Source organism: Erythrolamprus reginae, chromosome 2, assembly GCF_031021105.1.
Source record: "Erythrolamprus reginae isolate rEryReg1 chromosome 2, rEryReg1.hap1, whole genome shotgun sequence".
Classification (NCBI taxonomy): domain Eukaryota; kingdom Metazoa; phylum Chordata; class Lepidosauria; order Squamata; family Dipsadidae; genus Erythrolamprus; species Erythrolamprus reginae.
In genome coordinates, this window is record NC_091951.1 from 152,700,040 (window position 1) to 152,844,218 (window position 144,179).

The 144,179-nt window shown below is 40.7% G+C and overlaps 1 protein-coding gene across 1 annotated transcript; it reads left to right on the plus strand.

Annotated features, from left to right (window-relative positions):
* Positions 1-1,740: 1,740 nt before the first annotated feature.
* On the plus strand, positions 1,741-92,998 carry GRIN2C (glutamate ionotropic receptor NMDA type subunit 2C). The gene is made up of 14 exons (XM_070736766.1): positions 1,741-1,792; positions 8,223-8,343; positions 27,074-27,497; positions 35,751-36,346; positions 41,437-41,551; positions 48,088-48,299; positions 53,003-53,171; positions 54,785-54,938; positions 73,816-73,941; positions 80,363-80,592; positions 81,321-81,481; positions 82,936-83,123; positions 87,061-87,293; positions 91,477-92,998. The coding sequence occupies exons 1-14, from the start codon at positions 1,741-1,743 to the stop codon at positions 92,995-92,997; spliced, it is 4,302 nt and encodes a 1,433-aa protein (XP_070592867.1). The 3' UTR covers position 92,998.
* Positions 92,999-144,179: the final 51,181 nt, after the last annotated feature.

Below are 144,179 nucleotides of genomic sequence, written 5' to 3' on the forward strand. Positions count from 1 at the left end.
CAGCCTCAAAGAATAGGATAGAGGCGTGCAGTGTTTTTCCATTTTGGGTATTCCTGATCAATCTGACAACTCTTGAATTTTGCTATCTCATGGCTTCTTTGGTCAGCTTAGCACCTGGCTCCGTGCCAGGCAGGGAAAAACAAAACGCCTGCATCCTTTGGATTCCAAGAAACAAGGGCATTGAAAAGGAAACAAGGAACCTTGGTGGCTTGTTTAGGCACGTGCTCTGGAATCTTCCCACCCCCACCATCCTTTTCATGAAACCATGGTTAATCTCTCCAAAAGTATTGCACTGGCATCCAAGGGACCAGGGGGAAAGGGTCATTGTAGATTGCCATGGATGACTCCATACAGAAGAGCTAATGTGACTTTCAGCTAGTTGGGGCTGCCACACTGCCTGAAGCACGAGGTACGAATTTTGGTGTGCAAGTAAAATATCAAACTCTATTACATGAAGAAAATAGTAGCAGTTGGGACAGTTAAATGGCCTTGAAGAGAAATTAAGACAGGCATATCATAGATGTAAGACTCTCTTGGTGTTTTTTCTCTTTCTCTCTCTACAGCTCTTGGGTAGTTGATGCCCTATTCTTCATAAAATATTGATGGCAGAACTAAAAATACTTGAAATTTACTGCAAACGTGAAAGAGATTCTTTCTCCAATTTGGCTAGATAGAGATTGTGATTAGTGTGTGTTTATGTGGTTATGTGTTTGTGCATATTTGTAGATTCTAGGACCATGAACTCCCATCGATGGACCACCACTATGCTTTATTTTTGGGGCCTCTAATTTCTATTCCATTGGGGTTAGAGAAATCTGGAAGGAGATAGAGCCTGATTGGCATCTTTAGTTCAAGAGCAGTTGAAAGGGGCAGAAAGCAGGTGCAAGGAGTTCACACTTTTTTCTTCTTTCCTCATCTCTGTAATCTAGTACTGTACACTGACCTCATCTCAACTTTATGACGAACGGAAACAATCCCTCCTTACCTTCAGTCATAAGAGGAATGAATTGTTGGGGTCCAATACATGCAGATACATGTGCAGAACATGTGTGGGGCAAATTTTGCAAATCTTTCTTTCTTTCTTTCTTTCTTTCTTTCTTTCTTTCTTTCTTTCTTTCTTTCTCTCCCTCCCTTCATCCCCTCCCTCTCTCCATCCCATCCCTCCCTTCCCCCTCTCTCTCCCTGCTTTCTCCCCCCCTTCCTCCCTCTCCCTCCTCCCCCACTCTTGTTTTAATGTTTTATTTTGTTACTTATATTGATTCTAAGCCATCTTGAGCTACCTCTACATGAGAATCGTTGGGGTTATATTGATTCTAAGCCATCATTACTTATATTGATTCTAAGCCATCTTGAGCTACCTCTACATGAGATGGGTGGCATATAAGTTTACTAAATAAATAAATAGGATGGGTGAAACTATCAGCTTCCAACTTCAATCAAAATCAATGTATATGGGATTATCAGGATAGTTGAAGGGGGAAAGGAGTAAAAAGAACCCAGTATATGTAATTATGGTTCCCTCTTTCATATCTACTATCTTTAAAGCCCCCCCCCAACACATGAAAGGGACCTTTGCTGTAATCAATAGGTTCAGGGTTTAAGCCCTACATTTTGATGAAATGCCATCTTTAAATCTCAACTGAGATAAACATTTCAGCAGTCAAGATCTTGCAAAGAAAGAGCCTTTCATACAGGGAGAAATGTCAAACGAACAAGCCACTTTCAAATCAGATGGCTAACATGAATGGAGAAGATCTGATAATTCTGAGGAATCTTTACAATAAGCAAGAAGGTAATGTATGAACTTGCATTTGGAGAAACTGATTCAGAATAGGGAAGGGCGTGATACAAAGGAACTTACATTTTTTTCTATGGCTATTCAATGTGTAGATTGACTATATTATAAAATTGGCAGGATTGCAAGATATGTGATAGCTGGAGTCAGTATTGGAAGCTGAATCACTGAAATTCACAGGTGACACTACTTTGTAAAGTGAAAGTAAGGAAAATAAAAACCGAATAATGAATAATCTGGGTCAAAGTCAGTTATTAAGACAAAGTAACTTAATCAATATGCTTCAAGAACTTACATTTGGCAGTGGAGCTATAGATAGATATAAATGATAGATAGTTTGGGTGTAAAGGATTCAAAACTAAAGACGGACCTTGGATTAAACTTAGGGACAAAAGCAATGATCAACTTATGGTAGATAAAGCCAGAAAAGGAAATGAATTATTTCAAAGATCAGAATAATTACTGCAGTGGTCTTTCCAATGGTAATGTATAGCTGTGAAAACAGAAGAAAGACTAGAAGTAGCACGAGAAAATATTATTTTACTGAAAGAGTAGTAGATGCTTGGAATAAACTTCCAGCAGACATGGTTGGTAAACCACAGTAACTGAATTTAAACATACCTGGGATAAACATAGATCCATCCTAAGATAAAATATAGGAAATAGTATAAGGTTAGGCTAGATTTTTCTGCCGTCAATCTTCTATGTTTCTATGTTTCTAAGAGGAAGGGAAGGGAAGGGAAGAGAGGTGAAGGCAAAAGAAAGAAAGAAAGAAAGAAAGAAGGAAAGAAAAGAAAGAAAGGGTGGAAGAAAGAAGGAGAGAAGGAAGGAAAGAAGGAAGGGAGGGAGGGAAAAAAGAAAAAAGAGAAAGGACGGAGTGAAGGAAGGAAGAAAAGAAGGAAAAAGGAAGGAAAGAAGGAAGGGAGGGAGGGAAAAAGGAAAGAGAAAGAAAGAAAGAAAAGAAAAAAGAAAGAAAGGTGAAAGAAGCATTTGAATTATTGATTAGGAAATAATTAATAAGAATATCATTAATTCCAAGAAAAATTGGTTAGTACTGAATCAAATTAAAGGCATATACGGCTCCCTTGAGGCAATTATTAGGAAGCAGAAACTCATATACTTTGAGCATGTGACATGGAGAGATAATAACCTTGGCAAGATTCAACAAAGTAGAAAGGCGTACAAGCCTTAAGTTGGATAGATGGGATCAAAGAAGTCATAAGATTGTCCTTGGAGGAGCTACAAGATATCACTGGAACCAGACTGTGGTGGCAAGTATTTGTCCCTGCTATTACTAGAAGTCAAGCTTGACTCAATAGAAACTAATTACGACTATTTTATCTCAAGGGTTATTTTTTTACCAATGCCTTCCCTGATATCAGAATGTTATGGAGGGTGAAAATAACAACAGTAACAATAAATGATCAAATTCTACTGTATTCATTTTTCACCCCTCCATGGTTCAATTTTTGTTAAGCATCTTTCGCTGACTGCATATGACTATTACATTTCTTCAGAAGGTATTGTTGCTATAAAGTACAGTGATCCCTGTTTTTCCCCCCACTGAACTGTAGCATTGCCTTTTCATGGGAACAGATAGCAAGTGACAGTTGTTAACTCCTGTCCTTTGGACTGGATGCAAAAAATCCATAATGATATCAGGTAAATTGACTCTCATTAGCCAAAGATGGTTAAGGTGATGAGAGCTGGCTGCCTTGCTTGGGCAGTAAAGGTGGCAAAGGGAAAGGTGAATGAATCTGATTCACCACCTGAAGGTTCTCTTGTGCCTCTTTTAAGCCTCTGTTTATGGAGCATCCAACAGAATGCTTTATTAATATTGAATTGGCCCATGTGCTAATTAGGTGCATCACCAAGAATTTGATAATTCACCTTTTTCAACTCATAACTCAAAACAGAAGCTCACTATAAACTTCATAACTTGAACAGCATATATGTAGGACAAGGGATGGCGGAACCTGGGGATGGAGTGAAAAGGGAGGAATAGCCTAGAATCCTTACCTAGTCACAAGAGAACTGAGTCCAACCCAGGCTCCCTTGTGTTCTGTTGACTCGCATCTTTAAGCAAGGGTCCATCATGAGTTGAGAAGATACCTGTACGTAGGCTTTTAGCAATAAAATCCATTTAATTGGACCTTCACATGTGAACGTGGTCTTTTTGCAGCTGACAATATGGGAGACAAAGGAAGTTTAGTTTTTGTCCACTGTAGACATAAACACTTCCTCTGTAGCCTGTATTTGTTCCTGAACATTACCATCTCTGGGCAAAGAACTCTGATTGCTTACCCATGCCCTTTTCATAGAAACATAGAAGATTGACAGCAGAAAAAGACCTCATGGTCCATCTAGTCTGCCCTTATACTCTTTCCTGTATTTTATCTCAGGATGGATATATGTTTATCCCAGACATGTTTAAATTCAGTTACTGTGGATTTACCAACCACGTCTGCTGGAAGTTTGTTCCAAGGATCTACTACTCTTTCAGTAAAATATTTTTTCATGTTGCTTCTGATCTTTCCCCCAACAAACCTCAGATTGTGTCCCCTTGTTCTTGTGTTCACTTTCCTATTAGAAACACTTCCCTCCTGAACGTTATTTAACCCTTTAACATATTTAGATGTTTCGATCATGTCCCCTCTTTCCCTTCTGTCCTCCAGGCTGTACAGATTGAGTTCATGAAGTCTTTCCTGATAAGTTTTATGCTTAAAACCTTCCACCATTTTTGTAGCCTGTCTTTGGACCCATTCAATTTTATCATTGAAGATGAGATCAAAAATATCTTTTTGTAGGTGTTATTTTCACCATCCATAACATTCTGATATCAGGGAAGGCATTGGTAAAACATAGCATGGACAGTTTTGTAAAAGATTAAGTAAAATTTTGGATGATATGACTACTTAATTGTGGTGGCTAATGGGACTCTACCATGGCAGGATATTAATATGGGTGCTCATGCTCAACTAAGTTAATGAGATGTCTGCGGAGAAATGCACAAGCTGAGGAATAACTATTACATAAATGGGGTGCTGGGCTAGAGAATCCTCTGAGCTAAGCAGGACTCTTAATAAAGTTTAAATGATCTGAAGCATTGAAGAGAGTGGACATGGTCTGACCGTCCTCTTTCATGGGGTGGGCATAGAAGAGGTAATTAATGCTTTGCAGTGAGGGGACCTAAATAATTCCCTTCTTTCTGTAGTCTGACTTCTAAAAAAGAAACGATGGATGGATGGTACTCCCATCCAAAATGAGCCTGATTGACTTTGATGGACTAAAGTCAACTGAATTAATATACTGAACTGAATATTATACTGAATATATTGAATTCTATATCGGTGCCATTGATCTTGAATTAAATATTCATTTAATTCATTCAAGCATAATTTAGGGTATATTACAGGGATGTTTATTTTATTTTTTTAAATATATAGACCCAACCTAAAGTATAAATTCATTCTTAATTGGAATGGAAAAATGTTGGTTGGAAGAAAGAAAATAACAGCAGCATTGAAGCTGAGAGCTCTTAAGCCAGAGGTCTTCAAACTTGGCCACTTTAAGACTTGTGGACTTCAACTCCCAGAATTCTCCAACCAGCATAGAGAATTCTCCTGCTATACTGGCTGGAGAATTCTGGGAGTTGAAGTCCACAAGTCTTAAACTTGCCATGTTTGGGGACCCCTACCTTAAGCAGTCTCTGGCCTATGCTTTGCTTCCTGACTCTAAGAAAATTCTGTCTAGGCTAAGACACTTCATAATAGCTACCACATTCTCCCAGGAGACAATTGTCCTGGCGCTGTGTCATCCTACCACCAATATTTTTCCTTTCTGTGGGCAGGCTTTATTGGATGTGTGTGTAGGGGGGACATGTACATGCATGCATTCATACATGTACATAGATAAATAGGTAGATACATATGCACAAAATGTATGTATTGAAAGTACTATAAATTGAAGTTATGCTACATTGAAACATCAAGAAGCACATGCAACAATTAAATTAACATTTTGAAAAATCCTTTCCTACCACCCCACTGGTCTATAATCTAGATTTACTCTTATCAGTTAAATTACAACAATGTAGTGTTTATAACAATTGCCTTTCAAAGGAAAAGTTGTTGGTTTGAATCCTAACTTAATATTTATTACCCTTTCTTTAAATTCCTGAGGTACCTCTTGGACTTTATTCCTTTTTAAAAAATGTCTTATAGTGAACCTTTTCATTATTCTCCAGCCAGTTGAGGTGAAACTGAGAGGGGATGAAATCCTTTCCCCTCCAGAGACTGGTGAAATGGTGAAATGATCCACAACTGGTTTTAATAAAATCAAAACCCAGAGGAAAGGGGGTCACTCAGGGTGAGAAAGATACTGTTTTGAAAAAATCTACCAGGTTTCCAAACAGCATTCTTCTATTTACAAAACAATACGCACAAGCCTTGTGTTATTATAGCATTACTGATAAAGGTAACTCTAGAAGCTCTGAACAGTTCTGAAAGTTTTGAAATACCTGAAATATTAGAGAAGAGGGAAACTATAGTATTGATTCTATTGAAGGGGCATTGCTGCCTCTGTTAAGTTGCCAATAAACTGCAGGGCTAGACTGCAGTGAAGTAAAGCATACAATATAGAATAGAATAGAATAGAATAGAATTCTTTATTGGCCAAGTGTGATTGGACACACAAGGATTTTGTCTTTGATGCCTATGCTCTCAGCGTACATAAAAGAAAAAGATACATTTGTCAAGAATCATATGGTACAACACTTAAGGATTGTCATAGGGGTCAAATAAGCAATGAAGAAACAATGTTAATAAAAATCTTAAAGAGACAAGCAACAAGTTACAGTCATACAGTCCTAAGTGGGAGGAAAAGGATGATAGGAATGGTAGGAATGATGAGAAAATGGATGATAGGAATGATGAGAAAAAACTAGTAGTAATAGTAGTGCAGACGTACTAAATAGTCTGACAGTGTTGAGGGAATTATTTGTTTAGTAGAGTGATGGCATTTGGGAAAAAACTGTTCTTGTGTCTAGTTGTCTTGGTGTGCAGTTCTCTGTAGCTACGTTTTGAGGATAGGAGTTGAAACAGTTTGTACCCAGGATGCGAAGGGTCAGTAAATATTTTCACCAACCTCTTTTTGACCTATGCAGTATACAGGTCCTCAATGGAAGGCAGGTTGGCAGCAATTGTTTTTTCTGCAGTTCTGATTATCCTCTGAAGTCTGTGTCGGTCCTGTTGGGTTGCAGAACCAAACCAGACAGTTATAGAAGTGCAGATGACAGACTCAATGATTCCTCTGTAGAACTGTATCAGCAGCTCCTTGGGCAGTTTGAGCTTCCTGAGCTGGCGCAGAAAGAACATTCTTTGTTGTGCTTTTTTGAAGACATTTTTGATGTTAGATGACCATTTTAGGTCTTGCGATATGATAGAACTTAGAAATTTGAAGGTCTCTACTGTATATCTATACTACTCTCCTCTATTTCCCAATTAGACACAAATTTCAAGGCAACATAAGGGATAAAATTGTACTTTAATGATGCTAAAACACACCTGAGAGGCGCATCTGAAACTATGTAAAACAATATAATGTTTCGGCCTTCCAAAAATGTTTCTAACCCATTGTGTTAAAAGAGCAATCAGGCAATGAGGATAAGCTGTTAAGAGAAGAAGGATTTGCTTGGCTTACTAGTCATTTGTCTTTTTCAGCAGCTGTTTATATTTTAAGGTTTCATTAATATAAATAAAATTTTATTATAAAGAGAGTTTGTCCATATATTTAATTGGCATAAGCCATTTCTCATAAGGCGTACAATCAAATGGGAACTAATAAATTTAACATGAGTAATGGGTTATGTTACTTTTTTGTAATAGAGGACATGCTTCGCATGCAGAGTGTCCCAAATTTATTTTGTGGCCTCTTTAGTTACACGGATCACAATAAGCTGTGATCACCTTGAAGTTCTGCTGCAAGTCTAACAGGACAATTTTGGTTGGTTCGGTTCATAGGAAGAATCGTAAGTTCTGTATTCTAAATTAACCAGTGAGAGGATTTATTCATTATGCCAACCACCGTGTATTTTAGTCATGGGTTTAGTTGTAATCAAAAACCTAAACAATGATGTTTACACCACAACTAATTCCATGCCAAGCAAACTACATTGTGCAGTAATTCATTATTTGAACTATTTACTTGTTTGTTTTGTTTGTTTGTTTGTTTGCTTGCTTGTTTGTTTAGTTAGTTAGTTAGTTAGTTAGTGTGTTTGTTTGTTTGTTAGACTTCTATGCTGCCCTTCTTGAAGCAACTCAAACTATACCTAATCTGGTATGACATTTAATAAGTTTACAATTCTGTTCTTAAGCCAAGGACCTCCATATATTTCTGAGGTGCAGATGTTGTCATTCCTCATCTTTAGCCATACTGATTGGACTTGGTGGGACTTGTGGTGTTATAGCATCTGCAGAGGCTACTACAGATTCCCATGCTGAGGAAGATCGAAGGCAGGAAGGATATTCCATGCTGGAGCATCAGCAGTGGTGTCTCTGGAGAATCTCAGACATTCAGATGTGGTCCATCTGCAATTGAAAGACAAAGGCCACTCTGTTGAAGACAGCACAATCCACATTTGGTATAGAGAGGACCATTGGTTTGAAAGAGGGATAAAAGAACCCATCTGTGTTAGAACTGAACACTCCTCCCTCAATGGGGATGGGAGGGGGGGATAAGACACTACCTTTCTCCAGTTTACAACACATTCCAAGAACATTTCACAAGCAATTGCACGTTGATACAGATGATTCCGAGAGTACAGATAAACCCTCAAGTGGCCTCAATTGCTCTCAGAGAGTACTAAGAACCAGATGGTACAAACCTTCCACCCCCCCAATCCCATCAGAACCTATCCTTCCACCACCACCATCAGAGCTGATGAAGCTTTTTGGATGAGAAGCGAAACATTTTCTTTTTCTTTCTTAACAACAAAGCAAAACAGTCCAGTTGCCTTTTGAAGAAAAAGCACCTTTGACATGAGCGGTGGTGGTGGTTGTAGGAAGACAATGCTTGGAAAATAACACTAGCGCTTAGCAATAGCACTTATATACCGCTTCACAGGGCGTTACAGCCCCCTCTAAGTGGTTTATCAGAGGCAGCATGTTGCCCCTAACTATCTAGGTCCTAATTTTTCTGACCTTGGAAGGATGGAAGGCTGAATCACCTTGAGCCAGTGAGCTTCGAACTGCCAAACTGCAGGCAGCTAGCAGGCAGCAGAACTACAGCCTGTAGTACTGCATTCTAACCACTGCGCCACCACAGATCCCAGGGAACTGATGGGAGTCTTCGGAGAGGGGCGGCATACAAATCTAATTAATAATTATTAATATTATTATTATTATTATTATTATTATTATTATTATTATTATTATTAATCTGATCTGCTGGGACACTGTGGCAGTGGCCACAAGAAGGAAGGGATTTTAAAAAACCCACTGGGCTGGAGGGGGTGCTACCCTAGGAAATTGGTGGGAGTGGTGGTAGGAAATCAGGGTGGAAAGGTTCTGGGAAGATCAAGAACAAGTGGCCCAAATGATAGGTTGTAGTGGGACGTTAGCAGTGTAGGCAGCCTCCTACAGAAAGGAGGGAGGGGAAGGGCTGGAAACATTGGCAACAGACCAATGATATATACAGGCGGTGATGGCGAACCCTTTTTTCCCTCAGGTGCCGAAAATGTGTGTGCCCACCCATGCTCACACTCATAATTCAATGCCCTCTGTAACACACCCAACCCCTGCACATGCATGTGTGACCTATCCATGGTGCCCCACCAATGTGGATGCGTGCACAATCTCCTGCGACCCGTTTTAGGCATAAGCGCGCCTCCCTGAAACCTACAGAGGCCAGAAGCAGCCCAACTTCTGACTTTCCTCGAGCCTGGCAGGCGCCCCCCCCCCCCCCCATGGAGGCCCTCCAGAAGCTGGAAACAGCCCATTTCTTTATTTTCAGTGGGCTGGATAGGTCTGTTTTTTGCCCTTCACAGGCTCTAGAGGCTCTCTTGGAGCTTGGGGAAGGCTAAAACAGTTGCCCCCCCCCCTTGGAGGCTCTCTGGAAGCTGGAAATGCCCTCCCAGACCTTTCATGCAACTTCTGTACTTACCTGGCGTCTAAAACGGGCCATATGGAAACTCCTGGGAAGGGAGGGGCATATACATGTAAGCTGTAGCTGAGCTAGGGCAACGGTTCACATGCCCACAGATATTGCTCCATGTGCTACCCTTGGTATGCATGCCATAGGTTCACCATCACGGATATATACTACGATGAGAAGTTCATACTAGTGATGCAAGGAAGGAGAAAAGTTGAGAAGTTGGCTATCTGATTTTTGGTCTTCTAGAGCAGTGTTTCTCAACCTTGGCAACTTGAAGGTATCTGGACTTCAACTCCCAGAATTCCCAAGCCAGCATTCGCTGGCTGGGGAATTCTGGGAGTTGAAGTCCAGATATCTTCAAGTTACCAAGGTTGGAAAACACTGTTCTAGAGGGTGAGGAGAGGCCATTTTTGCCCTTCCCAGGCTTCAGGAAAGCTTCTGGAGCCTATAGATGGCAAAAAATGGACCCAGGCTCCTGAAGCCTGGGGAAAAAGTGGCCCAACTGGCCTACTGGAAGTCCAGAGGCTTCAGTGAGGGGGGGGGGAGCAGGTTTTGGCACCAGACCAAAAAAACGTTCGCCATCACTGATCTAGGCTTTCTTATCAGGCCCATATTATTTCCTAAATTAAGGTGACCAGATTATAACTAAAAGTAAAGCAGGACATCATTGAGGGGGGGGGAGGATGAAGGACAACCTACAAAATTACCTCCACATGTGTTTTTGTGTATTGCTTCCCAGTCCAGCACTTCTATCAATTTATTATCTTTCCTGTTTTTGAAAAGCATAAAAACCGTAAGACAAGGGAAGAGAGCAAATTAGCTTGCCTGTTCTGGACAGAAGGAAAAGGGGGGACATGATCGAAACATTTAAATATGTTAAAGGGTTAAAGAAGGTTCAGGAGGGAAGTGTTTTTAATAGGAAAGTGAACACAAGAACAAGGGGACACAATCTGAAGTTAGTTGGGGGAAAGATCAAAAGCAACATGAGAAAATATTATTTTACTGAAAGAGTAGTAGATGCTTGGAACAAACCTCCAGCAGACGTGGTAGATAAATCCACAGTAACTGAATTTAAACATGCCTGGAATAAACATATATCCATCCTAAGATAAAATACAGGAAATAGTATAAGGGCAGACTAGATGGACCAGGAGGTCTTTTTCTGCCGTCAGTCTTCTATGTTTCTATGTTCTGCTTTCAGGCTGCTTCTTATACTGGAAGCAGCACTTTCCCCCCTCTGCCCAACGCTGGAGAGGTGGGTGCTCGGTCTCTTCTCCAGCCCTCCGATCCCCCCTCTCTCTGTTGGGCATGCGCAAAGCAACCGGTAGCCTGGACTTTATTCACTCTGGACTGGCCACAGAGAATAAAGCATTTCCTTTCTCTGAGCGCTGGGAGCAGGAAGCTTTTCCCAGCGCCCAGAGAAAGGAAATGCTTTCTTCGCTCTGGGCAGTCCAGAGAAAGGAAAATTGGGACTTTTTAAAAACTCCATGGGACGCGGGACAAATTATTAAAAATCAGGACTGTCCCGCCAAAAGCTTATCCTAAATACAATTGAGTCTTAATTTCTTTTTCACACAAGCTGTAGTCTTAAAAATAATACAGTCCTAACTTTGATGTTTCTCTCTGCATTCTTTCTCCTGCTTAATTAGCTACATGCTAAAGCAGTTAGAAGGCTATGTGAACCGAGGCATTGATTTTGTATTGTGTGAAAATCAGGCCACTTTAATTCAGTAAATCTACATTTTTCAACCTTTGAAGGCCCACGGATCTCCTCTTAATTTTCTAGCACGCACTTTTACGAAGCTACTGTTGTTGCTGCAACCCACCTTAGATTAAGGGGTGACCCAAAATTGCTATTTGATATAAAGAAGATAACAATCCACATTGATTAAGAAAAGCTTGATAAAGTGTAGCTTTCAGCAGGAGAGTGATATTGCTAACAGTGGGCATGGAGTCTATGAAGAGGGAAACAAGGATCGATCGGTTTTGATACAGATTCATAACTTTTATGTTCCTCAGGACCAATTGGGAGAGGAGGAAAAAAAATACATTCCTTAATTCAGTGATGGTGAACCTTTTTTACCTCAGGTGCCGAAAGAGCATGCGTGTACGCTATCACACATGTGTGAGTGCCCACACCCATAATTCAATACCTGGGGAGGGCAAAAACAGCTTCCCCTGCCCTTGGAGACCCTCTGGAGGCCAGAAACGGCCTCTTTCCCATCTTCTGGTGGGCCCAGTTGGCTCATGTTTTGCCCTCCCCAAGCTCAAAAGGCTTCCCTGGAATTGGGGGACAGTAAAATCGCCCTCCTCCACCCACCCTGGAGCCTCTGTGTGAGCCAAAAACGCCCTCCCAGAGCCTCTGTGTGAGCCAAAAATCAGCTGGCCGTCACACACATGCACGTTAGAGCTGAGCTCGGGCAATGGCTCGTGTGGCAGCAGATATGGCTCCACGTGCCACCTGTGGCATCTGAGCCATTGGTTCGCCATCACTGCCCTAGTTGATCATTTACAGGGGGAGCGGGGTTTAGTCATGATTTGATAAATAAAAGCGCTCAAACTTGTGGCTTAACCAATGAAGCCTGAAAGGACCAGCCAGCTAACATGGGAAGACCACGGCTCCATGCTACACCACAGCCAGCTTCTACTATCTTGACCTGAGTGTGGGCATCAGAGCAAATAAGGCACCTGTGGGTGAGATCGTGAGGAAGACAGTTTGAGCCATAGCAGCACAGGCAATGACTATGGTCATCTTGCCTGCAATACCACACACTGAGGATCTGTGTGGAAAGTGAATCAATTTGGCCTGCAGCCTGCCATCTGTTGTGATTCAGCCTGAGGCTGCTCAGGGACCAGCTGTGTCTCTGCTGGCTCCATGCCCGGAGGAGGATGACAGCGCAGAGGAGGGGGCTGAACAGTCGGACGGGGGAGAGGAGAGTCAGGAATGGGTTGAAGGAGAACAGCATGAGAGCCCCGGGGGGGGGGGGGGCTCTCCCCAGCCAGTAGCTTGGAGTCATTAGGTGATGACGCACAAGCTGTCATTGACATGAGACAGCGACGTTCAGAGCAACAAAAGGAGCAGTTAAAGAGATATTATCACCATTGTATTAGAAACAGCTGGGTTTGGGTGTGGTCCTCATCAGCAGGGCTTAAAAGGCAGGCAAGCCCTTGAAGCCATGTGGAGTGTTATCAGCTTGGCGTGGCGTTATCCTGTCTTGTTTCTCGGCGTCTCTGTTCTTGGCTTGTGGCCCAGCAGCTTTGGAAGATCCGTGGGAGGTGTAGGTCTGCTATCTACAGCCTTGGCTTGGCAGCAAGAATTCTGTATTGCTGCATGGACTTTTGGCCTTCGCGAATATATCTGAAGATACAGCGTTTCCCTGTTTGTAAGGACATTTTCTGTTACCTGTGTTTTTCTTGAATTTTATAAAACTGCCTTTGCCTTTTACCCGTGTGTCTGGCTTCTCTTTTTGGGTTGGTATTGGCTTCTGGAGTGACCCAGACAGAACACCATCCTTACAAATCCATCACTTGAAGTAAAGGGTTTACTTTGCTTCAGGAGTTGGCCAGCCCTTAGGTCATTCAATGCACACTTAGGACAGACCTGATTGCTGTGGGAAACAATAAACTTCTCTTCTTCTATTCTTTCATTGATACGTTCTATTACTATATCTTCTTTTCTATTCTTTGATAGATATATTTTACTATGAGTATCTCCTCTATAACCTTCATCATGTATTTTACCATGTGTGTGTGTGTGTGTGTGTGTGTGTGTGTGTGTGTATATATATATATATATATATATATATATATATATATATATACACACACACACATACACATATACCCACTAAAACTCTCATTGTGTATTGGACTAAATAAATAAACAAACAAACAAATAAATAAATAAATAAATTCAATGCTGTATTTTTTCTGCTGCAAGTGTGTAAGACAAAGGTGGGGGGGGGAGTTTGATGCTGTTAGTTAGACTGGGAAGTCAAAAAGCATCCTGGACAATAGCAAAATGAAATCACTCCTGTATTTCTGCCAATAAAATTGCATGCATGCATTTCTAGAGGTCAAATGGACTTAAGTATGACTTTTTTACATGTTCATGCCTGTAAGATTTCCAGATTCATGTGCATGTAGATGTGCACAGACATACACATGCAAACATGCTGGTGCATTGTGTGTAGGAAACACCACTGTAATACTATGTTTCCTCCTAACAATCACAACTCTCAGTTGCAGTGCCTTCATGTGAGTTGCTTAGGATCAGGGCCCCAGGCTAGCTGAAGAATCCTTTTTCCAAAGTTGTTTATATTTTGCATACCCATGATTGACAGCTTTAAGTGCTGCATTCTCCAAAGTCATTAAAACTAATTTCTTTCCCTTAAAATGTCTTAAATTTTTTATTATTGCTGCTGCTTAATCTTTCAGTTGATGGGGCTGAAGGTACCTATCAGGCTGTGAAATACATATACCCAGACATACACAGCTGAATGGAAGACAGCAGACACCGTGGGAGACAGAGGAGGAAAGGAATGGGAAGAGCTAAGGCGGTAGTCCTCCATAAGTTCACTTCACAAAGGATGTAAAATTGCACAAGGGCATTGAACTCTTTGGAAGCAAAGGACAAGCAGGGAAAGAAAGAGTAGATATGAGAAGGAAATATAAATGCATACATGTATATCTATCGATTCTCTCTCTCTCTCGTTTATGATATAAAAAGGAAGAGATTTTAATTTAGCAGTCAAAAATTGAAAATCGTGTGTGTATGTAGGTGAGGAGGAATGAAGGAGGGAGGGAAGGAAGAAATTATAGGTGAATGTGCTATCTGAAACAGAATATTTCATTCAAGTGACAAATATGTCACACTGTTTCAAGACACATTTATCCTTATGATTTATAATTGATCGTTTCCTAGTACGATTTGATTCCTTATTTGTACCTCATCACTATCATTGTGTTGTACCTTATGATTCTTGATGAATATATCTTGTCTTTATATGCAGCAAAGACAAATTCCTTATGTGTTCAATCACACTTAGCAATAAGGAATTCTAATTTCCTATTTTTCTGCCTGTGTTTTATTGGGTTGTGGAGCCTCTTATTTTAAAGTAAAGCTCAGTGTCCTTATTCCCTGTAGAAGAAAAGTTTGAGATATATCTGCTCTTTTTTCAAATGATGGCTTTAGAGAAGATGCCAAACCTGATTCTATTACCACCACTACCACCCTTGACTAAAATCAATTTGCCTAAATTTTAATTTAATTTTAAAAAATCTAATTTTAAATTAAATTTTAATTTATTCTAGATCAGGGGTCCCCAAACTTTGTACACAGGGGGCCAGTTCACTGTCCCTCGGACTGTTGGAGGGCCGGACTATAAAAAACCCCTGAACAAATCCCTATGCACACTGCACATACCTTATTTTAAAGTAAAAAATAAAATGGGAACGTACTATTTAGAGGGGGGGAAGAAGTCTGAAATTCATATATGTTTATGTTTTGTTTTTAATTTTTTTTGTTAACATCTGATTGTAGGTTTTCTTGGCTTATAGAAAAATGAATAAAGAAAGAAGGAAGCACTTTGGCATAATGGTTAATAAGTTAGAAATATAATTGGTGTACTTTTTGAAGGAACATTAAGGAGGGAATTTAATTAAAAGAAAATGAATGTAACTGGATGACAAAATTAGAAAAAAAAACTTTTGCAACTTTTTTGATGATTGATATTAGTTACTAACAAAATACCGCATTTCATAGAAAATTAGATGGAACACAGTGTTGTGTCAGTCACCCGCGGGCCAGATAAATGGCCTCAGCGGGCCGCATGCGGCCCACGGGCCGTAGTTTGGGGACCGCTGTTCCAGATGGTGGATATGATTGCCTTAATGGGATTTGAATTGTCCATATATATAATTCAATATTGCTTTTTTCTCTTCCCTTGAACTCTAGCAAGATACCCTTTTCCAATGAATTTCCTCCTCTGATTGTACTATTCTTTGCTCCCATGTTTGAATTCTGCAGTTAGCCTAGATTTCTTCAAGCTTTGCAGATAAGTGCAAATGGAAACAATGTCTCATTTCTCAACTTTCTTCCTGAATCCTTCTTGATTACTCCCAACATTCATTTAGTACTTTTCATTTCAGCAATTGCCCTGCATTTTCTCATTTTCCTCCAGCAAATACTGTTGCAGTCCATCCAATTTCACCAGATTATACTTCTCTAGGTTCAGAAAAAGGTGAAAACGGTTTCATAGACTGTGAAATAGGAAGACTCGGGGAATTTTCAATTCTTTCTCAGGGTTAAAAACCAAAAAGACCAGACAGAAAAAAGACCCCACGAAGACTGTTGCAACCCAGATGACCATTGTAGCTTGGGACAGAAGGTCCAGAATGGGATAACTTGGTGCAGCCAACTCCCCATGGCTAACTCCCCCACGGGACACCTTGCTGTGAGACAACTCAACAATTCAAGTATTTTAAACAATTATTTTGTTATTATTAAATATTTTCATTTCTATCATTCGCATTTCATTTTGCCCCTTCTTTTGCATCTTTTGTTTTAAATGATTCTATTCCACCATTCCTTCATTATTAGTGTAACTCTTGTCCTACAGCGAGTTTTCCATGACAGGTTTGATGCACACGTTGACTGGGTTGAGATGGTCGCACTGAATTGGCTGCACTGAGTTGTCCTAGACCCCAGAGGATCAGTCTGATGAATGGTATTGTGACAAAGGTCATGTGCCAGACACCGATTTCAATTGGCCAGGAAGTTGGTCACTCTCAGTAGCCTAACCTAAATCACATAACTTCTGCAAGACTAACATCTCTCTGTTTTTCTGGGAAGAAGAAAACAATGCAAATCATCTTGGAAAAGATGATACAATATTAATGCATTGACATCTTATCTAATACTGTTCAAATTAATTAGTTGATAAGGAGACACAACTAGTAATCAGGAACAGATGAGAAAAAAAGCATGCAAAGAGATATTTAGTGGATTATTTAAAAGAGATATTTAGTGGATTATTTAAAAGAGATATTTAGTGGATTATTTGAAATAAATCAAAGCAGCAAGTTTATCACATTACACACACACATATTAGATTTTCCTGCTTATTTGTGGAAAACATTTTCCTTTTCCTAACAAGAATATCTTATTTCTTCCATTCAAGCCAATTGTAGGAAATCCCATAAAGCATTTGTGCTTAGCTCCATGTGAAAGTTTTAATATTGTAAATGCTAAGAAGTTTAACAACTTTTGTGGCAATTTCTATTATGTTTCATTGGTATTCTAAAACAATTTCAGAAATGCTATAATGGATGGACAATCACTTTTATGTACCCATCTCTATTAAAGCACCTGCAAGCTATTCGTTCTTCATTATTTTGCTTTAGGAGGAAAATGTGTTTGCATGGACTTTACGGCGGCTTAGAATATTTAAATTGGGCGATTCAGTCATTTCATTCCTATTTGCAGAAAATACATAGCTGTAAGACAGTATGTACCTTGCCTGCAAATATGGGTACTTTGCAAAATATAGACTGTACAATATAATACAAATATTGCTGTAAATATTTGTATTAGGGGCTGCTGAAATGTTTCCAGGTAGCCTAATGTGGATGGCAGATGGAAATAACAGGAGGGCCAAATCCAATCAAGACTCATGTCTAATGAAAGGAGAATAAGGTACATTGAAAGCAAGTTCAGCCCGACTCCTCCCCCTGTATCTCTTCGCCCATTCCAGGCCTCTGCCTACTGATACACATTAAGAGGTTATTCGGTCATCAGGCAGATGTTAAGTCCAATCCAGCAGATCCCAGATTTTTGTCTGATCATACGGACAACAACGTATAGAGTTTTAAAAATATTAAATCTGGGATAATCCAGAAGGCATCAGCCCTGGTGGATTTAATGTAGGGCCAACTTTATCATGAAGCAAACTGAAGCAGTTAAATGGTATGTGTGTTTATGATCAACTGGTTTAGTATTATATTTTTGGTTTTAAAGTTTGTGATATTAGTTGCTTTAGGCCTTTAGGCAACATGCTAAAAGGAATACAATTATTTTAAACCAATAACGGTATTCTGTATTTCCAACAAAAAATTAAGCTACAAGAATATATGGCACAAGGTGGCAATATAGTAATGATGATTATAATTTATCACTGTACTTACGATCTTCTCTGTCTGAAATAGCAGATATTTTTACATAATTTCTTTTCAATATTTCATTGGGCTAGAAAGAATAATGAAAAAGGAGTTTGGGTTTTAACAATAGAAATATAAATAACTTTCAGGAGAGAAAAATAATATGAAATATAATAATTTTACTATTCTCCTACACCCTTTTGATTCTGTACCCCCCTCCTTTTTTCCTGTTCATATTCCCCTCTTTTTTATTAACCTAATAAATAAATTTTATATTTTTTAAAAAAGAAATATAATAATTGAATAGTGAGGAACATTCCTATTTGTAAAATTGAAACCAATAATTATTTCAGTATTTCAGGAGTAAGAAATGGTTGCACAATAGGATAACAAGGGAATACAAGGATTATAAATGAAAAATAGAATGGGCCCAAAACAGGAGTGAAATCCAGCAGGTTCAGACAGGTTCTGGAGAACTGATATTGGAAATTTTGAGTAGTTCGGGGAACTGGAAAATACCACCTTTGGCTGGCATCAGAGTGGGAAGGGAATGGAGATTTTGCAGTATCCTTCCCCTGAAATGCCCACCAAGCCACGTCCACAGAACCGGTTGTAAAACTTTTGGATTTCATCACTGACCCAAAGTCATCTATTTCTTCCTCTTGGCACATACAATGTCTTTGTGGTTTTTTACACTACTTTTAGGTCATGTAAAGATATTTTGATTCCTTTCATATAATTTAGATGTCCTTGGTAAGTAACTACATAAATACCATTAGTTTTTAACATGTACTTTGTTCCATGAGTGTCACATTCCCTGAACAGTATTGCTGATAAACCTGATAAGTTGCCCTCAAATTTTACATATGTAACCAACAACTTATGCGCTCCAATTTTGTTCTCCTTGCTTTTATCTCAAAACATCCTAGTTCTCTTACAGGGCTTTCTGCTCTGCAGCAGTTTTCTAACATTTTCCTTCTTCATAAATTTCCATAAAGGGGTGGTGGGAGTTATTGCTTTTTATTTTTATTTTTTTAAAAACCCCGGGTTTTTATTCTTGTAAGCCACCTGGAGTCACTGAGAGTGTGTTGGGTGGTCATTTTAATTTAAATAAATAAGTAAGTAAGCAAGCAAGCAAGCAAACAAACAAACAAATATTCTCGGTTATGATACCCATAACATGCCCCTCTATTAATTCTCAGGGGTGGGAGGAGAGGAAGGGAGAGATTGGTTGTAAAAAATATTAAATATTTCTGGTTTGCTCTTAGGTTCTATTTATTTTATTTTATTTTTAAACAAGGGTAAAGGGAAGGAATAAATGCAAAATTAAAAAATCATTCTCAAGAGACGAAGTGGCGTAGTGGGTGGAGTACAGTACTGCAGGCCACTAAAGCTGACTGCTATATCTGCAGATCAGCGGTTCAAATCTTATCACCGGCTCAAGGTTGACTCAGCTTTCCATCCTTCCGCAGTGGGTAAAATGAGGATATGGATTGTGGGGGGCAATAGGCCGGCTCTGTTAAAAAGTGCTATTGCTAACATGTTGTAAGCCGCCCTGAGTCTAAGGAGAAGGGCGGCATAAAAAAAACCGAATAAATAAAAACAATACTTTGCATTGGATGAGATGAGCAAGAGAGAGAAAGGCTTCATAGCTGTAGAAGCAACACAGTAGCCAGGATAAGAATAAGGAATAAAAATGAACAGCATAATCGGGCAGAATACAAAGAAATAAAACACGAATTAAGGCTGGATCCGAGGGATCGTGAACCTATAGGAAATTATATAATGAGGAAGCGTTGAGATTGGCCACTGAGTGGCAATAGAGGGAACTTGAGAAGGGAAAGGATTCAAATTTAAGGGGGGAAAGTGTATGTGTGTGTGTGGGGGGGAGCTAAGCTTTTTTGTGTTCAGCTGCACAAACTTTTGTGAAAGTAATTGAATAAAACAAATTTTGGAAAATAAATGTTCATTACTGCAGCGGGTTTTGAATTTTTTTCCTTTGGGGTTTTGATTCCCCCCCTGGTGTCCTAGATGTACCCAGAGTTCTGTGACTCCTTTCTTTCCCCATTGTTGAGTTGTTGGCATTGTGCTGCTGTATATTTTTGTTGTTGTATGTGTGTTTGTGAGAATAGGCTAGCGAAGCAGCCTAAATGGAGGAAAGGGAGCAGATTAGTCAGCCTAATTTTTTGCTCTTTTTAATGCAGGGAGATAATGAAGTGAGTAAAAGATTACCATGGGAGAAGTCTTCTATTATAAGCCACTCTCTGTTTAACCATAGAAATATGCACAGCTTAGTTTTTGAAAAGGAAAGCTGTTCATGTGTCGCTCAATGGGGATCCTTTCCCAGGCCGTCTGAATAACAATGTGAGGTTTTATTCTGAAATAAACTAACTCTATTCCACCATTTATGGGGAGCAGGGAGAGAGACTCAAAGTACCTCTTGCATAAATGGACCTCAGACAATATAGAAACAGCCACCATCCACCAGCAGCCCCTCTTGGCACTCCCAATCTTATCAATTTAGAAAGATAGTATCAGGTCTAATCCAGCTGGGGATGGAGGGAGGCAGACAGAAACATAGAAACATAGAAGACTGATGGCAGAAAAAGACCTCATGGTCCATCTAGTCTGCCCTTATACTATTTCCTGTATTTTATCTTACAATGGATTTATGTTTATCCCAGGCATGTTTAAATTCAGCTATTGTGGATTTACCAACCACGTCTGCTGGAAGTTTGTTCCAAGGATCTACTACTCTTTCAGTAAAATAATATTTTCTCATGTTGCTTTTGATCTTTCCCCCAACTAACTTCAGATTGTGTCCCCTTGTTCTTGTGTTCACTTTCCTATTAAAAATACTTCCCTCCTGGACCTTATTTAACCCTTTAACATATTTAAATGTTTCAATCATGCCCCCCCTTTTCCTCCTGTCCTCCAGACTATACAGATTGAGTTCATTAAGTCTTTCCTGATACGTTTTATGCTTAAGACCTTCCACCATTCTTGTAGCCCGTCTTTGGACCCGTTCAATTGGACAGAAGGAAAGAAATGCAGGAGGGATGGGGAGAGATAGATTGATGCAACAGCTTGACCCATGACAGGCACCAGACTCACCTCTGACCTTTCCCAAGAAAACCTACGGTCAATAGAATGTTGTGCAGGGCATTTTTTCTGCATCCCCCCCCTTTCTCATTGGACTTGATGGGTTATCCCCCCGCCCCCAAAGAAAAGATGTATATGAAGTGGAATAATAGTATTTTCTGACATTCTTCTGGGATGATGTGGGCACTTAATAACCCATTAAAGTATTTGTATTTTAATGATTCTGTGTCTGACAGACTACATAGTTTGCCTTCTTTGCACTTCACCCAGGGATGGGCTCCTTTGGGAACGGTCAGGAACACAGTTCTGATAGCAAAATTTGGAGCTCCACCCCAAAGCACCCAATTTGCACTGAAAGACATTGAAACAAAATGCATAAGCCATGCCCACGGTGTGGTAGTGAAAATGTTGGTAGCCCATCACTGACTTCACCACACAACAAACTTCCTCACATGGGCCTTTTCTGTGTTGCAAAGTATGGGAAATTGTGAGGCTGTTCAAGAGAAAATGCCAGGAACAATCGTTACATCCTTAGGGGAAAATATATATATTAGCTCAGGATTGAACTGAGGGTCCTTGGTGCTCTTTGAGCTTGGTGGTTTTCTTATAGATGTTTGATTAACAAATTAGGTAACATCATCAGTGATAACACTGATGATGTTATCTAGTTTGGTAATGAAATGTCTGCAAGAAAACCACCAAGCTCATAGGGCAGCAAGAACTCCAAAATTACATCTCTTGTCATCTTCCAACAATAAAATAAGCTCAAAAAAAATAAATAACAAACTAGAACTGTATCTGAAGTTCAAAGTAGAGTGAGAAAGTGATAGCTTCTTCAATAGACAAAAATAATTCTCAGAATACAAAAAGCAAATATTTGATGCAGTAAAATATGAAGATGGGGAGAGAATTGGTGGGGCAATAGATGTAATACGTTGTATAAAAAGTGGCTGTAAAACAGAATGATGGAATGCAAAATATCAAGAGCCCTCCACACTTATTTTATTTATTAATAAACTTTACATAGCTACCCATCTCACCAAAGATGATTCTGGGTAGTGTAAAAAAAAAAAGCCAATAAAGCCATATATAAAACCAACAGATAGAAAAAATAAAAACATAATTTTTTAAAAATAGTATAAAAAACAGGGACACAAATCCTTGGGAAGTGAGGATAAGAATAGCCAACTCAGCAATGGAGCCATAACATAACCAGGTGTTGAGGGCCTTAGAGCGTCAAAAGGGATGGACCTAGTCTAATTTTGGGGAGAAAATGATCTATAAGGGGATGCTATGGTAAAGAAGACATGTCTCCTGGGACCCACCAAATGAAGGTTCCTAGCTGATGGTACCTACAGCATGTCTTTTCTGTCAAATCTCTTGGGCCAGGCTTATGTTACCAAGGAGAGGCAGTCTCTCTGATATTCTGGTCCCATGCCATGAAGGGCCTTAGAGGTCAAAATCAGCATTTAAATTAGACATGAAAGCAAACTTAGCCACCAATGAAGTTTGTGGAGTGGAGGTATAACATGTGCTGTTCTAAGAGTGCACAGAGGGCAGGGAAAATATTTACTGATCCCTCACATCCTGGACACAAACTGTTTCAACTCCTACCCTCAAAACGTTGCTATAGAGCAGTGTTTTTCAACCAGTGTGCCGTGGCACACTAGTGTGCCGCGAGACATGGTCAGGTGTGCCGCGAAGCTCAGAGAGAGAAAGAAAACAAGAGAAAGAGAGAGAAAGAGAGAAAGAAAGAGCAAGAGAGAGAGAAAGAAAGAAAAAGAGAGAGAAAGAACAAGAGAGAAAGAAAGAAAGAGAAAGAAAGAAAGAAAGAGAGAGAAAGAGAGGGAGGGAAGGTGGGAGAGAGAAAGACATAGAGGGAAGTAGGGAGGGAGAGAGAAAGAGCAAAAAAGAGGAAAGAAGGAAGAGAGAAAGAAAGGGATGGAGAGAGAGAAAAAAAAGAGGGAGAGAAAGAGGGAAAGAGAAATAGAGCGAAAGGGAGGAAGAGAGAGAATTTTTTTGTCCAAACTTTTTTTAGCCACCCACCACCACCACCACTCAATGTGCCCCATGGTTTTGTAAATGTAAAAAATGTACCGCGGCTCAAAAAAGGTTGAAAATCACTGCTATAGAGCACTGCACACCAAGACAACTAGACACAAGAACAGCTTTTTTCCGAACGCCATCACTCTACTAAATAAATAATTCCCTCAACACTGTCAGACTTTCTAGTAAATCTGCACTTCTATTCTACTAGTTTTTCTCATCATTCCTTTCACCCATTTCCTCCCATGTTGACTGTATGACTGTATCTTGTTGCTTATATCCTAAGATTTTTATTAATATTGCTTCTTCATTGCTTATTTGACCCCTATGACAGTCATTAAGTGTTGTACCACATGATTCTTGACAAATGTATATTTTATTTTATGTACACTGAGAGCATATGCACCAAGACAAATTCCTTGTGTGTCCAATCACACTTGGCCAATAAAATTCTATTCTATTCTAATTGGCTGTGCTGTGGAATTCTGTACCAGCTGAAGCTTCTGGGGACACTTCACATGTATTTCCATGTAGAACGCATTACAGTGGTTCAGCTTGTAAAACAAAGGAAAAGCCATAATAAGGATAAATAAAAGACAAATTAGGAAAATAGAAATGGGGGAGGAAAATTTAATGAATAGATGATATGCTTAATTATAAAACAGGGATGGATGTGGTATAGAGGTTTTGGATTATGAGAGAATGGGAATCGGTAGGATTGAAATGCTAGATCAGGGGTCCCCAAACTTGGCAACTTTAAGACTTGTGGACTTCAATTCTCAGAATTCTCTGCTGGGAGTTGAAGTCCACAAGTCTTAAATAGCAATAGCACTTAGACTTATATACCACTTCACAGTGCTTTACAGCCCTCTCTAAGCGGATTACAGAGTCACCATATTTAGCTCCCAACAATCTGGGTTCTCATTTTACCCACCTTGGAAGGATGGAATGCATTAAAATTAAAGTTGCCAAGTTTGAAGGTCTCTGTGCTAGATAGTTCAAGATTGGGCTAGGCTTGGGAGAACGTGAGTTCTAGTCCCATCACATCCAGAGTTTGAGCTAGATACTTTTGTGGTTATGCAGTGATTCCAGGCTAACTCTGTGCTTGAGCCCTACTCCTTATATGCCAAATATGCCCATGTTACACCAACACTCCGCAGTCTGCATTGGTTGCTGATCAGTTTCCGGTCACAATTCAAAGTGTTGGTTATGACCCATAAAGCCCTTCATGGCATCGGACCAGATTATCTCAGGGACCGCCTTCTGCTGCACGAATCCCAGCGACCAGTTAGGTCCCACAGAGTGGGTCTTCTCCGGGTCCCGTCAACTAAACAATGTCACTTGGCGGGACCCAGGGGAAGAGCCTTCTCTGTGGCAGCCCCGGCCCTCTGGAACCAACTCCCTCCAGAGATTAGAATTGCTCCCACCCTCCTTGCCTTTCGTAAGCTTCTTAAAACCCACCTCTACCGCCAGGCATGGGGCAACTAAGATACTCTTTCCCCCTAGGCCTTTACAATTTTATGTATGGTATGTCTGTATGTATGTTTGGTTTTACAATAAGGGTTTTTAACTGTTTTAACCCTGCTGTTCTGTTCGAAAAAAGTTCCTAATGTTATGTTCCCGGGTCACCCTGACCCGGACCGAAAACTCTTCATTTGCAGTGCTTATGTTTGGTCTTTTTGAAAGCTTTTTTCACCTGGAAACATGTTTGAACATTTCTGCACACAATGGAATGAAAATTGAACTGAAAAAATTAATCCTTATTGGTTTATTTTGCACATAAATGTGCCTCCCCCCCCGTTTTTGTGAAAGTTTTTTCAATTTATGGATAGTTTTGCTTGCAAAATCCATTCTATTTTACTAAAGTTGGTGTGGGATTGGTAGCTTGAACATTTCTGCACACAATGATATGAAAATTGAACTGAGAAAATTAATCCTTATTGGTTTATTTTGCTCATAAATGGGCCCCCATGCTTATACTCAAATAGGCTTATACTCGAGTAGGCTTATACTCGAGTATAAAATGATATGGTCTTATATTCAAAAATAAACCAATAAGAATCATTTTTTTTCAGTTCATTTCTATTTTTCTTATGTTTAGGATTGTTCAATTTAGTATATCAAAACTTTTGAGTTTATTGATAATTTTGCCTGCAAAATGCATTCTATTTTACTATTCTATTTTGGTGTGGGATTGGTAGCTTGAACCTTTCTGAACATAATGATATGAAAATTAAACTGAAAAAATGATCCTTATTGGTTTATTTTGCTCATAAATGGGCCCCCATGCTTATACTCAAATAGGCTTATACTCGAGTAGGCTTATACTCGAGTATAAAACAATAAACCAATAAGAGTCATTTTTTTCAGTTCATTTATATTTTTCTTATGTTCAGGATTGTTCAATTTAGTATATCAAACCTTTTGGGGGAAAATTCCTTAGGGATTTGTAGCCTTAAAAAATATAAATTGACACGAAATTCAAAAAGGATGGGGGGAGGGGCTTTTTGATCAAAATAAAAATATAAGTCTCAATTTTTCCAGTTCAATTTTCATATCATTATGTTCATAAATGTTCAAACTAGTTTTCCAGTGGAAAAAGTTTTCAAAAAGACCAAATTCAAGTACCTAAAAAAAATCATTTTGATCCGGGTCTATATGACCCGAACAGAGTAAATGTGACTTTTTTTTTGCCAAGAAAAAAATTTTTCCCCCACCCCCACAAATATTTTTTTGATGATCAGCATTGTTAAATTGAGTAAATGAATGCGTAAGATTTTAAAGAATATTTCGGATTTGGAGCATAAAAAAATAAAAAGTGAAAATTGTTGCAAGCAGCCAGGGGGGGGGGGGCTTATTTCTGATGTTAAAAAAACAGTAAGAATCATTTTTTTCAGTTCCTTTATATTTTTCTTATATTCAGAAATGTTCAAGGTACCATTCCCACACCAACTCCAGTAAAATAGACTGCATTTTGCAAGCAAAACTATCCATAAATTGAAAAAACTTTCACAAAAACGGGGGGGGAGGCACATTTATGGGCAAAATAAACCAATAAGGATTAATTTTTTCAGTTCAATTTTCATTCCATTGTGTGAAGAAATGTTCAGACTACTTTCCAAGTGAAAAAAGCTTTCAAAAAGACCAAACATAAGCACTGCAAATGAAGAGTTTTCGGTCCGGGTCAGGGTGACCCGGGAACATAACATTAGGGAGGTTTTTTTTTTCAGCAAGAAAGAAACCTCCCACCCCCCCAAAAAAATTCTCATAGAGAGAACCCCTGAAATGATGAAAAGTCATGAAATTTCAAGTTTCAGATATGCAGGGAAAATTTTTTACAGGGTCTCAAACCTTGATTTCGGGTCTCACAGACCCGAACAGAACAGCAGGGTTAATATTGGATTGTCATACGCTCTTTACTACTGTTGTTAGCCGCCCCGAGTCTACGGAGAGGGGCGGCATACAAATCCAATCCAATCCAATCCAATCAACAAGACCTGCCTTAGGTATGAAAGCCGACTAGATGACTCGGGACCAGTCACACTCTCTCAGCTCAATCCAACTCACAGGGTTGTGGAGAAAATAGGAGGAGGAAGGAATATTGCTATGTAATCATAAAAGCAGAATATAAATAAAATGTGCTTAGCCTAGAGCTGTGGTTGACTCTCTGGGTCCTGTATGCTAAGAGGCGTAGTCAGGTTTCTTGAAATAGAATGTGTAAAATAGCTCCCCAAGATCCAACTGGTAAAACACATTTTCTGTACCTGCCACTCATTCCTCCCTGGGATGCTTTCCATAATTTATCTTTGTTCTGACTTTCAGGGGCTCCTTAATGGCCATGGACAGAGCGTTGGCGAACACCCTGATGCTGTCTATGATGCTGGGCTGTTCAGCTGCCCTAATGGATACGTCGGTGCCAAACCCCAGGGAACCAGTGGTAAACGTGGCTGTGGTTTTCAGCAGTTCTTCATATTCTCTCCATACCCGGAGCCGGCTAACATATCAGACCTTCCTGGACATGCCTCTAGAGGTCCATCCAGTCACCGTGGTGGTCAACGACACTAATCCCAGCACACTCTTGACTCAAATCTGCGACATGCTCTCCAGCACAAAAATCCATGGAATTGTCTTTGAGGACAACATTGGCACAGAAGCTGTGGCACAGATCCTTGATTTCATCTCATCCCAGACCTATGTACCTATCGTTAGTATCAGTGGAGGATCTGCCGTAGTCCTTACACCTAAGGTGAAATTTCATTCTTATTCTGGGAAATTGGGCTGGAATAGGCCTGTAGATTATTCTCAGATACCTCCTATGTATTCATTTATTTATCTATTGTCACAGTTTTCTACAAGACCATTCAGGTTATAAATTCTCTTAACTTTTAAACAGTGGTATAAATCTATTACAGTCAACCACCCACAGCAATTGTTATTCACTAAGAGTCTGGCTTTTTAAAACAGTAGTGAATTTTGTTTAATCTAGACTTGGGTCCAGGACTGCTGCCCCGATGGGGTGGAACCCAGTGGGGTAGCGAAAATGAAGCTCCACCCCAGAGCACCCAATTTGCACTGAAAGATGTTGAAAGAAAATGCAGGGTGTCTTGCATAAGCCACGCCCACAGTAGTAGTAGTAAAATTTTTGGTAGCCCTTCACTGCTTGGGTCCCACTGGACAATTAACACCTGCAAGTGCCAGTGCAAATTGGGAGATCCACTAGTTAGTTAGCTGGACAGGAAGGCGGAAGTTTGATAAAGGAAGCTGACAACAGAAGATTAAGCAAGCTCCAGGGACATATCCTGTAAGACTTAAGTAGATTTGGTTAGGAAGCCACTTCTGCAAGCCAGTGCAAGAAGACAAAAAAGGATGTTATTTTGGGAATGCTCTCTTGAATATTGGCTGCCTTGGTAGTGCTTCATACAGTATATTATACATTTACTCAATGATGACAACTCCACGGTCATGTTACTGTGCTCTCTGCTCAATTATTTAGAACTCATTTCTACCTAGAGCTACTCCTTGCAAGTCAAGCAATTCCTTTTCTCATTCAAATGGTCTCTTCTTTTAAGAATGGTTTTGTTATAGATTGTTTTATTCTGTTGTGAGCCGCCCCGAGTCTGGAGAGAGGGGCGGCATACAAATCTAAATAATAAATAAATAAATAAATAAATAAATAAATAAATAAATAAATAAATAAATAAATGAATGAATGAATGAATGAATGAATGAATGAATGAATAAACAAACAAACAAACAAACAAACAAACAAACAAACAAACTTGTGCCTATAACCACTGTTGTGATTCAGCCTGAGGCTGCTCAGGGACCAGCTGTGTCTCTGCTGGCTCCATGCCCGGAGGAGGATGACAGTGCAGAGGAGAGGGCTGAACAGTCGGACGGGGGAGAGGAGAGTCAGGAATGGGATGAAGGAGAACAGCATGAGAGCCCCCGGGGGGGGGGCTCTCCCCAGCCAGTAGCTTGGAGTCATTAGGTGATGACGCACAAGCTGTCATTGACATGAGACAGAGACGTTCAGAGCAACGAAAGGAACAGTTAAAGAGATATTATCACCATTGAATTAGAAACAGCTGGGTTTGGGTGTGGTCCTCATCAGCAGGGTTTAAAAGGCAGGCAAGGCCTTGAAGCCATGTGGAGTGTTATCAATTGGAGTTGCGGTGACCTGTTTTGATTCTCAGCGTCTCTGATCTTGGCTTGTGGCCTCGCAGTCTGGAAGACTCGTGGGAGGCGTCTGTTTGCTATCTACAGCTTCGTCTTGGCAGCAAGAATCTGGTATTGCTTCATGGACTATTCCCTTCGTGTATATATTTGAAGTTCCAGCGTTTTTCCTGTTTGTAAGGACATTTTCTGTTACCTGTGTTTTCCTTGAATTATATAAACTGCCTTTGCCTTTTACCAGTGTGTCTGGCTTCTCTTTTTGGGTTGGTATTGGCTTCTGGAGTGACCCAGGCAGAACAACCACAGTGACATGAATAAGAATTTTAAATGGAAAGGAATTGAGGATTCTTTTGGGGGGGGGGAATCTCCCATCTCCTCTACCAGGATGAAAAGAGCAAGACCTTGGAATTTTACCTGAAGGACAAGTTTGCAAAGATCAATAATGAGAAATGTGAAGGCCCTCATGTGCATTAAAGAGGTATATTTCTGAGTGGGTAAACAACAGTCTCTCCCAACTGAATGCCTCCAGATTTGTGGGGTTAGAAATCCCCTTCATCTTGCTGGCTGTGAGTTAATGTCCAGTAAGTCCAGATGAACACTATGTTGACTGAAAGGCTGAAATGGAAAGTCACCACTGCAAAGGATTTATACTTCCCATTGAGAATTTTTTAAAATAGTTGTGGGAACGCCTTGCCCTCTGATTTTGGCATGTCTATAAGAATAAGAATGTTCCTTTTCATCTTTTTTAAAATATTATCTAGATGTGTTGGGAATAATATTCATGGCAAGAGTAGCTCCACATACTTAGATTTTTTTAAAAGTAAGGTTCTTGAAGAAAAATTTATAGAAAATAACAAACTAATTAAACTGCATTATGACAGAAGTCCTTCAACCATCAAGTTGGTCAATGACTCATTAAGCAACCCAGAGAGAACAGTTCAATTGCAATTGCTGTTGTCTATCATATCAGACAGGATTGCTACGGTCCGACATGACTGCTTGGGATCTATTAAGTATGTATAGTAACATTAATTCAGCAGGTAGCTTAATGATTCCTAACCTAAAGTCACTTCTGAAACACCCCACCCCACAGCTGCCCTCCTGCTTCCCAGACCTTACATCCAGCAATCTATCTAAATAATTTGGGTTTCTTTTGGGGGGATGGCAGTTCAGATAGTGAAATCTAATAAATCATTATTATTAAATTAAAATGGTTATGATTATTTCTGGATGATTATTATTTTTGATATTTTTTCTTTTTCTTTTTTTTCTTCTGATTGATTGAATTATAAACTGACTACCTGACTTATAGTGATAAATAAAATAGGAGGAGGGAGGAAAAGAAAAGGGAAGAAGGATATAAATATTAAGAGGAGGGTTAATATGAGATAATAATTAGTATTGATTATGTTAGGCATCATAGTGAAAGACAGATGAAGCAAGGAAAAGTTAAATTGAATAGATTAGGGAAGATTATCACACTGAGTTCGATAGTGGAAGATATTTAGAATTAAGGAAAATATATAGATTAGGGAAGATTATTGCACTGCAATTAGCAGTGGAAGTAATTAGAATAGGGAAGATTATTGCACTGATATGACAGTGACACATAGATTAGGGAAGATAATTACACTGGGATTGGCAGTGGAATTTATAGATTAGGGAAGATTATCACATTAAGAACGACAGTGGAAAACATGTAGATTAGGAAATAATATTAATACATTGGGTTTTTCTAATGGAAGATGCTTTTTATGAAAAATAATGGAACAATATGATTTATATTGATTTTGATTTGTGAAAATAGAAATGATATACCGGTATAATAAAAGAAGTGAAAGAAATGAAGTGAATAGGAAATACATTTTAAATTTCTAACAACAACCCTTCCTCCTATGTATATTGACATTATTATAATTAGATTAAGATACAATATGAATGGTGTTTCTTTTTTTCTTTCCTTCCTGGGTTTTAAAGAGAACTAAATTTGGATATTTCTTTTGTTAAGGGCAACTATGATAAAATGAGGGTTTTTAAAATAAAAGCAGGAATGAGTAAGAATACAAGAAATGGACTGAAGGATGATGGCATAGTTATGAAAAATAGCAAATAGCCAAGAGAAATCTAGATAGCTATAACACTTTAAATGCAAATGAAGGCGAAGAACACTATCTAAAATCCGGATGATAGTATTTGGAAAGGAGGTAGCCCAGGATGAATGATATGTACCAGAATAAATTGGATAAATAATTAGAAAAAATTGATTTATTTGATTAAGAATTTGGCATTTGGTACTACATTGTATTGTATTTTAATTTGAGGTATGTGAATTGGAATCTCTGTAAGGTGTGAAAAACAATTAAAAAAATTATACACCCCCCCCAAAAAAAAGAATAAAAAGGTGAAATCTATCCTTTAAATACCACTTCACTTCATATGTAAGCTAAGCCAAGCCAAGCCATAGCCTTTATGTGCAATTTCCTTCCTTCCTTCCTTCCCTCCCTCCCTCCCTTTTATTGTAAGGCTATTTTTATGGAGAAAGCTATATTCTTTATCAAGGTTTTAAGGCAACTGTTTTGATGGATAAGTTTGTACGTCTATATTGCTTTATGGAGACAAACTATAATGTAGAATTATGGAAGCTAAGAAAGAACACCCAGTATTTTGACCACCACTTCACCAGATGATTTAGAATTCTTACAACATATACTTATAAACTAATATTTTTATCCGGATGGTCAACTGCTAAAACTACCATAGCAAGAAAATAGAAACTAATAAATCTTACAAAATTATGGTAAGCCTTTTGATAACTATTTATATTGCTGAAACAGGCATCAAACTGGAATGTGTTAATTTTCAGGAATGGAGGAAAATATAATCAAAGTCTTGTCAATGTGTAACATCTGTTTATTGATTTCTGGATCAATAAACTTGTATAATTGGGATGCAACTCATGTTGGCAAGCACAAAATCCTGTCCCATGTTTCGTTCTAGAAAAGCAGCACTTGTGTCTTAAATCACTAATTTAGGGCACATGCAACTACATTGCAGAGACTACTGTAGGACACACTGGTTTTTTTTACAGATGGGCTATGCACTTGGGTAATTATTTTTAGCTTGCTCACCTGTCACAAGTGTCAATGGTGGTTACTGTCAACTTCTCACGGGAAAATAGGGTATGTGTCTGTGCCTTGTTAGCAGCTAACACAATGTGGTTTTATTTGTCTAAGACTAATCCTGGATCATATAGGCAGAAGAGCCCATTCAGACATGATTAGAAATAATGAGGATATTCTTCAGCCTGTTCCTCTGGCTTGGCCAGATCTCTGTTAATAATCATTCCTGTATCAGAATGTGGCCCATGAAGTAATATATAGGGCTGTGCAAAGGTAACTAATGACAAGCTCTTGACAACCTAAGCTTTAGGTTATTGAAAGGAAATTTCTACCTGGAAGTAATTTATCCATAGCTGGAGATGATGTGTTTGTGGCAGTCAGTGGCAGAAATATTAGATATACAGTGGTACCTCTACTTATGAACTTAATTAGTTCTGTGACCAGATCCTTAAATAGAAATGTGTGTAAGAAGAAGCAATTTTCCCCATAGGAATCATGCAAATGATGCATGTGATTGGGGAAACCACAGGGAGGGTGGAGGCACTGTTTCCTCCCAGGAAATTAATAATAATAATAATAATAATAATAATAATAATAATAATAATAATAATAATTTATTAGATTTGTATGCCGCCCCTCTCCGAAGACTCGGGGCGGCTCACAACAAGCGATAAAACAATATTGTACAGGCACAAATCTAATATTAAAAAAAAACTAAAAACCCTATCAATTTAAAAAACCAAACAACACATACATACCAAACATAAATTATACCAAACATAAATTCCTAGAGCGGCCCCACGGAGGCTTCTCCCCACCTTTTTCAGTCCTGTTTCTTCCCAGGAGATTCCTAGAGAGGCCCCACAGAGGCTTCTCCCCACTTTTCCTGGCCCTGTTTCCTCCCAGGAGATTCCTAAAGAGGCCCCACGGAGGCTTCTCCCTGCCTTTTCTGGTTACAGTTTCGGAGGCTTGGGTTTGTAAGTGGAAAATGGTTCTTGAGAAGAGGCTTTTTTTTTTGCTTCTTCTCAAGAAATATTTTCCACTTACAAACCCGAGCCTCCGAAACTGTAACTGGAAAAGGCAGGGTAAAGCCTCCGTGGGGCCTCTTTAGGAATCTCCTGGGAGGAAACAGGGCCTCCACCCTCCCTGTGGTTTCCCCAATTGAATGCATTATTTGTTTTTACGTTGATTCCTATGGGGAAAATTTCTTCTTCTTACAAACTTTTCTACTTAAGAACCTGGTCACGGAACGAATTAAGTTTGTAAGTAGAGGTACCACTGTATTCCATTTAGGTAGATGCATAAATAGATCTCATTTAGGCACTATATCTATCTATCGCTATCTACCTATGCATGGAACCTGTATTATATGCATTATACTGAGAGCTGAAGATTATATGGAGGTTCTTCAGGTCAAGTCTAATTAAGACTCTATGAAGCTCAATAATATCTGCACCGCTTGACAGCAGACAGGTGGGATTTTGATGAGTGCATCTCTAGAAATGGTAAGGAGTGCATCTGGTCCTTTTGTCATGCAAAGCATATGCAATACTGCTGACCTATATGTCTTCCCTAAGGAAGATGGCTGCTATTCTAAACCAGCGATTTAATTTTATTGGCGTGCTTATTTTAAAGGAATAATCTTCTTCAAGGTCTTAGCTGGCTTGCATTTGATTGCAACATGTTTTGTTCATATTCATTACCTTCATTGCTAAATTAATTTGGGAATTACAGAACAACGACACTTTTCTATTCTGAAGAAATGTCCTTTTCTTCTGCAAGAACAATTTATTCCTTCGGCTGTTTCAGGTTCCTTTTTTAAATAAAATATTAAAAGTTTTAATTGAAATAGTAAATGATAATACAAATGAAAAACTAAAAAATAGAAAAAAGATGCAAGAAAGAAAAGAAGAAAGAAAACCCCTAAGAAAGCAACTTCACACCCTCATCTTGACAGGTCTAAATAATTTCTTAATCTCTTCACCACCTCTTAATTAACAGACACAAAGTTCCTCTCCCCATAACTCATCTCTTAACTATAGGCAAATCTCTCCAATCCAGGTGTCAGCAAAAAGTAGAGAGTCTAAAAACATTAATTAACATACAGTATATAAAATGCAGCACTGCACATCTCAATTCTTAACAGTAAGCAAATCCACATTTAGGAGGCATAAAGTGGTCCCACTATGGTAGTATGAAGAAAAGACTGAACTTTAACATGACAAAGAGGAATAATTTCTTCTTTAAAAGAGAATAAGCTCACAAAAATTCCTTTTTAAGTGAAAGGACAGTTAGAGACAAAGCCAATTTAAATGCTGTCATATTAGGATACATAAAAGTACAGTAACTATACTTAAAAAGGTTTAGATATCATTTTAACTTTAAGCTTGCTGTTTTAGTTTCTGAGACAGCTTGTCTCCCACCTTCTCTGCCAATTTATTTCATATTAAATCTTTGCTTTCTAATCATTGATTTGCTGGGATTGTTTTAGATCTCTCTTGCTCTCTCTCTTTTTAAAGAAAAACAACACAATTTGTTTCAGAGTAAATTGCTCTGAAAAGTTAGAGGCAGGCAACAAAAGCATATCTCCATTTTCTGAATGATTAAAAAACCAATGCACATATATTAAGAAAGAAATTAATTAGTACTGTATTTGTGTATTTTAAGACTGCAAGTTTTACTATATATCAAGGATAAAGATTAATACGTTATTTTGACCAATTTGTTTAAGAAAACCATTAAAATGTTAAAAATGATCTTTCTGCAAAATGTTACATTGAACATTCTTAAGTTTGGGAAGAAAAAGTAAAGGTTCGTGTTTTGCTTTAAAATCTATGGTATATTCCATTGCTGTGTGGTGGCTTTTTCAGAAGTTCAGAGTTCAGGAAAACTATTGTTTTCTCTACATGGGTCTCCTATGTAGGTGTATTGTGTCTACCCATAAAGAATGGGAATTAGGGATTTTAAAAGGCACAATGAGTCAGAATACCCAATACAGGGGTGCTGAAGCAGACCTAGTAGGTGTTGTTTAAGAAATGATTACTGTAATTTAAGTTTATAATAGATTTAGAGATTGTAATGGTTTCTGTTTTTACGTGGCAATGACTCACATGAAAGCAGATATTCTGATATGCCCCATTTTTATGAAGCAAAAAGGTGGCAAGGTTGAAAACCAAGATGAATTTTTCTGACTTCATAGCTGCAACAAGCTATACCAGTACTGAATTAGAAAATGTTAAGAATAGTAACAAAAATGTTCATCAAGGCCACTATTCTGAGATAATAACTATGGATGACTTTCCCCAATTTTTCAGGTAGGCCACATTCACTTGCATAGAGGCCTGATTGGAAAAAATTATGGAAACTGAAGTACAGAGCCAAATTGGGGTAGGCTTATAAATATACACTGCTCAAAGAAATAAAGGGAACACTCAAATAACACCTCCTAGATCTGAATGAATGAAATATTCTCATTGAATACTTTGTTCTATACAAAGTTGAATGGGCGCAACAGCATGTGAAATTGATTGTCCATCAGTGCTGCTTCCTAACTGGACAGTTTGATTTCACAGAAGTTTGAATTACTTGGAGTTATATTGTGTTGTTTAAGTGTTCCCTTTATTTTTTTGAGCAGTGTACATTGCTGAAATCTTGCTTATCCTCTTCATTCATTCTCTCTCTCTCTCTCTTTCTCTCTTTCCTAGGAGCCTGGCTCTGCCTTTCTACAGTTGGGTGTCTCAATTGAACAGCAGATACAGGTGATCTTCAAAGTCTTGGAGGAATATGACTGGAGCTCCTTCGCTGTTATCACCAGCCTCTACCCAGGATATAGCATCTTCCTGGATGTAATTCAGTCCTTTACAGACACCAGCTATTTTGGCTGGGAGATCCAGGATGTCTTGACCTTTGAGATGTCCCAGGATACGAGCATCTCCAAACTTCAGAAGTTGCTGCGCCAGATAGACGCCCAAGTCATGATCGTCTATTGTTCACGGGATGAGGCAGAGTTCCTCTTCCAGGTGGTCGAGCAGGCTGGTTTGATCGGCCCTGGCTACGTCTGGATTGTGCCTAGTCTAACAGTGGGGAACATGGATGTGCCACCTACCTCGTTCCCTATAGGCCTTGTCAGCGTGGCCACTGAAAGCTGGAAAATGAACCTGAGACAAAAGGTCCGGGATGGAGTGGCGATCATTGCTATCGGAGCTGAGAGCTATTTCAAGGCCCATGGCTATCTCCCCATCGTGGGCAGAGACTGCAATAGCAAAACCCCTTCCAGCGCACCAACGAACACTTTCTATAGGTCAGTAGAGGTAACGTTGATTTAACCAACACTTGTGGATGTTTATTAGAAATCAGAATTTGACTGACAGCCATGTTTTCATCATGAAATAATGGGCATTTTTCAGCTATGCAAGAGGCAGTTTAGTAGTAATCCTAATAATGCTTCTTGGATTTCTATAATTTAATAATTTGGATTTCTATAATTTAATAATTTGACAAATTAACATGCACCTCTCCTCAGAATTTGTGATAACCAGATATTTGCATGTTCTCATGATAAGAATTCTTCAGACTGAATATATATACAGTGAGAATTTCTGAAATGGCGGAAAGGCAAGATTACTCAATGGGAGAGTGAAGAGAGTGGATTAAGAGTGCAGCTATAGCAAGAGAAGCTTAACTGTTTTAGGAGCAATCAGAGAAGTTATATGCATTGTGCACACTTATCCTGATCCTCAGCACCTTAGGAACAAATTCTTCTTTCTGAATTCTGATGTAACCCTTAACCACAGATGTACTATTTCGGGTACACTATTACAGACATGAGATCATAATGACCGCTCTAGCTTCTGGCCATAGCCCAGGTAATTGCATTACAATATTATAATTAGTGATTCTGGATCTATTGCTTTCAAAAGGTGCAGAAGATCATTTGAATTTGTTCTTACCATATACATTTTTGCACAACGTAGATTGTACCTGGTCATCAATTTCATTGGAGGCTTCATCATCACTGATGACAGAACGGCAGCGGCGGGTTTTTCATCGTCCATTACAAAATTTTGGTTATAATCCAATTCCACTCTCTGCTTCTTCATACCAAGTTAGAACAGTTTCTTCTAAGTTTGGATCACCAAATTGCAGTTTTTGGTGGAAAACATAGCCCTGACATTATTTTAAAAAATTGTTAATAAAGATCTGTGGTCAAAATTACTGTAAGTCAAATTCAAATGCCGCTACAGAAAAGACCAAATAACTCATTCAAGTATGATAGTGCATACACTCTTTTTGGTGGGAAAACAAAAGCTATTCTCAATCGGAACAGTCCATTTCTAAAAAATAAGGGTGTTCTGAACATTTTAGAAAACTGTTGTGGTCACTTTGATTGCAGGTCTGGGGTTGTGTGTTAAAACAGGCTCTGAATGACTTCAAACTTTGTAACTATTAATTTTTAAGTTTTCAAGAATGCCTCAAATTCTGTCATTTCTGGACTTTGGGAATGAATGACATTCTCAATCATGATGAAGTGGGTTGATAACCTTTTAGTTATCAGGGCACTTGGTTTGTAGGAACTAAGACACATTTGACATCATACTACAGAACTATACATTCGGAGGCTATAATTAGTCCAGAAGGCAGCCGTACGAGCTATTGTGGGTGTGCCTAGGTACATCCATATGACTCCAACACTCCATGAGCTGCACTGGAGAACAATCGGTCTCCAGATACAATTTAAGGTATTGGTTATCACCTATAAAGCCCTACATAGCTTAGGATCAGATTATTTACTGGACTGTCTTCTGCCTCCCACTTCCCAGAGGACAGTCAAAGCCAGAATTGTCCTTCTCTGGGTCCCATCGGCCAAGCAATGCCGGCTGGCGGGACCACAGGGAAGAGCCTTTTCTGTTGTGGCCCCGGTCCTCTGGAATCAACTCCCCGCAGAGATTCATACCGCCCCAACCCTCCTCACCTTCCAAAAGGCGCTAAAACACAGTTAATGCTGGCAGGCCTGGGGCCATTGAGTGATAGTTCCCCAGTTCGTCCAATAGTATGAATGAGTTATGACTGTATGACGTTTTTACTGGGTTTTAAATTTTTACTGTTTAATTCTATGTACTGGAGTATTTTAACTTTGTAATTGTTTTTATTGCTGTAAGCCACCCTGAGTACACTAGGAGAAGGGCGGCCTATAAATTAGAAAAAATAAAATAAATAAGAAAGTTTGTAAAATGGAGCAAAACTCACTTTAAAACATTCTTCTTAGCAACAGAAATTTTGGGTTCAAATGTGGTCTTAAGTTGAGGACTACTCATACTACCAAGGGAGTGAAGGAAGAGAGGAATACTAGAATGACTTATGTGAAGAGGTCAAACCAAGCTGTTATCACTGCTGTCCCACACAACCCTCCCCTCTGTATGAGATCAGTCACGCCAGGAAACTTCACCTCCAAGAAATGGTGACAGTATGATTGAGCAGTCAGAAAAGTCCTGAAGCAAAGCAGCTTTCCATTTTCTGCTGTGCTGCACTAATACTCCTCCATTTAAAAAATTGAACTCAGAATATCATCGCAGCACTCTTAAGTCTATTTTACTCTAATTTTATCTTCATTTTTAAATTGGTTCATTTAGAATTAAGGGCTGCATTGAATGCATTAAAAAGCAGGTCTTAACGTAAAATGCAGACCATGAAGATACAGTGTCATCCGTAGCAATTACAAAGTCTGGGAGAAGCAGATAAATATTTGCTGCTGGTATTGCTCAGGGCCACCAATCACAGTCCACATGGGGATTGTGCCCCTTTTTATATGGGGAAACAAATGGATGGCAGTACCACTGACAACTGGTGCCAGTGCAGTGGATGCTACCGGTTTGGCATTCTCACTTGCTGGTGGTAATTGCTGAGTGGCTTTTCCAGCCTAATCTACCGTATTTTTCAGTATAAGACACACCTTTTTACTTCAAAAAAATGCGCCAAAAACTGGGTGCGTCTTATACACCAAATGCTGTTGGATAGTGGTCAGCAGCAGTGATGGCAGCCTTCCCGTAGTCCCACGGTGGCAGCTCTTCATGCAGTTTGGCGGCTGGTGCCGGCTGCTGCTACCAAACTGCATGAGAAACCGCTATCGCCAGAAAACGGGAAGGCTGCTGCTGCTGCTGCTGACAGCAAGAGGGGCAAACCCGAGCTTCTGTCCTCCGTCGCATGGGTGCCTTTCTCCCTTCGTAGGTGTTTTGTTTTGTTTTGTTTTGTTTTGTTTTGTTTTGTTTTGTTTTGTTTTGTTTTGTTTTGTTTTGTTTTGTTTTGTTTTGTTTTGTTTTGTTTTGTTTTGTTTTGTTGGGGTTGGGGGTTCGGGGGGGTGCTAGCGAGCCCCCCATGTCGGCGGGGACGTTTTAAAACACCCGCGCGCCTTCCCAACTGAGCCCTCAAGCCAAGCGCAGAAGTTCGCCTTTGGCGCTTGGCTTGAGGGCTCAGTTGGGAAGGCGCGCGGGTGTTTTAAAACGTCCCCGCCGACATGGGGGGCTCGCTAGCACCCCCCCGAACCCCCAACCCGGGTTTGGGGGGGTGCTAGCGAGCCCCCCATGTCAGCGGGGACGTTTTAAAACACCCGCGCCGCTTTCCAATGAGTCCCGAAGACACACGCGGAAGTTTGACGTTTGTCTTCGGGACTCATTGGAAAGCGGCGCGCGTGTTTTAAAACGTCACAGCCGGCCTGGGGGGGCTTTCCAGCAACCCCCAAGCCCGGGTTGGGGGCTCGGGGGTTGCTGGAAAGCCCCCCCAGGCCGGCTCCGATCGTTTTAAAACAGGCGCGCCGTTCTCCGCTGACTCCTGGCGAACTTCCCCGCTTTAGGAGTCAGCGGAGAACGGCGTGCCTGTTTTAAAACGATCGGAGCCGGCCAGCTCCGATCGTTTTAAAACAGGCGCGCCGTTCTCCGCTGACTCCTGGTGAACTTTCTGGGCGAAGGGCGAAGGGCGGGCGAGCGGGTGCTGGGGGGGGCTTCGCCCTCCTGCCAGCAAGAGGGGGAAGACCCAGGGAAGCCGCCCAGCAGCTGATCTGCCGGGCGCCATCTACGCATGCGTGCCCATAGAAAAAAGGGCACGCATGCGTAGATGGTGTTTTGACTTCCGGGTTCAAAAATTGCAAATTACCCTGTTCGCAATGGTCGGGGACGCAATAACCGGGGGATCACTGTAGTATGAATAGTGTTGGTCCTAAAACACTGCCTTGAGGGACACCACTGTTGACAGGAGCAGGAAGAGAAGTGGCACTTCCTATTTTGACCACTTGTCTGTTAGATAGGAATGCTGTTAACCAATTATGTAGTAGTCCAGAGATGCCATAGGATTTAAGTTTCAGAAGAAGTTTGCCATGGATAACTGAGTCAAAGGTTTTGCAAAAGTCGATATAGATTGCATCAATTGAATTACCTTGGTCAAGTTGAGTGGTCCAAATGTTTTTTACAGTGTAAGAGTTGTAGATTACAGGATAATTTTTTTCTGAAACCAAATTGTTTATTGGAAAGTAGGTTATTAGCTTCAAGGTGGAGTGTGATGGATTGGTTTAGGATTGATTCTATGACTTTGCAGTTGACACAACACAAAGAGATAGGTCTGTATACATGATTGTAAAAAGTATTCTGCTACACTGGTATTTTATAATATAATATAATATAATATAATATAATATAATATAATATAATATAATATAATATAATATAATATAATATAATATAATATAATATAATATAATATAATATAATATAATATAATATAATATAATATAATATAATATAATATAATATAATATAATATAATATAATATAATATAATATAATATAATATAATATAATATAATATAATATAATATATAATATATAAAATAATATAAAATAATATAATATAATATAATATAATATAATATAATATAATATAATATAATATAATATAATATAATATAATATAATATAATATAATATAATATAATATAATATAAAACTACACCATTTGATTCAGAATACTTTTTCCTTGTTTTCCTCCTCTAAAATCTAGGTGCGTCTTATACACCGAAAAATACAGTAATCTGTGAGGCTAAAAGTAGAGAAGCATCCTTCCTGTGTGCTGCCTTGGAAATCAGAAGATCAGCATACAACTTTAAATAATGAACATCTTCTCAATAGCCAGATTTGCAAAATAATTTAATTTTCAAAATTAAAATACTTTCTCCCACATTATGTTTGGCCTCTGAGACCTCAGAGATCTTAGCTGTCAGGAAGGATGGGCCTTGGTATAAAGGGTCCATTTGCCATCTTGTACAAGATAAAGCCAGGCCAATTTGGGAGCATGGGTGTTATACCAAAACATAAGATTGATGATGGCTTTCCTCATTCTCCATAGGCATTTACTCAATGTGACATGGGAAAACAGGGATCTCTCCTTCAACAAAGGTGGTTACTTGGTGAGGCCCACCATGGTGGTGATTTCGTTGAACCGGCATCGACTCTGGGAGAAGGTAAGGCCCTTCCTCTGTCCCTCCCTCCCATCCTCCCTGTCCATCATCTTGTCTTCAGGGCATAGTCTCTTAGAACTATAGTTTCCTTGTTCTACGAAAGGGTTTGTCTATCATTCGCCCCCAGTTTTAAGCTTACATTGCAACATCCACTAATCTCTATTAGGGCTATGCCAGCTTTGACAACGATTGAAAGAACTGCTTTGGATCTAACGCAAAGCTATATTGTGATATATGAGCAGATAAAGCCAATCTGGCTTCATATCATTTGTCTACTTTTATTTCCCATTTAATGTATTTGCGACTGGAAATAGCAGAGGAAATCAATGTACCGGGGAGTTCTTTAGATTAAGATACCGCCACCTCTGCCTCAGATACAGAGAGACCGTGTCTATCTGAATTCCCAGCCAGCAAGACCACAAAACCAACATTTTGGAATATGCCCAATTGGAAAGACTGACTGACTCAAAAACCCTTAGATCAGGGGTCGGGAACCTATGGCTCGCGAGCCAGATATGGCTCTTTTGATGGCCGTATCTGGCTCGCAGACAGGGCTCCTAGCACTGAGCTCCCGCTCGCAGCTGTCCCCTGGCTCCTGCTCGATGCCACGGTTTTTGGCGCTGTCCTGCTGGGCCCCAAAGACGGAAGGCAGGAAGAAGGAGAGCTCCATTCTTCTCGCCTTTTTCCCGCCTTCCGTCTTTGGGGCACAGCAGGACAGCGCCGAAAACCGCGGCATCGAGCAGAAGCCGGGGGACAGCTGCGAGCGGGAGCCCCAGGAGGGAAGTACCGGCAGCGCCCCGCCCAGCTGAAGCTGCACTGGCGTCGGCGGCAAATGTCCTTTGTGGCCTGGTGGGAGGGGGGGGGGATGCAGCGGCCGCAGGCAGTCGCAGGGAGATGGCGGCGGCGAGAGGGAGCTCCAGCTGGGCTGGGGGTTCGGGGGGGCCATGAACGCCGCCCGGAGCCAATGGCTTCTTTTGGGCTTACTTGAATTCCTGCTGCTGGTAAGCGCGCGCGGGTGGCCGGGTGGGAAGGGCGAGGCGCGAGGGGGAGGCAAGTGGAGAAGCGGAGAGAGAGAGAAGTGGACCAAAAGAAAGAAAAGGGAAAGAGAGGGAGGGAAAGAGAAATGGAGAGGAAGGAAGGAGGGAGGGAGGGGAGGGAGGGAGAGAAGGAAGGAAGGAAGAGAAAGGAGGGTAGAAAGAGAGGGAGAGAGAGAGGAGAGATAGAAAGGAAGAGAGAGAAAGAAAGAGGGATAGAAAGAGAGAGAGAGTGAGAGATGCTCAGTGAGCCTTTCTTTGAAGTTGCCTTTCTTTCTTTCTTTCTTTCTCTCTTTCTCTCTTGCTCTTTCATTCTTTTTTCTTTCTCTTGCTTTCTTTCTTTCTCTTTCTTTCTCTCCTTCCTTCCCTCCTTCCATTTCTTTCATTCCCCCTCTCTATTTTTATTTCTCTTTCATTCTTTCTTTCTCTTGCTTTCTTTCTTTCTTGCTCTTTTTCTTTCTCTCTTTTACCTTCCCTTCCTCTATTTCTTCTTTTCTTTCTCCTTCCTACCTTCTTCCCTCCCTCCCTTCCTTCAGTCCTTCCTCTCTTACTCTCCCCTTTCATAAGTTTCCTTGCTTCCTTCCTCTGTTCCTGTCCCTTCCCCCTTTCTTTCTTTCTTTCTTTCCTTTCTTCCTTCCCTCCCTCCATTTCTTGCTTTCCTTCTCCTTCCTCCCTTGTTTCCTCCCTCATTCCCTTCTTTCACTCCTTCTTCTCTTACTCTCCCCTTTCACACCTTTCCTTGCTTTCTTTGCACCCTTCCTCTGTTCCTGTCCCTTCCCTCTTTCCTTCCTTCCTTCCCACCCTCCGTCCATTCATTCACCCATTCCTCTCTTGATCGCCCCTTTTACCATTCCTTCCTTCCTTCCGATGTGGGCCTGGGCCAGCAGAGTAGTTTGCTTTTGCACCCCGTCTCGAGCTCCCTTGGTGCCAACCCGGCCCTCCCCACTTCAGAGAGAAGGGGGAGAAAGAGAGAGAGAGAAAGAGAAAGAGAGAGATAAAAAGAGAAAGATAGAGGGAGGGAGAGAAAGAGATAGAAAGAGACAAAGAGAGGGGGAGAGAAAGAGAGAGAGAAAGAAAGAGAGAAAGGGAGATACGTACGGCTCTCGCGGAATTATATTTCAAAATATGTGGCGTTTACGGCTCTCTTAGCCAAAAAGGTTCCTGACCCCTGCCTTAGATTGTATTTAAAATCTTATCTCTGTTATGAATATCAGGGCTGTGCACAACGGACATGATTCATAAGAATTGTTTTAACACCTAAGTCAGGCATAGGCACCTTTCTGGAGTTCATTAAAACAGCCCAATTTCTTCCTGACTTTTGCAACAGAAGGCTGGCAGGTCTTAGAATTCTGAGCAAGGATTGGCAATTGACTGCCCCCCCCTCCAAAGTCACCTCTTATTGTCCTTCTTACTAGCACAGTGCAGTCTCCCCCCTCCATCATTAAAATAAATAATTTCATTTGATAAACAAATTGAAGCACCATGAAATGAATTTTTAGATTCATTTATTTCGTATGTTCACGACTAATTTATTTAATTTGCAAGGGAGGCTCAATGCATCACATGCCATAAGGCACATAACTCAGTTGCTTGTTGTGCAAGATGACTTTGTTGTTTCTTTCCAGTCATTAAAAATTGAATTAAAAAATAAAACTCAATAAAATTCCTACAGCCTATATCTTTATTCCTATTTTTTATTCCTATATCTCTTCTATCCTTTCTCTGATATATTTTACTAAGAGTATATCCTCTATAACCTTCATTGCGTATTGGACAAAATAAATAAAAATAAATAAATAAATGTGAAAGCAGACTGGCTTAAACTGCTTATGTGCCAGAGATTAGGTTTTAAAGAACATATAGGCATATTAGAAAGCTTGCCAATAAATTACTGTCTTCTACCCCCTCCCCCCAAAAAAGAATAAATTTTCATTAAGAGTGAACACAACTTCATCAATATCACTGTCAATCCAAGTGCTTCCCAACCTGTCCTTTTTCTGGAGAGTATGATCAATGCTCTTCAAAAGAAAAAGAGTTCAATGAGAGAAATGTATTTAGATACAGTACAGGGCTTCAAAGCACAGCATGCTATTTTACATTGTTATATCGCATATCATGTCCATGTTTGATGTAGCCTATGCTTCACAGGGTGGACATACCATTAAGCTAAGTGAGGAAGCCACCATAGGTCATTGATATTCATTTATCCTGAAGGGACAACAGTAATTGAATTAAGTTCTATCTCAGGTGGCAAATAATTTTTACTTGGGTTTACTCCTTTCATGTGAGAAAGACCATGTGCTATATAACTGCCCATTTATTTTCATACAACTGTTTTCTTTCTCACAAATCATCCCAAATGATCACATTTTAAAACAAGGCCAACTTAAGCAACAAAAAGGACTATTTTTATATAAAATAGTGTGATGTTTCACTTGCTGCTCCATCTCAAATAGTATGGCCTGAGCCCACATTTGTTGCAATTTCTGCCATTCCAAGGTCATTCATTTATTCTGCCCAGGTTTTTAATTTTGAGGAATGTTCCATATCTGTCAGCTCTGAAGCTCTCATCCCATTTCCTTGAATATTCCAGAAAACTGGAGGAATATTAGAATGATTTTAGTTAGCTGGGCTTTTAGATTGCACCATCAATTTTGCTAGAATCTATTCCTGCAATTATGTATTTCTCTTAATGAGAGAATATTGATGCAGTTACTCTCCTGCTGTCCATATACATAAATGGACATCTAAGCATCTGCAATGTAATTTTCTATATTGCAACTGGCAAAAAAATCTCAAAGGGAAACAAGTTGCTTATTTCTCCAATTTTCCCTCTTTGCGGATTATCTAAGTATATCTGATTGAGCTTTATGTTATCTTTGGATAATTACAAAAATAATCTGAAAGAGATGAACACTATTAGTAGAAAGATATTGGTGTTAATTAAATAAGCTATTTGTATAATTGCTTTCCATTATCATTTTTCCTTTATGATATGACTTTCTCTGTTCAATTGTTTTCCATATGTCATAATAATTTTCTACTGGGTTTTCAATAATTCTGTAAGGAATATTCTGTAAGGAATAGAGAATATAATTCTACAAAGATTTAAAATTTACCTGCATTTGCAATTTCTCCATTTTATATTAACCCTATTGAGTTCCACTGAGAATAAGAGTAAAACCAAATTTGAAATGAATTGTTTAGAGGTCTCAAATCTGAAATTTGTAAATTTCAGGACCATTATTAAATTAGTAGAATTTGGCTTGAAACATAATGGAAAAATGTAAGTTTTGACTTTTTAAAAAAAATAAAACATCCTAGCTTCATTTCTGATATTTTCATGGTGGCGCAATGGTTAGAATGCAGTACTGCAGGCTACTTCTGCTGCTGCCAGCTGACTGCAAATTGTCAGTTCAAATCTCACCAGATTCAAGGTTGGCTCAGCCTTCCATCCTTCTAAGGTGGGTAAAATAAGGATTGTTGGGGACAATATGCTGATTCTGAAAAGTCAGAAAAGTCACTCTGACTCTACACTTAGAGAGGGCTGTTAAGCATTGTGAAGAGGTACTGTATATACGTCTAAATGCTATTGCTATTTCACAAAATCCAACAAGGCCATATTATAGTGTCCCTTACATTTTTATGACTTTGATCTAGTCATACAAAGCCTTGTTCCTTCCTTCCTTCCTTCCATCCTTCCTTCCTTCCTTCCTCCCTCCCTCCCTCCCTCTCCTATTCTCACAAAAAGATTATTCATTAGGGGGATGACTATCCTAGCATTTTGATAAATAGATTCCCTCCCTTGCTTTCCACCCATACGTAGAGTGATTATTGCAATAACAATAATACTTAGTCTGATATGCCACGTTTACAGCCCTCTCTAAGCAGTTTATAGACAGGTAGTGTTGGGAGAACCCAACAAAGTTCGGCACCCGAACCTGAACTTTTGCCGAACTTTTGAGTTCGGTGCTCGGGAGAGCACCTGGAAGTGCCGCCACCCAGCTGTCACCTTCCGGAACAGCCAGGGTGCTTCTCGGTGTTCTCCCAAACCCAAACCCAAACTTTTGCAAAAGTTTGGGTTCGGGTTCGGGTTTGGTATACCTAACCTCGCAAAGTTCAGTACGAGCCCGAACTTTGAGAGTTCAGTTCGCCCAACACTACAGACAGGATATTGCCCCTAACAATCAGATCCTCATTTTACCGACCTTAGAAGGATGGAAGGCTGAGTCAAGCTTCAGCGATTGAGAATTGAACTACTGACAGCTAGCAGTCAGCACATGTAGCCTGCAGTACTGCATTATAACCACTATGCTACTACACCTCTTTATTTTAACCTATGCCATGATAATATTTTTTCTTGAACAATTGTTATATCAGTAATGAAAATAATACACTAGCCCTCAGGGTTTTCTGGGGTGGTGCAGCATTACTCAGTGGTTGGCTGCAGCGTCTAAGTAAAAAGAATATAAGTGACAGAGCAAATGCTGAACAGAAGGCCTAATGAGAACAGGCTTAATGGCAAGGTTGTCCATTTTATAGTTACTTATTGAAGTTGCTCAAATATTCCCGGAACAACAACAACAAAAATTCTGTACCCATTATTCCATTTTAAATCTTTTTTTTCTGCTAGGAGTTACATCCCATTCATTTCCAAGCTTTGTAAATAAATATAATTACCTAGACTATTTCCACAGGGTCATTTAAAAACCCAGCACAGTTTAAAGCTAATATAGTAATATCTATTTGCAAAGTGCTGTAGTGCTTAATGCCATTTGCAGCACGAGTGCAGAAATGATCACCATCCATGAGGATAACAGAAATAAAATATCTAACTGCTGTATCCATATAAAACAGATGGAACTTTAATAGTCTCAGATCACTCATTATTCAGTGATTACTGTCAAACCATTTAGCAAATTGTTCTAGATTATGATTACCCAAAGGCTATAGATATTTTTCTGGGTAGAGCAAAGACTGTCAACGGTATCTAATCCCAGAGCTCTGGAATCTGTCCTGGTATATATATATATTCTAATCTTGTAGGGATCATTTCATCCTGATGGTTCTCAACCTTTGGGGGTCGCCTAAGACCATGGGGAAAGTAAAGCTTCTATTCTGGCGCCTTGGAACATATTTTTACAATCTGACCCATCAGATATTTACAGTGGGGGAGTCCCTCTGACCTTCCTGCCAATCAGCTTAAAGTTCTGTTGGGAGAATTGGTGCTAGACTTATGGTTGGGGGTCACCACAACACGATGAACTGTATTAAGGAATCACAACATTGGAAAGGTTGAGAACCACTGTTTATTATTAAGCTATAAAGAAAGAGAGCTGGTTCTTCCCTATGCTCTCCTCCTCCTCCTCTGATGTTGTTGATGATGACAATGATGATTCTCAAGAGCCTTGTTTACATAACCTATTGACAGTGGTTTATAAAAATCCAGAAGCACTCTGTTTACATGGTTCAAACAGCATCCCCCACTCCTTTACTACTGCACAGGTGGGGAAATGGGAAAAGGGAATTATCCGCATGGAATACCCAGTGTGGCCACGCTATGGATCCTTCCTGCAGCCCATGTCAGATAACCGCCACCTCACAGTGGCTACTCTTGAAGAAAGACCATTTGTGATTGTGGAGAACACAGATCCTTCCACTGGAGTATGTGTCCGTAATACAGTCCCTTGCCGGAAACAGACCAACTCCTCCTTAAGGTAAACGAGAGGGAAGCATTCAAAGGATGGAACAGGAGAAAGCAGAGGATTGGCTTGGTAAAGGGAGGAGGGGGCTGGCTTCCGATGTATATCTTTGCCCAGAAACTCCAACGTGTTTTCTCATGTAAAACCAGTTACATTAATGTTATTCCTAAACTAATTGCTTACTTCACTGTTCACCATCATTCATTTTTTACTTTGCCTTCTGTTTCATTATAATTTCCCCCTCCAGTCTGGTATCCTTCAGGTAGGATTGTCAACTCCTCCACAATTGAAGACCAGGACATCCCTCAGTCTTTGATTGTGTTGCCTAGGAATTATGGGAGATTTACAGTAATCCTACTTATCTGTGATAGAAAGGGAGGCACAATCTGTTAACTTTATGACTGTGAAAGTGAAATTTGGAGCCTCTGTGTCCACTGATTCCATGATTCACCCAGGGAATCAGATAAATGTTGAAGCAGCTGTAATAATTTTAGGTTTAACCCTTTAGATTAACTGAAACAAACCAAGTGTCTCCCTCAATAGCAGAACCTATTACGCATTTATCTGTTCAGTATTGCTGCTGCTTCTATCATTTTATTGGCATATTAGTAATAATGGAAATGTTTATCCAACTTTGGTGAACATCGGAGAGAGGGTGTCCTTTCTTTAGAAGGTGTGCTTGCAACATACCAGTCCTTCACTCTACTGGATTTTCCATGAAAGAAGGAATGGTGAGGAAGCCTGAATAGTAGCTGCTGCAAACTTTGAAAACTTTCTAAATTAGAGGATGAATTCAGAATAGCCAACCCCTCTAAAGCATGAGGGGAAGGACCAAGTCTAGCATTAAAGTCAGTAGTATTGGAATGGCTTTCAATTCAACCATGTGCAACCTTTCCTAATGTGCTGCCCATCAGATGTGTCGGATTATAGGTTTCATCCTTCCCAGCCAGCAGGGTCAAAGAATGATTGGCACTGGTAATATGATAAAATACATTCCCTAGCCCCTATTCTGTACCTCTATCTGAAACAATATAAATCCTAATGCAGGCATATAAAGAGCAGGATACGTGGATGAAATTGCTATATTTTAATTGATCTCATGCTGTTAATTAAATTTGCATAAAATGAACACAGCAAACATGATGGATATTAGGTCATGGATGGAAGAATAGTTGCCATTTCTTTGGAATGCCATTTGTGTGCTTCCTAAGGTAATACTAGAAGTAAAAGTTGTTTAACTTGATTGATGAAAATGTTTATCAGTCAATGGAGATTTCAGTTTTGAAATATTTAACAGGGAAAATTAGTGCTGTGTGCCACAGTCAAAATGCTGTTTAGCTGCAAACTGTTCCTACTTTTACCAGCCTCCCCCCCCCCTTTTGACATGGCCTAGGGCTTTTAAAGTTGCGAGTAAGAAGAAAATACAAATAAACAAAAAAATTCATTGCTATATCTACATGTTAGGACTATTGTCATTTATTGGCTTCAAGTTCAACATATTTTACACCAGATACCATGGCTTCTTTTGAGCATACTTCACTCAACCATACATATTGAGTGTGCTTTTTAAGGGTATATTGGTTTTAGATAATGAGATTGAAGGTAACAAACAGTTGTGAAATCTAGAAGCCATTTTGTTGCATATATTCATTGTCGAATGGAAAGCTACATTTCAATGATAGGTTATGGAAATGAAGGGGTTTTTCTTCCATCCCAGTTCATGGACCCCGTGAAATTTATTCATGGATTCCCCAAGAGTCTGAAGACCCCAGGCTAAGAATCCCTGCTTCCTATTAATAAAAGTAGCTGTAATTTTGCAGTGATGTTTGAAAATAAAACATTGATGGATAGTCTTAGATGAGCAGAAAATGCTGTTTCCTCTAAAACATGGGTAATTTTCATGACTGAAGTCAAGTCAAGATAGAGTGGTGATTTATTTTATTTATTTATTATTTAGATTTGTATGCCGCCCCTCTCCGAAGACTCGGGGCAAAACAAGCATGGCTATTTTATGTATGTGAGGGAATAACAGATTATTCTTTTTGTTTGCAAGTTTAAGAAAAAGGATTGGGAGTAATAGTTTGCAATTTAAAGTGTATTTGTCCGATTTTGACCGCTATTTCCTGAAATAGCAAGTAGCCACGCTATTTTGTAGCTGTGCTGTCAGAATTCTGAAGTTAAATTCAGATTCTCAGGATGGCAAAATTGAGATTACTGTATTATCTAGCTGTGATTTAAAACACCAAAGAGTTTGAAATTGGATTTCCTTGGTCAGTTTGAACAGAACCAGGAATAGGTTCATGTTTCTGCTTCAAGCTGAGTGGTGGATAATCAGTCACGATTCCTGGAAGCGTATGCAGTAGTGGATAACCTGGTTTGCAGATTAAAGGCTATGGCTGGTTGAAGGAGGTAAGTAGCTGGCAATAGCAACCAATCTGCATTCCTACATATTGGGATCCAGAAACTGAGCTTTTTCATCATTTGCTTGTTGCTGAGTCTGACCTCTGCAATTCTCTAATCAAGATTGTGTCACCAATGTTCCTGGTCAATGGAGAAAGTTAAATTCTTCCCCTAATAAATTTAAACTGAAAACTAATAGAAGTTTCTGGCTTCAGTCTTCAAAGATCCTCTGATGCTATAATGGTTTGTGTCATTCTGTAAGTCCCAGTTTTAATTGACATCACGCTTATATTTTTTTTCCTTACACTTAGAATCTTTAGTCTCCTCTAGTGTCCAGTTTCTAAAATCATAAAGTAATTTCTCTTTGTTATGACTTAACCATAACCATGATAGCTAAAATAAGTCTGCTTCCCACAAAAAGCTATTTATTTTGTATAGTAAATTTCAGAATCTTATAGTAAAAGACAATTTTCCAGATTTATCTGGACCCTCATTCCATTTATAATCTCTTCATCCCGTGTACTCAAACCTGTGGGAAACTCCTGCCTTGCAGTCTCCTCGTGAGAAACAGCCATCTGGAGCTCAGGTGGGTGATCTCTCATCCTCTCCTTATCTGGAGAGGTTCCAAGAAATCTGTCTACTTACCAGTGCCTTGGTCTTTACTGTGCTCATTGGTTCTGTTTTCATAACGATGTCTTCAGTCCACCATACCTCCCTCAAAAGTCTGCAAAATGGTCAATTTACAATAGCAAAAAATTAAATTTGGAAATGGCAAGGGGAGACCTCCTTCTCCCAATCAGGAACCAAATTTGAAGCCAATTCATGCAAAAATATGAAAACAAACAGTATACCAAGCCGCTTTGTAAGGAGGAAATTGTGAGAGCTTCTTGTTTAAGGAGATTTGCCTGGTAAATTTTCCACCAACCGCAGGAGCGCCAACCTCTTTCCTATGATATTTTCTCCTGTTGCCAGATAGTGCACTAAATAACATATGATTCCTACCCCCTCCCCCATTTTATTGATAAAAATCTTGGATACTTCTGATGTGTGCCCACCAAGTCACATAGGATCCTGGGTTCAATGGCCTGATCCATCAAGGCTCTCCTTATGTTCTTTCCTCATGTCATATCCTCTTTCTGCATATCATCTCCTTAAATCTATTGTAATGTACTTCGCAAAATTAACATATTTTCCCACCCTAAATTTGATTGCTTAGGGAAAGCAAAAAATAGATTATTGTATAAAAGGACTAGCGAGCTCGATTCTGGTACCAACCTAAAATTCTCAGAAGCAATCCTGCTTCTAAATTTGTAGTAAGGCTTTGCCCTTATGAATCTTAGGATTTTTGTGTTTGTTTGTTTTTTTAAAAAAATCAAATAAATAAATAAATAAATGTTCCACTTAATGAGAGTGAGCTTCTTTGAAATTCTTACAATGGAAGAATTGATTGTAAAGATAACAGAGTTGACTGAATACATTTTTGTAATATTGAGAGGGAGAAGGAATAATGAGTATATAACTGTTGCAGAGAAGGTCAGAAGTAGAATATTTTGTTTTTGTTTCTTTAACTGTTTTTATTTCTTATTCTACTGCACTTATTTTTCTTCTTTCTCCTTATTTCTTTATCTTTTTTCTTCATTTTCCCCCCTTTATATATGCTTTCTTAAAATATATATTATGGTGCATTGCACAGCTAACCAGATGTTCAGATTGGATTTGGTATTTTTATTCATCCATCCATTATCTATCTATCTACCCATCCATCCACCCACCCACAAACACATACACACATAAGGCTACCTATCCCTGGCTTAAAGAATAATAATAGAAAAAGTATATGTTGACAGCTGAAGTGTGTCTGAGCATTTGTGTGTAGGCATCCCTGCCTTCTGTAATGGCCCCCACACCAAGGAGAAGCTCCAGAAAATAACAAATGTGGAACATTAGCCATTCTAGCCACTGATGAAGTTACACAGCTCATTTACAATGTGTCATATCCTGTGATGGCATGCCCATTATTCAGTGCCATGCTAAGCTGGCAAGCTGATTATTTATGACTGTGTTTTTCTAAAAACAACAGGACTGCAGATAGCAATGAGGATACAGGACTGCCGCATCCTAGTAATGGTTTAATTATTTTTATTTTGGAATAGAGGAACTGGGCTAGTGACTATAAGGAAACATGTCAGGGCATAGTGATTTAGGTTCAGGATATCTCAAGGCTTTGATTTGAGCAATTGTACATAATCCTGGCATGATTTGCTTGGAAGACACACAGGTTCCGTGTGACTGTTGAGTGCCTTCTCATCTTTTTTCAGTGGGAGTGAACCTATGGACCCTTACACCAAACTCTGCTGCAAAGGTTTTTGCATTGACATCCTAAAGAAACTAGCTAAGACTGTGAAGTTCTCCTACGACCTCTACCTGGTGACAAATGGGAAACATGGTAAAATAGTGGATGGTTTCTGGAACGGCATGATTGGCGAGGTAAGGAATTAGGTATCCTAAAAGCCTCATTGTTTGGATTTTAACCATGTACACCTACAGGTTGAGTACACTGGTATTTGTCAGAGGTTCTCCATGTGTAGAAAATAAATGCAGACATTCAACTTTGGTTCTCTTTTGAAGTTACACAATCCTTCTGAACATACCTAAAGGCTGACTTAGCTTAGACGAAATGCAATGAAAACTCCCTGCACATACATCCTCCTTGCATCCCACAATGAGAAAGAAGACCCACCAATTGGTAGTCCTCCACTTGGTCTGTGGGCTTCAGCCTTAAGAGATGGCAGCCTTAAGAAGATGGCTTTACAAATAGGGAGTCACTCTCTTTCCTGGGCAAATTTGTGGAATGTGAAACGGAGCTAGAACCTTATAATCAGGTTGGCATTGAGCTATGCTAACCTGGGAGTGAAGTTTCTTGTCTTTGGATAAGCATGTCTAAAATACCTTCCATGACATGCAACTTAAACAGTCTGTCTTCATCCCTGCTGCCATCCTTTGAATAAGATAACAGGCTGCTTGAGGGTCAAGAGCAGTGGTGGGCTATGAGCCGGAACGCTAAATTGCGCTCGCCACCACGGCTCATAAATGATTGCGGGGCCAGGGCGATTTTGCTTCTCCACCTGTGGAGGTAGCAAAATCGCGCACGGAGCCGCAGGTGCTTCCATGTTTTGGCATGCACAGAAGCAAAAAAACCTTGCTGAAACACAGGCACATGTGTGTGATTTTGCTACCTCCACATGTGGAGAAGCAAGCAAGCAACCACAGGTGACCCTGCAAGCATTTATGAGCCGCCGTGGTGAGCACAATTTAGCGTTCCAGCTCATAGCCCACCGCTGGTCAAGAGTCCTACCTCTTGGTGGTGATTGGGGGTATTTAGACTGATTCCTAACCTAACAGCATGGTTTAGGATTTCTTGCCTAGGTGAGTGGCAGGACTCATCCAGGTACAGAAATTTTCAATCAAGAAAACTCTTCTTAAAGCAGATGCACACTTGATCTGAAGTAATGGTAGCATCATTCTACCTGTAGGGTTGCCATGTAAAGAGGTCTCCTTGAGGTACAACCTCCCCTCCTTAAAAATACCATAGGTCCCACAGAGTTCTGTGTGTCTTCTTCTCAAGCAAATCTGCATGGACACAAAGGCTCATCCTCCACAGAGGGCAGCACCCATCCCATCTTGTTTGTACTTGGAAGGGTTGGGCCTGGTTAAAATTTGAACTTGGAGACCTCCAGAGAAAACAACAGGGCTCTGGGCTACGTTGGGAAGTTTTAAAAAGAAGTTGTGGAAAAAGAAAATGGGAAATCATTTGTTTATTTAACAGAATTGTATAGCTGCTCATCTTGAAGCACAACTCTGGCTCAAAGACAACCAAATTATGCACATATTATTTCCAGGAAGCCATATGGATGTATTCACAGACTCGCCAAGAGTCACAATTGAACTTCAGATCATATTTACCCTTCACCCATTAATTTGCTAAAATTAAAATAAAAGCAAGCAGAAATTTATCAGTGCAGTGTAAGATCCATTTGGAGCTGGTTCGGTTGAAGGATATTATTATTCATGCCCTCCCTGTGTCTTCCTCCACCTCCTAGGTATATTACAAGAGAGCAGATATGGCCATCGGGTCTCTTACCATCAACGAGGAACGCTCACAAATTATTGATTTTTCTGTACCTTTTGTGGAGACGGGCATTAGTGTCATGGTAGCCAGAAGCAACGGTACTGTCTCACCCTCTGCTTTTCTAGGTAAGAGCAAATAAACACGGGATAAATACTAAAAAGAGATTTGTAACAGCCACATGGAATGCTTCTGTGTTAGTTGTGTCCTTTTCACCTGGTTTCTTGATTGTTGTAATTACGTCTACTTGAAGGCCTCTTGGAACCTACAGCTGGTTCAAAATGTGGCCGCTCATGTAGTGATGGGCTCTCTCGCTGTTGCCCATGTGTCTCCTCTGTGGCAGGAGTTTATTGATTGTCAGTTGATTTCTGGGTGCAATTCAAAGATAATTATTACCTTTAAACCTTATAGTTTAGGGCCTGAGTATCTTATGAGGCTGCTTACTCCAATTGTGTTCTGTCTATCCAATGAGAATTAATAGAGGGGGATGTTATGGGTATCATAACCGAGAATATTTATTTATTTATTTATCTATCTATCTATCTATCTATCTATCTATCTATCTATCTATCTATCTACTTACTTACTTACTTACTTACTTACTTACTTACTTACTTACTTACTTACTTATATTTATTTAATATAACTAAAGAAACGAATAGAAGAAAAGATACAAAAGTATAGGTGAACAAATTTGAAAGGAAGAAAAGATTAATGAGATAAGGAGAGACAATTGGACAGGAGACAGAAGGTACACTGGTGCACTTATGCACACCCCTTACTCTAAGGAACCTGGAGAGGTCAATCGTGGATAGTCTAAGGGAAAAATGTTGGGGGTTAGGGGTTGACACTACTGAGTCAGGTAATGAGTTCCACACTTCGACAACTCGGTTGCTGAAGTCATATTTTTTACAGTCAAGTTTGGAGCGGTTAATATTAAGTTTGAATCTGTTGCGTGCTCTTGTGTTGTTGCGATTGAAGCTGAAGTAGTCATTGACAGGTAGAACGTTGCAGCATGTGATCTTGTGGACAATACTTAGATCGTGTTTTAGGCATCGTAGTTCTAAGCCTTCAAGACCAAGGATTGATAGTCTGCTTTCGTAGGGTATTCTGTTTCGAGTGGAGGAGTGAAGGGCTCTTGTGGTGAAGTATCTTTGGACATTTTCAAGGGTGTTGATGTCCAAGATGAACTGTATTCAAGGATGGGTCTGGCAAAAGTTTTGTAGGCTCTGGTGAGTAATGTGAGATTGTCAGAGCAGAAGCTACGTAGGATCAGGTTAACAACTCTAGAAGCCTTTTTGGCGATATTATTGCATATAGGTTGCTTTTCCCTTTCCCTGGAACAGTTCATCCAGGAGGTGGTGGCACAGTGGTTAGAATGCAGGCTACTTCTGTTTGATTCTCACCAGCTCAAGGTTGACTCAGCTTCCCATCCATATGAGGTTGGTCAAATGAGGAGCCAGATTGTTGGGGGCAATACTCCATAAACTACTTTGAGTGGGCTCTAAAGCACTGTGAAGCAGTATATAAGTCTAAATGCTACGTGCTATACAGCCCCATCCCTGTCGTTTTTCAGAGACCTGGCTCTTTTATAAAGAATTTGAGGATATCCTAGATAATTGAGATGCTACTAAGGATGAACGAGAATGTCAGTTCTTGGCTTTTATATTTCAATGTTGTTTAATGTTAATTTTCAATCTCAGGTTTGTAGTTCAATATTACTTTGTTGGGGTATTGTTAACTACTCAAAGTCTCAGGATAGGAGCTGCCTATAATCTCAAGCAAGTAAGAAAGTAAATAATTTTGGTCCTGTACATTGATTCCTATATTGAGCAAGCTCAGTCCCTATTGAACTGTTTTAACGTTTTCTTACATCACTTTTACACTGCTATTTGTAAGTATTTGTATGGGGGCTGCATAACTTATGCTTTGATTGCTTAAGGAACACCACTCACACCAGCAATAAAGAAGGAAAGGATTTCCTAATGTAAATTTATATGAGATGAAGAGTTTTGACTTGCAATATGCTTAGATGTTTAATATTCCCTAGTTTAAATTTTCAGAGTGATTTGGGGAATAGAAATCTTTTCTAAAACACTGTTTTTGTATATGTCATACTTTGGGCATTAATGTTTAAATAATGCAACGATGTTTGTTTTTTGCCATTGTATTTGCTGTTGTTATGTCTAAGCCACTTTTCATTACTTGCTTCTTAAAGTATTAATATAGGGCAGTGATGGTGAACCTATGGCACGTGCGACACAGGTGGCACGTGGAGTCATATCGGAGGGCACGTGAGACGTACCCTTATGCCAGCTACAGTGCATATGTGCGTGCTGGCCAGCTGATTTTCAGCCTGTTTCACCCTCTGGAGGTTTCAGGAAAGCTTCCCAGAAGCCCCGGAGTGCGAAAAACAGCACGATGGGCAAACCAGAAGTCCATTTTTCTGAACTTCCGGTTTGCCCATTTGACTGTTTTTTCACAGTCCCACACTTCAATGAGGCCTGTGCGCATGTGTGGGGGGTTATACGCAGAGGCAGCATGGGGGTTTGCATGCATGGGGGAGGGAATGGGTGTGGGCACATGCGTGCACACTAGCGTGACACATACCCTTTTAGCGTGCAAACCAAAAAGGTTCACCACCACCACTGATATAGAGATTGGGGATTCACACAATGAATATGATCGCAAATGTTGCATAACTAAATAAGATTTGGCTATTTTAATTATGATCATTGGAAGAAAACAAAGTTAATGAAGGCACTTTGAAATAATAGAAAATACTTGTAGCTCGGGTTTTAGGTTTTGGCAGTGATTTGTTTTCCAAACTTGTTTCAATGTAACACAGAAACATAGAAACATAGAAGACTGATGGCAGAAAAAGACCTCATGATCCATCTAGTCTGCCCTTATACTATTTTCTGTATTTTATCTTAGGATGGATATATGTTTATCCCAGGCATGTTTAAATTCAGTTACTGTGGATTTATCAACCACGTCTGTTGGAAGTTTGCTCCAAGGATCTACTACTCATTCAGTAAAATAATATTTTCTCATGTTGCTTTTGATCTTTCCCCCAACTAACTTCAGATTTTGATCTTTCCCCCAACTAACTTCAGATGTAGTTTCTGAACATTTTGTTGCCAGATGATGTAACATCAGCAGAATTTTCTTGTCCAATTCTCCTCAGCTTATGAAATGGCTTGTTTACATGCAAGACATTTTTTCTTGCATGTAACTAGGTATCATACAGCGAGGAGCATTACAGGCAATGCAGCATAGCCAAGCATTTGATTATGTGAAGACATCAATAAATGGCTTTAACTGAGAATGAGAAGAACAGTGTCAATGAAATGAATACAGTATCAAAAGTGTTTTGTAATGTTGCTAATAATAATTACACCCCAAAATGTAGTCTGTCTGAATCGTGCCAAACAGAAGATGTTCTGAACATTCTTGAAATGTATGACATCCAATCCTTTGCATTAGAGAACTGGGCAAGAGTTATAAACTAATATTTGAGCTGATGATTACAAGTATGGAAAAAATTAGTTAATAGAACAGACTATACCAATGAAAGGCAGAGCCAAAATGATTTCTGGCCTCACAAAGTATTTGCTGCCGTTTTCTTCTTCACTTTGGTTTATAAGAAACCTATAACTTCCATAAGAGCCTTCTCTGTGGGGGCCCCGGCCCTCTGGAATCAACTCCCCCCAAGAGATTCATACTGCCCTGAGCCTCCTCGCCTTCCATAAGAATCTGAAAAGCTATTTATGCCACCAAGCTTGGGGTCATTAGGCTCTAGCCTCTGGCCAATGAGTATGTAGTATGTTTGTGGTCTGAATCTAAATGAATGATTTTTAATGTTTAGCCTTTTTAGAATGGTTTTAGATTAGTTATTATATTAATTGCATTTCAGATGTTTTATTGTATATTGGCTTTCTTTTATATGTTGTGAGACGCCCTGAGTCCACGGAGAGGGGCGGCATACAAGTCCAATTAATTACTAAATAAATAATTCCATTATCACTGTCACAAAGTTCCTTCTCCTAAAACATTGCTTGAATGCCCATCAACTCTTCTGATAGATCTTCCTCGTAACAGAATGTTTGGAAACAAGATGATCTCTACTGTTTACTCTAGTTGTCTGGTATTCAACAAATGCCTCAGTTCAATCTCTAAGGCACAAAGTCATAATCACTGTGGATCTGGATGAGGAATTAGATATTGGCTCAGCATATCTGGGGTTTTTTTGTTGTTGTTTTGGTCATTTTCATTACTGCTTCCTGGAATAGAATGGGATAAACAAGCTTACTGGCATCCTAAGAAACATTATCGTTTATGGTATATTGGAAAGGGTTAGTATTTGGAAGCAAAAGTGTAGAAAACTCTGGCACTGGTGTATCCATTCCCTCTCCTGTCCCAGAAACAGGAGAATAGACAAGTTACCTGCTGACCATTACTGTCACTGTTGCAAATAGGTTAGCTAAGCAGATTTTTTGTCTCTCAATATTTTCTGAAATATCTCTGGGTATAGTATCCTTACCCCCTGAAAAACACTTTGTTGTATACTGCCAACATACAGTACCTGTCAGTATCTCTCCATGTACTTCTTCTTCCTTGTGTCACAATGTAGGCCTTTGCTTGTGTTTCAGATAATTAATTGGCATTTCTAACTGGGACTATTGGCCTTGGACTGAACAGGGCTGAAGATGGCTTCCCCCAGCCTGTGGTCAGCTGCTCTCTACTCAGCTGTCTAAATAGCATCTCTTTTGTCAGACTGACAAACTCTAGTCACCAGAACAAGGAACTGGCTGTCAGTCACAGCTGGGATTGGCAGGTTTTTTTGTTTCTGGAACAGGAATGAAAGAGATGGTCTGGAACAAGAATGGACTGATGACACCAGGTTTCTGGTTCCTGTCATCGCCCTCTGAAGTCTTGCCAATGCTACAAGGAAAAGGCTGGGGGCGGGGGGAGGCAGGAAAGGAAAAAGACAAGATATAGATTTTTTTTTTCTGCCAGAGTGTTGGGTGTCTTCTTCATTTCTAAAAGTATCTCTTCACTTCTTCATCTCACGGACTATTCTCTTCCTTGCTGTTTCTCTCCCTCCCATTTTTGGATTCTTCAGTCTAAAATAGAACCATGAGTAACCCATTCTTCTTCTTTTTTTTGAATAGAATAGAATTCTTTATTGGCCAAGCGTGATTGGACACACAAGGAATTTGTCTTTGGTGCATATGTTCTCAGTGTACGTAAGGAGAATAAAATACATTCGTCAAGAATAAGAAGTGATAATCAAGGTTACTAATAAGTACGAAGAAACAAATAAAACTAATATGAATTGAAAGAAACAAGCAACATGGTTATGGTAATAAGTGGGAAGAGATAGGTACTGGGAAGGATGAGAAGAATAATAGTAATAGAGTCTTAGTAAATAATTTGTCAATGTTGGGGAAATTAGTTGTTTAGCGGAGGAATGGCATTCAGGAAAAAACTATCCTTGTGTTTAGCTATTCTGGTGTGCAGTGCCCTATAGCATTGTTTTGAAAGTAGAAGTTGAAACAATTTAGATAGTTAAAGATTGATACGGAGGGGTTAGCCTCTCTTGGATAGCTATAATAGCCGCCCCGAGTCTACGGAGAGGGGCGGCATACAAATCTAATGAATTAAATAAATAAACAAACAAACAAACAAATATAATAATAATAATAACAATAACAATAGCAGCAGCAGCAACAACAACAGCAAATGAGATTAATATGCTGGATTTCGTATCACAATATCACAAGTCGAACACTACACAGTCCTACACACTTGGGAAGTGTTCGACTTGTGATATTGTGATATGAAATCCAGCATATCAATCTTGTTTGCTGTGATTACTGTTTTTTTGTGAATAAAATAATAATAATAATAATAATTGAGGTTTGCCTTCCAGACAGAAGAGGTGGGGTTACTATTATCCTGTTGGTTTTCTCGAGTGCTTGAGAATGAGCTTTTTTTGCCTAGAAGGATTGTGTTAAGTAGTAAGAATTCTTGAATTTCTTCAAGATAACCAGAGCCACCTTCAAAGTCTTTGATCAGATTTCTATAGATGAGGACCTAGGTTAGCCTGTATTCTAGTTGACATTGTTCATAGTATAGTATATACATAGTATAGTATATACATAGTATAGTGAATGGAAGAGGCAGACAGAGGTAACTTCAAAACAGCAGCTCTTTATTTGGCAACTATTTACAACCCAACAAAGACTCTGTCTGACAGCCAGCCCTTTTATAGGGAGCTGCCAGTCAGTCTAGCCAATCAGCAGTCAGTATTTTCCCTCCAGAATGGAGGACCTGACTGAAGCCTTTGTGCTTCATAAGTGGTTAATGAGTTCTACTTTGGACACTGAAGGCTGTTTTCATGATTGTTGAAGTATGCATGAAACTGAACCAGGTCAAGTTGTTAAGCCAACTTATTTTGTGCATCTGGCTTCACAGGCCTAGTCTCTCTCATCATCTGTTATTTTCCTGGCGCCTTGATATGTAAATTTTAGCAAGGTACATATTTTACGTTTCTTGCCTTCATCCTAATTTGCAAAAGGATTTTACAAAGCTAAGATTCAGTCATTTTCATCACTGATTTTATGAATTATTTAATGCTTCTTAGAGAAAAGATAAAAATTTATTGCTCTGATTATTCATTCTGACTGATCATTGCTCCTCTGTATTTGTGTGGCTGAGCTCATATCAGCTCTCATATATATCAGTCACCTTCTGGATCCTTAAGAGTAGTTTGGAAAAAGGAATGAAATGAAAACTAGGGCATGTTTTAAACTAGGATGTCATATCAACTAGATTGGAGAAAGTTCATTTGACAGAGAAAAAAGAGACTGAGAGTAAGATTTGTTTTTCTCATGCTTGTTAGCATTCCCTCTGGCAAAATCTTTGTTTAGTGTTGATCATCCAATGCTACTTAATAGCACCAATTTACAGCATTGTATATTTTTGCTTCAGTGTTCCTTTTTGCTTGGGGTTCATTCTCCCTCTCTCTAGAGCAGTGTTTTTCAACCAGTGTGCCAGGGCACACTAATGTGCCGCGAGACATGGTCAGGTGTGCCGCGAAGCTCAGAGAGAGAGAGAAAGAGAAAGAAAGCAAGAGAGAGAGAGAGAAAGCAAGAGAAAGAAAGAGCAACGAGAGAGAAAGAGAGCAAGAGAGAGAGAGAAAGCAAGAGAGAGAGAAAGAGAACAAGAAAAAGAAAGCAAGAGAGAGAAAGAGAGAGCAAGAGAGAGAGAGAGAGAAAGAGAGGGAGGGAAGGAGAGAGAGAGAAAGACAGAGGGAGATAGGGAGGGAGAGAGAAAGAGAGCAAAAAAGAGGAGGGAAGGAAGAGAAAGAGGGATTGAGAGAGAAAGAAAGAGGAAGGGAGAGAAGGAGGGAGGGAGAGAGAAATAAAGCGAAAGGGAGGAAGAGAGAGAGAATTTTTTTGTCCAACCTTTTTTTAGCCACCCCTCCCCCGCTCAATGTGCCCCAGGGGTGTTGTAAACGTAAAAAATGTGCCGTGACTCAAAAAAGGTTGAAAATCACTGCTCTAGAGAAAGAGAGAGAAAGTTACAAGCCTGATAATGTACTTGTTATATATTAACTAGAACATGGGGCTACCTTTGAAAAGTGTTCGGAAACTTCAGATCGTGCAGAATGCAGCTGCGAGAGCAATCATGGGCTTCCCTAGGTATGCCCATGTTACACCAACACTCCGCAGTCTGCATTGGTTGCCGATCAGTTTCCGGTCACAATTCAAAGTGTTGGTTATGACCTATAAAGCCCTTCATGGCATCGGACCAGAATATCTCTGGGACCGCCTTCTGCCGCACGAATCCCAGTGACCGGTTAGGTCCCACAGAGTTGGCCTTCTCTGGTTCCCGTCGACTAAACAATGTCGTTTGGTGGGACCCAGGGGAAGAGCCTTCTCTGTGGCGGCCCCAACCCCCTGGAACCAGCTCCCCCTGGAGATTAGAACTGCCCCCACCCTCCTTGCCTTTCGTAAACTCCTTAAAACCCACCTCTGCTGTCAGGCATGGGGGAATTGAGACATCTCCCCCGGGCCTATACAGTTTATGCATGGTATGTTTGTGTGTATGTTTGCTTTTAATAATGGGGGTTTTAGTGTTTTTTAAATTATTAGATTTGTTGTACATTGTTTTATTGTTGCTGTGAGCCGCTCCGAGTCTATGGAGAGGGGTGGCATACAAATCTAATAAATAAATAAATAAATAAATATGACAGTGTCACTTACTTTTATCGGATAATTATAAAGAAGGAATCCTTTTTCAGAGACTGATGGTTAATAGTCCAGAATAGGTCAATTTATGGGAGCTATTTGTTTGACCACTTCCTGATATAACATCTCATTGGAAAGTTGTGAATAAGAGAGTTAAAAAGGCACAGCACTTTCCTTATAGAAGGTCTGGGTAATAGATGGAAGATAATTGTATCATGGTTAAGATGCTGGGAAGTTGGTAGTTCGAGACCCTAGTGTCACAGGACGGGGTGAACTCCTGTTGTTGCCTCAGCTCTTGACAATCTAGAGGTTCAAAAGTACGCAAATGCAAGTAGATAAATAAGTACCATTTTGGTGAGAAATTAACAGAATTCCACGTACTTTGACATATAGTCATGCCCATTCAAACATCACTGACTCCATTGACTAGGAAAAGAAGATGAGTACCACCTTCTAGAGTTGGAAATGACTGGATGGGGAAACTTTTAGCTGTAATTATTACTGTTGTTGTTGTTATTATTGAAGGGACCTTGTAGATCATCTAGTCCAACCATCACCACCCCCATTGTTCCCACACCATTTGAGCCAGATGGCAGTCCAATCTCCCCTTGAAGGTCATAAGTGTTGGAGCTCTCACAACCTCCGCTGGCAAGCTGTTTCACTGGTTGATCACTCTCACCATCAGAAAGGTTGTCCTCACTTCCTGACATTGTGTCATGCAACAATTATTGTTAACATTAAGAAGCCATAGTTAATGTTCACCATGATTTAGCAACACAGTGAATGAAATGTGTTGCTAAATCAAAGCCCACTTCTATAGTTTATCCTCAGGGCCTATGACCCTGACCTCATCCGATAGCTTCTTGATCGACATTTTGACTTCTGAACTGAACAGGCTTTCTGGTTTATTGGATGTTGCAGAAACAAGGACTTCCTGTGGAATCCTTGGTGCTCTTTGAGCTTGGTTGTTTGCTTGGAGATGTTTCATCTCCTGGGTAGGTAACATTGTCAGTGCACAGGAGCATCATCAGTGCACAGAAGCATATGTGCAAACAAACAACCAAGCTCAGAAAGCACCAAGAACCACACAGTTCAACCCTGAGCCACAGATATTCTCTCTTATCTGAAGAGAATGTGCACAATGTCAAAGTAGCTGCAACAGTGACAAAGTCAAATTAAAAAGACTCGGGCAAAAATGGTCAGAGGGAATTTAATCTTTATCAGAGACTGATTAGTAAGAGAGGCAAGCTGTGAATCCACCAAGATCTTAGAGTTCTGTGCACGTGTACCACCTGCATATAAATAAGTGATATAAAATGCCATTTCACAATTATGTCAGTAACTTCGGAAATGTTTAGACCTATTTTAGGAATATGTCAGAGTGGAAGAAAAGAACAGTAATATGATTCTACTGAATGGAAAGCCACAAAGAACAGCTTCCTTCCTTCCTAGTGCTGTTAAGAAACGTAAAATCAAATCTCCTTTAAATCAGATTTGGCTGCATCCATGTAGGTGTTCACTATTGCTGCCTTCTCAACTGCCCAGTCCAATGTGCAGCCTGAGTTTTTCTGATAATCTTTCTTCCAGGCTTGACTCTTCTTAATTTCTCAAGGTCAGTTGGGCTGCATTGGACCAAGACTTCCTTAAGAAGTAACAGCATTCACATTCGAAGTGAAAACTCAGTTGCAGCAGCCGGCAGCAGATAAGTTATAATCTGCCGCATACATTTGCTGTATGGATCTTTATCCTTTTGAGATGGATGTGTGCGTTATGCTTTTGTATGTGAGGACAAAAGAGATTCAAAAAAAAATTGAGAGAACAACCTTGGGTTGACACATGCTACAAAAACAATAAGTTATGTCTGTCCCAAAGGGAACCATTAAGTATGGAAACATGAAAAAGAAGAGCAATGAGTAGGATCATAGTCCTTCTCTCAAAATTTGCTCTAAATTGTGAATTTGCTGCTTGGTAGGAGTGTAGATTGCCTCTGTTTGTATTTTTTTTAAAGCAAATAATACACAAAAATAAGCTATTAGTCTCTCTAACTGAAAATAGCACTGTTTCAAGAACTTCTGATGCTTTGAGGAATATGAAACCGTACTGAAAGAGAGCTTGACTTCTCTGGCATTGCTCTCTTATCATTTTTAGAAAACCACCTAGTGAGCTTGCAATCAGAGTCAAAGCAATGGTGATAATTTCCTGTCTCATCTTCCGCTGTTCTTTTCTGGAGGACAACAGTCTTCCTTCCTTCCTTCTTTTCTTCCTTCCTTCCTTCCTTCCTTCCTTTCTTCCTTCCTTCCTTCTTTTCTTCCTTCCTTCCTTCCTTTCTTTCTTCCTTCCTTCCTTTCTTCCTTCCTTCCTTCTTTTCTTCCTTCCTTCTTTCCTTCCTTCCTTCCTTCCTTTCTTTCTTTCTTTCTTCCTTTCTTCTTCCTTTCCTTCCTTCCTTCCTTCCTTCCTTTCTTCTTTCCTTCCTTCCTTCCTTCTTTCCTTCCTTCCTTTCTTTCTTTCTTCCTTTTTTCTTTCCTTCCCTCCCTCCCTCTCACTCTCTCTCCATTCCTCCCCCCCTCTCTTTCCACTCATTCATTCAATGCCTTTCTTTCAGGAATTCATAAATGCTAGTAAAACTCCTTCCCCTGCTCCTTATCTCTGTAACGGCAACCCTTTGAAGTAGGCTGGGCTGAGAAAGAATAACTAGCAGATGACCAAAAGACTATAGTAATTCATGTGATGAATATACAGCTCCTCGTGATTGTATCTCACCTTTCATCAGCTGTAGCTTGAAAGCTATCGCACGCAAGTACAAGTGAGCATCTCATTGTGTTCCCGAACAAGTGAATTTCACCTCACAGTGCTGTCATTTTCCTGAAAGAATTGAAATGCTATCCTTAAAATGTACAGCCGTGTTTGCCTTTTGAGCTGACAAGTGATTCATTGGCCTAGAATGTCAAAAGAAGGTTGCTTGACAGTTGAGTGGACTCTATTATTCTCCACAATGAATCTTTTTCACATAAAGACAGTATTTCTTGTGGATGTGTTATCGGCTAATTCCTGGATGCGTAGAGATTTCATCAAGCCAATTCCCACTCAAATGCAAGTCCAATGAACACGAGCAACTGGTATTTCTAGGAAGAAAATTGTAGGCTCCCTAGGGAATATTTTGTTTAGAATTTATAATTTCATTGGGATTAATAGGTTGCATGTCACCTACCAAATGAATTGTTAAGGATGCTTGGGGCATTTGCTTTTGTAAAATAGCAATAGTCTTCAGAGAGGGGCGGCATACAAATCTAATAAATTATTATTATTATTATTATTGTTGTTGTTGTTGTTGTTATTATTATTATTATTATTATTATTATTATTATTATTATTATTTAGCATTAGACCTATATACTGCTTCACAGTGCTTTTACAGCCCTCTCTAAGTGGTTTATAGAGAATAAGCACATTGCCCCCAACAATCTGGATCCTCATTTTACCAACCTTGGAAGGATGGAAGGCTGAGTCAACCTTGAGCCTGGTGAGATTCGATCTGCCAAACTGCTGGCAGCCGGTGATCAGCAGAAGTAGCTTGTACTACTGCACTCTAACCACTGCACCACCGAGGCTCTTATGAGAGATTGTACAAACAGACTTGATTTGCATGTTCCAGATTTTCTAGATTAAGGTACAATAGGCCTTTACAGTTTTTTAAAATTCCAAATTTTGTGATGCCCTTTTTTTTTGTGCAAAAGAAATGTAACATGTTTTTTAAAAGTCAGAAGTATTCAAAATAGTACTTTTACTATTAATAATAGAGGAAGGGAAGGGAACCTTGACACCCCCCTTGGATGAGCATGAGTTGCCTGGGCCAGGTGCAGAAGTTTTTCTCTCACCAGCAGAAATAATTTTCTTGGTCCATCTTAAACAGGATTAAACGTTGCAATTCATTTACCAAGGGAGCTGCTGGTGTACAAGGTGCCCTTGTGCAGAATTCCATTAGTGTCCCAGCAAGTTTTTAAATATTCCAGCTGTGTGAATGCGCACTTGCTTGTGGTTATAAACATATTTTAATATTCCAGTTAATATGCCGACTTGTCCACTGTTAAATCTTTTCTTCCCCCTTGTGTGGCATCTTTGTGCTGCAGTAGGTTGTGGTGGCCTTTGGGACAATGTCTTTCCAAGTTTAGCAGAGCGTGTCCCCAGTTAAACGCAACTAGGACTCCAGCCTAAGTGTATTTAAATGTATGCTATCGAATAGATACACAATTAGAGAGCAATCTGTATCCATTTAATTTTTCCTTCCCTGGGGTCGCTTCTGAGAGACAGACCTAAACTCAATAGAGATGGAGGAGTCTTCTTGCTATTAGGAAACCTCCTTCTGCCTCTCAGTATGCTAATGAAATGCATCTGATGCCATCAGATAAAGTTTATGTCCTTTATGACAGGAAAGGACAAGCTGACAAATGGCCCTCAGTGACGGTATTTGGGGGGGACTGAATTAATCCCATTATTCAGTCTGCTTTTAATGCTGGAGCTCTCAGTGTCTCTCTGTGGCTGCCAACATTTGAAAACGGCCTGGTCTCTCTCGCTCTCCTTCTCTCCCCCGCTCTCTGTTTTTCTTCATCCCATATGTTTTTGTGATTCTGTGATTGTTTCCCTATATTGATCATGTCCAGTAATCCATCTGACAGTAATGATGCGGTCTCTCACAGCTGTGAACTCATCACAAAGACATGATAGGAGTCCCAGCCTGTATGGCCTGATGTGCAGAGTTGGCTTTCTCTCTGCCCCTTGAACGCCGCAAGGCTAATAATCATCTCTTTACCTCTGCCCCATCCGGCTCCTCCGGCTCCTCTTCAATCCTTACCCATCCGGGAACCTTGGACATTGCCCAGAGAAGTTGGAAATGGATTGCACCCCAATCGGCAGTAATCTATTAGACAACCCCAAGTGACAGCATGATCGTTGTAAGATACCCTGAGCTGCCTCTAATAATAACTTTAATTATAAGTAAAAATGAATTTGTGAAATCATTGATCTGCTATGACATTGATAATCCCATCAAAGGAATACAGGTTCAATATAAATCAAACAAACTTTTCCAAGTCTGACTGACTGGAGGAGCTGATTTGAAATATGTGTGTGTGTGTGTGTTTGTTTGCTGTCGAATCACTGTGGTATGTGGGAGGAAGCATACTTCTCTGTGGCGGCCCCGACTCTCTGGAACCAGCTCCCCCCAGATATCAGAGTTGCCCCCACCCTCCTTGCCTTTCGCAAGCTCCTTAAAACCCACCTCTGGCGTCAGGCATGGGGGAATTGAAAATTTTTTCTCCCTTCCCACTAGGCTTATAGAATTTATACATGGTATGCTTGTTTGTATGATTGGTCTCTTAAATTGGGGTTTTTTAGATTGTTTTTAATATTAGATTTGTTACATTGTCTTCTTTATTGTTGTTAGCTGCCCCGAGTCTTTGGAGGGGGCGGCATACAAATCTAATAAATAAATAAATTAATTAATTAATTTCTTTTTTGCCTCTCGGTCACACCAAGGATCATATCCAAGGCAGATTAAAAAATTTATAGCCGAAAAACTATAATCTACATGTGTAACATATTTTTTCTTATATAGCTAGCTGAAGAGAGCAAAAGAGCTTGAAATAGATCTATACTAGGCTCCCTTCCTTTTCACTTATCAGCAAAAATATGTTATACATGTAGATTATAGTTTAATTGATGTTACACATTAGCTAGTTCTAGTCAGCTAGCTTAGAAGTTAATATCCTGCCTTGCATGGAGAAGGCTACTGGTTCAAATCCCGGTAGGGTATGTCTAGCTGACGAGAGCATAACAAGCTCGAAATAGATCTATATTAGGCTCCCTTCCTTTTCACTTATCAGCAAAAATATGTAACCGTGTAAATTATAGTTTGTCCACTATAAAAAATTTATCTGCCTTGGAATGGCCCCAACATGGGACCAAGAGGCAAAAGGAAAGGAAAGTTGGTTCCTCCATTTTGGAATACCAATATATATATAAAGTTGCTAGAATCTTGGCGACATTTTGATGAGGTCCCACTTGTCATCTTCAGGCTGGTGTTTTAGGCTTTGTGCTTGGTTGAACATATACATACACATAGGCATAAGCATATGCATATAAATATGCATAGGCATAGGGATAATCATAAGCATATGCATAAGTATATGCATATGCATAAAAATATTTATTTATATTTATTAATTGGACTTGTATGCTGCCCCTCTCTGTGGACTTAGGGCGGCTCACAACATATCAATAACAAAACAGTACACAATAATACAACTAGATCCAATTAATGTAGATAGTTAATTTAAAACATTATAAAAAGCTAAATATTAAAAATCATTCATGGCTTTACTGAAGGCAAATCATGTCAGACTAATCTCATTGATTTCTTTGACTATGTCACAAAGGTGTTGGATGAAGGTGGTGCCATGGATATTGCCTATCTGGACTTCAGCAAAGCCTTTGATACGGTTCCACATAAAGAGCTGATAGATAAATTAGTGAAGATTGGACTTAATCACTGGATAATTCAGTGGATTTGCAGCTGGCTGAAGCGTAGACATCAGAGAGTTATTGTTAATGGCGAGTATTCTGAGCAGAGACAGGTTATAAGCGGTGTGCCACAAGGGTCTGTTCTGGGTCCTATTCTTTTTAATATGTTTGTGAGTGACATAGGGGAAGGTTTGGTAGGGAAGGTTTGCCTATTTGCCAATGACTCTAAAGTGTGCAATAGGGTTGATATTCCTGGAGGCGTCTGTAATATGATAAATTATTTAGCTTTACTAGATAAATGGTCAAAGCAATGGAAACTGCAGTTTAATGTTTCCAAATGTAAAATAATGTACTTGGTAGGCTGCATAAATGAGAAGACTGGACTGTCAAAGCTGCGATTAAATGGCTATGAAGACTCATGGCCCCTTGATTGGACAGGAATGGTCATCTTACAATGAGGACTAAAGCCGAGTGAATTTCTGACTTTATAATTCAAAGCTTCCCTGAGATGTGAATTTTACAGTAGGGAGTTTTGAATTGGGATAAAAGGAAAACATCCACTTTCATACTGAAACTTTTTAAGCCAGTGTCAGATTCCACATCTGTAGCTAGCAATGAAAAAGATTTTTTTAATGGTCAGTAGGGTCTCTTCTTACTCAATAAACAGTATATGAGGGTCAGTAGTGGGTTCTAAAACCCTTTGTTACCGGTTTGCATTCCCGCTCATGCACAGAAGGGTCCTGGGCAGATGGGTGGAGCCTCCCACCACCAGCTCCACCGGATTTTAGAACTGGGCTGAACCGGGAGCAACCCACTGCTGGTGAGGGTGAACTGTTATTTTAATAGTATTAATTTGTGCTATATGTTTTATCCTACATGATCCTCTATCACTTGGAGGTTGTAATTAAGGAGGATTTGATTTCATTGCCACTGTGTGATGGTCTAGCTTGTGGCTGTTTGAGGATAATATCCTGGTCTGTTGGTTGCACTCCTATCATCCCCAACCAACAGGGACGTGTTTTTTCCCTATACAGTGGTACCTCTACTTATGAACTTAATTCATTCTGTGACCAGGTTCTTAAGTAGAAAGGTTTGTAAGAAGAAGCAATTTTTCCCGTAGGAATCAATGTAAAAGCAAATAAAGCATGCGATTGGAGAAACCACAGAGAAGAGTGGAGGCCCTGTTTCCTCCCAGGAGATTCCTAGAGAAACCCCACAGAGGCTTCTCCTCCCCTTTTCCTGCCCTGTTTCCTCCCAGGAGATTCCTAGAGAGGCCCCATGGAGGCTTCTCCCTGCCTTTTCCGGTTATTGTTTTGGAGGCTCAGGTTTGTAAGTGGAAAATAGTTATTGAGAAGAGGCAAAAAAATCTTGAACACCCGGTTCTTATCTAGAAAAGTTCATAAGTAGAGGTGTTCTTAGGTAGAGGTACCACTGTAATATCCTTTTGTTACACATCTCTAAAGCAATATTTATTTTCCCCTTCATCTTTGGGCTTCTTTGCAGGACAATACCAAAATGACAATACAAAAAGAGCCTCTTTCACTTCCGTCCTTTTTTAATTTGACTTTGATTTTCTAAATGCTTATGAAAATGTTTCACCCTTAGTCCCTTGACTGCTAAACGCTAGTGACAATCTTATGCCATAGGCCTATCTTCCCTCATTCCTTGCATACATTTTCCGTGATTATTTGCCGAGTAACCTTTTAGTCAGTGAATGTTTCTTCTATTGGGTAAAACTCTTGTTCTCTCCTTTTTGTTCTCCTATCAGTTTAGATTTTCTTTTTTATTTTTATTTTTTTAAAAAAATTCTATATATAGCTGGAGTGTAGCAAAGGTCTCTCCTCAGCGGGTGCATAAAATCATTCCAGATATGAGTTTGATATATGTGTGATTTGTTCTGATTGGAGCTAATGTAAGTACTCCCCTCCCCGTGTCACTTTCTTTTACTTGAATCTTTTGTAGTCTGGATCCCCTGCCTTGAGTTTCAATGGAAAAGGGGTCAGGTTAGATTCAGTGTTAGCTTCCTCTGGGATTTAACTTCCCCTTGTGTCTTCAGGGGTATGCCTCCTTCTGTCTTTGAGATGTGGGATGTATCTAGACAGCCACATCTCAACAACGAATCAATGTGGAACATGTGACTGCAGAAGGTGGGGGACTAGGCAGTTACAGTGTAAGTGCTTTTTTAAAAAAATTGGAGCCTTCTATGAAATCAGGACCTGCATATCAAGCATCATACTGACATCCTTCTGATTATGAGTGACAGCCTCCTGACAGCACAGAGAAAAGAGAGAAGAAAATTGGGGGGAACAAGAGAAGCTGGGAATTCTACAGACATTTTCTAAGGCTCTCCTGGGTCATCAAGAGAGCAACTATCACAGCAAACCATGGCAGCTGTACTTGCAACATCTGAGTGAATGAAATTACATCCAGGAGAGTCTTTATTTACTTTTTAAATTTATTTATTTATTTGTTTGTTAAATTTGTAAGCCACCCAATTCCTTACGGACTTCTAGCTCAGTCTTTCTCAAAATTATGTCCTCCAGATTCATTGGATTCCACATATGCCTACTTAGACAGGGAATGTTTGGAATTGACTCCCAACCCATTAGGAAAGCAGCAGAGTAAAGAACTCTCTCTATATATATAAGTGGCACTGCTCCTTGTGTGTGCAAGGGCTACTTAGGAATTTAAGGGAAAGTTTGTTCCCTCCTTTTTGCATGAATCCATTTCAGTATATAGTCTGGCCTTGAATGTTGCTTTTGCCAACATCCATAGAAGCAGCAATAAATTAAGAAGCAACTCATGAATTAAAAAGGCACTTCTCTGTTACAGTATATGCTAGTTCTGCTTACTGTTTGACTCTCATGTCAAGGTAAAATTGTTTATATCCATCCATCCATCCATCAACCTACCTACCCATCCATCCATCCACCCATCCATCCACCTACCTACCTACCCATCCATCCATCCATCCCTATCTATCTATCTATCTATCTATCTATCTATCTATCTATCTATCTATCTATCTATCTACCTACCTACCTACCTATCCATCCATCCATCCACCTAGCCACCCAACCCACCCACCCACCCACCCACCCACCCACCCACCTATCTATCTATCTATCTATCTATCTACCTCCCTACCTCCCTCCCTACCCATCCATCCATCCATCCATCCATCCATCCATCCATCTATCTATCTATCTATCTATCTATCTATCTATCTATCTATCTATTTTCTATATCTATCTATCTATTCATTCTATCATCTATTTATCTACAGCTATCTGTCTGATGAAGGGACATGGTGGCTCATTAGCTGAGCTTGTTGATCGAAAGGTTGGCAGTTCAGGAGTTCGAATCCCTAGTGCTGCGTAATGGGGTGAGCTCCTGTTACTTGTCCCTAGCAGTTCATTAAAATATGTTTTAAAAATGCAAGTAAAAAAATAGGGAGCAACTTTGGTGGGAAGGTTAACAGCATTCCGTGCGCCTTTGGTGTTTAGTCATGCCAGCCACATGACCACGGAGACATCTTCGGACAGCGCTGGCTCTTCAGCTTTGAAACAGAGATGAGCTCTGCTCCTTAGAGTCAGAAACAACTAGCACATATGTGTGAAGAGAATGTTTACGTTTACCTTATCTGTCTGATTGTCTGTCTGTCTCAATTCAAGTTAATAGGACCAATCTCTAGTGAGTCTTGTCACTCACAATGTTTTGGAGCTATTTTCAATTTCTTTGTTGCCATTATTCAGAAGTAAGAAGAGATGAGCAACTAAGTCCTATTAGCTATGCAAAAGAAGGAGACTTCAGCCGATATGGAAACACATACACACACAAAAATTGGCAGTGTGTAAAGAAAATTTCAAATGAGAATTTAGCATGCTGGTCCTTCAACACAGATGACAGCAAGGGCAAAGGGAGGGGGCAATGAAATAGAGTGTGTGGGTAGGGCATGTCAAACTGCTTGGGACAATAAATTGCAACATTTTGGTATTCCTTCCGTGTTATTGATCTCATTGTTGTCTATGATGATGTAAAGTTACAATAAATGCCATGCCAATTTTTAAAAAAAATCTCAGCAGACATTGCATATAAATCTTGGGTCATGTTCTTTGGGTTATCCAATAGGGAGAATGTGTGGCTTGCAGTAAGAATGCATAAACAAAAGATGTTTTCCTAATCAATCCTCTTACCCTGAGTTGATTGACTCCCTCTCATCTTCTAGAGCCTTACAGCCCAGCTGTGTGGGTGATGATGTTTGTGATGTGTCTCACGGTTGTTGCTATCACAGTCTTCGTGTTTGAATATTTCAGTCCTGTTGGCTACAACCAGAATTTAACCAGTGGCAAAAGTAAGTAAGTTTCCGAATGGCTCAGCGAATGAGTTGCTTTACTTGGGTGGTGAGGGAGGAAAGGACAAAAAAGTGGGATTGTTCTTTTATTAAGCATTTTCCTGTCAGTTATTTCAGTGAAGTAGACTAATGAAGTCCAAAGGAACTTGCCAATTGGCCTTTTCCAGTTGACCTTTCTAAGAAGAATGACAGCCCAGAATGAACAGAAAGTTTTGAAGTAATCAAGGAGTAGAAAAAAATATAGAGTATAAGGTCTTGTACTATATTACACCAGTGATTCTCAACCTGAGTCCAGAGACCCTGGATGGACCCTTGCAGCAGGTCTACAAAGGCTTGAAGACATATTATGATTTAAATTTTGAGTTAGATCTGGGTGGGGTTCCGTGGCCCTGGCCCATGGCTACAAAAAGTATTTAAATGGGGTCCGTGGTGAAGAAAAGGTTGAGATGTACTGTATTAAACGACATACATAGGAGAGAAGGTTACATGGCAAAAGATAATGTCTCCAATTAGCTTATACTGTAAATACTTTCTGTATTTTGCACGGAACCCAGTGCAGTCCCTGCCAATGAAGAGTCATACATTTCTGTTCCTCCCAGGGTCCCTTTGGGTCTGTACTACTTAGTTAGAGCAGTGTTTCCCAACCTTGGTAACTTGAAGATATTTGGACTTCAACTCCCAGAATTCCCCAGCCAGCGGATGCTGGCTGGGGAATTCTGGGAGTTGAAGTCCAGATATCTTCAAGTTGCCAAGGTTGGGAAACACTGAGTTAGAGGGATGTGCAGCCACTCAGAGCAAATGTGGGCTTGCAATTGGACCTCTGCATCTTGGCCATCTATGTCTCTGAGATTGTGAAACTGCCATGTAAGCCCAGGAAAAGGCACAAAGTTTTGAAGGAAGCACCAGCAAGTGTAGCATATCTGCCAATATTAATTCAGAAGGGCTGCACATGCTCGGTTAATAGGATAATGTTTCAGCAAACAAGGCAGCGATGGAGCAGTATATGACATTAATTTATTTGTAATTGTTCCCAGATTTATACAGTCATAAGTGCAAACTTGCCAATTACCATTGATCTCTAATACTGTAAAACCTGAAGGGCTGCCACAAAGAAGAGGGGCCAACTTATTTGCCAGAGTACCTGTAGGCCAGGCAAGAAACAGTGGGTAGAAATTAATCAAGGAGAGAAGCCATCTAGAACGAAGGGAAAAAAATCTTATCAGTGAGAACAATTAACTAGTGGATCGGCTTGCCTTGAGAAATTGTGGGTGCCACCCAAACATTGGAGGCTTTTAAGAAAAGACTGGGCAGAAAAAATATAGATCTCCTACAGGAGCAGGGGGTTGAACTAAATCAGGGGTCACCAACCTTTCGTACCTCAGGGACCACTAAATTCATAATTTTAAATCCCATGGACCACTAATATGATTTTTTTTAAAAAGGTAAATAGTATTACTGCAATATAAAAAATGCAAATAATTTTTTTGCGGACCACCAAAATTTTCTCATGGACCCCCAGTGGTCCACAGGCTACAGGTTGGTGACCACTGAACTAGATGACTTCCAATGTTCTATCCAATTCTGTTATTGTTATCTTATATACACATGGGTAACATATAAGGAAACAGGAACTTAGAGCAGTGTTTCCCAACCTTGGCAACTTGAAGATATCTGGACTTGAACTCCCAGAATTCGCTGGCTGGGGAATTCTGGGAGTTGAAGTCCAAATATCTTCAAGTTGCCAAGGTTGGGAAACACTGACTTAGAGCATAGATTGAAAGTCCAGCAAATCTTGGGTGAGAAATCTAAAGGTGGTTTAAAAGTTTAAAGATATTTTTACGCTATATTAAACACTGGATGTACTAGAGTTCAAGAGACCAAATCTGTTATGACTGAGTGGATTATTATTTTTTAATGAAAAGAGCCATCCAGGAATCTTTTGGGTAAGCTATACAGACCAATTGAATGCAAAAGAAAGAACAATATTCGAATGGATGTATAGAACTGGAAATGTCAGAAAATGGCTTTTCTCACACCTGTATGATTAGCTGCACCATCTCCTAAAATCCTGCCCTCTCTACAATAATTAAAAGACTCCCCTTTGAATCTAGTAGGTAGTCTATAAACATCATACCTCTGACACTGTTTTGATTTGATCCACAGTAAAAAAACATTCCAGGTCACATGATAGCTTTAGCCTTTTGTCATTTTGACCCAGGCTGCTGCTAAGCATTGTGTGAAAACCCCATCCATTTTAGGGTTGGTCAGTTCTTCAACAGTATTTTTTCTCCTGAACTGTCATCAGGAGGCAGATTAGCCTGATCTGTAGGCTTCTTGAGCAAGTTCTTTGACTAATGAGAGTTTTGGAAAGCTTTCTCACAGCTGCTTTCAGATGCAAGCTGCTGTTGACCTCTATCCTTGATAAAACGTATACATCCTGACATGCAGATAATGAAAAGGGTGCTAGTGGAATGAATTTCCTTCCGAATGTCCAGTGCCACCTTCATTCAGTCATCTCACCTTCCAGAGAATTCTCTGATTTTCTCACCTTGGAGGATTTGCTGTCTTTCAGAGAGTGTAGTTAAGGATGCTGGGATGAGATGCCAAACTATTTAGAAAGAGAGAAGAGCCCAAAGTTAAAATAAGCAATCTTTTTTTAGCTTCCATCATGTTCTTTGGCAAGGTGCGGGACACCTGAATGTTCCTGATTGCTTTATTGGAATCTCTCTCCCCTTCTCTCTTTTACACACACACACACACACACACACAATTTTACATTTTCATATTGTTGTTTTGTTTGTTGTATTCTTCAGTTAAAGCAAAGAAGATTGTCCTAATATAAGGGTGTGTGTGTGTGTGTGTGTGTGTGTGTGTGTGTGTGAAATATTCAGAATTTGGGCCCACCACTTTGCTTTCCTCCTGCTTAGAAATTGAAGGAATCTCTGCACTCAAATGCCCTGTAGTGATTTTTTTTTGTTTTGAGAGTTTGTGTAATGTAGAGAGATCAAGAACATGAAAACAGTGAAGACTCTCAGAATTCTAAAATTGGTTAACTCCATCCAAACCATTGCCATTAATGGGGTTAAGATTAATGTCTGCGGGCTGCATAGCTCTTCCAAGCCATTTTCTGCAGCCTGAAAGAATGTTTAGAGGATAAAGTAAGATCTACCAGGCACACATTTCTTGGTTGCCACAACACAAGACTGAATCGTTGCCTGCCCATTTCAGTGGTTGTCACAAATGAAATGTTACATCTCTAATCCCAGGGAAAATTTGCTTGGGCAATTTCAGCATGTTCTTGCCTTCCTTTCTGCGGTTGCATTTTCAATGTGTGTGCAGAGAGGGATTTAACTTTCTATTAGTCTGGGTTGCCTGTAAGCCAGCATCATCTTTTTCCCCCTCTCTCTCTCCTCTGACTCTTGGTTCTCCTTTGCTATCAGCATTTGCTGTCCAGAGTCTACTCTCCCAGCAGCTGATTAAGCTGGTCCTGCTCCTCCACCTTCTCAGATTACGCCAATGAATACGAGCAGTTTATAGGGCATGTAACACCAGTGTAGGGACCTGGCCCAATTTAGCTGGTCAAAGGGAAATGGCAGAAACGTAGCCATTAACTTTTAAAAATTTAATACATGTATAGGTAAATGTCTATGGAGATTCTCAATCATCCTGGTTGTCCCAAAGTTGCTTTTTAAGGAGGCTAACTGGACTTTCTTGTTTTTCTTTGAAGACATTTTGCTTCTCATCTAAGAAGCTTCAGCTTTTGCATAATACTGTATATGTATGTTTAATGGCATACATAGTACTATTAAGACTAGACTTAGAACCATTGCAACCAAGTACCATTAAGGCTAGACTTTCCAAGGTTCATGTATTTAAATACTCAATGGCTTATCTCTTGGAATGCTTAATAAAAGCTTAGCCTTCGTTATTCCAAAGTATTTTGCAAAAATGTCCCATTATTATGGTTTAATTAGAGTTACATGTATTTTCATGGTGGTAGACAAAGTTATCTACACTTAAAATACATTGGAGAGCTTCCTTATCACAGTTTTCCCCTTTTAGGGCAGAATGACAACCAATTATACAAAAGCAAAACCAGTCCAATATGTTTTTATTCAACATCAAGGAAGCAAGTTACACTGAGTCAAAGAACAAGCAGAGATCCTAAAGGGAGGATTTTGTCTCTCGAAAGTTCAAGCCAATTATCAAACTGAAGAATTCTGATCAGATGAGTTGAGAAGCTGGGAGATAATTAGAGAGAGAGAGTGGACACATGTACATGGAACAAAGCCATGATCTTCTGGCCCCGCCACACTCCTGATCTTTTTATCCTCTTGTGGACCGCCAGCTGCCAGCAGAGCAGCTGCAGTTGTTTAAGTTAGTAACAAAGTTATTAAGTGAAACTAGCTTCCTCGTTGACTTTGCTTGTCAGAGGGTGGCAAAAGAGGATCACATGATCCCGGACACTGCAACTGTCATAAGTACATGCCAGTTGCCAAGTGTCTAAATTTTGATCTGGTGACAATGAAGATGCTGTAATGGTCATAAGTGTGAAAAACAATCATAAGTAATTTTTTCAGTTCCATTTCAACAGTCACTGAATGGTTGCAAGACAAGTATTATTTGTATTTCTTTTTTCTCACAAACAGTAAAACGGATGCTACATCAGCCTATTGCATATTTCATGTTGCCAGCGTATTTGGAGTGTTTTTGATACTGTGCATCCAAAGCATTTGCTAAAATACTGAATCCTGCTCATTAACTCATTTTCCCTGCTCCCTGTCAAATAAATATAGCAATAGCATTTAGACTTATTGTAGTGGCCTATCAGTGGAGCTAGTGGCAGACTCAGACGATGAGGAGGTTAGGGAGGAACTTGGGCAAGTTCTGGAGTCTGAGAAAGGCTCTGATGGATGCTCTGCATCCAACACAGAGATAGAGCCAGGGCTGTCTGATATTTCCCAGCCACCAGAGAGGCAGCTGCCTTTGGAGGCTGATATGAATGAGTAGGAAGAACAGCTGGAGCCTGTTCCAGTTGCATATATGCACAGAGCTGTTAGGAGAGGGGAACAACGGAAGACAAGGAGTCAACTCACGAAGCAAAGCACAGGTGGACGCTGAATGGCCCCTCCCTGGCCGGAATAAATAGAAGGAAAGGGGAGTGGTTTTCATAGGAGACAACAGTTCATATTTCTGGAGATTTTGCTCAAGGTGTTTTGTGCCACAAAGACTGCTTGGCACAACTTAATTTGCACCCTTTCAGCTGGGAGCTCACGGCCTTGCAAAGTGTGAAAAACAGTCACTTTTTTCAACGTTGTTAACTTTGAACAGTCACTAAGCGAACTGTTGTAAGTCGAGGACTACCTGTACTATATGTAGACAGTTGCAGCCAGCTTCATCTCCTTCTCACAGGGCCAATAAATGAGGCCTGCTGGCAAGGCAACAGTAAGTGCTTCTTCACCTTGGCTTCTTATAAGAGCCGGGGTGGCACAGCAGGTAGAGTGCTGTACTGCAAGCCACTGAAGTTGACTGTAGATCTGTAGGTCAGCGGTTCAAATCTCATCACCGGCTCAAGGTTGACTCAGCCTTCCATCCTTCCAAGGTGGGTAAAATGAGGACCTGGATTGTGGGGGCAATAGGCTGGCTCTGCTAACATGTTGTAAGCCGCCCTGAATCTACAGAGAAGGACGGCATAAAAATCGAATGAATGAAATGACTCACAAGTTATTGGTCTGTTACTGCAGTTAACTCTTTGAAGAACTATAGCCTGCACTTTTCAGGGAGTGAATGCAATTGATTCACAAGAGGTAAATAAAGAAGTGGGAGTTGTGACACGGAGGTTCTGCTAAGGCTGCGCCAGAACACTTGTGTCTCAGCATCAGATCTCACCTTTTCTGATTCAGCTTTTCCTGACTGACTTTGTACTTTGCCTCCTTTTTCTCTTCTTTTCACCAGAACAATCAGCTTGTAACCAGCAAGATTGATAAGCGTATTTATCCATCCCAAGTAGCTAGGACTTTTCTCATATCACTGCTAAATTGATCCTCCTGATATTCGGTGCCTATTCCCTAGTTTGCCTTTGTTTTGCAGCCTTTGAATATTTCTAGTTATTTCCCATCAGCTAGCAAAGATAAACAACAACATTTAGCTTTAGTTCTAAAGAGGCAGTTTTACCTCCGAAAGTGTTAAAACAGTAAGCAAAGCAATGCAAATTTCATTCTACGCTATTGTTTTTTTGTAAAAAAAAAACGATCATTTTTACAAAATTTTGTATGAATGAATGCAAAGTCTTCAGGGTTGCATCTCTCAGGTGGCACTCATAATACCAAGGATGAGAACCATGCCTTACAGGTTTATTTTATTGCTAAGAGACCTGTTTCCTATTTCAAGAAAGATTCATTATTTATGTTATTCCTTCTAGAGTCCGGTGGGCCATCTTTCACTATCGGCAAGTCGATCTGGCTACTCTGGGCTCTGGTTTTCAACAATTCTGTTCCCATTGAAAATCCCAAGGGCACCACCAGTAAAATTATGGTCCTCGTCTGGGCTTTCTTTGCTGTCATCTTCTTAGCCAGCTACACTGCAAACTTGGCAGCATTCATGATCCAGGAGCAATATATTGATACCGTCTCTGGGCTGAGCGATAGGAAGGTGAGCAATAGTGATGATTTTAGTATGATGTAAAAGTGGTAACCAACATGAATGACCTTGGAGTAAGTCACCAGAAAGATCATTGGTAGCAACTTGATGCCTCCCATTTGTCCTAGAATCCCTTGTCATAGGCCATGCTGCGGGGGGCTGATGAGCTCCAAGTATGGTTTTGAGGTTTTGAGGACATAGTTTAAGATGCTGTTGCTAACCAGTGAAGGTTGGTGAAGTTGGATTTGGTTTGTCTCCAGAGTTATTTTGAATAGAAGTTTAGAGCAGTGAGAGGCACAACAGTTTTTCATGGCCATGATAATTCTCAGAACCTAAATTTACATAAGTATTTGTTATCATAGGAAACCAGTCTTTGGAGAATAGCCATGTGAAAACTCATTTTTGGCTAACAGCAAAAGTTACTAAAAATAATGGTCTCTGTATCTATATTACAGCAAGCAATTTTCTGTGAAACCATTTTGAGCTCCTATATTTGACTTTGATATGACTGAAGGTAGCAGTTTTTTCTTTCTTCATTTCCTTGAATGTATCATGACTCTTTGTAAAATGTAAATGGAACATTTTGGCAAATCAAAGTTATCAGCTAAAATAAAATAAATGTGTGCATAACCTCCTTTTTCAATGTGTAAAATGTAAGGTACACAAATATGCTCACAGATCTTTCTGGGCTAGTGCTGAATTAAATACACCAACTATTTTCTTCTGGTCTTCCTTTTCAGTTCCAAAAACCTCAGGAGCAGTACCCTCCGTTCCGATTTGGGACAGTTCCCAATGGTAGTACAGAAAGAAATATCCGAAGCAATTACCACGACATGCATTCCCACATGGTAAAATACAACCAGCGCTCAGTGGAAGACGCCCTCGTCAGCCTCAAAATGGGGTAGCTTTCCGTTTCTTCATCCTCACGATTTCTATGTCTGATGACATTATTTCTAACCAAATCTGACTAGGACAAGATCTCTAGTCTTTTTGAAGTAGCACCAACATTGTTTTCTAGGACTTAGTCCTGTCAAGTTGTAGTAATTACTTTGTTATGGTGTGGAAAAATTTACATAGGCATTCCAATTTGAGCAGGCTGTATCTACAATTACTTTCAAATAGAAGGCACATGTATTGAATATAGCACCATATTAGAAGGGGCCGCACGTTGTAGCTTTCTTGGGTGTTAAAAGGTCCTTGATGCCTGAACTTTCTATATATTTCTTGTGTTCATGGCATTAACTGTAATGAAATGTCTTCCCATCTTCAGCCTGCAGATAGCATTTTTGCATACTCTCATCTGACAACCTTACTTGCTCCTTTCTCCATCTGAAAATGTGAACCTGTGAAGAAATAATTTGATGTCCAACAGAAGAGCATATATGTGACATAGGGTCAAGTCAAGTCCTAGTGCTTTCTGAGCTGGGTTGTCTTGCTGGCAGAGATTTCATTACTTGCTAGGAAACATAATTAGTGCTAGTGAATGGGGCCTACAACAACTCAGCATGGCCAACACATTGCAGTCAACTTACTGTGGCCAACTCGCCACGGCCAACTCACTTAGACTTATACTATTGTCGAAGAAAGAGTGGAATAGAATCATGAAAGAAAGGGTGCCAAAGGAGGGATAAAATGAAATGGCAAAAATTAAAATTACTTTATAAATCATTTTACATAATTAAATTGAATTGTTGAATTGTCCTGCAGCAAGTTGTCCCATGGCAAGTTGGCCAAGGGGAGTTCTTCTGCAGCAAGTTGGCTGTGGCAAGTTAGCCACGGGGAATTGGCCACGGTGAGTTGGCCATGTCTGTTGGCTGTGGCAAGTTGTCCCATTCCATAGTGAGTGTGGGGTTATATACAGGAGCTTGCCTATCAGTATAGGTAGTGGTGTAGTGGTGTTCTTGGTAGTTCCTTGATAAGTAGTTCCTTGATCCATCTGCAGAAAGTGCACCCTTGGCATTCTCTGATAAGTTCAAACCCTGCAGTACCTGTTCTACAGGTTTATATGCTTTGGAAATAATTTGGAACATGGCTTCAGACCTCACATGAAGGCAAGTATTCATTAACACGTTCTGACTTTTACTTGGTTTTCAAGTGAGCCTGTAGAAGCATTGAGGTTGCCTTGAAATGTTAACTTGTCTGAGAAGCCTGAGAACAGGTCAGACTCCCTTAAATAACAGAGACATGCTATACTAGTACAAAGCTCGAAGCACTTCTTTGGAGTCATTTTAAAAATGGGGACATTCCTTTTGTCTAATGCAACCTTTCTCTGCTTGGATGGAGTCCCTAGTTTCCTCCTGTTGTGTTTCATAGCAATTGTTCCCTAATCTGCTTTTTCTGTGTGCTTGATTCCAGAAAGCTAGATGCTTTTATCTATGATGCCGCAGTGCTCAATTACATGGCTGGCAAGGATGAGGGTTGCAAGCTGGTAACCATTGGCAGTGGGAAAGTCTTTGCCACCACTGGCTATGGCATTGCCCTCCAGAAGGACTCCAAGTGGAAAAGAACAATTGATTTAGCTCTCCTGCAATTCCTGGGAGATGGTGGGTTGTTTCCTCTGTTAGTTACACATTGCTAGCTAATACTTAGGAGAAATTACTGATTCATCCTATTTGTTTTCTTCCAGGGTCACAATGACTTGCCAAGTTCAGAGTAGAGCTTTTTGTTTAGTATACTATAGAGGCATAAAACAAAAACACAACGAAAAAAACCCTTCAAACATGAGAACCAAAGGAAAAACAACAACAACAAAAAGATATTATATTACATATTCTGCATAGGGAACATGCAGTCAATTTTTGAAACAAAGATTAAACCTTGATCACGTGGAATAATACTGGTGATTTTTCCCCCATTATACAATCTTTTTTACAGATAAAAATTGAACACATATCACAGTTTCAAGATTGACCTTGAGGCTGCAACTTTCCAACATTTAAGAATAATTTTTTTGTCACACCTCAAACTTGATAAATCCATCATTCTTCATATATGATAATTTCCATTCTTTCAGTCTATACAGGTAGTCCATAAATTGAGCCCCAAATTTCTGTTGCTAAGTGAGACATTTGCTAAGTTAATTTTGCCCTGTTTTACGACCTTCCCTGTCACAGTTGTTAAGTGAATCACTGCAGTTGTTAGTAACAAGGTTGTTAAGTGGATCTGGCTTCTCCATAGACTTTGCTTGTTTGAAGGTCCCAAAAGGGGATCTACAGGACCCTGCGATCATCATAAATGTGAATTAGCTCCCAAACACCTGAATTTTGATAATGGGGAAGCTGCAATGGTTGTAAGCGTAAAAAAAGTGTCATCATTCACTTTTTTCCCCGGTGCTATTGTAACTTTGAACAGCCACTAAATGTATTGTCATAAGTCAAAGTCCACCTGTAAAGGAAAAATATCTGCAAATATCCGTCGTTGCATATAAAAATATGGATATTGAATAAAAATGGGAGATAGTAAGATATGCCTGTAGCCTATGAGTAAGTGTCCTCTCAGTCCTTCCCCACAATGATTGTTCAACTTTTCATCTGCATTTCCTAGCAGATAAAGCAGAATAGAGATGGGAAGAGGGCAGAAATTTTCACCAGAAGACAAATGGCTACTCCCACTCTCTCAGTGATCATTTGCAAATGCACTGTTCACATTGTTTAATGAAAAGAAGGACCAGGGGAGACATGATAGCAGTATTCCAATATCTCAGAGGTTGCCCCAAAGAAGAGGGAATCAACCTATTCTCCAAAGCACCTGCAGGTAGAACAAGAAGCAATGGGTGGAAACTAAACAAGGAGAGAAGTAACTTAGAACTAATGAAAAATTTCCTGACTATTAGAACAATTAATCAGTGGAACGACGTGCCTCCAGAAGTTGTGAATAGTGATGGGCGAACTGAACCCGCACAATTCGGGTCCGTACCAAATTTTGCGGTGTTTGGTATGCTGCAAAAGTTCGGCAAAGTTCGGGGTCGTGTTCGGCATTCGGCATTCGGCGTTTATTTTTATGTGAAAGGACCACCCTTTGCTTGCAGCAGCACTGCGGTGTCCTTTTTCGTAAAAATAACAATGTTTATTTTTACATGAAGACCTCCCTTTGAAGGAGCTGGGGAATCCCTCCCACGAATAGATTCCGGGGGTGGAGCTTTGACATCACCGGCAGGTTGCTAAGGACTCCAAGGTGATCACTTCCTGGATTCCATGGAATCCAGGAAGTGATCACCTTGGCGTCCTTAGCAACCTGCCGGTGACGTCAAAGCTCTGCCCCTGGAATCTCTTCATGGGAGGGATTCCCCGTTCGGGTTCGAGTTCGGGTTCGGCCGAATTTTGTGTAAAGTTCGTCCGAACTTGCCGAACCCGAACACCATTGGGTTCGCCCATCAATAGTTGTGAATGCTCCAGCACTGGAAGTTTTTAAGAAGAAGTTGGATAACCATCTGTCTGAAGTGGTGTAGGGTCTCCTGCCTAAGCAGGGGTTTGGCCTAGAAGACCTCCAAGGTCCCTTCCAAGTCTGTTATTCTGTTACACATAAATTAAAACTGAATTATAAGATCACAAAATGAACCGTTGTAAGCCGAGGTCTACAGATCTGTACATGAATGTGAATCTTTTACTATTTAGATAGTAAATAATAGCTAAATAATTATGCTTTGGGAAAAAGACACATTCCATGTGTGTGCTGGGACATATCACAGGGATCCCAAGTTTGTTTTTTTTAACTTACTGCAGTTCCTGTAAGTGGCATAAATATTTATTTTGCTTGCCTCTTCTCTTTCTTCTCCTTCTATATCGGGTTAATAAAAGACGTCTCCTAAACTTCCCCAGTTCTAATGCATATTAAGCACATGCTTGCTTGCTTACTTATACTATATCATCCACTTATTAAAGCTGCTGAAGTAGCAGAAAAATTAATTCCTGCTGAAGTGAAGAGAGAGAGAGAGAGAGAAAGATGTTTTTAGGGAACCGCCAGGAGTGTGGCTTCATTTAATATGAATCTTCACAGGGCAGAGGAGAAGAGTTTTAACAAAAATGTTTCAACATTTTCTCCAATGACTAAGGAATTCATCATTAACATTCAGCACCAGAATTTCGAGGAAACTACCGAATGGGAAAAATGCATGGTTGTGTCTAGGACAATATTTAGCCCATATTTTAGGAAATAAGAGGAAATAAGAACTAATGATGCCTTTCATAACTATTGTGTTACTGTAATAGAAAAAAAAGTAACTGAAGTAAATCCTTTCCATTTTAATGAAGTTCACTTTGCTACTTTTCTTTTCATCAGCTGAAGTTACAACAGCATAGACAAAAGTGACTTACGACAGTTTTTCACACTGAACAACCGTTGCAGCATCTTTGTGGTCACGTGAAAAAGAAATCACTGACTCCTGCTTGCCAGGATGCCATTCCTGTGAAAGAGATACCAAACTAATGTAAAGGCAAAGATAGATTTAACAAATAGACAATGCATGCACACAGGGGACTTTTATATATTCAGTTACGTACTTCAGCATCTTCAGGTTTTAGGGACAACTCTAAATCATCATTTAAACCAGTGTTTCCCAACCTTGGCAACTTGAAGATATTTGGACTTCAACTCCCAGAATTCACCAGCCAGCAAATGCTGGCTGGGGAATTCTGGGAGTTGAAGTCCAGATATCTTCAAGTTGCCAAGGTTGGGAAACACTGATTTAAACTACAGCTTTATTTGTTAGCAGATTGAAGGTTTCAATATGGCAATATGCTCCAGATAAAGTCTACCTTGGAAGTGCATAGAGGTCCCTGTTAACTCATTTCTAATTGTCTGTCAACTTAATTAAGGGCACTACTACATTTGGTTTTCAGTATCTGATTCACATGCAGAGATTTGACTTCTATGCAGCGCTTCATGTATATTGCTTTTCATCTTCTGATTTTAAATGAGAAACAGGCGGTCAGGATAATGAGCTGGTCACTACCTACTCATGCTGTTCCACTGATCTAAAAGGCTGCACCTGCCAGGTGCTCACGGTTGTGAACTCCATGGGAGCGAAGGAAGGTGATAGCTGCACTCTGATTCCCTTGAACATTTGCACTGCTTGGAAGTTAACATTTGAAATCATAATTGTGTTTTGCCTACATCATTAGTTCAGCCATATAAATGCAGAAGTAGCAAAAAACATAAACGAGCAAATATGATGCACTGCAGGAGAAGAATCCACTATCATTTTTTTTTCCTGCCCACCTCAGATCTGGCCACGTTAAAATAGTCACTTGGTGCAGACATTTTTTTAAAAAAAACTAATAGCAAAAAACTTTTTCAAAACAAGAGAGTACTTTTTCTTCTCTTTTCTGAGAAATTCATGAACCTCAAACATCACACACACACACACACCCCGAAATGTTAAGAATTGACCCACAAAGGGGATGTTGTTTAATGTCAGAGGGCTTCTTTAGCTAAAAGGATTCCCTCTTCTACCCTTTTGTCTGTTTATGTGTCGTTTTGCAGGTGAAACCCAAAAACTGGAGACTGTGTGGTTGTCTGGTATCTGCCAAAATGAAAAGAATGAAGTGATGAGCAGCAAGCTAGACATTGATAACATGGCAGGGGTCTTTTATATGCTGCTGGTGGCAATGGGACTGAGCCTGCTAGTCTTTGCTTGGGAACACCTGGTGTTTTGGAAGCTGAGGCATTCTGTGCCAAAGTCCAACAAGCTTGATTTCCTTCTAGCTATAAGCAGGGTAAGTAATGTTCCTGCACATTTGGGTTTTTTATTGCATTTTATGTTGCTTCTGAGGGCTCACAAATAAAATCCATCAATCCATCAATCATCATCCATCAATAAATTGCAGCTTCCTGCAATAACACCAGGGGAACTGCAAAAAACTGCACTACTCAGAACATTGTACATTTTAAGAAGATACTTGGTTCATAGTGGGATGCTGGCAGCAACCTGTATGAACCATCAGCACCAGTCAATGCTATTTGCGATACATTGTTAAATGTTCAGTTGACTGAGTTTCATGTTTAATGAATAAAATGTTTACTAATTAATTAAAAGTGCAAATGAAGGCCGACACCAACTGGAGAACTGGCAATTATGATTTCACATTTTTGTGTACAGGTACCCTATTCCCCCAAAATAAGTCATCCCCTGATAATAAGCCCAACCGGGCTTTTGAGTGCATGGCAATAAGGCCAAGTGCTTATTTCAGGGTTCAAAACAATATAAGACAAAGTCTTATTTTCAGAGAAAACATAGTAGTCTTTGACTTTCAACCACAATTGACCCCAAAATTTTGTTGCTAAACGAGACAGTTGTTAAGTGAGTTTTGCCCCATTTTAGGACCTTTCTTGCCACAGTTGTTGAGTAAATCAATGAAATTGTTAAGTTAGTAATATAGTTGTTAAGTGAATCTGGCTTCTTCTTTGGCTTTGCTTGTCAGAAGGTCACATAAGGGGATCACATGACATCAGGACACTGCAAACATGGCAGAGATAATAAGAACGGGGCAGGGATGGAAAAAGAAACAAATCCACACTACTCAAGGACACTTCATTTAACCTTGCCAAAGACCTGGAAAAAGAAGCAGGTCTTCAAAAAAAGAGAGAGTAGAATGGGGGCTCTTCATGTGGATGAAAGTGGTGGTCTTGAAACCGGAAGATTGACAGTTCTAGTCTTCTGTTAGGCATGAGAACCAGCTCCATAAACTTAGAGCCATTTGCTGTCTCTCAACCTGATCCATCTCGGTGTGTGTATGTGTGTTATTGTAGGGAAAATAGGAGGTGGGAAACAACATTATGCAAGCGGCCTTGAATTGCACAGATAAAAGGGTGATACAAATCTGATGATCGTACTAATTATAATCAAAATCCTCCTTCCATTGCCCCAGGAAATATTTCTAAGGCTATTCTTTTGTATAAATGTTCATTGAAAAAGAACAATTTAAAGTATTTATTCATTCATTCATTAGATTTGTGTTCCACCTACTGTTCAGTGTGCTTCCTTCTCCATAACAACTGTTCTGATGCTGAGTTCCACATACTGCACTAAGCAGTAATATATGGATTCAGCTGCTGTGATTTATGAAACATGACTTATAGTCCAACATTTTGGGTGGACTCCACCAATTGTGGTTCATCTGGTAAACTATAACTGAAAATATGGCTTAGCATGAGGTGTAAGCTGTAAACCATGATAGATTAAGCTGGAAGAGAGCAATTCAGCCAGAGCATCAATTCCCAATTCAACAGATTAATCAATCCACTACATGCTATTTTCTTAATTTTAGGGATCACATCACCATACAGAAGGCAAGTTCTATGCTAAAATGACTCCCCATATTAACTACCTATATATATTTCTAGGGTGCTCTTCTTTTTCTTCTTTTCAACATTTATAATATCTATAAAATAACTTATAAAAATTATAATTTTGTATCATAAAAACAACATGGTGTAATCTGCTTTATTATCTTTTACTAAGGTCATACTGAGCATTGATGTATACGTTCAGTAATTATCTGCCCATTTCTAGATATTATCTTTTTTTGAAAATACATTTTTCTTTTAAATGAAAATAAAACAAGCATGTGGATTAAAAAACAGAATTTAAAAAATTGGCTCTACACAGCAAGACATCTAGCAAAACATTAGTGGCATCATCAATGTGTTCAAATGCTCTAGGGGCTCTGAGTTGCCAAGACATTCCCCTAAAAAACAATTTTGTGACTCTTGCCAATGGGAGCACACGTGACACAGCTTCTCTCTTTAGAGGGAAATTAATTCTTACTTCCCATATTTTGGTTAAAATATTCTCAAATCATTGTGCAAGAGATTTTTTTTTCCCCTAGGTGCAAAATTCTCCTTGTTTTTGGATCTTTGGCTCTCTAGACCAGTGTTTCCCAACCTTGGCAACTTGAAGATATCTGGACTTCAACTCCCAGAATTCCCCAGCCAGCATTTGCTGGCTGGGGAATTCTGGGAGTTGAAGTCCAAATATCTTCAAGTTGCCAAGGTTGGGAAACACTGCTCTAGAGAGATCCACAACAAAGGAGATGATACTTGAATGTCAGCTCATGGACGATGGGCTTAAAGGACAATTGATGGGCTACATTTCCAATAGTCTGTTTGGATTGGAAATTGTGACCAAAGTTTTTTTTTTTTTAAATCATTTGGAGCAGAAACTGGCTGGGAATTATGGGATAAATATGTGGCAAGATGAATAGCAAATAAATTTAAAACAACAAATAATAATTAAATAATAAATATTAATAAACTGGTCTTCATCAAGTTTGCAGCTTTAGGTCTGTCTAGTCAAAGTGCTGCCATAAATCAATTAAACCCAGCTTCAGCTAACTGATGCATGAGGGGCAATCTTATTTGTTATTCAGTCATGTGTCCCCGACCTCCACATAAGGCCTCATGCTCTCTCTAGCTGTTTTAAATCTGATTAAACTTGTGACAGCCTAAATGCTTAGTAAGAGTTCTCATGAAATTGTGTAGTCTGATTACAAACAACTCAGTAATTCTAGTAGGTAAAAAGATACTTTGACTATCTTCACTCACAACAACATGATTAGAGGTGAAGAGCTGCAAGTTATGAATGTTTTAGGCAATACAAATGTTTATACAAACTAAAATGATTGCCAGTTCAGACAATGCAGTAGAATCTGGAAGTTGACTATGGGAATAATTGCTGCGCATATAAGACTCAAGGATTTTCAGTTTATAACTTGTAATATTTTAAGTACATTTTCCATCCAATATCTCAACTATGTTTACAGTAGTTTTCAAAGTTGCCCCAAGCAGAGCAGTAGAGGATTCTGATATTTTGGGAAATCCCCAAAAACCTATTCCTAACTGCTTTTGGAGAATTTTGAGCCTTGCTAATAATAATGTTCTAAAAAAAAAATCCCTGGTGTAGTCTTATGAGGTGGGATCTGTTGTCCAACCTTCTAAAAAGAAATTAGAAAAGTGCCACTAATATTAATTTGTGTGAAATGTATTTTAAAATAAAATAATTAGAAAACAGTTTACACAATTACTAAGAAAAAATTGTGCTTATTCAACAAGAATTTATTTGCCTGTTGAGTTCTATTATATTTATATTGCATACAGTATATATTTTCAAGTCCTTTTGTCTTTTTCATTCTAAACACTTTAGCTAAACAATAAAAAGGCAATAAAAATACTTACATTTCAAGTCATGCGTAAATAGAAACCAGGCAGAAAATAACTGTTTATACAATTTGAGTTTTTACCTGTTTAAAAATTCATTTCCTGTTGTTGTTGTTAAATGCCTAAATTCAACTCATGTATTTGAGAAGCATTTTCTGAATTCTAGTTACATGAAAATTCTTAACCAGCCACTAGATTCATTGCATCTCATGACAATCATTATTAGGGTCCTTAAGGAATATTTTACAAAATTTAATTAAGCAGCAATCACTTTAACATACAGAATGAAGACAGATATGACGCTAACAACTTGAACACAAGATTCCACACTGAGAGATAAAGAGAAGATGGCTTCATTATACTACAACATCTGCCTGAATGAGCAGCACATTGTAGAAGAGGGAACAGTTCTTTTCAGTCACTATTTAGTGAGATGTTGGATCTTCATTGTGGAATCAAGATTTTCCACATAAGACCAACAATTGAAAAGAATTTTTTTAAAGTTCTGTTCAATCTTCCCTAACTAATTTTAGTTGAAAACAGTTTCTCTGAATTTTCCTATTTCAGGGATGAAGAATCTGATATACAGATTTAATATGGTTTTAGCATTTAATTTTGCTCAGATAAAGGAAATTCAATATTTATGAGTTCTCTGTGGAAAAAAGGCTAGCTTAGTATCATCATCAATCATTCCTTCTCGAGACAATTTTTTCATTCTTTTCTTGTTTCATCTTGTATCCCCAGGGTATTTACAGCTGTTTTAATGGAGTCCAGAACCTGGAGAGTCCTGTTCATGTTTACAAACCAGATGTCACTACTAACTCTGCTCAAGCCAATGTGCTTAAGATGCTGCAGGCAGCCAAGAATATGGTATCAACAGCCAGTGTTGGGAACTCACTGGAAAATGCTACACGCACCATAGAGAACTGGTCTAGTAGGAGTGAAAACTTCCAAACAACTTTCTCCTTAAGGACTCCCCAATTTGTGATTCAAAACACTAGTGGATCAAACAGGCCAATTCATTCCTCCAACCCTACTACAACTGAGCAGCTTGGGAGGAGCCTTCCACCCTTGCTTGTGGCATCACAGCAAACTCTGGGACCAGCCAGTGAAATCTGCGGAGAGACAATTGAGCACTCACCAATTCTCCATCCACTGAAATTACAGGGCAACTGCTCTGAAGATAAGATTATTCCAGGTTTTGCTGTGTACCACTCTCCACAGTATTTGGTAACCACATCTCAGGCTAACCTCAGAAAACACCTTGAAAGTCCTCTTAGTGATGCTCCTCATTCCCCAATCATGGCTCGTCAGGAACTTTCCCCACATAATCATAAGTATAAGCTCCCCGTGTCCAGAGGGCATGGGAAACAGAAATTCCACCAGAATGACCACCTGTATAAAGAAGGTGAGCATAGCAGTGTAATCCAGGAACCAAGGCTAGCTTTCTCTTCTGAGAAGAAAAAGAATTTGGAGGCCCACTACGTGCCTCACCCCTGTGTATATAATTCCTTCCCCAAGGACAACAGAACTTGCAGACCCTTTGCACACAAAGAATACGACCCACTAGAGCTGGGGAGAGAAAAGGAGACCTGTACAAGATCAACTTTGGAACAGCATGGACAGTTCCATTCTCTAGGCATCTGGAAGCATCCACCAAAGTGTTCCAGCTCCAGGGAGGTCCTGGACTTCTTTCCCAAAGCAAAACTGCTGCCTGGGATCCATCATGGAGTCCACCACCATTCTCCTGATGCCCTTAGGCCAAGCAACGCGTGCCATAGGAAATGTGTGCAGGGCAATGGTATAAATTGGAAGGAGAAACAGCTGCTGCACTCGCAAACCATGCGGCTCCCATCCTATCGCGAGGCCTGTCTACAGAACATCTCAGGCATACACAGGGCTTCTTCGGCTGTAGCGCAGAAGCAATATGCTTATGTGAACTCGTATCCGAATTTACCTATTTATTGGAGAGGCTTCCATCCAGGCTCTCCTCACCTATGTGAACAATCCAGTGCCTCCCAGCACTGTTTCAGCCAGGCATCCTGGCCCTCGTGCAGCAGGGATTTCTTGGTCCATGAGGATGGACAGAGGGCCTTGTACTTTGGTAGCACAGAAAGGGACTGCGGAAACCAGAGCAGGGTTTATCCAACGTTTATTCAGATGGCCAACACCGAGAGGAGAAATACGTTGACAACCCCAAGGGTGCACAGCCCTTGCGCAAAAAGATCGTGGAGGCGCATACCTAGCCTAGAATCTGAAGTCTGACCTGGTGGGGATGGGGAGGGGATGATGCTAAGAGTGCCTGTACTTGATGCGCAACTCATTGTTCCCATGCACAAGTAACCACTGTAGGAATAGACTCGTGTGAACAAATGGCACGCCATCTCGAACTGTCGATCTCTTTCTCCCTATTACCGGTACCAAGAAAAAGTCACTGGTCTCTTCTGTAACACACAAGAGCAAGTGACCTTTCTCTTTTATCTCCTGCTGGAATTAAGATCAAAGCAACACTCCAAGGCCAGTCGAAGGCACTTTAAAGACTGCATTCCAAAGTCTTCCATTGCTGAGCACTGGGGCACTCATTTCATGCAAAAGGCTCCTGGTGGCAATTCACAGCATGCAGCCTCTGTGTGGACAGCTTAAGACGCATCGATCCCAGTGTCAAACATCTACATCGCAGTGCCAGCTATTTCTCAGAGCATGCTGTCCACGACACAGCTGGAAACGGCCGACAGCATCCCAATGAAAATTAGGACTATCTTGTTTACCCCTTATGCACTGATATAAATGGAACTATATAAATGATTAACGGGCAAATGCTATATTTTTAGTGTTTGACATTACCCTCTGATTCTTCATAAAGCGCGTCAACTGCCATGTGTCAACATGTATTAACTTCCCCTTTCTTTTTCTCATGTAGCTTTTGGATGCATTGGCAAAACCCGTCTTTTACACTATCCCTAAAACAATTAAAAAAAAAAAAAGGCTTTCTGGCCTTTTATAAAAGTACAGCATCCTATATAAAAGGCATATTTAAAACAATAGCTGCTGTTGCCACATCGAATTTGAACTGCTGAGCAAATACAGGTGACAGGAAAGTATTCATGAGAATGTTATTGTCTCATTTTGCAGACTAACATTTCAGATCCATTCAGGCATCTTTCTTACTCCCCAAAATTCAAATTCAGGCAGAAATATTTTGTATGTCAAGAAGGCATCAGAAGCAGAAGCAGCTGTGTAGCTTCCCAGCCTCCAATAAGGTATCTGTAGCAGCCCAGTGAAGGCTCCTGTGTTTAAAAGGGATCACCAGAAAGGCATTCATTGGCCCTGTTGACTGTCTTTAAAAACTATTTGTGTTGACAGCAAATGCAGACTGGCTTATTGGTTTGCAAATAGAAAGAGATCACCAACCTACAAGTTTTCTATATATTTGGAGAATTCCGGAAGCATGCTGCAGATTCTATACTGTAAATTGAAAGATAAATGTTTGGGTTTAAAAAGAAAAAGAAATTAAGGGAGCCAACAAGAACTAATGGGGTGCTGATGATAGACAGTTGAGCCTAGAGGAAAAACGAGCAAACAATTGGAAGCTGTTTCACTCGCCACAGAATTGCAAAAAGCAATGGGTTTTCTTTTTTGCTACTACCTTTTGTTTATGGATGGGAAAACTAGTATCCCTTAGATCCTTGGCCCCTGTAGGTAAGCTGTTGCAGAGGAAGGGCCCACGAGAGGCCTGCCCCAGGTGCCTGCTTGCTGAAAGTTCCCAGGAGGAGGCACCTGCCGCATGCACATCCTGCCGGCTCTTATCAGATGGGCCTATGCCACTCAGAGCAGGCAGTCTTGCAGATAGCCGGTCTGAAGCCGGGGCTTTGCAGAAGATAACCCACACTTTAAATTGTCCCAAAGGTGATTTTTCCAAAAGGCAACTGGACTTTGTTTGTTTTCCTTGAAAAACCAAGTCCAGCTGCCTTTTGAAAAAGCACCTTTGAGACAACCATGACTTGGATGACTGAGAATCTCCATAGACATTTAGCACCTTAAATTCCACTCGGAAACCATCTGGCAATCTATCAGTTCTGCAATAGTGTTGTTACCAACTGTTACATGATTAAAACAGGCTTCCCTGGTTACTCTGTGCAATTGGGTTTTGAATCGGCTGTAGCTTCCAATTGGCCCTCGAGGGCAGCCCCTTGCAGAGCGAATTACATTTGTCTTGTTTTGAAGTGACAAGAGCATGAATTACCTCAGTAAAACCCCTTCTGCCATGAAAGGCCACCACTAATGTAACAGCTGAAGCTGGGAAAGGACTCTGCTGCCACGACTCCCACTGTTATTACAGCAGGCGCCCTGAGCACCAGAGAAGCTCCAGGTTCAACGGTGGGCTACTGCTCGGACCGGGGGGGGGGAACGCAGTGAGTTGCAAAAATGGAGATCAGCCGCAGAGCACCCAATTTGCACTGAAAGATGTTGAAAGAAAATGGAGGGCGTCCTGCATAAGCCACCCCCACAATGTGGCAGTAAAAATTTTGGTAGGCCTTCACTGTCCAGGTTGCCAACTTGCTCTCCATAAGGGGAGCACTGCTTAGTTGTAGAGTCAGTCGGAAGACTTTAGTTCAACAGGCATTCCATTTGGCTGGGATTACATTGAAATTACATTGAAATAATATTCTATTCTGAGCAATACAATGACAGCAAAAGAGCTGTGTTGAGTCTTCAAAATTTGAAGTTGCTAGATTTCTTTCTTGCTTTTTTTTTCTTCCAGGTGAATCCTGTTTCTCAACTGCAAATATTTTGTTTGTAAACTCCTGGGAGTTTATGGCCATGGTTAGAGCACAGATTTGATATGTATGTTTATGGGTAGATCTTGGGGACTTAGGGAGCAATCTATGTCCTTCATGCCTAATCAGTCTTCAGTCCTCTCTACTAATATTCTGGGAATCATTTCTACCAAATGAAGAAAAAACTGTTTACCGTTCATACTTGATAAACTGTGAAAATTACACTGAGATCTGCAATGTTGACTTTTCTTTTCTCTTCAAGGCACTTTAAAAGTAACACCAGTTGTACTGACACTACCCCACCCACCCATCCACACCAAGGGCAATACAGTGGTGCCATACTTAAGAATGCCTCTACTTAAGAACTTTTCTAGATAAGAACCGGGTGTTCAAGATTTTTTTTGTCTCTTCTTAAGAACCATTTTCTACTTAGGAACCCGAGCCCAGAAACATTTCCCAGAAAATTTGAGAACGGCACAAAGGCCCAGCCAGTTTCCTGTCATTCCCCCTTTAATCCCGGCCATCTCGGGCTTTTCTGGACTGCCAGAGGAGCCTTTTGATGGTGCTTAAGGAGGCTTTGGCAGCCCAGAGCGAACGAAGCATTTTCCTTTCTCTCGGCGCTTGGGGAGGGAATAAACCTCTGCCAGCACCCAGAGAAAAGAAACGTTCCCTTCAGTCTGGGCAGCAACTGTTCTTCTCCTCTTCTTCCTCCTCCTCTTCTTCCTCCTCCTCCTACCCAAATTCCGAGCTTTTATTTCTTTCCTAATGGGTTTGCACACATTATTTGCTTTTACATTGATTCCTATGGGAAAAATTGCTTCTTCTTACAAACTTTTCTACTTAAGAACCTGGTCACGGAACGAATTAAGTTCTTAAGTAGAGGTACCACTGTTCTTTTATCAGGATCAATGAAAATATAAAAGAATATGCTACAGGCAGGGTTTTATAAAGTATGGGTACCATACTACATTTGTGCTGCCTTAGAAAAGAGAAATTTCATTTTAAAAAAAATTCTGAAGAGGATAACTTGCTGTGTGTGTGTGTGTGTGTGTGTGTGTGTGTGTATCTGTATCTGTGTGTCTGTGTGCACCTTTGAGTCAGTTTTACAAATCTTGGTGACTAGCTTAACAAGTCCCGGAAGTTTTCTTGGCAAAGTTTTTCAGAAGTGGTTTGCCATTGTCTCCTTCCTAGGGCTGAGAGAAAGTGACTGGCCCATGGTCACCCACCTGGTTTTTTATGCCTAAGGTAGGACTAGATCTCACCATCTCCCAGTGTCTAGACCGATGCCTTAGCCCAGAGATGGAAAACAATGGTCTCTGTATACGTTGTGGACTTCAATGTTGCGGACTTCCTTGCTGGCTCAGGAATTCTGGGAGTTGAAGTCCACAAGTCATAAAAGAGCCATCATTGTGCACCCATGCCTTAGCCAATATAACAAACTGGCTCTCACCTATCCCTTTACAAGGGAGAGATTGTTACTAAAGCCTGATTTATTACCAATTTTCAAAATGTAGAGAATTAGAGGAAAGTGGTGACTGCCTAGATTAGTCCTTGCACTTTTCTTGGCAAGGTAATTCAGAAGTGGTTTGCCATTACGTCCTTCCTAGGGCTGAGAAATAGTGTCTGTCCCCAAGGTTACCCAGCTGGCTTGGAGCCTAAGGCTTTAAGCACAGTTTCCTGGTTTCTAGCCTGATGGCTTAACTGCTGATTAAACTAGCTGTCGCTAGTGTTGCTCCTGAAATATACTTTACCTCAGCTTCCCCCTGCCTGGTTGAACATATTCAGAGCAAACCTGACAGCATGAACGTTCAGGCTTTCACCAGAAATCAGAAAGGAAAGAAATGTATTTAATTTAGCTTCAGTATGTTGCTGGAGGTAGGGGAGTAGGGAAGGACCTTTGATATTTTTGTCTCTTCATTTCCACAAAGCTTGTTTTTTTGTGTGTTTCACTCACGTTGCCTCATTATAATCCCAGCAGGATCAAAAATGTCTCAAGGAAAGATCACCTCCTTGCTAATTTTTCACTAATGTCACTTGCTAGCTAGGGGCTCATTTGACTTCAGTGATGAAGCTGGACTTTTTTCCAGATGGAATCAGTGGGGGCCCAAACAGCCTGCAAAATACCTGAGACAAAGCAACTTAGCTGCACAACTGGACCAAAAAGGGGTCTGGGGTTTTTATTTATATGTTTGTTTGTTTGTTTTGTTTATTTGTCAAGTGTATATAAGACAACAGATAAAAGTATAAACATGATTTTGAATGCATGAAAAAGATACGAATAAAAAGGGACATTAGGACAAGGATGGTAGTCATGTTTGTGTGCTTATGCACGCCCCTTATAGACTCTTAGTGAGGTCAACAGTAGACAGTCTAAGGTTAACGTTTTGGGGATTTGGGGAAAAGACAACAGTGTCAGGTAGTGCATTCCAGGTACCGACCACTCTGTTGCTGAAATCGTATTTTCTGCAATCGGGTTTGGAGCGGCTTACCATAAGTTTCTATCTGCTGTTTGCTCGTGCATTGTTGTGGTTGAAGCTGAAGCAGTTACTGAGAGGTGGGACATTGTAGCAGATGATTTCATGTACTATGCTTAGGACAGACCAAAAGCAGTGAAGTTCTAAGTTGTCTAAGCCCAAAATTTCAAATCTGGCGGCATTATTTATTTATTTGTTTGTTTGTTTGTTTGTTTATTTGTTTATTGATTGATTGATTGATTGATTGGATTTGTATGCCGCCCCTCTCCGAAGACTCGGGGCGGCTAACAGCAATAATAAGACAGCATATAATAGTAATCCAATACTAAAAACAATTAAAAACCCATTGTAATAAAAACCAAACATACATACAGACATACCATGCATAAAATTGTAAAGGCCTAGGGGAAAAGAGTATCTCAATCCCCCCATGCCTGACGACAGAGGTGGGTTTTAAGTAGCTTACGAAAGGCAAGGAGGGTGGGGGCAATTCTAATCTCTGGGGGGAGTTGGTTTCAGAGGGCCGGGGCCGCCACAGAGAAGGCTCTTCCCCTGGGTCCCACCAAGCGGCACTGTTTAGTTGACGGGACCCGGAGAAGACCCACTCTGTGGGACCTAACTGGTCGCTGGGATTCATGCAGCAGAAGGCGGTCCCGGAGATAAGGTATTTTATTGCAGGTAGAGGAATGAAGAACTCTTCTCATGAAATATCTCTGTACTCTCTCAATTGTATTAATGTCTGATATGTAGTGTGGGTTTCAGGCAGATGAACTGTATTCAAGAATTGGTCTAGCGAATGTTTTGTATGCTCTAGTTAAGGGGTCAGCAACCTGCGGCTCTGGAGCTGCATGCGGCTCTTTGGGGCCCTTGCTATGGATCCCTGTCCCATCACTAGCTGGTTTTGCCCTCCCTACCTCACCTGGCCTGAGAAATAAGGGTGACGGAGTGAATGTAGAAGTGGACGGGGCTGATTCTCTGGAGGAACATAACCACTCCCGGCTGAGGCTTCCATTCAAGTGACCCTCCTCCCCCTCTTGTGACTCCCTGGTTGGCTGTGGCAGGGCCAGGAGTGTGCGCATGTGGTGGGAGACCCTCAAGCAAGTGCCAAAGCACAGCAAAGGCATGCTCAGAGGGTGGACAGCCGCTTGCTTAAGGAGGGTCTTTGCCCTAAGGATACGGCCATTGCCTTGCTGTGTCCTGTGGTTGGGTGCTTTTCCTACAGGCAGGTTATCCATTCTGGAAGTACGTAGGTAAGACCTCCTTCGTTGCCAATGAAAAATACTGACGCTGGGGTCAGTTTAAAGTAAAGTTTATTCACTGCATAGCAGAAACAGAGTTGCTATACGAATTGTATCCAGGCGTGAACTGCAACAGTATCGGCTTTTCCGGCTTTTATACATTGTTTCTTCCCACTCAAAATAACTGATGCGCATTTGAATTTCCCGGGCATTTTAAACCAATCACCATTCAACAATCTATGACTCAACTATTTACATCATGCTAATGAATATTCAATACCCCCCTCTCAGCTCTTTGGCCAAGCAGGGTTGGCATAAGCTCCAGCCCAAAGTGAAGGAAGCAAAGGCTGCCTTCACTCTGGCGACCTCCTCCCCTCCTTCTCCGCTCATGTGAAGGGGGGGCACAGCAAGGCAATGGCCAGGTCCTTAGGGCAAGAGAGAAGTGGCCCTGTAGCTGCCTTCACTTTCTGCTGCTTTAGGCTGGAGCTCACACCTTCCCCACTCCGCCAAAGAGCTGTGGGGAGGGAACACAGCAAGGCAATGGCTGGATCCTTAGGGCAGGAGAGAAGCCATGTCCAAAGATCCTTCTTAACCGAGCAGCTGCCCATCCTCCATATGCACCTTTACTGTGCTTTGGTGCTCGCTTGAGGAGGGTCTCCCCACAGCCAGCCAGGGAGTTGCGAGAAAATGAGGAGGGTCGCCCGAAGAGAAGCTGATTGTTCCTTAGTGCACACAGAGAGAAGGGGAGAGAGAGGGAGAGAGAGAGAGATGGGGAAAGAGAAAAAGAAAGTGGAAAGGGAGGGAGAGAGATAGGAGAGGGAGAAAGAGAGATGGAGAGAGAGAGGGAAGAGAGAGAAATACCTTTTTCTCATAAAAAAGAAAACAGAACCACAAAACCTGGGTAGGCGTAGCTGGGGGAGGGTCATGTGACTCGGTGGAAGTTATGTCGAGTTGGCCACACCCACCTATGTTTTGTGGCTCTGGGTGTTTTGTTTTCTCTGAGAAATGGGTGCAAATGGTTTTTCAGGTTGCCAACCGCTGCTAGTAGTACAATATTACCCAAGGAAAAAACTACGCAAGATTAGGTTAACAACTCTTAATGCCTGTTTGGCCATGTTGTTACAATACACACTGGTACTTAGATCTTTAGAAATGAGTACTCCAAGGTCCTTGACAGAGTATGGGTCGTCTACAAGATCATGTCCATCTAGCTTGTATTTTATGTTCTGATATTTTTTTCCTGCTTTCTCTGCCAGTAGAGCAGAATCGTTTCTCCTATGCCAAATTTTCTTTTTATAGTGGGTTACTGTAGACATTAGTATCCTTGGTAGTGTAGATGTTGGTGGCATTCTGCACATGTGCAGGAAGCAAAATAAAAATTTAAAGATTTTTTTTTCCTGAAGGACTGGCACCGGAGTGTTCGTGTGCAAATTGGTGTGCTGGTGTGCAGTCGCCTACTGCTCTGGTAACAACCCATCCCTGCTCCTATCCCATAACATCCTGAGCTGTGGTGGTAGAGTGGTTAGAGTGCAGTATTGCAGGCTAACTCTAACTCTGCCCACAGCCTGGACTTTGATTCTGACCAGCTCATGATTGACTCAGCCTTCCCTCCTTCCAAGGTTGGTAAAATGAGGACCCAGATTATTGGGAGCAATACACTGACTCTGTAAACCTCTTAGAGGGGATTGTAAAGCACTATGAAGCGGTATATAAGTCTGAGTGCTATTGCTATGTGCTATCTTTGTGTCAGAAACACTCACCTCCCTTTCTCCAGGTGATCTTTGGAAGCCTTCACAAATCACAAGTGTGTTGTTTCCAAACTGAACACAATTGTTTGACTCTGCTTTAGAGTAACATTTGCAAATGAGTCATCCTTTGCTCCATTGCCTTTGAAACTTTTAAAGACAAATCTACTTAAAGCATTAGGCCAGTGGTTCTTAACCTTGTTTGAGGTACTGAACCCACCAGTTTCATATGAACATTCACCAAATCCTTCTTTAGTGATAAATCAAATATGATTTTTTTTCCAAATTCAAGACACAGGTATGTTTTTTAGTGGTACACAAAATGAACCATGCATGAACATCACCTTGATCAAAGAACATGTGAATCCATGTTGTACATATTCATCCAACACCTTTCTTTTTTTGCTCGACATACTTAGTATGGATTAAAATATTAAGAAATAAACCACACAACGTACGACTACAACAGTCACACGGTGACTATTGAGCACACTAAATTCCCCGTAGCACTGATTGGCCAATTAATGTAATGTGATCATCTGCAATAAGTGATGGCCAAGTGGGGCGTGTCATCACGAATTTACATAATGAGTCAGGTGTGTTTTGATCTCCGTGGCGTGTTCTGTCGGGCTCTCTGGTAGAATCCTCCCAAAAATTCACAGGTACAAATTTCAGACACGCACACGTTTGAAAATTCGAAACAATGTTCTTTATAATGAAAATTCACTTAAACCAAGCCCTCTTTTGGTATAGCCAAGAGCACTCGTCTCCAACCAAACTGGCAATTTGTACAAGTCCCTTATCAGTTCTGTGATACTTAGCTTGCAGCTGTGAGGCAATTCACAGTCCTTCTTCTTTCACAAAGTGACACACACTTTGCTCTGGTTTAGTTTCAAAGCGGGGAAACATCAGCACACAAAAAGTCAAAGTCAGTAAAGCAGTCACGAAACACAACGATCAGATAATCCTCCACAATGGCCAAACCCACAGGCTGCTATTTATAGCAGCCTCACTAATTACCACAGCACCACCCAACCACAGGTGGCCTCATTTTCTTTGATAATCTCTCAGTTGTTGTTGCCTATGCATCGCTCTCCTCATGCGTGGCTGTATCATTAACTCTTGTTCCGAATCCAAGGAGGAGCTAGATAATTGATCTCCTTCTGAGCTGTCTGCCACACTCCCCTCCTCCCTGTCACTCATGGCTTCTTGGTCAGAGGAGCCTTCATCAGCAGATTCCACCGGGGGCAAAACAGGCCTGCAGCATGTGGATGTCTCCCCCACATCCACAGTCCTTGGGGCAGGAGCTGGGCCAGAGCTAACCACAACATGGCGGAGGCTCCGCCGAACCCCTAAGACCGACACCGAACCCCTAGGGTTCAATAGAACCCCAGTTAAGAACCACTGCATTAGGAATTTTGCATGCTGGCTTGGTTTCAGGGTAACTTTTTTCACATTCAGAAAAAGGATGGATTCCTATACAGCAGTGTTTTTCAACCAGTGTGCCGTGGCACACTAGTGTGCCGTGAGACATGGTCAGGTGTGCCGCGAAGCTCAGAGAAAGAAAACAAGAGAGAGAGTGAGAAAGAGAAAGCAAGCAAGAGAGAGAAAGAAAGCAAGAGAAAGAGAACAAGAAAGAAAGCAAGAGAGAGAGAGAAAGAGGGAGGGAAGGTGGGAGAGAGAAAAACAAAGAGGGGGGTAGGGAGGGAGAGAGAAAGAGAGCAAAAAAGAGGAAAGAAGGAAGAGAAAGAAAGAGGGATGGAGAGGGGAAAAAAGGAAGGGAGAGAAAGAGGGAGAGAGAAATAGAGCAAAAGGGAGGAAGAGAGAGAATTTTTTTGTCCAATATTTTTTTAGCCGCCCCCCCCCCTCAATGTGCCCCATGGTTTTGTAAATGTAAAAAATGTGCCGCGGCTCAAAAAAGGTTGAAAATCACTGGTATACAGTGAGCAACGTGCCCACAATTGCTGTCTCTGTCCCATCTGGTGACTCGATGACATTAGCCACAAGAGCAGCGCCAATTTTCCCCAGCCTTTTAAAAAATGCTTTTAAGAACGGGAGCAAATGGGAAGCAGGGTACCCCTGAGACAGCTCAACTGCCCCCCTTTCATCTTCCTCCTAAAATTGGTCTGCTTAAATCTGACATTCAAATGAACATTACAAGGAATATGGAACCAGTCTGGGGGGCGTTGAAGGATGGGCAGAGAACCCTTGGCCTCCCAGGTGTCTAGTCTCCTCTTCTAGGGGTGTGCAATGATTTTGCCCCCAAATTAAATCATTTTGACACACTATCTTGGTGGCTGGCATTATCCCCTGTAAGAGGAAATACTGTGACCATGTCTTAGAGCAGTGATGGCGAACCTTTTTTTCTCAGGTGCCGAAAGAGCATGCACGAATGTCCACACCCATAATTCAATGCCTGGGGAGGGCGAAAGGAGCTTCTCCCACCTCACTGAGGCTCTCTGGAGGCCAGAAATGACCTGTTTCCCAACTTCTGGTGGGTCCAGTAGGCTTGTGTTTTGCCCCACCCAGGCTCCGAAGGCTTCCCTGGAGCTGGGGGAGGGTAAAAACACCCTCCCCATCCCCCTGGAGTCCATCTGAAAGCCAAAAATACCCTCCCAGAGCCTCTGTGCAAGCCAAAAATCAGCTGGCCAGCACACACATGCACGTTGGAGCTGAGCTATGGCAACAGTTTGCATGCCAGCAGATATGGCTCCGTGTGCCACCCATGGCACTTGTACCATAGGTTCGCCATCACTGTCTTAGAGTTTTCTCACTAATCATGGATTCTTATTCTATTGACAAGGCAGTCAATGAGCAGTATTATCAATCTACTGTAATTTGAGCAGAGAAAATGGGGAAAACCTACCCCTGCGCCAACACACTTTCTATCCCCCCAAATGTATCTCTGTGCATGTCTGTTTAACTGAGTCTGATTCTCTACACAAACCCTGGACAGGTCCCTGTAGTTGCTTCTGCAAAGTTTCTCAAAAGTGGTTTGCCATTGCTTTCTTTCTAGGGTTGAGAGAAGTAACTGGCCCATGGTCACCCAGCTGGCTTTGTGCCCAAGATGGGACTAGAACTCACCATCTCCCAGTTTCTAGCCTGATGCCTTAGTCCAAGGGTAGGCAAAGTTGGCTCATCTATGACATGTGGACTTCAACTCCCAGAATTCCTGAACCAATCATGCTAGCTCAGGAATTCTGGGAGTTGAAGTCCACAAGTCATAGAACAGCCTACTTTGCCGACCCCTGCCTTAGTCAATACACCGCATAGGCTCTCACCTATCCCTTTACAAGGGAGTGATTGTTACTGAAGCCTGATTCACTACTTGTTTTTGAAATGTACAACCGATCAGTGTAACATATTACAAAATATGTGATGGCAATCTGTTCTTCACAACAACTTACTAGAATTCCATGTGTGCAATTTATGATTTATATTGATTTATTTTACACAGAGTGTAAAATGTGTGCATGGTGTGTGTTTTGTCTGGAATCAGAGTTGGAAGAGATCTCAGAGTCCAATGGTTAGATCTCCTAAGCCATTTTGGACAAAAGGTGATCCAGCCTCTGCTGAAGGAGGAATAGATCCCTTCACAAGAAATCTAATTCAAGTTGTTCACAGCACTTACAGTGCAAAAATATGCGTAATATATATCTAGTTTTCTATCATTTGAACACAGCAGTTCTGATCCTGACCTCTGGGTGACAAAGAACAAATCTTCCTCAACATGAATATTATTTTAGACTACAAGTACTGTTGCATCTCCCCCCAATCTTCTGTTCCGCAGCTAAATAGAACCAGTTCCTTTTTTAAAACAATCTCACAAGAGTAACTTTCTTCCAGTTTGTAATTTTCTTTTTTAGACTGTGTTGTGGTTAGCTCTGGCCCTGCTCCTGCCTCAAGGACTGTGGATGTGGGGGAGACATCCACATGCTGCAGGCCTGTTTTGCCCCCGGTGGAATCTGATGATGAAGGCTCCTCTGACCAAGAAGACATGAGTGACAGTGAGGAGGAGAGTGTGGCAGACAGCTCAGAAGAAGATCAAGTATCTAGCTCCTCCTTGGATTCGGAAAAAGAGTTAATGATACAGCCACGCATGCGGAGAGCGATGCATAGGCAACAACAACTGAGAGATTATTATCAAAGAAAATGAGGCCACCTGTGGTTGGGTGGGGCTGTGGTAATTAGTGAGGCTGCTATAAAGAGCAGCCTGTGGGTTTGGCCATTGTGGAGGATTATCTGATCGTTGTGTTTCATGACTACTTTGCTGACTTTGATCTTTGTGTGCTGATTTTTTCCCCACTTTGAAACTAAACCAGAGCAAAGTATGTTTCACTTTGTGAAGAAGAAGTACTGTGAATTGCCTCACAGCTGCAAGCTAAGTATCACAGAACTGATAAGGGACTTGTACAAATTACCAATTTGTTTGGAGACAAGTGCTCTTTGCTATACAAAAAGAGTGCTTAGTTTATTTGAATTTTCGATATAAAGAACATTGTTTTGAATTTTCAAACGTGTGTGTGTGTGTGAAATTGTATCTGTGCATTTTTTGGGAGGATTCTATCAGAGAGCTCGACAGAACAGACCGCAGTGTCCAGAACTGGACACAGTATAATCTTCCTAACAATCTGAATAAGCTAGAGAGGGTTGGATTAGTTACTTCTTGTGATCTGGACGATATGAATACAACTCTATATAGCACATGCCTCTTTGGCCTCTGCTGCCGTATGTTTAATTCATGATACATTAGAACCATCTACAGTAGTTTGTTTTCCGATACACTACCGCCAAACCAGGTCTCCCCCCATCCTGTATAATTTCTTTCTCTTCCCAGATGATATATTTCATCTTGTCTGTTTCAGGTCATTGGTCAAGCCTGCTGGGATATTTTTGAATCTTTGCTTTTATTTTTCAAACTGTTTTCTGCCTTTTGCAAATTTGATAATCTGACTTCATAGTTCCGTTCTGTAGAAGGTTTAATCAATGCAACCTTTAGCGTTTACTTTAAATGCAAAAGCTCTGAGAGAGAATCGGTACTGCTCAAAGGAGGAATGAACAACCTGTTGTACTTCCAGATATTCAGTTCAATTCTCATTAGGTCCAGCAAAACTGGATGTTACAGTGTTGTAGTTGTTAAGTCTGTATATAACCAATGTAAAATTCTGTAAAAGAAAAGACCTTGTAAATACTGTTTAAACTATGAATAAACCTTGGCCGCGTCTGATTGGCTAAGACGCGCGGCCATTTCTTTTAGGCGCGAGCCTTAAACGTATAAAAAGGGCTGTTCTGACACTGACAGCTCAGATGCGTTCCTTGCTGAAGTCACTTCGAGAGAGCTGAATAAACGGAACCATCTTGTACTCCTTGTCTGAGTCTCATTCATTTCACTGGCGACGAGAGAACGAAGAATCCACGAGGCAAGCATGAATCACCTCCAGATCGGCCGGGCTCCCGACTACTTCGACCCCGAGAAGTCGTCTTGGGACGCCTACATGGCGAAATTTGAAATCTTCCTAGAAGCGGCAGGAATGGGAGAAGCTGAAGACGACAGGAAGCGGGCGATCTTCTTGAACTATTGCGGGACTGAGATTTTTGACCTCGTCCAAACGCTCACCGACCCGCTTCCAGCTAAATCCGTCCCGTGGGACGACCTCCAAGCAAGACTTGCAAACCACTTCAAACCAACGAAGCCTGCCGTAGTCTACAGACATCAATTTTCCAGGATGACCCAGCGTGAGTCTGAGACAATCAATCAATTCGCCACGAGACTTCGCACGGTACTGTCAAAGTGCAAATTTGACAGCCCAGAAGCTCGCCTCACAGACGCTCTCATCTTTGGGATGAAGAATGCGACGGTCCGAAACAAAATCCTGACAGAGGACGACCCAACGCTGCAGTCAGTCATCAAGCTGGCTCAAACAGCCGAAGTAGCTGACGCGGCCGCCAAAGAACTCAAGGAACACGAAAAGAAGGAGACCGTCTCCAAAATCTCCGTTGCTGTTTCCCGCGCCGAAACCACAGATGACCTCAGCCCAGCTGCCACGGACGACGACACCTGTCTCCTGCTGCCATCCGAGCAAGCCAGACAACCCAGATACCAACGCCCCTCCAACCCATGCCCCGGTTGCCGAGGAAATCACCCACGACAGCGTTGCCCATTCAGGGACGCCATTTGCCGCCGCTGCAATCGACGCGGGCACATCGCCGAGGCTTGCAGAGCGCCCCTTCCAGAGGAGTCCTTCTCTACACCCCGCCAACAACGTTTCAACAACCAGGCACAACAACCGCGAGACAACAAATTTCCCAGAGGCTTCAATCGCAGAAACGACTCTACCGCTAACCGTGACTACGCACGAGGTAAAGCACAAACTTACGTAAATTGCGCAACTGCTAAAGGAGGGAACAAGATTATCATCTCGCTACTTTTAAATAACAAACCATGTAACCTAGAATTAGACACAGGCTCTAAGCATTCTATTATGCCTTGGGACAAATTCAAAATGTACATGCCAAATTTTCTTAAAACTGACTTTGTTAACTCAACTTTAATAATAAGGGATTTTCAAGGTAATATCATACCTGTTTTGGGGAAAGTAGATGTGCCTGTAAAATTTAAAAATTGTGAATATTTTCTTCCTTTGATTGTGGTTGAGGGAGCCAAACACTCCCTCCTGGGGTTAACATGGATGTCTCCTTTGGGTATTGAAATACTGGGTCTTTGTCATGTAAATGCTGAACCTGATATTCCTAACTTTATCCAAGAATTTCCTGAGGTTTTCAGCCCTACTTTGGGCACCTATAATGGGGCCCCTATCTCCTTCTCTCTAGATCCCAAGGTACCCCCAGTCAGACTTAAGCCTCGCAGGGTACCCCTACCACTTTTGCCTAAACTAGACATCCAATTGGACAAATTGATTGCCCAGGGCATCTTAGTCCCTGTAGAACAAGCGCCATGGGAAACCCCCATAGTCACCCCAGTTAAACCTGATGGCTCCTTAAGGGTCTGTGCAGACTACAAAGCCACTATCAATAAGGCCCTTCAACACCATCCATACCCGATCCCAGTAGTCCAACAATTGCTACATTCTTTGGGGGAAGGGAGAGTATTTTCGAAAATCGACCTGGCACAGGCATACCAACAGCTTCCGGTCGATGAGGCCACATCCCTGGCCCAGACCATAGTGACCCATAGGGGTGCTTTCAGGTGCACCCGCCTGCAATTCGGGGTCAGTACCGCCCCAGGTATTTTCCAAAGTTTCATGGAACGATTACTGGCAGGTATAAAAGGAACCTCCCCATACTTTGACGATATATTTATATCAGGAAAAAACCAAGCAGAATTAAACATGCGCATCAGAGAAGTATTGGCTAGACTGCAAGCTAAGGGGTTAAAAGTAAAACCAGACAAATGTGTGTGGGGAGCCAGTAGCATAGAATTTCTGGGCTATAGAATAGATAGTGAGGGAATACACCCCACAGCAGATAAATTAGAGGCCATAACCAAAGCACCCGAGCCAAATAATAAGACAGAACTCCAAGCATTTCTGGGCCTCCTTAATTTTTATTCTGTCTTCCTGAAACAGAAGGCAACGGCAGCAGAACCGCTACACCGACTGCTGCAGAAGGGAGTTCCCTGGACCTGGGGCACAATGGAGCGCGAAGCTTTTCATAAAATAAAACAGTTATTGACCTCTAAAAGCGTAGTGGTTCAATATAGCTCAACTTTGCCAATAAGGCTCACGTGCGATGCTTCGGCGTATGGGGTTGGCGGGGTATTAGCTCACATAATGCCAAACAATACAGAGGCCCCCATCGCCTTCTTTTCTAAAACATTGTCCATGGCGGAGAGAAATTACAGCCAATTAGACAAAGAGGCATTGGCCCTAGTCTCTAGTGTTAAGAAATTCCATTACTATCTCTGTGGGAGGAGTTTTGAACTAATAACAGATCACAAACCCCTGCTTGGTCTTCTAGCTGCAAATAAACCAACTCCTCCCTTCATGTCCCCTAGATTAATAAGATGGGCTCTATTCCTGTCAGGATACCAATACCATCTATCACATAAGGGGGGAAAATCAATAAACCATGCTGACGGTTTAAGTAGATGCCCCATGCCCGAGTTAGTCTCAGATCCAACCCCCACAGAGGATGTTTTACTAATTGACCTTGAGGAAAACTGCCTGACCACTGCCAAAGAGGTGGCTGAGCACACTAAGAAGGATTTACTATTGTTAAAGGTAATCAATTGTATTCAAAAAGGATGGTTGGGAGACTCTGTGGAAACTGGGCTGTCAGAATTTAAAGCTAAAAGGTTGGAATTATCCTACTTGAAGGGATGCGTGTTATGGGGCGACAGGGTGGTCATTCCCAATACCTTAAAACAGAAGGTACTAAGTATGTTGCATGCAGGACACCCTGGCATTGTCAGAATGAAGGGTTTGGCCAGGGGTTACTTGTGGTGGCCAGGTTTGGATAGGGACATCGAGCAATGGGTAGCAAACTGTGACCCTTGCCAGGAGTCACGACCCAATCCCCCGAAAACAACACCTCTGGAATGGGAAAGACCCACTGGGCCATGGTCCCGCATTCATATTGACTTCGCAGGGCCTATTGGAACTCAAAACTTTTTAATTGTGGTAGACGCGTTCTCCAGATGGGTGGAAATCATTGCTATGCAAAACATTACTACTTGTGCCACCATTAAGGCATTATACCATTTGTTTGCCACACATGGGTGCCCAGACATCCTAGTTTCAGATAACGGGCCACAATTGACTGCCAGACAATTTGAGTGTTTTTTAAGCAACTTAGGGGTCAGACACGCACTCACATCCCCTTACTCGCCATGGGTTAATGGCCTTGCAGAACGTTATGTACGTGTGGCCAAAGAAGCCTTGCGCAGGGCAGGCCCAGGGGAAATACAACACAAATTAGATCAATTTTTACTAATGCAGCATATCACCCCAAATTCCATCACAAACAAAAGCCCAGCAGAGATTTTAATGGGTCGAAAAATAAGGTCCCCCCTGGACAGGTTGCACCCTCGTTATTGTACTCAAAATGTAAATAATGAAACATGTATAGCACCTGAAAGAAATATGTACCTAGGGCAACTTGTTTTTGCTAGAAATTTTGATGGGGGGTTGAGTTGGCTGAAAGGAAAAATAATGCAACAAACAGCCCCAAAATCTTATGTGGTACAATTGGAAGATGGCCGCACATGGAGGCGGCACATCGATCATTTAAGGGGGCGCATAACATCAAATGAAGAGCCGGCCGCTAACGGTAATTCTTCCCCCCAAGCAGACATTAATTCGCAACTCGAGCTTTTGGAATTACAAAAGGACTTACCACGGCCAGATGCATCCTCCAGCGACGCCGAGCCTTCCTCCTCTTCTGGGCACGGTGCGCCATCAGCCTACTTGTCTCCGCAGGCCAGAGCCCCAACTTGGGCCCAGCCGCGGACAGGAGACAACGACGAGCCAACCTCCACCATAGACATACCAGCCGGTAATGATCTGCGCAGGTCTGAGCGCACGTCACGCCGGCCCAACCGATTGGAGGACTACGTCACTTGGCTCACTGATTGACAGTTTGACTCAACTAATGAAGGAGGGGTGTTAAGTCTGTATATAACCAATGTAAAATTCTGTAAAAGAAAAGACCTTGTAAATACTGTTTAAACTATGAATAAACCTTGGCCGCGTCTGATTGGCTAAGACGCGCGGCTGTTTCTTTTAGGCGCGAGCCTTAAACGTATAAAAAGGGCTGTTCTGACACTGACAGCTCAGATGCGTTCCTTGCTGAAGTCACTTCGAGAGAGCTGAATAAACGGAACCATCTTGTACTCCTTGTCTGAGTCTCATTCATTTCAGTAGTGTTTGGAGATTATTTGTTCACTTTCCATGGGAAATATTGTGGTTGGTGTACACATGAAAGCAACCTAGAATCCTCTTAATCATTTCAAACTGTGTGTATTCCCCAAGAAGCTGAAGTCCATATATCTTAAAGCTGCTCAGGTTGAGAAACACTAATTTGTCATGAACTTTAGACATGTATTATAAATCAGGGCTCCCCAACCTCTTGGACCTCAGGGACCACTAAATTCATAATTTTAAATCCTACGGACCCTAATTCATAATTTTAAGTCCTGCAGACTAGTAGTGAAATCTAAAAATTTCCCCTACCGGTTCTGTGGGCGTGGCTTGGAGGTCAGGTGGGTGTGGCTTCAGCTAAACATGGCTTGGAGGTCAGGTGACTGGGTGGGCATGGCCAACTTATAAAATGTGATGAAACTCAGTTAACAATGCTCTTGCTTAGCAACCAAAATATCATGTCATAAGTCTTTCTTTCTTTCTTTCTTTCTTTCTTTCTTTCTTTCTTTCCTTCCTTCCTTTCTCTCTCTCTCTCTCCCTCCCTCCCAGGGGCCAGGATTTCTCCATAGACCACCAAAATTTTCTCACAGACCACCAGTGGCCCATGGACCACTAATTAGTTACCTGTGTTGTAAATACATTTATATTCCACCCATCTCACAACCGAAATGACTCTCCTATAACCACGTCATTCACAGACGAGACCAAGGACGGTTCATCAGTCAATGATTTTGGCATTCGGGCAGATGATAGGCATTAAGCAATAAAAAGAAAATCGAATGGATAGCATTCAGCATGCAACCAAATGCCACCACTGTAATAAAAATCTTTAGCAGTACAAGATACAAATGACAGAGATCTGAATAATAATGCCGATATTTTTATTGAAATATTTGTTTCCGCTTTTTTAAAGATCACGGCGCTCCAATTCAATATAATATAAATGTCAGTAATAAAACAATAATTTCTAGCAACCTAAAGGTAATTTGGAGACAAAAGGCAATCTGCATGATACACCTTTTGAAAACAAATCACCTGGAGTTTTCAGTTGTAAAGAAACCCCACTTTGATATTCAAACACTCAATGAGGAGCAGGGCAATTCTTCTCAGAGAGAAGAATTTTTGTTAAGCCCATATTGCAGATTGAAAGACTGCCTCTCTCAGAATTTCTCTGAGAAACCTTACCATGGGACAACAACTTAGTGGCTTTTATTGGTACCATCTATTTTCCTGCAAACCCTTCACCTGGTGTCCACCCACCCCTAATCCAGAGGTCCCCAAACTTGGCAACTTTAAGACTTGTGGACGTGGCTGGAGAATTCTGGGAGTTGAAGTCCACAAGTCTTAAAGTTGCCAAGTTTAAAGACCTCTGCCCTAATTTAAGGTAAAGGTGGAAAGGAAATTCTCTCAATCCGTGCTGCCTTTCTGGCATTTATAAGATAAAAATAGGGAAATATATAGGTAAAGTGAAATAATGCAACCTCTTAAATATGTACTTAATTTCAGCCCTTTCCTGGCAGAGAAACAAAACTGAAAATACTTTTTAAAAAAAGAAACATAGACATAGAAGATTGATGGCACAAGAAGACCTCATGGTCCATCTAATCTGCCCTTATACCATTTCCTTTTATTTTATCTTAGGATGGATGGATGTTTATCCCAGGCATGTTTAAATTCAGTTACTGTGGATTTACCAATCACATCTGCTGGAAGTTTGTTCCAAGCATCTACTACTCTTTCAGTAAAGAAAAGACACATGTCACTAATTTTGCTTCAAAACAAATCATAAAACTATATTTAGTGTTCCATTATATGATGCTGATATAATAATGAAAATTTATACCTTTTAAAATGAGGTGAGATGTTGCAATTTCATATGATAGAAAGTTATAAATAAAATTTCTTCCTGCCCAGTGTGGAGGATGGGATGCAAGTGGAAGCACATATTCAATATCCTAATCTGTGCAGAGAAAAAAGAAGATATACAAAGCTTACGTAGTAAACACACACACAAAATAAATACCAAGAACCTAATGCAAGATTCAGCTTACAGAAACAATGATTTTCTGAAGCAAAAATTCATTACTTACATGGTCATCCTTCAGAATGGTGCCTCTGTGTGTATCAGGGTTCCCTCTTAACCTGGATGACTTCTCAAATTGTGATCTAACCTTGTTCAGCCTGTCTTGGGCAGTGTTTCTCAAACAGTGGGGTGTGCCTCCCTGGGGGGATGCAGAGCGATGCCAGGGGGCGCGTGACCCCAGGGAATATGCTTTATTTTGCCACAGGGGGTAGGACACGCATTCTACCTGGCATTGAACTGGTACCTCTGTCACGTTCCTTGGCATTGTGTCCAGGGCAGCCCGTTCTAAAAGAAAACTTCTCACAAAACTTCTTCCTGTGAGACATTTTCTTTTAGAGCGGGCTTCCCTGGACAGTATAAGTATCAGGTTGAGAATCATTGCTCTAGGGGTCTCTCCCCACTTTGAATTATTCTTTAAAAACCCAAGCCTTTAGCAGATGAGAATTTCAGTGTTGATGGAAAGTGAAATATTTTCAAAGAAAAAATCAAAGTAAAATTGCCTTTGGAGAAAGAACACATTTGGGACTTCGGAGGCAAATCTCAACTCTTAGCACTGTGGCAATTATTTTCTTTTATCTCAAGGACTGGAGGAATGCACCTTCATACAGGCATGAAGATGAACTCATAATAAAACCTAAGCCAGTGCAGTCCAAGTTCAAACAATGATAGTTCTTTCCAATTGACAAACTAATGAAGAGCAGCTATTAGAGATCTCAAATAATCAAATTAACCTGAGCATCAAGGGGAGAGATTTCTGCCCTGGAAACTGAACCATATCCATCCAAGTGTAGCTGATTGGCTACAGTTTAGCTCTTCAAAACACTCAGCTCAACAGGCAGAAGAATAGCAGAGTGCACCCATGACCATCAACTAGCAATCAGAAGACTTGATGACAATTTCTTACTTGCACAACACATGGACAGACTGAACCATAGTTTCAACTGGGAGAAAGGGAGCATCCTAGACCAAGCCAAGTCCAAAAATACTAGACAATTCCTGGGTGATTTGGACAAATCATCAACAGGCACGTAAACAACATCTATGTATCATTCAAAAGAACATCTCCTGATCAGGAATCAATACCCAGATAAACATAGATTATCATCAAGCAGCAAATAATACTGAAGCAAGGAGGGCGAGTACAAGTACACTAGAGTACCTTCCGTCCCCTGTCCTATTGCTCTCCTATATCTCCTATACCTTTCTTCTATTCCTATATCTCTTCTTCTATTCTTTCATTGATATGTTCTATTACTATATCTTCTTTTCTATTATTTCTTAGATATATTTTACTATGAGTATATCTTCTATAACCCTCATCATGTATTTTACTATGTGTATATAGATATATACCCACTAAAACCCTCATTGTGTATTGGACAAAACAAATAAATAAATAAAAAATAAAAGGAACTACCAACTCGTAAACAACAACTATTCTAGGAACCAATAAGAACTGACAGGTTCAGCCAATTGTAGATAAACAGAGAGCAAATCTCTGTTTTAAATAGCAATAGCATTTGGACTTACATACCATTTCACAGAGCTTTCACCACTCTCTGAATCAGGGATGACCAACCCTTCAGACTTCAGGAACCACTGAATTCATCATTTTAAATCTCATGGACCATTAATATGATTTGCCCAATGATCACGTGACTGGATAGGCATAGCCAACTTAATGTCATTCATGTTGAGGGGCGCCTCTACTTGCCCCTCCCCTCCTAGCTACTCCTCGCCTGCCTTCCCGGGCTCTTTAGGGCCCCAACGGGAGGCAGTTGTTGGAGCTAAGCAGTCACCATAAGAAAGAGTTGGCAAAACAACCAGCGCAGTTCAAATTGGATCTAACCGAGAAGGAGGCTCAGCAGAAGCACCTCACTGAGGACTATGAGCATAGGCTTTCCAAGTAGAGAGAAGACCTGTGGGGGTGCAAGGCCAGGTATAGTCACCTGGAGGCTCAGCAAGCTGAGATGGTCAGCCAGTTCCAAGCCATGAGGCAGTCCCCCTGGAATAAGGCCCTCTGGCTCTTCCCTCCAGCCTTCGCCCAAAACCCCACACCAGGAGGGTGAAGCAGACCCCAAGTCAGAATTTCTGTTCCCACGATCCACACAAAAAGACCCTGAAGCGGGTGACTCTCTGCAACAACACAAACATTCATTGCACGTATTTGGTCCAGGGGCTGTAGTTTGAGGATGCCTGATTTATTATTATTATTATTATTGTTGTTATTATTATTATTTATTAGATTTGTATGCTGCCCCTCTCCATAGACTCGGGGTGGCTCACAACAGTGAACATTTAGTGTGATATAAAAAAATGCAAATAATTTTTCTGCGCACCACCAAAATGTTCTCATGCATCACCAATGGGCTACAGACCACCAGTTGGTGACTGCTGCTCTGAGTGATTTACAGAGACTGCATATTGCTCATTTAATGTATCCTCATTTAATGAAATGTCGGCAAGGGAAAAAAACACAGTGCACCATCAGAGAGCACTGAAGACCCTACAATTCAGCCCCGAGTGACAAATAAGCTCTTCTGTTGATATATTTAGCTCAGTTTGCTGTTTCACTTGTTTGAAGCTCCTCTGCTTTGCCATCATGTAGTCTTTCGTAGTCACTGGAATTTGATGGCCCTGAGATAAATGCCAGATCTAACCTCTGTTCACCAGAATTTGGACTGGCAGATCCACTTTTTGTGTCCCTTGCAAGGTATGATTTTTTTTCAACTTCGAAAGGGCTGTCAGATCTGAGATGCCAAAATCCAGCTGACCACTTGATTCGGTAAGAAAATGCTTAAATATCTTGTATCTGTCATCTAATGATACTCTCAGCAGTAGCGACGGTGAAAGAGATCTCGGAATCTTGGTGGATAATCAACTAAACATGAACCAACAATGTGCAGCAGCAGCCAAAAAAGCCAATACAATCCTAAGCTACATCAACAGGGGAATACACTCCAAGACCAGGGAAGTCTTAATACCACTCTACTACATCCTGGTCAGACCACACCTGGAGTACTGTGTTCAGTTCTGCTCACCACACTTCAAAAAAGACATTGAAACTCTGGAGAAGGTGCAGAAAAGAGCAACTAAAATGACCAGGGGTCTAGAAACCAAGACTTACAAAGAGAGACTGCGGGAACTGGGCATGGATAGCCTAGAGAAAAGGAGGGCCAGAGCGGACATGATAGCAGTCTACAGGTATACGAGGGGTTGCCACAGAGAGGAGGGGATCACTTTATTCTCCAGGGCATCGGAGGGCCGGACGAGGAACAACAGCTGGAAGCTGACCAAGGAGAGATTCAACCTGGAAATAAGGAAGAACTTCCTGACGGTCAGAATGATCAACCAGTGGAACAACCTACCAGCGGACATCGTGAACTCCAATACTCTGGACATTTTTAAGAGGAAATTGGACTGCCATTTGGCTGGGATGCTATAGAGTTCCTGCTTAGGCAGGGGGTTGGACTTGATGACCCGCATGGTCCCTTCCAACTCTAACAATAAATAAAATTAAATAAAATAAATAAATCAATCAATAAATAATACCTTATTTTTTGCATTTCTAAGATAACCCATTTCTTCTTTATGCATGTTTAGCAAACTTTGAGATATGCAGTATATTTAGTCAAGAAGTTAAGGGGGGAAAGGTCTCTGTTAACATTCTATATGCAGAGGAGGAAGATAGCTAGAGCTTTCTCCTATAGTGATGGTATGCAAATATAGGTTTAACATCCAACTCAAAGTTTCACTCAAAGACCTTCAAATCCTTCTTTTTTAAAAATGCATGCTTCAAAACTCAGAATGCTGCAATAGTTTCCCCTAAACATGTGCTTCACTATCGCAACATAGTGGAAAATTGAAAATAACATCTAATCTGCTGGAGAAAGCACTTCTAAATGTCTACTGTATTTTTGGTTCATGCTCTAATCCATCATCCTGTCAGAGAAAGAGAAAATCATTATCCCAAAAAGGGGAGGGGAATTAGCCTCTGCGCCCCCTTGGACTCACACACGCGAAAAATGTCAAATCCCCTGATATCCATATAGAAAACAAAATATGACTTTCATCCTGCCTTAAAGTCTATGGAGGTCCAGAGCATTTGCAAGGCCAGAAATACAAAAATGGACCCTATTGCAAGAGATGGTCCAGGTAGGTAACTCTCACTGCTTGCCTACATGGTTGCTGAAAAGCCATCGTGTTATTCAAGCAGTAAACCATGAAACAGAGCTGCATCCTCAAAGTCCAGTTTTGGGTGGTGTTGTGGTTAGCTCTGGCCCAGCTCCTGCCCCAAGGAATGTGCAGGTGGATGTGAGGGAGACATCCACATGCCGCAGGCCTGTTTTGCTCCCGATGGAATCTGGCAGTGAAGCCTCCTCTGACCAAGGCAGCATGAGTGACAGGGAAGAGGGGAGTTTGGCAGACAGCCCAGGAGGAGATCAATCATCTGTATCATCTTGGATTCTGAACAAGAATTAATGACACATCCACGCATGCGAAGAGTGGTGCATAGGAGACAACAACTGGAGGATTATTACAAGAGAAAATGAGGCCACATGTGGTTGGGTGGGGCTCCAGTAATTAGGGCTGCTGCTATAAATAGCAGTGTGTGGGTTTGGCCTTTGTGAAAGAAACATAGAAACATAGAAACATAGAAGACTGACGGCAGAAAAAGACCCCATGGTCCATCTAGTCTGCCCTTTTACTATTTCCTGTATTTTATCTTACAATGGATATATGTTTATCCCAGGCATGTTTAAATTCAGTTACTGTGGATTTACCAACCACGTCTGCTGGAAGTTTGTTCCAAGGATCTACTACTCTTTCAGTAAAATAATACTTTCTCATGTTGCCTTTGATCTTTCCCCCAACTAACTTCAGATTGTGTCCCCTTGTTCTTGTGTTCACTTTCCTGTTAAAAACACTTCCCTCCTGAACCCTATTTAACTCTTTAACATATTTAAATGTTTCGATCATGTCCCCCCTTTTCCTTCTGTCTTCCAGACTATACAGATTGAGTCCATTAAGTCTTTCCTGATACGTTTTATACTTCAGACCTTCCACCATTCTTGTAGCCCGTCTTTGGACCCGTTCAATTTTGTCAATATCTTTTTGTAGGTGAGGTCTCCAGAACTGAACACAGTACTCCAAATGTGGTCTCACCAGCGCTCTATATAAGGGGATCACAATCTCCCTCTTCCTGCTTGTTATACCTCTAGCTATGCAGCCAAGCATCCTACTTGCCTTTCCTACTGCCCGACCACACTGCTCACCCATTTTGAGACTGTCAGAAATCACTACCCCTAAATCCTTCTCTTCTGAAGATTTTGCTAACACAGAACTGCCAATGCAATACTCAGATTTAGGATTCCTTTTCCCCAAGTGCATTATTTTACATTTGGAAACATTAAACTGCAGTTTCCATTGCTTTGACCATTTATCTAGTAACGCTAAATCATTTACCATATTACAGACCCCTCCAGGAATATCAACCCTATTGCACACTTTAGAGTCATCGGCAAATAGGCAAACCTTCCCTACCAAACCTTCCCCTATGTCACTCACAAACATATTAAAAAGAATAGGACCCAGAACAGACCATTGTGGCACACCGCTTGTAACCTGTCTCTGCTCAGAATACTCGCCATTAACAATAACTCTCTGATGTCTATGCTTCAGCCAGCTTGAAATCCACTGAACTATCCAGGGATTAAGTCCAATCTTCACTAATTTATCTATCAGCTCTTTATGTGGAACCGTATCAAAGGCTTTGCTGAAGTCCAGATAGGCAATATCCACGGCACCACCTTGATCCAACACCTTTGTGACATAGTCAAAGAACTCAATGAGATTAGTCTGACACGATTTGCCTTCAGTAAAGCCATGCTGATTTGGGTCCAATAAGTTATTGTTTTTTAGATGCTGATTTATCCTCTTTTTGAGTAGAGTCTCCATCATTTTAACTACAACTGATGTCAAGCTAACTGGCCTGTAGTTTCCAGCTTCTTCTCTACTGCCTTTCTTGTGGATAGGCACAACACTGGCCATTCTCCAATCCTCAGGAATATCTCCTGTTAACAGGGATTGGTTAAACAAATCAGTCAGGGGGGTAGCAATGACAGATCTGAGTTCTTTAAGAACTCTGGGATGGATGCCATCTGGACCCATTGCTTTATTTATCTTTAATCTTTCAAGTTCTTCTAAGACATCGGCTTCTAAGATCACTGGAGCTGAATCCGTACAGCTGGAAGCAATGCTATATCCCTCTATAGTATTATTTTGTAAGGTGTCCTTTGAGAAAACTGAACAGAAGTAGCTATTGAAATGGTCAGCGATCTCCTTATTCCCATTAATGCATGTATTATTCCCAGTACTAAGCTTTGTGATGCTGCAGTTTTTCTTCTTCCTATCACTAATATATCTGAAGAAGGTTTTATCCCCCTTCTTTACAGATTTTGCTATTTCTTCCTCTTTTGAGGCTTTAGCAGCATATATTATCTGTTTCGCCTCCTTCTGTCTCATTTTATACACCTCTCTATCAGCTATACTTCCAGACTCTTTATACCTCCTATAGGCAGCCTTTTTTTCATTGACTATAGCCCTTACATCATTGCTAAACCATAGCGGTTTCTTCTTCCTTTTACCTTTAGTTACTTGCTTTACATAAAGTCTTGTGGCTTTTAAGATGGCCTTTTTTAATACAGTCCACTGGGTGCTCGCTCCTGCCATTTTATCCCTCCCCTTTAATTCATTATTTAAATATTCCCCCATTGCATTAAAATTTGTTTTTCTGAAATCCAATACTTTGGTTGCAGTATAGGATTGCTCACAATCAGTTTTTACATCAAACCACAAACATAGATGGTCGCTGCAACCTAAATTTTCTCCCACCTTGACCTCTGAAACCCGATTCCCATTTGTAAAAACTAAATCTAGAATATTCTCCCCTCTAGTTGGTGTCTTAACTAGCTGTGCCATAGCTGCTCCTGTAAAGGCCTCTACTATATTCTTACTTTTGCATGTAAGGGCACTGGGGATATTCCAGTCAACATCAGGCATGTTGAAATCACCCATAAACACAATATCTCCCTTTACTGCCATTAGGGTAATCTCATCCACCATCTTGTTGTCATGTTCCTCAGATTGCCCTGGAGGCCTATAGATCACCCCAATTCTAATGACAGAACCGTCTTTATTTTGCATGCAAATCCAGAGGGTCTCCAGATCTTTACATGTATTTTGAATTAGTATTGTTTTTAGACTTTCTTTAACATAAATGGCTACTCCACCTCCCCTTCTCTCTATTCTATCCTTCCTATACAGTGTATATCCTGGTATGGATATTTCCCATTCATTGGAATCCTTAAACCATGTCTCAGTTATGGCAACCAGATCCAAATTATCTCTAGATATTATGGCCATTAACTCACAGAGCTTGTTGCTCAAGCTTCGAGCATTCGTGCACATTACCCGAAGAACATTATTTTCATTATTAGTTTGCCCCTTATCATCAACAACTACATCTATTTTATTTTCAGCTCCCTTTTCATAAGCTTCCAGAAATTGATGTATCCTCATTGGTCGGGGACAGAAATCCTCCACATCTGGTACATCTCTGTCCCCTTTACCTAGTTTAAATGCCTGTCCAAAAAAGCTCTGAATTCCTCACCGAGCACCTGGGTACCTCTGTATGATGGATGCAAACCATCCCTCTTATAAAATTCCCTATTAGACCATCTACTGACATCATGACTTACATAACCAAAACCTTCAGCTTTACACCACTGCCTTAACCACACATTAAACTCTCTGATACAACTTGTTTTACCCTCCTGGCCACAAACCGGTAACACCTCTGAGAAAGTCACTGAATCAGTTATTTTACCCAGCTCCACACTTAGACTTTGAAAATCTCTTTTTACTACATTAACATTTCTCTGGGACAGATCGTTTGTGCCAAGATGCACCACCACATCAACTTTATTACCTTTACTCACAGCCCTGACAATGTTTGTAATCCGCCTGCTGTCCCTGTGGGCAGTGGCTCCTGGAAGACACCTCATCACCTTCACCACATCCTTCCTCTGTCCCAAATCAACACCTCTGACAATCGAGTCACCCACAAGAACATGTGTCCTCTCTTTATTTCTACTAACTGGACTTGGTTTGGTGACACACTATGTTCCTCATTTACAACAACTTCTCCTTTGAACATCCCCTCATTCTCCGCCTGAGGGGCCTTGCTAATATCTACAACATCCTTACTATTTAAATCCGCAAGAACATTATAGGAGTTGGATACAGAGAGACCAAAATTGTTATGTTTTTGTTCAACTGCACGTAATCTTCCTGAACCAACAGTTGTCCAAACAGTCCTCCTCCTCAGGGGGCGCTGTGGAAGTGGAGGCTGCACACATGGCTGCATTACAGCACGTGGCTGGGACAATCTTTCCACTTCTGCCTGCAAGCTACAAACTAAGGACTGCAATCTAGAGATCTCGCCAGTATCTAGAGTATCTGATCGCAGTTCTTCGGGAATCGTGTGTTGCTGTTTTCTGGACTTTGTTGATTTTTCACGCCTTTGAAACCACAGCAGAGCAACGTGTGTGTGTGTGTGTGTGTCTCACTTCGTTGGAAGAAGAAGGGATGTGAAGTTTCTTCACAGCTGCTAGCTAAGTACTTTAAAGACTGATTAAGAGAAATTGTACAGACTACCCGGTTGTTTTGGGACGAGTGCTCTTTGCAATACAAAAAGAGTGCTTAGTTTATTTTGAATTTTGTGATAAAAAAACATTGTTTTGAATTGTCAAACGTGTGTGTGTCTGCAATTTGTACCCTTGAATTTTCGGGAGTCTCCTACCAGAGAGCCCGGCAGAACAGGTGGTTTATTAGATAACTGCATATTGGATCAACACCAAAAAAAGGGAAGAAAATACAATACATATGTTAATGTCTTCGGAGTCTTCGGAGAGGGGCGGCATACAATCTAATAAATTATTATTATTATTATTATTATTATTATTATTATTGTTGTTGTTGTTGTTATTAATTTCCAGAGGTTTTGTTTTATTTGCAATGAAACTAGAATTTCAGCAAAAGGCAATATTAATCCTTTCTATAGAATAAGAGAAATAACAGAACAACAGAGTTGGAAGGGATCTTGGAGGTTTTCTAGTCCAATCCTCTGCACAAGCAGGAGATCCTATACCAGTGATGGCGAACCTTTTTTGGTTCGTGTGCCAAAAGGGAGTGTATACGCGTGCTAGGGCATGTGCATGTGACCACACCCATTCCCTACCCCCACCCATGTGCCCATACACACCCACACTACTCTCTGTGTATGCAAACAACGCTCCCCGCCATTATGCATGCACACAGGCCTCACTGTAGCCTGGGGCGGTGAAAAACAGTACAACAGGCAAACTGGAAGTCTGTTTTTCCAGACCTCTGATTTGCATGCTGGGTAGTTTTTTGCATTGAAGTTTTTTGCATTGAAGCCTCTGGAGGGCAAAACAGCCTTCCCCAAGCCCAAAGACCAGCTGACCAGTATGCACCTTGCATGCCCTCCAATGTGGCTTCACATACCACCTGTGGCACACGTGCCACCGATTCTCCATCACAGCCAGTGAAGGGCTACTAAAATTGTTACTACCACACTGTGGGCGTGGCTTATGCAGGTCACTCTACATTTTCTTTCAACATCTTTCAGTGCAAATTGGATGCTCTTGGGTGGAGCTCCATTTTCGCTACCCCACTGCGTTTCCCCCACCCCCTGTCCGGGCAGTAGCCCACCCCTGATCACAGCCCTATACCATTCTGAACAAATGACTGTCCAAACACTTCTTAAAAACCTCCAGTACTGGAACATTCACAATTTCTGGAGACAAGTCATTCCACTTGTTATTTGTTCTCAACAGTCAGGACATTTCTCTTTAGTTCTAGATTGGTTCTCCCCTTGAATAGTTTCCAAACATTGATTCTTGTCCTTCCATCATGTCATTTGGAAAATAAGTTGAGAAACCTCATTTTTTGTGGCAGCCCCTTCAAATATTTGAATGCCGTCGTATCACCCCTAGTCTAGGATCTCAAACCTGGCTTGATGGGCAATTCTGGAAGTTGAAATCCACACACCTTAAAAGTGCCAAGTTTGAGAAACACGGTTGTAATCTATTTGTCCAAGATGTGTCTATGGGGAATTATTCATGATACACGAGTGGCTTTTGAGATAGGGGAAAGAGAATATGTGGCTACCCTCACAGCAGTGCAGGTGTAGAATGAAAACTTCTTGCAATTTTTTACTTGTCCCCTCCCTCAACTGCATGTTCTGCATTGTTTTCATAGTTAGAAGAAGACCTCAAATTTTCCAAGATGTTAGGAATAGCATGTAAAGGATATTATACTTGATGGAATTTTTTAAAAAAATACAAGATTAAAATGGCCATGGATTCTTGTACCCAGCAAGATGTGCAATGCTGAGAGTAATTTCTTGACTCTTCTCTGGGTCAATATTATATGGTGTGAGGGATCCTTTCTTCTCATTAGAACAATCTCTACAAATACATCACCCTCTTCTCCTTCAGTTTCCCTTTTACCCTATCCAGCTGAAAGGGCATGTGTGCTATAAGGGTGATATTTTGCTTTATAGCCTGCCTGATGACTTAAGTGTTATTTGTTTATCACCACAATTTTGTTTTAATCAGTTGAATACTATATTTCAGAACATCATGGAGCAGAAGGGATTTTGGTTCATGACAGGACTGAAAACAAAGGGCTTTAAACCTCTTTCTGGTTTAAAAAGTTTAAAAAGTCACAGGCAATTATTATTTTATAGGCCAGGAAGACCAAGCCTCCACAAATTAAGAGGTGGCACCAAGGGCTGAAAGGATGGTGGTGGTGGTGGCTATTGTTAATCGCAAAGTCATGTCCGACCCATTGCGACCCCATGGACAATGTTCCTCCAGGCCTTCCTGTCCTCTACCATCCACTGGTGTCCATTTAAGCTCACACTGATTGCTTCAGTGACCCCATCCAGCCACCTCATTCTCTGTTGTCCCCTTCCTCTTTTGCCCTCAATTGTTTCCCGCATTAGGCTCTTCTCCAGTGAGTCTTTCCTTCTCATTAGGTGTCCAAAGTATTTGGGTTTCATCTTCAGGGTCTGTCCTTCTAAAGAGCAATCAGGGTTGATGGTGGAGCCCTTAATCCAGATTTAAGGCAGAGCCCTTAATCCAGATTTAAGGCAGAGCCCTTAATCCAGATTTAAGGCAGAGCCCTTAATCCAGATTTAGTACACAGACGTCCATTGGAAGCACCAGACCATCTTCCTTTGGGACTGTAAAACATTTCATCTCATGCTTACATTCTGTTGACTACAAGATACCCAACCGGGTACTTCAAATAAAGTACTTGCTTGACTGAAAGGTCTCCTACGGCATCTTCCATCAAATACTTTATTCTGAGCCGGCAAGCTGAGAGCTTGACATCTCCATCTCTTTTCCAACACTGCGAAACTAGACAGATTTATCTCCTTCTCTGGAGTATTTTAAATGGAGATAATACCTGACTGTAGGTAGACCAAACTGAGAGATGTTTTAGAGCAATTTGAAAAAGGAAAGTTCACAAGTGTGCAAAAGTCATCGATAGAGATGTAGAATGACCTGCACTCAGGGGGAGGGGGGTTCCTCCCAGTTCAGATCAGATGTCCTGAACCAGTAGCGAAACACTGGTGACATCATGATGACATCACAGATCTGGTTCAGTTGGTGCTGGTCCATGGGCACCGCCATCTTTATTTATTTTATTTTATTTCTGAATTTTTTACTGTTTGGAAGGTTTTTTTTCCCTCTGCTGCTGCTTGAAAAAGGGCTTTCCCACCCCAATTCCACTCCCAGTTTATACTTATCTTTATTCCTTCACCCAAATCACATCTGATCAGCTCCTCAGCTGTGTTTCGGGCTGATTATGGCTACTGAGCATGCACAGAAACATAACCGCACCCCTGCCTGCACTCTTAATGATGTAATCCCAAGACAGGCTGGATATCAGACTACGCTGCAGCCCCAGAACATGTGCAAGAGATAATTAGCAAGATTGTTGATTTCTCAGATTACGAACCCATTAATTAATAACAGAGATTAATTTCATTTTATCCATTATATATACTGTGAAGAAAGTGCAGAAGAGAGCAACCAGGATGATAAAGGGTCTGAAAACTATGAAGAGCAGCTGCAAGAACTGAGTTTGGACATTCTGGCGATGAGAAGGACCAGGGTGACATGATAGATGTGTTCCAGTACTTGAGGGGATGCTACAGAGAGGAGGGGGTCAAGCTGTTCAAGTCAAACAAGGAACAATGAATGAAAACTGACTAAGGAGAGATTCAACCTCGAAGTGGGGAGAAACGTTTTGACAGTGAGAGCGATCAACCAGTGGAACAGCTCGCCAGCGGAGGTTGTGAGAACCCCAACACTTGCGATCCTCAAGAGGAGATTGGACTGCCATCTGTCTCAAGTAATGTATGAGCTACCGCTTGAGCGGTGGGGGGGGGAGGGTTGGACGAGATGACCTACAAGGTCCTTCCAACTCTAATAATAAATCTAAAATATATACATATGCATATATATATAAGGAGCTGTGATGTTCCTTCAATACACCAGGGTGATTCGACACAAAAATATGTAACCCTTCCCTGGTGCAGAGCTGAAGGGATTGGATACTGTAGCCCAGAGGATAATTCTCTGCCTTACAAGGCAAAGGTTGTAGGTTCAAGTCCCAGTGGGTATGGCTAGCTGAGGAGGCCAAAATAAGGCTGAAATAGATCTATCCTAGTCTCCCTTAATTTTCAAATCCAGCAAAAAACAAAACAAAACATGTGACATATATATATATATATAACACTCAAATAACACATCCTAGATCTGAATGAAAGAAATATTCTCATTGAATATTTCATTTGCACAACTATTCCATTTGCACAGCAGCATGTGAAATTAACTGTCAATCAGTGCTGCTTCCTAAGTGGAAAGTTTGATTTCACAGAAATTTGATTTACTTGAAGTTCTATTCTGTTTTTTAAGTGTTCCCTTAATTTGTGGTTAAAAAACTATTTCATTTATTCTGCTTCTGAACTCAGGTGTGCAAAATCACATTTCCTCAAGCACTTTGCTAGTTCAACCTCCAAAGCGACTGTGCTCAGAATGTTGTAAGTCAGCAAATCATAAGCAAGGAACCTAATTCATAAGACGCAGACTAGACCCTAGAGTGAGGCTTGATTACCTGATTCAGGCAGTCAAAAACATGCTGAGTTCAACTTGATTCTTTCTCCTCCAGAAATATTCTGCAAGAAGAAACTAAGGCCAGTTTGCAAAAGACCAGTGTAGGTCGCTTTAAATAAGTAAAGTGCTATAAAAACTGGATTGTGAATATGCGCCCATTGGCTTACATACATGGCAATACAGCAAAAGCTTTTTCATTCAGCTTTCACTTTAATAATGTTGGGTATTATCAAGCTATGATGGTAGCCCAGAATTCTGGGAGTTGAAGTCCAGATCTCTTCAAGTTGCCAAGGTTGGGAAACACTGGCCCAGACCATGTGCATAATGAGACTCTCTTCTCCCAGAGGCTTTGTTTCTTCCACATGAAACCACCATGCTCAGTAGCTCAGCTCTCTTAGACATCAACAGCCTGCTGGATTTGCTTCCCACAATTCTCCTGGACCCAAAAATACATCCATGACCTAATATAATGTGCCTTTAGAAGTGCTATCATGCTATCCTACCAACTGGGAACTTTGCTATCATCCCTTCAAATGAGTAGATTAATTATTCAGAAAAGCACAGCTCACATCTCAGCAAATGTGAGCAGACAGTTCCCGATAAAATGCATAAAAAGGTACACTCTTCTGCATGTTCAGAATGCAGCCACAGGTGACAATAGTCCGGTGATGTTCCTATTCCTGTTCTTGATTATCACAGTTATGTTCTCTTCTGTTTCATCCGAGTCCGAATCTGACGAACTGACAAGCAATCAACACATTACATTGTTCTCTGCCATTGCTGTGAGCCGCCCCGAGTCTACGGAGAGGGGCAGTATACTAACTAACTAACTAACTAACTAACTAACTAACTAACTAACTAACTAACTAACTAACTAACTAAACAAATAAACAAACAAACAAATAAACAAACAAACAAACAAACTGAAGTAGGGCAGAGAGATCATCAGCAGAGCAGGCTCAGGTCAGAAGGGGCCTGGTTCAAACATGACACCCAGCTCCAAGGCCCATTCCCAATTCTGAAGGACAGAACAAAGGTGATCCTGTCTACCTGGGTTGTGCCCACAGCGGAGGAGAGGTGGGATTCAGCAGGTTTTGACCAGTGCTGGAGAACCATAGCAGAAATTTTGAGTAGTTCAAAGAACTGGTAAATACCAATTCTGACTGGCCCCGCCCCCATCTATTCTCCGCCTCCCGAATCCCAGCTGATTGGGAGGAAATGGGGATTTTGCAGTAACCTTTCCATGGAGTGGAGAGGGATTGGAGATTTTATGGTATCCTTCCCCTGCCAAGCCTACCAATCCATGCCCACCAAGCCACAATAGGGCCACCAAACCACGCCCACTGCAGTAGAGGTTACTTTGAAGTAATTACCAAGTCTTGCTCTCTGTTGAAATCAACCTTGCAATGTCAGATTTACATTCCTGCATCAGCAGTGGGTTGCTCTTGGTTTGGGCCGGTTCTTAGAACCGGTAGCGTTGGTGGTGGGAAGCTCCACCCACCTGCCTGGGACACTTCTGTGCATGCGCAGAAGCATCCTGTGCACATGCTCGCGCACAAAGTGGTGGTAAAATATTTTACAACCCACCACTGGCCTGTCTCCTTACTCTTTGCTCTCAGACTCTAGGTTTACAACTCAGAATAATAATAATGATGATGATAATTTATTAGATTTGTATGCCACCCCTCTCTGAAGACTCGGGACGGCTCACAACAATAATAAAACAGTGTGACAATGTAAACAAATCTAATATTTAAAAAAGCATCTAAAAACCCATCATTTAAAAACCATGCAACACAAGCATACACAAAACTATAAAAAGCCTGGGGGAGGTTTTTGCTCTGCAGGATTGTGTGTGTGGATTTTCTGGACTTTACAATTGGACTCAATTTCACAATTATTGGGTGAGCAATTGGATTACATTTAACCTGTGCCTTGTGTGTACCAGAAAATCCCTTTGACATTTAAAAATTGAGCTGTTTCTATTTTTCTGTATATAAAAATTTTTGGGTTTTCCTTTTATCGTGTGGTGTGTGTCTTCCTGGACTAATTACCCTGTAATTACGGGCGGTTGAGACACACTGGCAGAACATATCCAGTAGTAAAAAGCCCCCCCAAAAAAGAATGAAATATTTTGGGGGATACTAACAAAGGCAAGATAGAATATTTCCCCTAAAGCAGAAATTGGAAAAATTTTTAAGGGAGGCAGAAATCAGCCCCAATTTCCCTTCCCCAAGCAGAAACTGAGGAGGCCAGCTTTTAGAAATACAGCTTTGGTAATCCATTCAGAAAGACTGGGTCAAGACAGAAACTCAGATCATTAAACAAAAGCTTGACAAAATTAGTTCAGACAAGCACCTTGGATTTGCATTTCCCCTTTTGCCTATAGAGCCAGCCATGACCTCTACATGACCCCATAAGAATCCAGAAGGTATAAAAATCCTCCTACTCTCAACTCAGTTTTGCCAGCTGTATCAGAACCAGAACTACCCTGGTAGTTCTGTTCATCAATAAATGTGTCTTCTTTCTAATCAGCCTTTTGCCTCCATTTTATATCCAGCATCTTTCTCCCAGCTTGGAATTGAACTGGATGGATTTTCCTTCCAACATGATGCTTTATTTTTTAAAAAAAAAGAATCCACTAATATTTGCTCATGTCCTTTTCAGCCCTAGCTGGAAACATCCAGAACTGAGAGAAAGCCTTCCATGTGTATTTATGACAAGGCTTGTCTTACCGAACCAGAAAGGTTTTATAAATGTTCTTTTGAACTAGGCTAATGACCAACTCTGCTGCTGCTTAGGCTCCACAGCCAGCTTATTTTCCTTAGAGAACCCTGCAAAGACACAAGCATCCTCCTCATTAGTATCCTTGGAGAGGCAGGAGGAAGTCAATCTTCACTTTAAGCGTTTGGGTGAAATGGGCGAATGGGGAGCGGGACTTCCATCCTCAGTCCAGCCAACAGACTTGCAAACTGTTCTCAGGGCTGGGACCCTGTTCCCTTGCAGCTGGGGAAGGTGGTGAGAGAATGTGCAATAATTATTATAAACTGTCCTGTCAGAAAGGGGGGAGGGGGTTGGGGAGGAGAAATCAGTAGCTTAAACATGAACATAGGCTGGGGGCATTTGTCAGAATTAAATTTAAAAGATGAGAGGCTGGAAGCAAAGGGCTTGTCGAAGCAGCCACCAATTTGGCTCACTTGAAAGAGCGAGCATCAAAATGCAAAGACAGCTAATTGCCACTGTAAATTCCTTGATGAAAAGAGGCTCCTCTCCACAGGGTTACTGCTCAGTTTCCTGTGACCATCTTCCCTGTCTCTAACCTTATTAGCATCTAGCGCTCATGCAGCAAACTTCTTGTGGGAGAGCTATATCACTTCTATTCAGATACTACCAAGCAGGAGATAACAAGAGGCAAAGCATCTGTTAAGAGACAGACCTATACATACACTGCTTTGTTTCAGACCTAAAGTTTGGACCCCGGGAGTATTCACAGACTTTGGAGCCTGTGTGGTGCACTGGGTTGAGTGCAGGACTGCAGACTACTTCAGCTAACTACTAGCTGTAGTTCAACAGTTCAGATCTCACCACCGCCCCAAGGTTGACTCAGCTTTCCATCCTTCCAAGGTGGGTAAAATAAGGACCCAGATTGTTGGGGGCGGTATGCTGACTCTGTAAACCACTCGGAGAGGGCTTTAAAAGCACTATGAAGCGGTATATAGGTCTAAATATATACCGCTCAATGAAGCAGTGGAAGTGATGTGCCGGTGCCTGGAGGCTGTTGGGGCCTGGATGGGTGTCAACAGACTCAAACTCAACCTGGATAAGACGGAGTGGCTGTGGGTCCTGCCTCCCAGGGACAATTCCATCTGTCCGTCCATCACCCTGGGGGGGGGGAATTATTGACCCCCTCAGAGAGGGTCCGCAACTTGGGCGTCTTCCTCGATCCACAGCTCACATTAGAGAAACATCTTTCAGCTGTGGCGAGGGGGGCCTTTGCCCAGGTTCGCCTGGTGCACCAGTTGCGCCCTATCTGGACCGGGACTCACTGCTCACAGTCACTCATGCCCTCATCACCTCGAGGTTCGACTACTGTAATGCTCTCTATATGGGGCTACCTTTGAAAAGTGTTCAGAAACTTCAAATCGTGCAGAATGCAGCTGCAAGAGCAATCATGGGCTTTCCAAGATATGTCCATGTCACACTCCGCAGTCTGCATTGGTTGCCGATCAATTTCTGGGCACAATTCAAAGTGTTGGTTATGACCTATAAAGCCCTTCATAGCATCGGACCAGAATACCTCCAGGACCGCCTTCTGCCGCACAAATCCCAGCGACCGGTTAGGTCCCACAGAGTTGGTCTTCTCCGGGTCCCATCGACTAAACAATGTCGTTTGGCGGGACCCAGGGGAAGAGCCTTCTCTGTGGCGACCCTGACCCTCTGGAACCAGCTCCCCCCGGAGATTAGAACTGCCCCCACCCTCCTTGCCTTTCGTAAAATTCTTAAGACCCATCTCTGCCGTCAGGCATGGGGGAACTGACACATCTCCCCCAGGACTATACAGTTTATACATGGAATGTTTGTGTATGTGTTTGCTTTTAATAATGGGTTTTTTTAGTGTTTTTTAAATTATTAGATTTGTTTTTACACTGTTCTTGTTATTGTTGTGAGCCGCCCCGAGTCTACGGAGAGGGGCGGCATACAAATCTAATAAATAAATAAGTAAATAAAATAAATAAATAAATAAATAAATAAATGCTATTGCTATTGCTATCATGGTATTTCATTTTTTCATGTATCAATCATTGCTAAGAAAGAATTTGGGTTCCTATCTGGCAAACCAATTTTATACATGCTTTTTATTCATTGCGATAGCCAACTCCATGCATCTCTTCTAGATTTAGCTTTACCATAACATTTTCTTGCAGGAGAGGTCAACTTTCTTCTACCTGAGTTTTTAAGCAATAGGTGACATACAGAAACTCATAAATCAATTTCCCCCCATCTGGACATTTTTTCCTACAGATGTGTTAGACCATCTATAATTTCCAGAGAGCTGGGTGAGGATTAATGATTTCTTTGTGTTACAATATTTCAAGTACCATTTGTTCCTCAGGAAGGTACAAAGGGAAAGATGAGGAGACTGTTAGATGCTACTCAGAAGAGAATTACTATATTTGCACCTACAAATTTTATCTAAGTTTTATTAATTTTCTTTTAAAAGAGTTTTATTAATTTTCTTTTAAAAGAGGAAAAAAAACTAATACAAATTAATTATTATTTTATTTCATTATTTTATTTTATAGTATTTTACCTTATTTTATTTCATTTTATTTCTATGCCACCCAACTCCCGAAGGACTCTGGGCAGCTTACAACAGGATATAAACAACATTTTAAAAGATCATAAAAGATTAAGATGAAAGCAGTTAAAAAGTCGCATAGATACATATCATTCATGGCTGGACCTCATAAAATTGCGAGATCAATAGCCCCAGGAAAAGTCAGGTCTTCAATGCTTACTGGAAGGTCAATAGAGTGTGGGCAGTCCGGATCTCAAGGGGTAATTGGTTCCAGAGAGCCAGGGCAGCCACAGAGAAGGCCCTTCTCCACAGACCCGCCAGCCGACACTATTTAGCTGACAGGACCTGGAGAAGACCAGTTCTGTGGGATCTTACCAGTCTCTAGGAACTATGAGATAGAAGGCGGTCTAGGAGACAACCTGACCCTGAGCCATGTAGGGCTTTAAAGGTAATAACCGGGGGTGGGCTACTGCCAGAATAGGGGGGGGGACTCTGTGGGGATAGCAAAAATGGAGTTCCACCCCAGAGCACCCAATTTGCACTAAAAGATGTGGAAAGAAAATGCATAAGCCACGCCCACAGTGTGGTAGTAAAAGTTTTGGTAGTCCTTCACTGGTAATAACCAACACCTTGAATTGAGCCCGAAGACCAATAGGGAGCCAGTGCAGAGCATTGGTGAGTGTACCTAGTGGCTGCATTCTGGACCAATTGCATATAAAGTATATAAAACTCTTTACAAAGAAATCAAAGAGAAAACTACAAATGCAAGAAACTTTAAAAAAAAAAAAGAAAAGAAAGAAAAAAAGTACAAAGACACTAGTTTCCGATATTCTTTATAACAGTTATAAATGCCACTATGCCTCTTATTCTACAGTGACTTGCTTCTCTCTATAACCTGCACTTACATTTTTCCTAGCTCTCAGGATGTTATACTTTATGACAATTAGGATTTTATAAAGGAAACAACACAACCTGCAGCTTTTGAATGACCAGATTGCACTGCAAGCATCTGATCATCTCAATACAGCTGTTTAAGTTTTTAAAGGACATTTTAAGAATCCAGACCCAGGTTCTAATCATCATCCCAGAGGCTCATTCCTTGGCAAGACAGCAATACTCAGTGGCATAGGAAAAGAGATTCCAGCTCCTTGCTATGTAATCTGTTGCCCCACCCTCAGACAAGGATTTGGGCGGGAGGCATCAAGTGGTTTATGCTGCGAGGGATTCTTGGTCCTCTCTGAGCTCGCTTGTTTTCTTCCAGACATTTAATTACCCAAACTAGGTAACATGATCAGTGTTAGTCAGGGCCGCCACCAGGAATTTGGGGCCCCCATACAGCCTAAGTGTCTGCCCCCCCCCCATTTTAAAACTACTTTATTTTGTGACATACCAATTATGTATTAAACTCCCCCCCCCCCATTTTTCAATTTGGCCGGGCCCCTGATGCCAGTAGCAGTAATACTGGCCTATCGGCAGCCCTGGTGTTAGTAGGAGTGGGGTTTGCTCTCAGATTATATTCTAGTGTCCTGTCAGTGTTGATGGGGGTGATCTTAAAACAGGGGCGTGAAACTTGCAGTTCGTGGGCCGGATGCGTCATGTGCTGCCCCCCACCTGGTTTAGCGAAGGGGAAAAATTTCCTGATACCTCAGGTGATGCCGCCATGACAGTGTGAGTTTGGCACCTCTGTCTTGGAGGTTCTTTGGGCTGTTTACTGTCAGCTTCTTTGACAGTTTCTTGATGGGGGCATTGTTTACTTCTTATTGTTGATCTGATGTTAATCTTGGAGTTAATCTATGCTCCTCTGGGTGCTGATTGCTGGTGCGGAGGTGTTTGGTGTTTTTTGTTCTATTTTGGCTTGTTGATTGTTTCTTTTGCATAATATGCAGATGTTGTTTATGTCTATGTATCTATTGATGGCTAATTTGTCAGAGTGCCAGGATGCTAGAAGTTCCCTGCATTTTGGACGTGTCTTGGTCTAGCCCCTAGGATAGTCATAGTTTTCCAATTGAAACTATGGCTAAGTCTGCCCATATGTTGTGAAATGGATGCAGCTGCGAGAGCAATCATGGGCTTTTCCAGATATGCCCATCTCACACCAACACTCCGCAGTCTGCATTGGTTGCCGATCAGTTTCCGGTCACAATTCAAAGTGTTGGTTATGACCTATAAAGCCCTTCATGGCATCGGACCGCACGAATCCCAGCGACCAGTTAGGTCCCACAGAGTTGGCCTTCTCCGGGTCCCGTCGACTAAGCAATGTTGCTTGGCGGGACTCAGGAGAAGAGCCTTCTCTGTGGTGGCCCCGGCCCTCTGGAACCAGCTCCCCCCAGATATCAGAGTTGCCCCCACCCTCCTTGCCTTTCGCAAGCTCCTTAAAACCCACCTCTGTCGTCAGGCATGGGGGAATTGAAATTTCCCTTCCCCCTAGGCTTATAGAATTTATACATGGTATGCTTGTTTGTATGAGTGGTTCTTTAAATTGGGGGTTTTTAGATTATTTTTAATATTAGATTTGTTTACATTATCTTTTTATATTGTTGTTAGACACCCCGAGTCTTCGGAAAGGGGCGGCATACAAATCTAATAAATAAATAAATAAAATAAATTAGAGTTTTCATCATGTCCTCTGACTGCTAGTTGGTGTTCATGGATGTGTTCTGTCAATCTTCTGCCTGTTTATCTTACATAATGGCTGTTGCAGTCATTCCACTGTATGTTATAGACAGTAAAGGGCTAACAAAAATTTTTACTACAACACTATGGCCGTGGCTTATGCAGGACACCCTGTATTTTTTTTCAACATCTTTCACTGCAAATTGGGTGCTCTGGGGTGGAGCTCCATTTTCGCTACCCCACTGTGTTCCCCTCCCCATCCAGGCAGCAGCCCACCCCTGATTGTAGATGACTTCTGTTTTTTTTCCTTTTTCTTTTGAGGCTACTGGGTCTTTTGATTTACTTAGGCTTTAGTGGGTTTGTGTGGTATGCTGATTCCATGTGGTTGTCGTGGTCTGTTGGTGGCTTCTGAGATGTTCCTGATGTATAGCAGTTATTCTTTTTATGGCTTATGTTGGTTTGTGCTATGTTGGGTTGAGTGGCCAGGCCCGTTTTGATCAAAGTTTTTGCTGTCCTTTCACTTCATCACTCTTCCATGGTGTCCCTGCCACAATTCATAATTAAGCCTTTCAGCACCTCTTCATGGGAGGTTTACTTGTCAGACACCTCACAGATGGCAGAAGAGGGCACATGACCTTCCTAAAGTCAAACAGCAAGGCAAATATACATTAGAAACTGCACACACACTCACAATTCCCAGTGACAATACAGTACAAACTATGTTGATGGACACTGACAAAGTCCTTATTATATCACAATGCAACCAGCCCTTTTGTACTTGCTCCAGATATCAGACACGAAGGAGGGCACCCCTCCAAGAAGAATGAAATATTTTGAGAATTATTTTTTTTTAAAGGCAGGTTAAAATATTTTCCCTAAAAGAGAAATAAAAATCTTAAGGGAGACAGAACTAGCAAATAACCTAGCAGTTATTTGGTGCCCATTAAGAAAGACTGGGCCATCCTATCTACAAGACAAAAAAACCCCACCTTCAGCTCCAAAGTGAATGGAATCAAGACATGACCCTCCCGGACATAATAGAATTAATCCATTAGCAGCAGAGCTCACAATATTGCACAATCTCCTAAGGACATTGCCTCAGCACACTTCAACCAAACTTGGCTCAGACAAACATGACCCCATATGGCCCCATGGGAGTTTGACAACAGCCAATAGAATACATGTTCTTGCATAGGAACAGGAGGTTCAAGTGCAAAGCCGAAGAGAAGATATAAAAACCTTCAATCCATTTTTGTCAGCTGCCCAGAACCAGGTGCTTGGTGGTTCCACTTCACCATGAAACCATCTTTCCAATCAACCTCCATGTTTTCAGTGTCTTTCTCCCGGCTTGGAACTGAACCAGATGGATATTTTTTCCAACAGACATACAATAAATATGTGAATTACCTGATTTGTTTGTGATGTTGTAATACATATTTCATTATTTCTTGCTCCACCAATTCCGTTCTAGCAGAGCAGTGCAAAATACAGCAACCAGGCCTGCCACAACCCCTTTGCTCAATCTCTCTAACTTAATTGGGATGTCAGTTTTCCAAGTGATGGAAACCCATTCAAAAGAAGAAATGGGCAAAGTCCATCTTCCAAAACAAATTTCTTTTATTTAGGTAGACATCAAACTGGCAAAGTCTGTTGTAATTCACGATCTGACACAAACCGGATTTACACCACATAATATTGTAAGTTAGAAATAATCCCTCAAAAAGTCACATTCTCCAATAAACAATCTACATTTCCTGTGTCTTCAAACTCCACCTTCCATTCTCACCAGGAGCAGCCTCAGTTCCCACAGGAAAGAAAGTCACCTAGCCTGAACAATCCTCACTGTCTATTTGCTCCTTTTCTCTGCCTTAATAGCAATAGCATTTAGACTTATATACTCCTTCACAGTGCTTTTACAGCTCTCTCTAAGCAGTTTGCAGAATCAGCATATTGCCCCCAACAATCTGGGTCCTTATTTTACCCATGTTGGAAGGATGGAAGACTGAGTCAACCTTGGGGCAGTGGTGAGATTTGAACTGCTGAACTACAACTAGCAGTTAGCTGAAGTAGCCTGCAGTGCCGCACTCTAACCACTGCACCACCCCAGCTTTTAACAATGTGGTGAGCCCGAAAAGCCCCCTTACATAGTAAAGAGAAAGAAAAGGAATAAATGGGTACAATAGAGAGCTAAATAAAATGGCGGCAAATATGGTAAATTCAGGCTTGACATAGGACTTGTTGAAAAAATATCCTTGGAAACATTTTCTTTTTTAAAAAAATATATATTTTATTGTTTTTCTCAAACAAACATGACAGACACAACATATAACATTTAGTGGAGCTACAGTCTCTCCGCTCAGAATAGAAGTCTTCATTATACGAAAAGAAAAAAGATCTTATTGTTGTTTAACACCATCTCTGAAATATATAAAAATATCTATTTATAAGACAATACATAAAAACACATCTAAAAGTTTATAAGGATATATATAGAAATTCTTATTTTGTAAATTAATTCAAACTAAAATAAAGATGATAAGAGAAAAAGAAATTACATTTATATTATAGATAATCACAATCTAATACGCTTTTACTATTAAGTTCAAATTTTCAAAGTAATATAACAACAAGCTTATCTCTTTATCTTTTTATCCCACCAAGTATATACCTTCTGCCAGATATCATAAAATTCTGAGACTTCTTGATTATTTAACCACAATGGAAATGGAAACATTTTCAATGTCATTTATTTATCTAAATTAATTAATCATTAAATTTGTATACTGGCCATCCACCTTATAAGGTATTGGAGAAACAGATTCTCAAAGCGAACTTTCTAAACATTATCATGTCTTTTGCTTAAAACATGACATATAAACTATAATAGTCTTGAACAGCAACCTGATGTCCAACAGATGTATTAGATTACAGTTTTCTATCTCTGTCTCTGTTCGTTGGAGGAAATGGCAATACAGTACATCTGAAAGGATCACCTTAAGAGAAGGGTTGGGTTTAGGAGTTTTGAAAGGCTTTTCCAAAGACCAGTGCTGTGATGGTGAACCTATGGCACGCATGCCAGAAGTGGCACACAAACCATCTCTCCAGGCATGTGAGTCATCACCCGTTGCTCTTCTGGGTTCCAGCATGCCGGTCAGCTGGTCTTCACATGTGCAGGAGCACCCGAAACTGGAAGAGCAACCACTGGGATGTGCACACTGGGAAGATGAACTTCCGGTTTCTGGCATGCACATATGCGCCATCCAGATGATCTTTGCGCACATGTGTATACCAGAAACCGGTGCGAATGTGCACACTGGAAGCTGGAAAATTATCTTCTTGGAATGCACATGCGCACTGGGCAACTGGTGTTATGGTTTCTGGCATGCAGGAACACCCCACCCCCCCGTTTTGGCACTCAGTGCCGTAAAGGTTCACCAACACTGGACTAGTGGGAGTCATGGCCTGCTAAAGATTAAGAGGCAGCCTCAAAGGTAGCAATCAACTCAGATTGGAAGGTAAAACTGGGGCTGTTACTCAAAGGAGCCTTGATTCAGAGCTCTACAGCCACTTAAGGAAAATCAATAGCCTACCACTTGACATGTCCTCATTTGCAAACCCTGCAAGAATTCTTTACCAAGTGTTTATTAAGTTGGGAAGAAAAGTGGTGGGAACTGGGTGAAGGTTTACTGATAGAAACATAGAAACATAGAAACATAGAAACATAGAAGACTGACGGCAGAAAAAGACCTCATGGTCCATCTAGTCTGCCCTTTTACTATTTCCTGTATTTTATCTTACAATGGATATATGTTTATCCCAGGCATGTTTAAATTCGGTTACTGTGGATTTACCAACCACGTCTGCTGGAAGTTTGTTCCAAGGATCTACTACTCTTTCAGTAAATTTCAGTAGATTTTATTTTTTATTTTTCGTCTCTATTTTCTATATAGATGCACTAGCTGTGTGGACACCATGGAGACCGAAACAGAAAAGCTATTACTTCTTGAGCAGTGAAGGGAAACTTGGGTTTATTCAATTTCTGATGGGAGAGAAGTCTTGTTTCTTTCCTATTAGCCAAATTATCCAGAACAAAAGACAAATATGTCAGCGTATTTTAATAATGTGACAAAAAGGGAGTAAGAAGACTCCTGATATGTTGACAGTGCCTTAAATTAAAGCAAAGCAGAGCTCCAAGAAATGAAGAAATTTCACTCAGATTTGAACAAGGGCAGGCATACTAGACTAGGCAACCATGACGTTGGAAAACTTTTTTTCCTCCATATTTCAAGCAGCTATAATTGTTAAACACAGTCCATCTCCTACTTGAATTTCACCTTGAGATACATGTGACTCTTTCCTTTTTTAAATAAATATTTTAGCATTCATTTTTATAAGTTTTACAAAAATAGTTGAAAAGCAGTAAAGAAAGAAACAAAGAAAAGCAAAAGTGTAAAAAGAATTGGAAAGGGGGAAAAAATAGAAGCTTCGTTTTTTTCTTTGTAGCAAATATAAGTACAATTACAAAATTCTCTCTATAATTTACTAAAAACGAAAACATCCCACCTCACTTTTTTCTATTGTCCATCAAAACCACAAACCATCTGTGCATTTTGTTTTCTGTTTCATGCAAAAAGTCGATAAGGGGTTTACAATCAACCATAAATGTAGATATTGTTTTTCCCCCCACTCTAAGCAAAGAGAATTTTTGCAAATTCCATCATCTTTACCTAGTCATTCCACCATTGTAGGTGGTGTCAAGCCTTTCCACTATTGAGCATATAATAGTTTCACTACCATTATCATATGAAAAAGCAAAGTTCTGTGACTTTTGTTTAGTTTCTAGTCCCTTAAAGAAAATTTTCTGGTTTCTAAAGCTGTACTTTAACCTTTAAAAATGTCTGAATTTGTATTTGTATGCAAAATGATTTGTTGTTATTATTTATATATCCACCAAACGTGACAAAATATTTCTATTCAATATGTTGTTCACATTTCCAGCAAAGAATCTGAAGTACCTTTGTGTGAAGTTTTTGAAAGAGGCCCTAATTCATTCATGACCCACGAGCCAAACTTCAAGAGAAATATAGCCATTTATTAGGAGCGACATTTCGGCAATCCTCCAATGCAGTCAGAACTGAACTCACATAGGTTTCTTGCCCTCATGACCCTGTCTCTCCACCTCCTCACTGGACATGTCATAAATCACATTATCCAATGAACCACGTTGGTGGGCTGTGAAACCCACAACCCTCCTGCTGACTCTGGTAATCTAGGACACAATCAGTAAAAGAAACATTTGTAGAATGCAGTTTCAGTTAGTACAATCAGCCACTCAATCAGTTCTCCCCACTCCTGCTTATGGCAACTTGAAAGCTTAACAAGTTGACACCTTGGTACATTTTAGACAATTCCTTTGGTGATATTTCTTCAATTCTTTATGTATTTATTCAACTGGAATAAATTAATCATAAACGTTCCCAGCCTGACTCTGCCAATACATAGGGAGGACCCTTTGAAAATGCTTCACTACATATACAGTATATACAAGCTGAGAGGAGGAGAGCCTGTGATCTAGAGGTTAAAGGTACCGTCTCTGCAGGTTCAAATCCTGGTAAGGGTATGACTGATTGATGAGAGCATAATAAGTTCAAAATAGATTTATACTAGTCTCCCTTTCTTTTCATTATCAGCAAAAATATGTTATACACACACACACATTACATTTAATACGATAGATAGACAGACAGACAGACAGACAGACAGACAGACAGACAGACAGACAGATGAAAAGGATATATTACACAAAAACATTTTTGTGAATGTAATAAACTAGATGTAGATTAAATGAAGTATGTGACTTTCAGGTTAAGAAATACTATGGAAGATCTAGAAAAGGAGGTGTGAAAAGGTAAATGGAAAAATGAAAGACATCAGACGAAAATTAAAAAACTAGATCTCTTTCTAAATTGGATTCCCACAATTGTATCCACCCCCGAGTCCATAATCTGGTTAAGAAAGAGTTGGCAGCAAAAACTCACTCTCATAATGGAAGTTGGCATTCTTAGATACTCCAAAAAAAGGCAAGAAAGAATGTAGGTTAGCTGGCAGAGGAACTTAAGTAGCAAAACAAGGTGTCTTCATAGAGAAATGCTGAGCCTTAGCTCAGCAAATCTGGGGAGCAAATAGGGACTAAAACGATATTAAGGTGACCCAAGAGTGAGATTTAAGTACCATGATGTGTAAACACCCCCTCCTTCCACTTCTCTATTTGCATTGCTAATTTCTGGATCTTGGCAAAACAATGGCAGATTTAGCAGAAAGACCCTGTCATCTGGATGTCTGGCCTGGCAGGTCAAGATGGTAAGCAAATATCAGCTTTGGCAATCTCTGTCCCTGCCAGCAGGAAAGCCTTTAACCAATCAAGCCCTTGAACTGTAGATCCTTAAGGATATGGCCAATTTATGCTTCTCTTCATCTATCACCCTTTTCATGATTTTAGCTTTATACTTGGATGTATCTAGCCATCACTGCAACATAGAATTATCTTTTTCTGCCAGCTTTTTTTAGACGTATATACAGCTTCGTAGTGCTTTTACTGCCCTCTCTAAGCGGTTTACAGAATCAGCCTCTTGCCCTCAACAATCTGGGTCCTCATTTTACCCACCTCAAAAGGAGGGAAGGCTGAGTCAACCTTGAGCTGCTGGTGAGATTTGAACTGGTGAACTACAGCTAGCAGTTAGCTGAAGTAGCCTGCAGTGCTGCACTCTAACCACTGCACCACCTCCGGCTCTTAGGTGATGTGTCTTGGGCTTGATCTCTCTCTGCCATCAGAAATAAGTTCTCTTTCATCCGTTCTTTAAGAGTTACAAGAAGAGAAGTATTAGAAACCAATTAGTTGACCAAGTTACTAATCAATCTCATTTAGAAAAACCAGATGCAGATGGAACCTCTGTAAAAGACACTTTTTGAGTGGAGATTAGCAGCTTGGCCATGCAGGGGACTGTATACAGGGGCAGAATTCCAGCGGAATCCTCACAGTTCTGACCAGATCGCCCAAACCAGAGATCTTCAAACTTGGCAACTTTAAGACTTGTGGACTTCAACTCCCAGAATTCTCCAGCCAGCTACCTGGAATGTATGAACAAGTGTGTTCAATCCAGGATATGGAGAGATGAGTGACAATTGCCTATAGATACTATTGCATGAGGTCTACAACTTGACCTCAACAACAGGGACTTGTTAAATGTAGCCTGTAGATGAAAGAAGATGATCTATTCCAGCAGGATAGAGGCACCATCACCACCCATTGTTTCCTAGAAAATAGCAGTGAGCAGCAGTGAGATCCTGAAAGTAATATTCTATATAATCAATGCAAGGAATAGTTACCAACTTTTATCCTTCCTTAATTTGTTGAACCTCTTTAAAAGTAATGTAAACATTGGTCAATTTCAGATCTTGTGGCAAAGAATTAGCTAGGGCCATCTGGAATAAACAATTAGCTACACTAATTGTAAATCATTTGGATCTATTGAGTCAAAAAGTGCAGTAGCAGGAAATATTATGTCCGGTTTCCTTAGTGGAAGCTATTCCATGTTTTAAATATTGGCCCTCTTATGTCAAAAAATTGCAATCATAACCATTCAGTTGCTGACCTAAAGTATAATTTACACAATCCACTCCCAATGGGTATAATTTGGGATATCAGAATCTGAGAAAATGAACAAGCTTTTTCTCTCTTCCACCCAGATGGCCTTTTCAATAGTTAATTACAAATCAAGAAACTGGAAAATAATTTTAAAGAATTTACTTACGTAATGTATAGAAAATTAGAATATGTGCACAGTAGTGAAACATGCAACCCTACAGAGACTTTTATAGCTAACATTAATTATCTAGTGTAGGATATTTAGAAGCCCGTAGGCTAGATGGTAACACAAGAGCAATGTTTTTTCAAACTTGCCAATTTGAAGATGTGTGGACTTCCCAGAATTCCCCAGCCAACAATTCTTGGAGTTGAAATCCACAGATTTATTTATTTATTTATTTATTTATTTATTTATTTATTTTTATTTATTTATTTTGTCCAATACACAATACATATTGAAGAGAATAGACATGAAGTATTATATATAAAGAGAAGATATAAAAATAGAGGAGAAGATATATGAAGGAAGAAAAGATATATGATATATGAGATAAGGAGAGACAATTGGACAGGGGATGAAAGGCAGGCTAGTGCACTTATGTACACCCCTTACTGACCCCTTAGGAACCTGGAGAGGTCAATCGTGGATAGTCTAAGGGAGAAATGTTGGGGGTTAGGGGTTGACACTACTGAGTCCGGTAATTCGATAACTCAATTGCTAAAGTCATATTTTTTACAGTCAAGCTTGGAGCGATTAATATTAAGTTTGAATTTGTTGCGTGCTCTTGTGTTGTTGCGGTTGAAGTAGTCATTGACAGGCAGGACGTTGCAGCATATGATTTTGTGGGCAATACTTAGATCATGTTTTAGGCGTCGTAGTTCTAAGCTTTCTAGACCCATCTTTCAAGTTGCCAAATTTGAAAAATATTGCTTTAGATAACCTGTAGATACTATTGTTCTTTTTCTTCTACTAACAGAATAACAGAGTTGAAAGGGACCTTGAGGTGTGTGTCTTCTAGTCTAACACCCCCCCCCCCCGCTCAAGCAGGAGATCTTACATATTTCTGGACAAATGGTTGTCCATTCTCTTCTTAAAAGCCTCCAGTAATGGAGCACCTACAGCTTCTAGAGGCAAGCCGTTCCATGGATTAATTGTTCTTGCTGTCACAAAATTTCTCCTAAGGTATAGATTGGGTTTCTCCTTAATAAGTTTCCATCTGTTACTTTTTGTCCTGCCCTCAGCTGCTTTGGAGAATAGATTCACTCCCTCTGTTTTCTGTGCTAGCCCCTCAAATAGTGAAAGATTGCTATTGGGTCATCTCTAGTCCTTCTCTTTATCAGAGAAGGAATGGAACCCATCTTGGAATCAGGAACTAAGGAGTCTACAGGCTGTGGAAGCACAAAAGACTTCAGAAGCTACTGTGCTGTCCCCAGAGACAGAGATAGTTGGACTGTATTTAGGCATGTTTCTTTAAGATATTGCATTAGGGGAAATGAAGTGAAATTGCACTCTGGGTAATGTAGTTTTACATGTGACCACATTTGTGTATTCCTATTGGCTCTGACTCGGGATGAGGGGTAATTGGAGAGAACATTCCAGAGGGTCTTTGTCGTCACTCACTAAGCCAGCCAGCATGTAGATGCTACACCTAGAGCCCGAGTCAATTCAACCTCTTTTTACCTGCACAATGGGAAAGATTATACTGCAGAAGAGTCGCATCATAACTGTGAGTTATTGTGAGAATGCCTGTAATAAAATGATCTGTGATACCTTATTGTGCTGAGTTATCTGACTGGGAAACGTTGAGCTTATACCAGAACAGCTACTGTTTGCTACTTTAATAACAGCCAGCTCTTGTATATATACTGCTCAAAAAATAAAGGGAACACTCAAATAACACATCCTAGATCTGAATGAATGAAATATTCTCATTGAGTACTTTTTTCTGTACAAAGTTGAATGTGCACAACAGCATATGAAATTGATTGTCAATCAGTGTTGCTTCCTAAGTGGACAGTTTGATTTCACAGAAGTTTCATTTACTTTGGAGTTATACTGTGGTGTTTAAGTGTTGCCTTTATTTTATTTTTTTTGAGCAGTGTACATTTATGCTTCTGATATCTTTGTTCAGCAATCTTAATTCTCCAAGCACCTACCTTGTTATTTATTAAAACTCCTTTATTTGTTGTTGTTCCAATAAGTTTGTCTACCCTTTCAGTCCAGGCAGCTTGTTTAAAAGAGAGAAACTGGAACCATTTATTCATTTCACATCAATACCTCATAATCTGTACGATTGATTCAGAAGTCAGAAATCCCTTATGCTAAATACCTGCTGGCTTCAAAGAGCCTGAGGCCAGGTCCTGGATCCATGCTATAATCAATGCAACGTTTCCCACAGGTTCAGAGTTCTCAGCGGATC

Bases quoted from the DNA above. Each gene is read 5' to 3' on its own strand.
- GRIN2C (XM_070736766.1), top strand. From the start codon at position 1,741: ATGAATGGAGAAGATCTGATAATTCTGAGGAATCTTTACAATAAGCAA. The intron at 41,552-48,087 runs GTAAGGCCCTTC...ACTACTGCACAG, and splicing joins GGCATCGACTCTGGGAGAAG to GTGGGGAAATGGGAAAAGGG. The intron at 53,172-54,784 runs GTAAGGAATTAG...TCCACCTCCTAG, and splicing joins GGAACGGCATGATTGGCGAG to GTATATTACAAGAGAGCAGA.